Consider the following 144,179-nt stretch of genomic DNA (forward strand, 5'->3'; position numbering starts at 1 on the left):
CCTCAACAAGAAGTAATATGGGATGTATTTTGCAAATTGGCCACAAGGTTGCCATTCAATCTGACCAAAGATAGATATATTCAGTTATTTCCAACAAAGACCAAATTTATAAGAACTCCCTTGCACAAACTTCCAAATTGTTATGGATGTGTATGTTGGGTGACAGAGTGGATGTTCTACAGATCCATGGAATACATTACTGTTTCCCTAGCTCCATGAACATCTAGAGATAAAGAAGAGAGACAACCACAAAAGATTCTTTCATTCTTCTTATTCTGTCTAAATATGAAGAAGGAGGAGGAGGAAGAAAGGGAGAAAGAGAGTAGGAAGAGAAGGCTTCTCTAGGATAGATGTATTTTCTGAAGCTAAGACTCAGATTCAGCTTTGGCTTCATCTTAAAACCAGAGCCTGTGGATTAAAGCAATTCACAAGATTTAAAATTAACTTGCATATCACAAGACACAAAGAAGGTAAGCAGAGGTCATTTTCTTCACTGGAATAATTTTATTATCTACTGTTTGGGGTTTATCCAGAAGGTTCATTATATTCCATACATGTAAGTATCAAACTTTTAACTAGCCATATTGAGGATTTAAAATTCTCAATGTAATACTCATAATTTTGGAGTCTCTTAAAGGACATGGTTTTCTCTGAATAACAAAAAGTTAAGAAAATGTGTTTATGATCTTATTCTTAAAAATAATTTAGGAGTTATTGGTAGAATTTTTATAATTGTAAGAACAATGATATACCTGAAGTACTTTATTAGATAATTTTGCCTAATACGAAAATATTTTCTTGAAAAGAAATCTTGAAAACAAAAATGTAGTCCTTTAGCAATTGCCTCTGAAGTTAAGAATCTTTTTTAAGATTTACCATCTATAAATTGGAATTAAATATTTATGTAGAATATATGTGAATGTTTTACAAACATTGATTTGTTATCTGTTGTGCTTTGAAGATGAAAAGCCTGATAACTGTGAAATTTTTAGTTTCATATTTAAAAGTAAATTCTGATTAAATTTTCACTGAAATAATGTTGTTTAAATATTTTCCTTAAGTCTCAAGTACATTTTTTCTTTTAGTTTTATTTTAAATAAATTAAAAAAAAAATTTTAGAGGTTGATGGACGTTTATTTTATTCACTTATTTATATGCGGTGCTGAGAATCAAACCCAGTGCCTCACACTTGCTAGGCAAGTGCTCTAAAACTGAGCCACAACCCTAGCCCCTTTAAATAAATTTATTTATTTATTTTAATTAGGTATATATGACAGCAGAATGTATTTTCATTGCATTCAAATTTGTGATTGCAGCACAACTTTTCATTTCTCTGATTGTAACGATGTAGCGTCGCACCATATGTGCAGTTTATACATGTACCTAGGGTGATGATGTCCATCTAATTCTGCCATCTTTCCTGCCCCCATGCCCCTTTCATTCCCCCCCTCCCCTTTGCCCAATCACAGTTCCTCCATTTTCCCCATGCTTCCCCATTATGCATCAGCATCGACTTATCAGAGAGAACATTCGGCCTTTGTTTTGGGGGGACTGGCTTACTTTGCTTGGCATGATAGTCTCCAAGTCCATCCATTTACCTGAAAATGCCATGTTTTATTCTCTTTTAATGCTGAGTAATATTCCATTGTGTATATATACCACAGGAAATTTTTTTTTATTTATTATAATAAATAGAGTCCCAATGTTCTTCCCCAAGAAATATGGCCAGGTAAAACACATCTTTAAAGTGCTGTCCTGAAAAATCTTAGGGTGAAAACCCTTTCTTAACATTCCTTCCCCAGGCTGAGCCCTCCAAGTTATTTTCTCATCATCATTATTTTTGTTTTATAATATTAGTATAGATTAAGTAGAAAAAATACACAAGTAAGGCAAATTATGCATAAATATATCAACCTTTAAAATCTTAGTTACTATGCCAAGATTCTTAGATTATATTTCAAAGTTATTAAATTCTTGGCATTATAACTGAGGGGAAATGTCTACTTTTTTTCACTTCAACAAAGCATTTTCTTGGCCTGTGTGCCTTGTCCAGTCCTTGTGATCCACTGAGATTAACATTTATAAACTGCAAATACAAAGAAAGCCAAGGGCCAAGGATTTCTGAATAGGTACAAATACGTTTTTCTTGCAGTGGTAAATGAGGTAATCCCAATCATCCCTAAGGAGAAAGGACAGCTCTCATTTTCAATGTACATGGCAATTAAATTCAGTTTTCCTAAAAACTGGTCTCGATTTAGAATCCAAAAAATTTCTAAGAAAGTACATTGCCAACAATAATAGTAATACTCACTTTTCATATCAAATGGCTATATATGACTTAATGTTAAATATGAAAAATATGTAAAAGTTAACACATTTAGTTCTGTTCTTTGAAAGGCTAAGGGCTTTTAATTTGAAAGCCATTGTTAAACTCTGTTTGAAAATTTAGTTTTAAGGACAATATAGCATAATCAAAGTAAAATATTACCAGAATGTCTTTGACTATGGAATGTAAATTTTATTACAATATACTTATTTTCAATAATGAGGGCTACTCTTATAATTTCATTTATTTATTTTTTTGCAATGCTGGGGGATTAAACCCAGGATTTTGTGCATGTTAAGCAAGCGCTCAACCTCTGAGTTATATCCCCAGCCCTGAGAATAAATTTTAAAACGTAAGGTAATTGGATATTAATTTTTCAACTCTCCCTACAAATTAATGCCAATATTAAAATATCTTATTGTTATTGGCATCTAGAACATTTAGGTAACCCAGTATTTCTTTCCTTTAAACCATGTAGCTTAAAGTGAGTTTTCAGTGTTTGACAAAAGAAAATTAATCCATCTCCAACCTGTATAATCCTTCAGCCCTAATATATTTCAGTCATGGTTTTTCCTCTGTGGCTCTGAAAGTTACACTTTTAGTCATAGAATAAAAAAGATTTGAAGTGACACTGTGAGCATAACAAAGAATACACATCTCCATATTATGGAATGTAATTTCATCGACATTTTGATACATTTCTACAGTTCATAAAAGCCCATAGTTTACTCAATGCATTACAACTGTAGAACAATACAATATTTTAGAGGATATAATGAGGAAAGAAAAGAGATTTACCATGATATACACTATTACCAGGGCTTCACCTGTCACCAAAGCTCCTTTGTCCTCTTTATTCCTAAGTAAAAATCAGATCAAAGCCATCAGTGTGCTGGGCTAGGTGGCACGAGCCTGTAGCCCACCTGCTCAGTGGGAGGATCACTTGAGCCCAGGAGATGGAGACCAGGCTGGGCAAGATCCTGTCTCAGCAAAACAACAAAAAACCATCAATACAATAACACAAGTACTCAGATTACTTTTTAAAAAACTGGCATTTTAGGGAAAAGAGTTACACAAACAAATAACAGTAGGAAATACTTGACTTGAGAATAAAAAGGAAAATACTTGAGTTGGAACTGAGTTGACAGTTTATATTCTAAACATGTCTCATATGGAAGACTATAGAACTTTCTGTTAACTCAGCCCTTATCATGGTTTTCCAGTGATTTAAAAACAGAAGAAATACCATGCCCTTCAGTAAGAAACTTGAGGACGCTTGAAAATACATAGTTGAGTTTCTTTTCTTCACTTAATTATAATTGAATTATTGAAAAATAATTTAATTTTTTAATTTTTATTTTTTAAAATTTATTTACTTATTTATTCTAATTAGGCACATATGACAGCAGAATGCTATTTTGATTTATTGTTCACAATTGCAGCACAACTTTTCATTTCTCTGGTTGTACATGATGCAGCCTTGCACCATCTGTGCAGTCATACATGTATTTAGGGTAATGATGCCCATCTCATTTCACCATCTTTCCTGCCCCCATCTTCCCTCCCTCTCCTTTACCCAAAGTTCATTTTCCCCATGCTTTCCCCCCATTATGGATCAGCATCCACTTATCAGAGAGAACATTTGGCCTTTGGTTTTTAGGATTGACTTACTTCACTTAGCATGATATTCCCCAACTCCATCCAATTACCTGCAAATGCCACAAGAAATATAATTTCATTTTTAAAGGTCTAGTTGGATTATCTTTAAATGCTCAGATCCTAACAGTTTCCTGCATCAAGTACTAATTCACTACAAATATATTAAATACTCATTAGGTAAGAAAATAAAACAGTAATTTTTGAAAAGTTAGCATCATGTATATTATTAAATTTGACATTAATTAAACAGTAATAATTCAAATTTTATTTTATTTTAAAATTTCTATTATTTTACAAGTAATCAAAACAATAAAATTAGGATAGTAAGGATACTATTTATCAATTCCATATTAATTTTTGCTTAGAAAATGTTTTTCTGCCTCAAATCCAGAGTAATGAGGTGCATCAAATAGGACAACAATCTAAATGAATTGTTGAGGTTAAGTCACAAAGAGCTAAAAAGAGGAACATATAGCAAAAGTGTGAATAGGTCTGAACATCTGTCATGCTGCTTTAGTCAATTAAATCTGAGTTTGTCTGCATTTATACCAGACACTTGGAAACTAGCTATTGTCACTGAGATTGTTATTGGATTAGATGCTGTGCCAATTTTAGTGGACAAGTAATTTTTTATCTAACAGTACAAATGTGAAAATTAAAATGGCAATGTTGACAGATATTCAACTGATCACCACCTTGGACTTATTCTTATATTCTCAAGCTCTTTTCTCCTCAGATGTTTTAAGAAAAACTATAAAGGACTTTTGAAATGACAGTACATATTCACTAAGATCTCTCCTATGAACCCTGCATATTTTTATTCTCACATTATGTTAAATGACCAGATCTACTCTAGGATTACTAAATATATAGAGCTAAGTAATACCAATTTACTAAAAAGAATTGCTCCCTCTAGTGAATTCACAACATTACTTCATTTTCTGGCACTGCTACACTGAGTAATTTAATATGTTATATAAATGATGATGATTATTATGTTGATGATAGTGGTCTGGCCTACTTTTGTGATATTAAATTTTAATGTTTTCTGTGCTTGAATATAGAGAAGTTTCGCAATGATTGATTGGTGCTGCTTGCCAGGTCTTTTAGAACATTACATTTTAAAACCCTGTGTTGAAAAAATAATTTATTTCTAAAACTCTTGAGATTACTTTTGAAACATAATTGGTACCATATAATTTTGAGGGCTATATCCAAGTGGACATTAGTGAAGAGGAGAATTGAAGCAATTGTCTTAAAAATTAAAAAAGAGTGCTTTGATGGAAACAGTTTAAATGGAAATCTAATTCTATATGTGATGCCTATCTTTGTTCTGGTTAACATGAACCTCTGAAAAATTAGATATGTCAACTCTACTCCTTTCTACTGGCCAGCAATATTGTGTAACTAATGGTTGATGTAAAAATATTTGAAATTATTTGGAGATGTACTTAAATTTAAAAATAGTAGGGTTCCTGTGAAAGAAAAATAAGTATTTAATTCTCACTTTGTTAATTCACTCTTGGTCTTAAAATAATTCATTTTAAATTTCAGAAAATATAAATAAAAATTGAGAATTTATCCACTTAGACAATAAAATATTATAACAAGAATTGAGCAAAAACAAAATAAAATCAGGAGACTCACTTTTCCCCTCAAAGTAGGATTCCATTTCCTGGGGAATTTAAATTACTCAATAATTATTCCTGTACTTCACCACTTGGCCTGAATAGGCAAAGCTTTTGCACAATGTGATTTCAGTTAACAGCAGATGGCCCGGGTTACCAGTCCCATCAAGTTATTGTTTTTCTGCATCAATAATAATAGAGTGATTCTGCCAAGTTTTATATAATTTTCACTTCCAAGTGCTTAGCAAACATTAATTCATCATTGCAGCACTCCTATGAGGAAGTAGCAATTTTTAATAAATAAAATATAATAAAACGTAATCTAGATTAATTTATTTGAAAGCACGTGTAAGACTAGTAGAGAAACACCAAAAAAAAAAAAAAAATTAAATGATAATATTAATTATTCCCAAGAAGGTAATGTTGTTTTATGGTTCACTCTCCCTTGAAGTAATTTTAGGAGGAACTCATGGGAGTAGAGGGCTAGTCAAGGTTTATTTATTTATTTTTCCAGCTCCCTTTTGCAAGTGAAGGAACCATAGGTCATATTCCAGGGAGTCAGAACTAAGTCCCAGGCAGGGTACAACCCTTGTGCCACACGTGGGCCTGGGACTGTCCTGCTGGGGGCTCACGGGACCGGTAGAGCAGACGTTCCCTTCCCGCCGGCGGGGAGCGCTTCCCGCCTCCTGGGGCGAGAAACCAGCTGGAGCCAGTCGGGTTTGGATGTCAGTCCGCCCAGCCCGAGGCCTCCTCCGTCCCCTCCAACACCAAGCGCGCCATTTATTTTGAAAAGTCTAAGGCTTCGTCCTCGTGCTCCGGGTCTCCCACGCGCATCTCTTGCTCCTTGCTCGGAGGTGGGGGAGCGACGCTCGGAACTGGAGGAGGAACCGGCCCCAAGGAGGGGGCTGCAACCCTGCGGAAGAGGCGGACCCCGAGGCCGCGGCGCGGCGGTGGCGACTGCCCGCTCCGGTCCCGGCAAAGGCGGAGGCGCGCGTGTGCGCCGGGTCGCCCAGGGCGCGGGACTTCGCCTGCGCTGCGCTGCCCTGCGCTGCACTGGTGGCGCGTCGCGACCCCAGCGGGCCACCCGAGCAAGGCTCGGAGAGGGCGATCCCCGAGAACCGTGAGGGGTGCGCCAGGTCTGCGGCCTTCCCCATTTCTACTCCTTCCCCATTTCTACTCCTTCCCAGACGGTGGAACCTGATTCAGAGAGGTGATAATGGGTGAAGCTCCCCGGTGTCTTGTTCCCGGACGGCTTGTGTTTTCATCCCAGCTCTCAACGATTTCCCGCCACCTCCCTGTCCTTGGTGGAAACAGCGTTGGCCCTGGATGTTCATAAGGCTTCATGGTGGGTTTGTGAGTGTGCTGGGGGAGGGAGTTTGCAACATAGTACACCTGCCATTAAGGTCGGTTCTCACATCTAGCCCCCTTGTTGCGTTCATCCAAGGTAACAACAGTTTCTATAGCAATAAGTGATGAGGAACATTTTATTTATTATTCATTTTTAATATCGCAATTGGCAAGAATCCAAGGGTTTGGATGATAGAGTTTAGAGGAAGGAGAAATGCAGCTATGGGGGCGGGGATCATTCATTATTTGATGAGTCACACAGTTGGAGAAAGGCACTGCTTTGGAGGATATGGACCCAGGGCCTCTGCCTGCCTGGGAGGCAAGTGGTGAAACGCTACTACCCATCTCTGTCTTCCAAAGGCGCTCCCTTTGAAAAAATGGTGAAGTTCAAAGAAGGCTGCTTCTCAGAAATTTCTATTTTCCTCAGAGTTATTTGATTGCTCCTTAAATAAGGAGACAGAGAAGGCTTAGCGAGAGCCCGACTTAAGTTCATCAAACCTGTCTTTATGAAGGTTTCAGTCAATGGCTTGTTCCTTAAAACATTTCCTCATCCTACCCTATGATGACTCAGATAGCCCATTTGGCTAATAGCCCATCTTTGTATACGAGGTATTCAAAGTAGCTTTTACAACACATATAAAAAAAAAAAAGAGTACAAATAAAATAAATGTATTAAAGACATTCAGGTGAAATTATACATAATCGCTAAAGTTGATTAGCTGTTCTGGCTCTGAGCTTGCTCAGAGCAAGTAGTAAAAGAAAGAAAAGGAAGGGATTTCTGCAGGGCCACTTATAAAATCTTTAATCTGCCACCAGAGGCTGCTCTTCTTAATGTGAGGACTAATCTAGTGAAAAAAGAGCTTTTATCCCACAGCCAGGAAGGAACTGGAAATTATTTTGGAAGCTGCATTACTTTGTTATTCACATTTCCATATTTTTTCCTCACAAATAGTCTGTTTTCTTCTTTGTCTTTCTTTTCATTTGTTTCTCTTCTTTTTTCTCCTTCCTTCCTTTCTCCCTTTCTTTTTTGGCTCTTACTGGTTGTGTTTGATTTTTGTTGGGATCCAAATAGAAAATAAAGACACTCTTACTTTTAGCTTATATTTTTGTATTTCAAAATTAAGACAGTATATACACCTGGGGTGTATATAACTAAATTTCCTTTTTGCTGCTAGAAAGAAAACCCACTTTTTATTAAGGGACAAGTCATGACCAAATGCATTGAGTCTATCACTTTTCTTATTAACCATTATAGTGAATTAAATGGTTGTTCACTTTTCCCCATTCCCTTTTTAATAAAATAAGGGATATTCAGAAAGGATTTTTCAAATAGGCAAGACATAATTAGATCTCAAATAAGCAAATACAGGATGAGTACAAGGTGAAGATTTATGAAAAGTTCTAATAGCTGATGGAGGCTTTATCTCCTATCAAAGGCATATTGCATTAAAAATATTTTAATTTCTGACAAGCAATACCCACCCCTCAAGTGTCAGATGGCAAAGTATTAATCTACAACATGAGACTTAAAATAAACATTCAGTGTTTTTACATGATATAGAAGACCTGCCTTTTTTGACTTCCATATCTCATTGTAACTTGCAAATGGGATGGATTCTAACATTTATCAATCTCCTGCTATGAGCCTATTACTGTGATAGGTGTTTTATGTATTCAATAAAGATTTAATCCTTACAAGTCTTATGAAGCAAATATTGTCAACTTTTTAAAATGAGGAAATGATCTTACTGAAGTTAAAAGTAACTTGCTCAAGATCCAGATGAAACTGAGATCAGATCTGGATCAGATCTTAATACCGAAGTCCAACCCATTTCTAAAGCATCCTATTAGATGAAATTTAGGAAAGGAAGTACTGTTAAGGAATCAATACTACATTTGGTAAGTTGTTATTGAATTTTATTTTTATTGGCTTAGGTTAATACTTTATTCAAAATTCCTTGGTTTTTGTTTTTGCAGTACTGGGAGTTGAACAAATTTTCTTTGTTTATATTTAATGTCCTTTTTATGTTCTAGGATCTCAACCAGACTATGACATTATGCTTAATCATTATGTGTCCTTAGTCTCTTTGTTGGAAAGAGATCATCTCTTTGTTTTGAGATGATCTTGACAATTTTGAAGAATGGTCAGGCATTTTATTTATTTATTTTTCAGGTTGCTTTTTTAAAAATATTTTTTATTGGTGCATCATAATGGTGGGATTTATTGTTACATATTTGTACATACACATAACAATCTAATTTGGCCAATATCATCCCAAGTATTTTGGTCAGATATTTTGTAGAGTGTCTCTTAATTGTGATTTATTTGATGTTTTTCTCATGATTGGTTTGGGGTTTAAGGTTTTGGGGGGCTAGGTGGCCACAGAATTAAAGTGCCATCCTCACATGCCATATCAAGAGCATACATTATTGATATGATTTATCACTGTTGATGTTGACTGGGAACACCTGGCTGAGGTAGTGTTGGTCAGGTTGGCCACATTACAGTTGTCCCTTTTTTCCTTTTCAATACTGTATTCTTTGCAAGGAAATCACTATGCATAGTCTACACTTATAGATGGGGAATCTGTGTTCTACCTCCTTGAAAAAAGGAGTATCTACATTAATTCTATGGCCTTCTCAACAAGAGATTTGTGTCCTCCATTTGTTGATTTACTTAATCGTTTATTTATATCAGTGTGGTTGTTATTTAAATATGTCTCCCTAATTTCATGTGTTGGAAACTTAATCCCTAAATGCCAATATTAATGTTTTTAGAGGTGGGATGTTTGGGAAATGAATCATGAAGGCTTTGCCCTTATTAATGGATGAATCCACTCAAGGAGTAATGGACTAATAAATTATTGAGGGAGTGGCTTTGTTTTAAAAGTGAGCTCTGGCTGGCAGGCTTGCTCTGTCTTGCTATGTGATGCCCTCCGCCATGTCATGACGCAGCAGGAGGGCTGTCTCCGGATGCCAGCACCATGCTGTCTGATTTCCCAGCCTCTGGACCATGAGCTAATAAATGGTTCCTCCTTATAAATTCATCAGCCAATGGTATTCAGTTATGGCAACAGAACACAGACAAAACCAAGTGTGGGATCTTAAGTAATTATTTTGTACTTTGGGTTATAACTCAATACCACTTTATTTTCTTGCTCAACTTGGTCTGGTTTTGGCAACTTAGAGCTCTTTCAATGGGCTCCTCTGTCCCTCTAACTTATAAATATGATTGTGAGGTGGTTTGTTTTGTTTTTGAGCATTTCCTTACTTTCTGGCATTCTCGGATGCTACAGGTTCATCTTGTATATTTCTTGCCCCATAGAATTAGCCATTTTCCCAAGGGGTCATAATTACTTTTATTGGAGAGTGATATTAGAAACTGAGATATGGGTGCTACATGTACTCAGTACTACTACAATATTATTACTTCTAGTCTTTATCAACTGACAGACCAGGGACATACATGATTGTGTACTGACCCCTACATATACACATTTCTGTAAATAACTCTTTGTCACAATCAGAATTTATATTAAGTTAAACATGACTTCATGCTGCTGCCTCAAACTCTAATCCATTACAGTGTAGATCATTCTAGCCTCCTTCCTGCTTATCTGTAACCTTCGACTCCAATAGTGCAAAACCTGGCTCCCAGCCATCTACCTTCTATTTGCTTAATTGTTCAATTCCACCATATGTGCATAGCAGTATCAAAATTCTTAATCAGTATTTCTCTAAGGAATAATTGTGTCAACAAAAGTACAGAGCTTGTGTATAGTTTCTTTTTGTGCTTAATCTTTTTTTTTTTAGTTGTAGTTAGACATAATGCCTTTATTTTATTTATTTTTATGTGATGCTGAGGATCAAACCCAGGGTCTCGCACGAGCGTTCTGTCGCTGAGCCCCAGCCCCAGCCCCAGCCCTTGTGTCCTTAATCTTACAGAGTATACTTTTTTTTCACAGATGCAGAGGATAGCACCTTCCCTTGGCCCCATTTAGTAAGGTTGTAAATATACCTGTAATTATAGTTAGAATTCTGGTCATTTTTTTCTAATTGGTTTAAGTTCCCCTGACCTCTTAACTGGATATTATTTTCTACTTTATGCTTCTTAAGGTTATTCTCTGTGGTATAAAATCCTATACTTTTTGGAAAACACAATGTCATATACTTATCATTAACAATGTCATTCAGTGGAGTTTGAATGCTCTAAAAAGTTCTGTCTTCTTCACCTTTTTACCCCTCTCCCAGTCTTGAGCCCTCGGCAGTCACTGATATTTTTACTGTTTCTGTCTACAATTGCTTTCCAAAATGTTGTATGATTAGAATAATGCACCATGTAGCCTTTCAAACTGACTTCTTTCATTTATTAATATACATTCAAGATTAATTCGTGCCTTCTTGTGACATGAATGAATCTTGAATGTATATTAATAAGTGATAGCTAATAAATTTTGAATGTATATTAATAATTGATAGCTAAATTCTATTTATTACTGAATAATATTCCATTGTGTGGAGTATCATAGTTTGTTATTCCACTCACCTATTGAAGGACATTTGGTTGCTTTCAATTTTTTGTCCATTAAACACAAATATGCTATAGATATGCATGTGCAGGTATGTATGGACATAACATTTTAAATCATCTGGGTAAATGCCTAAAAGTACTATTGCTGGATCATATGGTAAGATTGTGTTTAGCTTTGTTAGAAAATGCCAAATTGATTTCAGAGTGGCTATACCATTGATATTCCTAACAACAATGAAATGAAGAGTTTCTGTTTTCTACATCCTCACCAGCAATTGATAGTGCCAGTTTCTGAGTTCCAAACATTTTAATAGATTTGTAGTGGTATCTCATTTTAATTTTCAATTCCTAATGACTAATAAAGTTGAATATCTTTTCATATGCCATCTATCTTCACAGGTAGACTATCTTTCAGATCTCCTTTGGTGATCTGTTTTTTTTAATTTTTTAACTTTAGTACATCAATTTTTATTTTGTATTCATGTTAAACATCCATTGAGGTTTGGCTGAAGACTTTATTTCACATCATCATTGTTCTTCCTCCTCAAACTGGTAGATGAAGCAGTCACTATCTATAACTTTGGAAGTGGCTATGCCAGAAGAAAAAGAGAGCATGTTGAAGTTCTACTGACTCTTCAAGCTTTTGCTTAAGAATGGCATATGACACAGTTCCATGATCAAACAAAGTCTAACAGCAATGTCTTTATTCATTGACATGGGGTGATACAGTTTTACCATGGGTCCAGAAGAAGAGAAGGAACCGAAAACTTGTGAACAATCCTAGTAAATACTTGACATAGAATATGGTCATAGATATAAGGGTATATATAAATATTCTTATTTTTTCATTGTGGTAATACATGTGTGTGAACTTATACACACATACTTGTAGATGTCACAAACATCTTTTGCCATTTTTAATATAGGCTAGTTGGGGGTTGTTATTGTTCTCTTTATATAATCTTAAGAATTTGTGTTTTTCCTCCATTTGGTGCTGGAAACCTTACTCATGCAGGCAAAATACTCTACCATGTCATTAACCCTCTTTGTATATTTTGAATTCTAGACTTTCATCAGATATGTTTTTTTTTTTAAAGTTTGTTTTTCTCAATCTGTGGCTTGTATTTTCATTGCTTTAACAGTATCTTTTCATATCTAAAGAGGAGAAGTTTTAATTTTCAGTTAAGTACAACTTAAATTTTTTTTTCATGCATTTTGCTTTGGTGTTGTACATAAAGACTCATCATCAAATTCAGTCTTCTTTATTTTCTTCTAGAAATTTTATAGCTTTGTCTTTTTCATTTTGGCCTATATTCTATTTTGAATTAACTTTTGTGAAAGATTAAAGTGTGGTTCATTTTTTTCCCCTGTACATTTGGAAGTCCAATTTTCCCAGCACCGTTTCCTACAAAGGGACTATACTCTCTCCACTGAATCACCTTTGCTCTTTTGTCAAAGATTGGTTGATTATATTTGTGTAGTTTATTTCTGGACTAGTTGTACTTTTGACATAGGTATCTCTTCTTTCACAAACAGCATGGTCTCTTGAATATGTCTTTATTTTAAGTTTTCAAATCAGGTAACGTTGAATCCTCCAACTTTCTTATTCTACTTCACTATTGTGTTGGTTATTTTCTAGGCATTTTGCTTTTTGTATAATCTTTAGAATCAGTTTATTGGTACTTACAAAAGCTTGCTGGGATTTAATTGGGATTACTTTAAATCAATAGATCAAGTGTTGGAAAGAATTGACATATTAGCAATATTGAGTCTTCTAATCTATGAACATGGAATTGCTTTCCATTATTTTTTAATTTCACCAGAGTTTTGTGGTTTGTTATTGAATTTTTATTGTGTTCTAGGTACTGTGTAAATAAAGTGATACAAAGATGCAGCTGACAAGGGCTCTGACCTTAAGAAGCTGGCAGTTTAACACATTGGAGCAAGTAGTGGTAATGGCTATGATGAATCATGTTAGTCTTGTGGGAACAAAAGTATGGAGTTCCGTAGGGACAGAAAGCAAACATCATCACAGAAATGATACAAGTATTTGCCAAGTGATTAAATTTGGAGAAGGCATTCTGGGCAGTAAAAATCAGCTCACTTTTTTATTTTTTCTAGAGTTATCAGTTTTATTTAGAATATGCAAGTATAAAAATGAAAATTTTATATCTATAACCATTATGAAAAAGTTGAAGCTAGAATACAATGGCTTGGTTGTGAGAGGATAAATTTGGAGCGATGCAGATTCTGGAAGGTTTTGAGTGATAGGCTGAGTGCTTTGAATTATATTGATATGGAGAAGAGGGACTATTAGAACCAAAGAGCAGCATGCTCAGATTTTCATCAAGAAAACCTCATCTGCTAATAGCGTAGCTGGGTGGAAAGAGGCTATTGTGATGGGCGTAGTGACTAATTAATTAGATACGGGATAAGTGAAGTTCAGAAGTTCCTAGAAGAGTGCTTATATCATTGTTAAGATCAGAAATACTGTAAGAGCAGATTTGTGTGTGTGGGTGGGGGTGGACAATAAGTTTCATTTTGGGCTGAAATCTGAAAAAGTTTGTGATGCTTGTGGGTTGTATGGAGATATTCATTTGGCTTTTGGAGATCCAGATCTCTTTATTGTCTCTTTTCAAAAAGGACTTCCCTGGCAGGGTGTGGTGGTGCACACCTGTAATCCCAGCAACTCAGAAGGCTGAAAAAGTTCAAAGCCAGCCTCAGCAACTTCTTGAGAACCCTAAGCAATTTAGGGAGATGCTGTCTCAAAATAAAATATATAAAAATGCTGGGGATGTGGCTTGATTTCCTGGAATTAAACCCTCGCACACACACACACACAAAAAAAACCTTCCCTGACCACCATGTCTAAAATAGCATTTATTTACTCTTTCCCCTTTATTTTGCTACATTGTTTGCCATTGTTATTGTTTATTATAGTTCATCACTCTCTGACTTTATATATTTATTAGATGTTGCCTCTCCTCCATGGGAAGGTTAGCCAACATGAGCAGGGATATTGTGTATGTTTCCCACTGTGTAGAATAATTTATAACTCACATAAACACTCAATAAGTATGCACTGAATAAAAGAATGAATGAACAGATATATCAGTCTAGTCTATATAGGGCATAGGCTAAACATGAGGCCTCAAATACATATTTTGGAGGTTTACCTACACAGACAAGAGTTAGCACCACGCAGACATGGAGCGTAAGAGATAGCATGTGGAATAAAAATGCAAGAGTAAGAAGGAACATGGAATATGATGAAATATCAACATTTAAGGAGTAGGTGGAGGAAGACAATGCAGAAAAAGAGAATGAGACATGGTCAGAGATATATGAGAAAAAGCCACAAGGAAACCCCAAGGAACTGTAAGGAATGGAAAATTTCAGGAAGGAGGATGCTAAGGGCTGAATTGTGTCCCCAAAAATTCATATATTATAGCTGTAACTCTCAGTACCTCAGAATGTGATAATTTTGGAGATGGGGTCTTTATAGATGTAATCAAGTCAAAATGAGTTCATTAGGGTGGGATCTAGTTCAGTGAGTGATATTCTTATAAAAGGGGGACTCTGGACACAGCTACACATGCAGAGAGAATTCCATGTGGACATGAAGCCAGCCGTCTACAAGCCAAGGAGAGAGACCTGGAATAAATCCTTCCCACACAGCCCTCAAAAGGAACCACCCCTGCTAACACTTTCAACTCTCTAGCCTGCAGAACTGTAGGGCAATAAATTTCTCTTGTTTAAGCCACTGAGTTTGTGATACTCTGTTACAGCAGCCCTAGATAACTAATGGGAGAGAGTGGTCAGTCATCCTGGTGGTTAATGATTGTCAAGGTTAGATAACAAATGAATAAAATGGTCATTGGGTTAGTGATTAATAGGTCAGTAGTACATTTGTAAGAATCATTTAAGATGCAGAAATCATGCTGTGGTAATTGAGGAGTGAACAATAGGAGATTCAGGTTTTGCTGTAACCTAGGTGTGGCGAGGCATGGAAGGAAAGGCAGTTTGTTTCCTCCTTTGACTTTATGCTTACTAGTATTTGATTCTCTTACCTCTTCAATGCAGCCTGCATTAAAAAAAAAAAAATCAAATTAGTCCATCTAATTCTGTATTTTCTACATTATTTCTCTGTTTCAAAAACTTTAGTGGGTTCCTTAATTGCTACAAGATAGAGGCCTCAGTTTAGTTCTCAACACCTATTCTGGATATCACCATACCAATTCAGATGTACCATTATGCACTGTGGTCCTTGATTGTCACTCTCCATATCCGTGTCAAATTTATGTAAAACTACAGCCTGTTTACCCCTTTGGAGTTTCCCTCTAACTATGTACTACTATCCTTCACCATAAACTTAAGCCCTATGTACATTAGGACCTTGCCAACTCTTCTAATTACTCATTAAGGCCAACTTCTGTTATTAATATGTGAGCTTAAAGCTCACTATTTAGTTTTATTTACAAATATGCACTGACAGATATCTACAGGGGCAAATCGTGGAAAATTGGGACTGAGTAATGTTTGTCAAACTGTTACTGAGCTGGTTTCCTCCTTTTTTTTTTCTCTCTTCCTGAAACAAAGATTTCAGCAGAAAGATAGAAAAAGCAGGGAGTGTTTATTTAGTGAAATGGAAGTAGGCCCTGAGGTGCAAGAATTGGCCACCTCCAACACGGGAAACATCCTGGGATTTCCCACCTGGCGAGTTTTTATATTTGGCCTGGGAACCTCCCTCCTGGCATATTCTGTACTTGGGGCCGGTTGGTCTGGCTTCCCGTCACGGCTTAGTGCGCCTGTGCACATCTCGCCAATTTGGAAATTTCCTGCATAGCCAGTATCCATTTTCTCCTGATTAACAGGGAGTTGTCTGACCGCAAGAGGGCAGTCCCTGGGCAGTGTAATGGCTGCAGCCCAAGGGCAGAGTCTGAATTTCCTTTCTCCATCTCCCTTGTTCACGTCAAGCTACCTACTCTAACAAAACAATCCTACCTTTATCCAAAAATCCCACGTAGTACATTAGTTAGCAGAAGGGGATAAGCAAATATGGCTTTTTGCAGTCTTACATGGACCTCCATATTGGTGTGGTTTTCAGTGCATCAATAGTTTATATGCATCCTTTTCTACCCCTGTCCCCAAATGAATTTCTAGCCAATGGAGAGTTAAATAAAGAGTTATTACAGATAAAGACCAGGTTGGAAGACATAGTCCAGGTGTGTGGCAATAATGATGAACACAAAAGTTGGGTGGATTCATCATCCTGCACAGCCTCCTCAACCCATTCGCTCCCACTTCTCCTACCACAGGGGGAGCCTTTGTTGCGAAGCTGGCTTCCTTGTTAAAAGCATATCAGGACACATACTATCTAGACAGGTGAGTCCCTGGACGGAAAAGGAAGGGAAAGGTTGAGTTATGTGTGCCTGGTTCCTTCTGAGGAGGAGAGGAGAAGTGAGTGAACAGGAGACAAGAGACAGAACATTTGCCCAGTTGAAAGATGCCTCCACTTTAAAGGGCATATTTGGAGTTGGCAGTAAGTTCACCCCTAGCATCAGAGAAGTTTCCTGTGGACTCAGAGTACAGACTATCACTTTCTATTTAAAAGAGAAAAAGAAAAATTAAAAAGCATACCCTTATACTTTTATGGATCTGTTAACTTACCAGACATTTCATCTACATTTTTATGGCTTTCTTCTTGATAAACTTGAAGTTTTGACTTTTCTGAAAGCTTGGAACATAGATTCTTCTTCTTATGTCACAGATAAATCTTTTACAAAGTGTATACATTTATTTGAGCTTTCATTGATCCCTAAATCTAGACCTTTAACTCCTTGGATCAGAATCAGTTATACCACTCAGGCATTGTTATAATTTTGAAATAGATCCTTCCAATTAGATTACATGTTCAATTTATCTTGAAGTGTTAATTGCAAAGATACATTGATTAAACATATAGATTTTATATTATTTAATCAGAGTTGTTTTATTTATTTATTTTCCTCCAAGGGGAAATGGCTGAGAAGCAGTTCAATAGTATTTTATTAAAACTTTTTACAGATTGAAAAAAAAAAATGAAGTCACCTTCTATGTCCTATAATTCTGGGAATTTTAAAAAATGGTGTATGTGTTAGAACAGATGGATGTGGGAAAATCTTACCCTTGCACAACTTTTGGAGTGGATTCTATTGACACAGCTGTCTCAACTTCCATGAGAATTTACCAATGATTCCCTCAGTTCATCTGATTATTAAAGTAACAAGAGAGAACATCTATATTCAAAAATCCTTACTTCTGTTTTAATAAAAATTATCAAAACTCCATTGAAAATAGACTTTCTGAAGGATGTAATTCATTTGTCTAGTTATTCTAAAATTTAACATTACATTAAACCAATATCAGTAAGGTACCTATTTATTATTATTATTTATTTTCTGTGCATTTGCTTTGAGAATTGACTAGTGAATTTAGAAAACTGACTACAGCAAGGGAAGTTTTAGTGAAATAGTAGGGGTGAAAGCCTTATTAGAATGAACTCAAGAATGAAATTTTAGATAAGCATAATAACTCTTCAGAGAGACTTTGCAGTAAAGATGAGACCAGATAAGGGGAACTAGAGAGTTCTGCTTTTTTGCCTTTGGGGGAAATAATATCATTTATTCTGTATTGATGCAAAGAGAAAGAGAGAAGGAAAGGTTGCTGATATAATAGGGAGAAGATAGATTTACAAGTGCAATGCTCTGTGAAGTGAAGTAAAGATGGTGCCTAGCACACAAGAGAACATCGCCTGGGCACTAAAGAGAACGTGTACTGAACCGTGGCTGGGTGCCGGGCTCTGTACTTGCCTGTTAATGGCATTTTCTTTTAATAATTATCTTTTTTGATATAGGAAAAGAAGTACTAGACTAAGAAAAACAAAGAGAGCAACTCTGGTTGAGAGGAATACTCATTAGATATGTTAAATGTATAGAAAACAAAAGTTGTTAGTGTCCCTTAAAAGCTACGCTGCCCTCATCCTCACCTCTGAACCTTATCCAATCTTATGAGAATATTGTAAGGTCCTGTTCTAATTGGACGAGTCTGTACATTCCAGAAAAGGGTGAGGATTCAAGGATAGACAAGGAGGCTTTGCAGTTGACAACCTTTTTCCTTCTCATGGAAAAGCAACATATTATAAAACAATTTTTTATTGGTAACTGTCATAATTAAAATGCTCCCTAGGCATTTTAAAACGCATAATTTAATATGAGACATGACTAAATTAACTATCCAGTATCCTTTAGGCCATGTGCTTTATCTTGCTTCCTTTGTTTTTATTTTTTTCCTTCCTGTATTTACATCTTCTCTCCCCAGTACTGTTCTGTTTATTGGGGGAGGGGGAGGGAAGTTCTTTTATTTGTTTTACATATAACATTGTAAATGTTTGGAATTTGAGGGACTGATTGCCTTTGTTTTAATGATAATGAATATAACCTTGGTCTCCCTTGCTGGGGCTATTACTTTTCTATTTTCAATGGAGAGAAAAAAATCTGCCTGTGGTTTTCCCTTTAGAAAATGAATTATTGCAAGACAAATGTAAAGATTCCTTCCTATTCATGTGCTGATATGTGGTGAAAATTATGATTTATTATCTTCCTTTCATTTTCAATAAAATACTCCCTTATTCTCTTCTCCTCTCTCATTTTTCTTGTCTATTCCCTCTTTCCTTCCCTCCATTCTTCCTTCTTGCCAAAAACCCTATTAGCCTTAACAATTTCTTTTTCATAACATACTCCCCCAAGCAATATAAAATTTTCTTGAGAGAATATAATGGGACCTTGCACTGGGGGACTCTTTTCACTGAAAATAAGAGAAACCCAATTTAAAATACCTTAAAGGTAGAGATTTATGGGCTCATTAGATTCCAAGAACAAGGCGATGTCTATGCAGTATGGAAGCAGCTAGATCTAGGTGCTCAAATAATGTGGCCAGGACTCTCCTTCCCTTCTTAGCCTGCTTCTTTCCACTTAGCCTCTCTCCCCATGGTAGTAAGAAGGCCAACAACAACTCAAATCCTGATAATGGAGAATGCAATGTAAGAACTAGTTTCACCTTTGAATCAGAATATAAGAATCTTTTTGCAAAGTCTCAAATCTGGAGGTAGAAACAGTCTTAAAAAGAGACAAACTTTGTAAACACCTTGGCAAAAGGAAAATTGTCACTGTCCATTGCAGGGAAGATAGGGCTTCCTCAGGAGCCACTGCTCCTCTGTAATTTAGTTTAGCGAAGCTCCAGGGGAGGAAAGGCAACTTTTTAAATAATAGCTTTATTGAGAGAGAATTCTTATACCATAAAATTCACCCTTTTAAAGTATATAATTAAGTGTTTTTGGTACATTCAGAGTTGTACGTTCATTACCATTGTCTGATTTTAGAACATTTTTATCACCTCACAAAAAAAGCTTCAGCAGGTCACTCACCGTATTCCCTTCCCAGACCTTCAAATGCCTATCTCCTTTCTGTCTCTGTGGATGTGCCTAGTCAGGACGTTTCACAGAAACAGAATCTTATGAAATGTGGCCCATTGTAATTAGCTTCTTTCACTTAGTATAATGCTGTCAAGGCTCATTCATATTAAAATGTGTCATTGTATCATTCCTTTTTAGGGCCAAATAATATTGTGCTTTATGGCTTATTTTCAAGTTTAATAGTTGATGGACATTTGGGCTATTTCTACTTTTTGACTCTTATGAGTAATGTCTCTCTGAACACTCAGGTATAAGTTCTTGTGTGGTCATCATTTTTCAATTCCCTTGGGTATAGTCCAAGTGAAACACCTTCCTTTACCATGGGGAGGAACCCGTATTTGAAGTGCTGGCCATCACAATTTTTCCTATTTTCTGACAATTAGTAGAGCCAGAGTGGACTTTCTGAGTCAGTCCATTTCATTAATTCACACCAAGCAAAGGACCCAGATTGAAGCTTTTTTTTTTTTTTTTTTTTTTTTTTGGTACTGGGGATTGAAGTGAGGGGAGCTTAACCACTAAGCCACTTTACCAGCCCTTTTCTAGATTTTATTTGGAGACAGGGTCTCACTAAGTTGCTTAGGGCCTCACTGAATTGCTGAGTCTGCCTTTGAACTCATGATCCTACTGCATCAGCTTCCTGAGCTGCTGGGATTACAGGAATGCACCACCATGCCTAGCTAGCTTAAAAAAATACACACACACACACACACACACACACACACACATACACACACATACATACAAGGGACAATAGGCAGGAAAGGATCATTGAGTTAAATGAAAATACAAAACAAAATAAAATCTGCATTTTCATTCTATATCACTCAGAGGTCAGTTCAAGAAATATTCTAAGTATATTCTCCAAATATAGAAGGATTTTCTTGAGAGAGAAACTTATATGCTATTAAAAGGGCTTAAGGGGGTCTGGGGCAGTGGCTCAAAGGTAGAGCGCTTGCAAAGCATGCATGGGGCACTAGGTTAGACCCTCAGCACCACATAAAAATAAAATGAAAGTATTATGTATACTTATAACTAAAAAAATAAATATTTTTTTTTTAAAAAGGACTAGAGAAATAGAAATGAGAGAGTCAGTGCCAATCTGCTGGTTCCAAGGTGACATATCCTTGTCTTTCTGATCCAGAAACTGAAAACTTACTAATTTGTCACCCAGAAATGAGAAAGCTATGAGAGTCATATCACAACTTCTTTGCTACACAGAGATGGTACATAGGGACATGGAGTGCAAAGGCTGCCAACTCATGTCTTCCCACACAACTGTCTTTCCCTGCACTGTCATGGAAAGAAGGTTGGGTTCTGCCTCTTCTCTCATTTCCTTCCAAATCTCATGAAAGTTCACATCATTGGTGGGACCTCAAACAGGTGAAGTGTGGGGAGTGCTGTGTTTGGCATTTTAGCCGTGCAATACAGAAGGATGGGACATAAACAATGTAGAAATGTTGTCTCCTGCCAGCGGGCAATATCTAGCACACCTTTAAATCACATAATCTAAATTGCTGTTAGTTCACAACATTTGGTCTATATATGTAGCCATGTTAACATTTAAAGGCTCTCCAGGTGGAATATCAGGACAAAACACGAATTGCTGGTTAGTTGACATTCTCTGCCCTATTTCTCTCGTCCTCCTCCATTATCCTCTCAACTCATTTTCTTCCCACTTGTCTTTTAAATCCATTTCTAATTTAAGATGACCAGAACATAAAATGTGATTTCTTATATGATTGATACTTTATAAATATTAGTTATGTGAATGAATGATTAAATGAATGAATGAAGACCATAAGATCAACTGTGATTGTTAATTTTATGTGACAATTTGACTGGACTTCAGGGTGTTCAAATTAAGTATCATTTCTAGTTTGTCTGTGAGGGAGTTTTTAGAAGAAGTTGGCACTTGAATCACTTCCTTGGTAGAGTAGATTGCCCTCTCCAACGTGGTAGCTCTATCTAATGCCTTAGGATCCTGAATAGAAGAAAAGATGGAAGAAAAGGAATATTCTACTTCCCCTTTTCTACCTGACTGCTTGACCTGAGACATCTCATCTCATCATTTCCTGTCTTTGAACTTGGATTAGCTCTTCTGGTTCTCAGACCTTCAGAGTCAAGCTGAATTATACCACTGACTTTCCCAGATCTCCTTGCTGATGGCTGATGGTAACTGGTCTGTCTCCATGATCACATGAGCCAATTCCTCACAATAAATATCGAGTGTGTGTGTGTGTGTGTGTGTGTGTGTGTACTAAAAGAATTTCCATTTATATATGTATATGTATTTATTTGATAAGTTGGAATCTGTTTTATTTACCATCTTCTTCAAACATATTTTCATTTAAAAATTTTGTTTCACAAAACAGAAGGATAAACCATCTTACTTCTTTATTTGTCCCTTAAATAATACATGGACTTTAAGTGCTAGTTCTGATTGGGGCAAGAATTTGAAGTTAGGATGTTAATCCCCATGAGTTTATTGGGGTTTTCTTGATGATTTATAAGGTTAATGTGTTTTTCCTTCTGAACTAATTTACAATAATATTTATAAAAAATTTGTCTGGAAGTGTTTTATTTTGTATCATTTTTGTCTTCAGTCTGCATTTGAATTTGCTAGTTGAGCTGTGTGAATTGAGAAGTGATAAGAAACAGTGGTAGCAAAATTCACAGTTTGGAGTACATGATTAGAGCGTATTGTTGTGTAAATAAAATAATTACTAAGATTTTGATTGTATCCCTGTGCTTCAATTTTTATCAAGCAATTCCTAAATTGCCCTGTACTTCCAAAGGTTACAAATAAATTTAGATTTGCTAGATATAGCACTTTGGGACATAGACATTTATCAAAAGATAAATGCCTATTGGACTTACATTGTGGATCTACTAGGCATCGAGTGCCACATTAAACATATTCTGGCCACCAGCTTCTATGAAATTGATGTCTTTAATCAAGTCATGCATATAAATTTGATCAGTGCTATTCTGTATGGATTAGGATCTAAGGATTTATATATAAAACTTAACTATAAGAAGATATATCCTCAGATATGCAGAGTCATGTTGGAGATGTCCATGAGTTTCCCCATTTTCACACTTAGATTGCTAGGTGAGGTCAAAGCTAAATTCTAATTCCATTTAGTTTTATGGAATAATCCACCTTTTCTCTTTCCTGAACAGTTTCCAATTATTTAGCTTTTTTCCTCTAAAATCCATGGAGCACAGTTAAGCACTATGTTCCCTCTAATTTCATAGCATATTTGAAGGAGCTTTGTAAAGAGTGGAGAAAGAAGAGAGAGTACCAAGCATGAAAAAAGGCAGGTTCCTGAATCATATTTGCAACTTGAAAAATTATTTGGGGAATGATGCTGACATGTTTACTCAAGAGTAAAATGACATCAAAAAACAATATTCTTTTCAAGGTAATAATTTAGATTTATTTTTAAAAAAGAAAGAAGAGTTCTCTTGTTGATTTTATAAGAGCAATGGCAACATTCAGCCATTTCTTTGGCTAATTCATGCAATCCTCGAGCAAAACTTAAGCCCAGGTTACTTTGGTAGGATTTAAAGTAGTAAGACATATGTGAATAAAATGATATTAGGTCTGTGTAACTCTGAATAATAAAATAAAGATTAAGATGGTAATATGTCCCTCAAGTACTGGTATTTAAACTTTAAAAATCAATCAGGAGAGAAGATTAAGTGGTGTTTCTTTGGTACTAAAAATGTAAAGCTAAGACCAAATTGTTCTATTTTCACAGATTTAAGATACAAAGAATGATATTTAAAGACATTAAAATGACTATTAAATTCTCTTCAGTTTGTAAAGAATCTCCTATGAAGTACACTTAGAAGAAATCCCTGAGTATATTAAATACTCTATTAGTATCTTCCTTCATAAACAAAGAGGAACAATTTAAAAGCTTTGCAAGACGTCAACACAGTACTTAGCAAAAGCAGTATCCATTCATAAGGCTCTCTCCTTAGTGCTTCTAAATTTAGACCATCAAATGCTTAATAGGAAAAACAACAACTTCACAAATTAAAAAAATATGACATTTGAACATATTAAATGTTATTTGATAAGTTAAAAAACCATTCTTTTATGGTCTCTGTATTTTGTTTTAGCCACTCAATATTGTTTTTCACTGTTTCCACCACTTGTTCCCTAGGTTTTTCTCCTGCTCCAGCTTCTGGATATTTTTCAAAAAAGCTCTGCATCTAGAAAAGACAGGGAAATAATTAGGAATGCCATTTTAATCTCAATTATTCTTCAAGAATTTCATTCACAAACTGGGTGTGCTTCCTTCCTACCTGGCTACTCAGTATCATTGCAAGGCACTGAGGTCTGCCTCTCCATTAGGAAGCATGACCTGCGGCTTTTGGACCCCTGCCAGCTTGCCAAGCCAAGAGGCTCTGACAGGGTGAGGAAGGAGGGCAGCATGCCAGTGGCTGGCATGCCCATTTCTGCTCCTGCTCACTTTTCTATTTTCTGTGCATTCCTCAGGTGTTACCTGGAAAATCTGGCCAGTGGAATGGTGGTTTTTATCTAGTTTCTCACTCCAAGGGTTTGGAGTATTTTAATGTGCTTTCAGTTCATTTATTTCAGTTCATTCATAAAAAAAGATCTCTGTTCAACTTGGTTCTATTCTCCTTTCTACCCTCCAAAACTCTCGCCAAAACCCAGTCATAGTAGTATTTTCCATTCAAAAAATAATCATTTTGTTTCTTAACATAAGCAAGAATTTTCAAATCTCAATAACTGAAATGTCAAATGATCTTTCTTTGTCCAATATTAATGGACACTTTTCCTCCCTGGAAACTCAGAAATTGGGGATTAGTTTTAAAATTCCAAAACAATGAATTCTGAATTGAATCAAACCTTGATCAGAGTTATAATTACCAGGAAAGGGGAAGCACACTGTTCAGGCTTTGGTGAACCTAAGGCTTCATATTTCTCAACTTTTAAAGTTTGTTTTTCAGTTTATAAAAAAAACATAGGTGTACATTTTATTAGATACAAGCATTCTCTTTCTGTCTTGTTTTATTTGAATGGAGATAATACCACTCCTATTTGAGAAAAAAGGTATAATTATATTCCTTTCTAGACAAGTAGAGAGGAATGTATCTTCATACCTGCCAGAGTTGTACTTCAGTGTTGAATGGCTCTGCTATAGTGACAATCCGGCCAAGGTTTCTGTTATTGAGTGTAAATCTGAAGAGAAAAGCAGAGGAATAAAAGGGAGTATAAGTGCCTGAGCTTTCAATCTTTTTCTAGAGATAAAGATTTCCTTTTTATTTTTTGTGTTTTTTTAAAGTAATTTTCAAAGAAAAAAAAAGTAATTTTCAAAGTAAGTTAAACACAGTAAGCAAACACATTTAACTGAAAATAGTTCTATTCAGGAGAAATACTTAGTAACTTCTGTGGGCTTTTGTTGTTGTTATTGTTTTGTTTTGTTTCTTTGTAGTCAGATTCACACCACTTCCTTAGATATGGTGGACTATTTGCTCTATTCTCAAATTAGGTACTTTTTTTCCTGCATACAGAAGCACTCAGCTAATGACCACATTTCTCAGCCTTCCTTGCAGCTAGGTGTAGACACTGGGCCCAGATCTTATCAATAGAGCAGAAACTCAGCTACTCCATGCATCTTCCTTCAGGAGCAGAACTTTGAACATAGGCTATTAACTCTGCTTTTGGAAGGCAGAGCTTTAGTAGCTATCTGCATTTTGGGGGTTATGATCTGTATGTTTTCAAAGTAATTTTCAAAGTAAGTTAAACACAGTAAGAAAACAAATTATGCTAAAAATAATTCTATTCAGGAGAAATTCTTAGTAATGTACTATAGATCTACATGATTTATAACAAGCTGGTTAAGCTAAGTACCAAAACAGAATTGTAAAGATGATATTCTATTCCTGTCATTCTTGCATAGTCTCTGGTTAAGAGCAAGATGCAGAAATTTTCTTACAGATCATAATATAAACAGGTATGACACAGGTACAGATATCACCATTAGTTACAGTGCAAGGAAGACAACCACAAAATTCTGTATAAAGCTAGAGCACTGGAATGTTGGGAAGGATACCGGAAAATTTATCAACATACAAAATAGTGGGAGAAATTTTAATCTTTAAAAATTATCACCTAGCAAAAGCAAAATCTATGAAGACAAAAACTGGTAAAGTTTGTTTTACACAAATTTAAAAAAGAATCTGCCATGAACAAATTTAAAAGTAAAAAATGAACTAGGGAAATAGAACAAATATTTTAATCATATAAAGAAACTTAGAAAGTGTAAGATGGTGAAATACGCTAATGTGACATTCGCAAAGGAATGAAAAGTTGGGCTGGGGATGTGGCTCAAGCGGTAACGCGCTTGCCTGGCATGCATGCAGCCAGGGTTCAATCCTCAGCATCACATACAAACAAACATGTTGTGTCCGCTGAAAAACTAAAAATAAATATTAAAAATTCTCTCTCCCTCTCTCTTTAAAAAAAAAAAGGAATGAAAAGTTGCCCCTGGGAAAAAGTTGAAAGAGTCTAGTATTCAATCATGATCTTTTGTATGGTAGGGCCAATGTGCACTCTTATTTACCATAGACACCACTGAATTTGATTCCATCACACATTTCATTCCTAATGTCATCAGTCATGATCCAAAATGTGCCTGTGTCTCTTGAACCTTCTGCCTAGCGTCTGGAACCATGTGGAACTGTCCCTTTGCTGGAAACACTATTTGTCAGTGAGATCCTGCTTATTTTCCCCCTTTCTTTGTTGTAGCAGCTTGGGAGAATGGAGTGCTCATGCTCCCCATTGCTGCTCCCAGACCATTATTCCTTCACTCCCTTTAAAGACTTCCCTCTGGTTACTTCCCCTCAAATACAATACCCTTTGGCACCTGGCTCCTCCAGGCTACCCCATCATGAGGTGATTTTACAGTGTTAGCTCCTTAGTTTCTTGACCTTATTTCCAATGATATATTCTCCACTCTTTTTCAGTCAACAAATTCCCATGATACCTTGTGATCATCCATAAGTAATTTGCACCTGAAGTTATTAATTTATGCACCTTCCATGACATAATCTACCTTTCAGTTTCTACTATGACCATTCTTGGATTTCTGCCCCCTTGGCTATCTGCACCCCTACTTTCTCCTGGACCATTAGATCTTCTTTATTTTCATTATAAATTCATGAATTCAAACTTTACTTAAATGGGCCCTCACACTGATGATGCTCCTACATCACCCTAGCCAACTCATTTACTTTCTCTCTGCATTACCTTTTTCAAAGATTTTTCACTCTCCCAACCTCTAAACTCTGCTTCTTCCCTCCTAAAGATATCCTTGCCTCTGCTCCACAGAGAAACATACAAATACACCTTTCTTTTCATATCTAGGCATTACCCTTGTCTCCTCACTTTCATCTTCCATTTCCAATCTACTACCAGGTTCTAAATGTTATTGTTGTCTCTTCATCATTACCATTACATCCATAGTCCAATCTGTCACTGGCTTTTGCTGGGACTATCAAAGCAGCTAACGGCTTTTCCCAGATCCCACTCTGGCCCCCATCTAGGTCTACCCTTCATCTTACCACCAGAGCTTCTTTTCAAAGTAAAATTCATCATTTCACTTTCTTACTTAAAAACCTTCAGTGACTCATCATTGCTTAGAACACAAGTCCAGTTTTTCACATGACTCTGCAAGTCTTGGTCTTTACTCTTCTCTCTCCTGAAAGGTCTTTATCCAGAAATGCTTCTCTTCCCATCTGCCTAATTCACTCCTGCACTTCCTCTGGCTCAACCATCATGTCCTTAGGGAAGCCCTTTCTTCCAACTTCTTTCCACTTGGTCTATTTGGTCTATAGCTATTTGCATTTTGCGGGTTATGATCTGTATGTTTTCAAAGTAATTTCCAAAGTAAGTTAAACACAGTAAAAAAAAAAAAAAAAAAACAAATTAAACTGAAAGTAATTCTATTCAGGAGAAATTCTTAGTAGTGTAGTATAGATCTACATGATCTATAACAAGCTGGTTAAGCTAAGTACCAAAACAGAATTGTAGAGATGATATTCTGTTTTTCCCTTTATATTATATTGGTACACCCTGAACTACTTCTATTGGTAGTTGTTACAATTTTAAGTACACATGCATTTGTATGATTCTTCACATATTACTGGTGTCTGATACTAAACTCTAAGCTCTATGAGGACAGAGAACGAGGTTTGCTTCTCCTAAATGTTCCATCCCCAATGCCAAACGTAATGCTTAGCACATGGTAGGTGCTCCATGTGACTTGTTGGATGGAAGATTTATAGTTTAAAATGAGATATTAGTTCTTATTTATTCAGTTACCAAGAATACTTAAAAATATCAATCTTGAATATTGGAAGGGTTGGAAAAATGGGCAATTGTTAGTGAAATTTTTCTGTATCATGATTCTACGATATTTATCAAAAACTCTAGAAATGGACACATGCTTTAACCCAGTAGTAATACTTCTAGTATTAACTGTATCCCAAAGTTATTGTCAGGGACATTTGAAAAGAACAAAGAAACTCAGTTTCAAAGGTATTGTTCACAATACATTATTTATAGTAGTCAGGGAACAATGACATTGTTTAAAAGATGGCTAAGTAAACTAAAATATATTAAAATACTGTTGGGTCCTTAAAAACAACATTCAAAAACCAACCTAAAGACATGAAGAGACATCCATAAGATACAGTGATATGTATAAAAAAATCAAATTATAAAGTCACATGTATAATTCCATTTCTATAAAATAAATAAATAACCATAGAAAATGACTAGAGGAAAAATGGTAATGTGACAACAAAATTATTTCTAGGTTATATTGCACTATAAAAGGCATTATGAACAAGATAAGAATGCTTATCTGCCTTTTGTAAAAAAAAGAAAAAAAATCAGTTCTCTAATAAGAGGGGATTTTAAGAAGAAAGACATACTGAGTTCCTGAAATGAGATTCAAAGTCTGCTACAATGCAGGTAATAAGAATTTGTCAATGACCTACAATTTCCATAGTACCTTTCTGTTTTGTTCTTAGTGACTAAACAATCAAAGAAAATATTTGAGAGCTAGCAATAAATAGATTAATAAAAATTACAAGTACCTGTGTAAATCTAGAAATGAGAGAATCAAATATGTTTATCCCAAGAAACCAATATCATATCAAGAATAGAAAGTCAGGGGAAATATGCTGGGTATTTATCATATTGGTTATTTTTTAAACTAAAATAAGGATTTAAAAATATTGTAAATAATTAGAAAATTATATAAAATTATCTTCTTGGGCTTAATATTTATGTAAGTATTACTGTGTTACCCCTAAGAAATTATTTTGATGCACACAGAACTTTTAATTAAGTTCTTATTAAATTCTGTTGTCTATGAGATAGTGTTTAGTTTCAGTCATGTTTGATCATGTTCTTTAAGCCAAAATTATTGACTTGATTTTTCATCTGTTGCCACAGACTAAAAACAGACTTTATTATACCATACTACTGACTTAGTAGTCAATCTTTAGAGACAGATGAACAATTACTCATTAGTCACAAGAATAGAAAAGGTAAAAATCTTATCATGAATAGGCAAAAGCAATGTGAAACACCTTAGTTGAGAGCTGGAGATATAATGTGGATGTCAGAAGGAAAAGAAATAAAATATCCACAATGCCACTAGTGAGTAGAATAGAAAAGAGTAAAGAAACAGCAGGATTGCTGTAGTTGGTATTTCTCACATGGCAGTCATTACCAAGTAGGTGGTGCCTCTGGATGACTTGAGAAAATGGGAAGGGAAAACAGAAGCTGTCTCCTAAGGTGAGGACTACAGGTGGTAAATTTGCACCAATCTTTACACATTTATTTGTTTTGCTTTGTTTTGTTTTGTTTTGTTTTGTTGGTATTGGGGATTGAACTCAGGGGTACTCAACCACTGAGCCACATCCCCAGCCCTATTTCGTATTTTATTTAGAGACTGGGTCTTACTGAGTTGCTTAGTGCCTTGCTTTTGCTGAGGCTGGCTTTGAATTTGTGATCCTCCTGCCTCAGCCTCCCAAGCTGTTAGGATTATAGGTATGCGCCACCGCACCCAGCTACACATTTATTTGAGGCATGTATTTATTTTACATTTTTTAAAAAATGCTTTTTTTTCATGAAAATTGCATTTAGAGGATCAGAACCAAGAATAGCAATATTTCTTCTACATGGGGCTTAAGAAATTCTTAAGAAGTTTGGAAAAGCGTCTCTTTCACTGACTTTGCTCTTCTCTTGTCCCATTTTAGAACTGCTGTTGTCAGGCTGGGGGTGTAGCTTAGTGATAGAATGTGTGATTTCCAAGCCTGAGGCCCTGGATTCAATTCCCACAACAAAAAAATCCTCAAACTTTCCTTCACCACTCCCACCACCTCCCCAAAACCCTGCTAATGTCAGTGAAGAACTATTCAGAACTATTTAAGGAACTATTTAGAATACAAGTGTAATTATCTGGTCAGAGGAGATATACATTATCACCCATATAACCTCAATAAGATATAGGGTTCTAAATTGAGCCCAGGTTCAGGAATTCTCGTTTAAGTTTCGAATATTGAGACCTAAATATGTGCCTGGCATTATCCTAGCAACTAGCACAATGAGAAGAATTATATTACCCAAACTAAAAATAATGCAATTTAGCCATCTCTTCAGATCTCAGAATCTTATAGATCGTTTGGAAACAATAATTTCCAGTAAAAAAAAAAAAAAAATTGTGGTTAAAATTCATTAGTATGTTGCTTACTTGGAAGGTAAATACCATTTTCTTTTACCTCTGAGGATGTGTTATTTCAGATATTGTATAGATGTCAGTAGAAGTACACCAAAGAGAAAAAGGAAGGAACTTGTAAATAATATCAAACAAAGACAACATAGACCATCATACCTGTTGACTAGGTACTCCCAGTTGAGCTGTATCCAATTCCACGCCATGCTCTTCCCATAGCTATTATAGGAGATATATCGAATGACTGTAAACACATCCTGAGTTTTAATAAGGTTTGGGTCCTTGAGCAAATCCAAATACCTAAGAGAAGTCAAACAAAAAATGTGCACTGTTAGCTAAATGCCAATACAGTATAACTGTTGTTCCTGCAATTCAGTAGTGAGTTAAATATGATAAATGATGAAACACAATTTAAAAAGGTTCAATATTTTTAACTGTTTTTAAAGATTAGCCCATGATTTTGAGAATTTGAGAAATATAAACTATAGGAACATTAAAAAATTAAATAATTGCCAGGTGTAGTGGTGCACACCTGTAATTCTAGCAATTAGGGAGATTGAGAGAGGAGGATTGTAAGTTCAAGGCCAGCTTCAACAACTGAGACATCTGAGTGAGAGGAGGAGGGAGGGGGAGAAGAAAGAACTGAGGATATGGCTTAGTGGTAAAGCACCCCAGGTTCAATTCCTAGTGCCTCCCCCCACAAAAATTTAAATTGTTTTAGAAATACTAAAAATAGAAAAAAAATAGTATTTTAATGATCAACCTTTAAAAATAAACGTATGGAGTTGAACATAAACACTTAACTCACTTATGTGTTATCCCACTAAATTTAAAAAAAGAAGTTAGTAAATTAAGATAAAATATTTATGCTCTTTTAAAAAAATGGTTAATAGTTTTATGCTCTTATTTGCTGTAGGAAAACGCAAAACTTGTTTGCTTTTCCCTAGATTATAAGAAACAATCTCCAAATGTAATCTATATGATTAGATTATTTGGCTCTAGTTATAGCATGATGCAAATACATGAACATAAATGACCAAATGGATACTTTTATTAAATTTATGCAGTGGTTGTACCTACAATTGTATTTCTCCCTGAGGCTCTACATAAGGGCATATTGGTATTAGAAGAGTGTTTCCAAAGAAGATCAGCACATATTTTATTCACTATGATGACATCTGAAAAATAGATATCTATTGCTGATAGAATTTTCATATTCTTCTAGTGTTGGGTTTCCATGGCCTCTTACCAATTGGCATGATTCATTCACATCTTTAGGGAAATAAAAGATAATAGCTAAACCAAGGGCTGAGTGTTCAATTTGAGTTGTGAGAAAGTTTCAGTAATCAGCCTATGTCAAAGAAAAAAGATAATTCTACATTTCTTTCATTTTTATTAATATGTCAAGAAACAACATACTTGACCTTAGATGTGTACCCTAATTGAGACTGGAGAAAACTCAAGCTTTAAAGGAAGTCCATGTCACATGGGAAACTGAACAACATCACTCTCTCCAGTCCTCTGAAGGTGGGCCTGCAGTTGAGGACCTACCTTTGGGCTAAGTCCATTATGGTATAGGTGACTGTCAGTGCATGTAGGCAGAGTGAGGTGAACATGTTAATGGGTGTAAGGTGATGTTCCTGGTTCCCTTAACTTGTGAACTTTATAGGGGAACCTAGGAGATTCTTCAGTCTAATAATAAGATATAGGATTGCCCAAAGGGCTGCTGGGAAAACAAAAAGGCCACACAGCACGGGTACTTTATGAACAGAAGAAAATGACCAGGAACACAGCTTTAGTGTCTGGAAAATGTACAGTGTTCCAGCAGGTAAAACATGATCTATAAAAACCCAGTGGACTCTGGTCCATGACCAAAATAGGTCAACACCTTAAGGCAAAACCAGGAAGGACCAGAATTCTCTTTCTCCATCACAACAAGATGACTTATGCCTCCCTGTATAGGAGGAACACGTGGAAGAAAAGGAACTTGAGAAGACTGGACATTTGTTCCAAGAGACCATTTAAATTAGAATTGTAGCTTAACAACTGATTTAAAAACTAGACTGGCAGACAAAATTAGTATCAGCTGTTCCCCATCTTACTGGCTCATCACTCAACAGCGTTCAAACTTTTGGAAATAATCAGAGAGCAAATAAAGATACTACCCTTTTTTGTACTTGCAGGAGGTAAACCTGTACTCATGAAATACAACATATTTATCATATGTGTCAGATAAGAAAGGAATTCTAGGAAAGCTTTTACTATAGCCTGAATTTTTCAGAGAGCCTTCTTTTGTTCTGTCATTATTAAAAACTGAAAGACTTTGTAGGTGGTTGAAGTGACACACTCAAATGTAGGACAACTGCCTTGATTTTTTTCTTTTTGATATTTAGTTTTTAGTTGTAGGTGGACACACAATATCTTTATTTCATTTTTATGTGGTGCTGTGATTGACACCAGTGCCTCATGCATGCTGGGCAGCGCTCTACCACTGACCACAACCCCAGCCTCCCCCCTACCCCGCTCCACGCCCCTCTCACCCCGCCATTGTCTCAATTAAAAAAAAAAAATGTTTACTGGGCTGGCATTGTAGCTCAGTGACATAGAAAACTTGCCTAGCATGCACAAGGCCCAGGATTTGATCCCCAGTACCACTTAAAAAAAAAATAAAATAAAAGCGGCTTACTAAGTCCACTAAAATGATCTTTTTTTTTTTAAGGTAGTACAGGTGTGGCAACTTGTCTTTTACCTTAGAAGGAATATCTCAACATGCAGGAAACCATTGAACTTCCTGGAACTGCACTGAAGTGCTGGGCTCCTAAAGTTTTGCACAATTTATCCTCTACCACTTGGCCCACAAGAGTCTTACTACAGCATCTAAAGTACTTTCTAATATATCCTTAGTAGATATAATAGCACAATGCTATGAAAGTCATGACAAGTATAATGTTTTGAGGGATGTTAGGATGATCAATTTCTTTTTAAATCTAAATTAAATTTATTTTAACTGATACATTAAGAACACAAAATTGTACATATTAATGGAGTACCTGTGATGTTAAAATGACTAGGTTCCTAATGGGCTACCTTATAGCAGAGAGTTGGAGAATTGGCACATATTTAAGGTAATGGAGGCATATTGCTGGCCCTGCTAGGCAAAAGCAAACCTCTCTTGTGGTCTTTTCAAACTGTATTGTTCTGTAGTTTACTGTTTATATTCTGCCTCTCCCAAGAAGCTGTAAGTTGCTCAAGGATAGATATTATGTTTTATTTATTTTTATTTCCATAATCTACATGTCTAGACCTACATAGAAGGGGCACTACAAGTGGTGGTAAAATGAATGACAGGTAACTCATACCACAAATGAGAAAAAAAAGTGAATTAAGGCACAAGCCAGTCAATTTGGAGCACAGGTGAACAGTGAGAAAATATTCATAGATGGGCTTCAAGCAGTCTTTGTACCTTCTGGGTATAATATAATAATGTAAATGTGTGTGTGTGTGTGTGTTCATGCATGTGTATATACACACGTGGGTACACACTGTGGCAGAACTCCTCTTTCTCTGATGATAGAGCCTAGTTTGGAAATCTTTAGATATCTTTGGTACCTAGGGAAGGCAGATCGTTACCATAACCCCAAAGATTTATGATTGGCCCAAATCAATTCAAGTCCATCCTATTCAGCAAATGAGCAAATGGTAGACAGGGAGTGTGACCCACATTGATTGCATCTCAATCTGTTCTGGATTATAAGGGGAGGTGAACACAACTGTTCTCTAATTATAAAGACAGAACCTTGTACAGATAAGTTCTTTTACTCCTTTCTTCCTCTACTGGACATCTTTGGTTATGACAACATGTTTGGAGCTTTGGAAGTCACAAGACATCCCACACCTTGAGCATGGCAGAACAGGAGCCTGGGTTCTGGATAAAAATATCACTGTACCCCACAGGAAACCTACCTCCAGAACATTTTCATATGAGACTACATTTCTTTATTTTGCTCAATCACAAGATGGATATTTTGTTTCTTACATGAAAAATGTTTTTTAATGGATTTTTTTGTGGAAAAAGACGTAATGCTTTCTTAATCAGAGTCTTAAAAGACTGTGACATATAAACTACTAAATACCATTAATATAAATGAAATGAAATCCCAACTTGGTCTAGGGGTTTTTCTCAGTGGTTGAGCACTTTCCCAGAATGTGTGAGGTCCTGGGTTTGATCCTTAGAACCACAAACACCAAAAACCCTAAAAAAATAAAAAAAAAATAAAAAAGACACTTACCTTGCCAAAAGAGTAACATTTTTCACTGATGCTAATCCATAGAGCAGTTTTTCTTTTTCTTGCGCTAATGAAGTTTTCTGGTATTGCTCTAGAGTATAGTTCCATGAAGCTTCATTTCCAGAGTTCTGCATTCCATACCGATAACCCAAAAGCCGGAGATTTACAGGAATGCTAGACAAGGAAGCAAGGTTTCAGAGATGTCAGTGGCTCATTTCTCAGTTTAAAGTCTTCTAGAAATAAAAACAAGGTGAATAGTCACCTCTTGCCTGTCCTTATCCAGTCCTCAAATGACTGGGAAGCATTCTTCAAGGCTTCTGGGTATCCCATCTTGCAGGCAAACCCTAACACAGAGGCACGGAGTAACCTTAGAAAATAGGCAAAACACAAAGCCAGGGTTTAAGCACTTCTCAACATGCCTTAAAACACACAAATACTAAATGAAGATTAATTTTCTTTTTTAAAGAGAGAGTGAGAGAGGGGAAGGAGAGAAAGAGAGAGAATTTTTTTTTTAATATTTATTTTTTAGTTTTCGGCGGACACAACATCTTTGTATGTGGTGCTGAGGATCGAACCCGGGCCGCACGCATGCCAGGCGAGCGCGCTACCGCTTGAGCCACATCCCCAGCCCCTAAATGAAGATTAATTTTTAAAAGGTGAAAAATTACTTTGTGAGGTGGTCGCCAGTATCATCCCATCCCAGAGAATCTGCAATGGGCTTCACTTGATCTTGGAAGTATTTCTGAAATAAAAACATCAGGTTATTACCATGATTTGCTACCTATCAACAGTCTCTCATTTATTGTAATCTGCAGTCCCCTGTTGTAAGCATTTTCCTATTAGTTTTGAAAACTCTGGGCCTGACTTTAGGAAAAGAATGTGTTCAGTTTTTTGTTTTTTTTTTTAAATCACATTACAATTTTGCTTCAATCATGGGGACATAAACCACCTTGGATATCTTTCTCTAATGTTTTATAAAACTTTGGGTAAGCCTTTTTTTTGGACGAGGAACTGAACCCAGAGGTGCTTAACCACTGAGCAACATCTCCAGTGCTTTCTATTTTTTGTTTTAAGACAGGTTCTTGCTAAGTTGCTTAAGGCCTCACTAAATTGCTTAGGTCAGCCTTGAACTTGTGACCCTTTTGCCTTAGCCTCCCAAGTTACTATGATTACAGGTGTGTGCCACCATGCCCAGGTGTTTTCTTTTGTTTGGTACTGGAATTTTAACCCAGGGGTCATTTACAATTGAGCTACTTCTCCAGCTCTTTTTTATTTTTTTATTTTGAGACAGTCTTGCTAAGTTGCCCAGATGACCTCAAACTTGTGATCCTCCTGCCTCAGACTCCCAAGTTGCTGGTATCACAGGTATGCACTACTATACCTGGCTGGGTAATTCTTTTTTAACCTCCATTTCTTAGTTAATATGTGAAATAAGTAGAAAACACCTGACACAGTTCTAGCATTAAGAAAGTTGTTCAAGTATTGATGAAATAATAAAAATAACTGATATTTAGGATTTACAGAGAACTTTCATATAATTTGATCCTCACAAAGGCAGATGAGTGTTGATGTTCCTATTGTTCAAAAGGAAGTTAAGATTTACAAATATTAAATTAATTGCCCAACGTCTTTCATTTAGTAAGTGAAAGAGCTAGAAATTCAAATTCAGATTTGGTTTAAAATTACAAGTGAACTACCAAAATGCCACAGACATAACAAAGCAATTTGGTATGACTATTTTACAACAAAATCCTTATGTGGAAATAACAGCCTCAAGAATAAGGAAATATTATATTTGGGGAAGAATATTCATTTTAACAGAGATAAATTCATTTAAGGTAAGATCCAGTTAGTATTTACAGTTTGAAATATTATAAATTTTAAATAAAATATTTATTATTGTATTTATTCTAATACTCAAATATATACCTTATGCAATATACAAAACTACACATACTGATATGCTTCAAATTGAAAAAGAATAGATAGCATCTCCTTAAGTTGATTAGTCAAGATTGCACTTTGTTTTGTTTTCACTTGTGAGGTAGCGATGATATGTCCCCTAGGAGCTTCTTCCCTCAGAAACCATCCTATTTTACTAATGACTAAAGGTTTATATTTTTATTATAGCAGCAACATCACCTCAATCATGGGGTATAGCTCTTTATCATCTTCAAACATGCTAATGATGTAAGTTACAGCTGAAATGGCTCTCTGCCATGGTAAAAAGTTCTCTTCCAGTTTGAGATACCGGGTCAAGTTCAGAGCCACATCATAACCCAGCAGTTGAGCTCTTAAAAACAAAACAAAACAAAACATGCACACATACATAACTAATTAGAAAACAGATTTTAGTTTACATTTGGCTAAAAGTACCAACATATGGGGGATCCCCAGTAACTCCATGTTAATGAGAATTCTTTTATTAATCAATTAAGAAATTGCACTTACTATTGAGGACCAATCCAAAGGTTTTTGTTCAAAATGATATAAGAGTGCGATAATAGAATGAAGAAAACATAACATTAAGATTGTACAGTTTAAAAAAAGTTACTATGGCAAAAATCCAGATGAAACCAAAGCCATTTTGATATGTGGTTAATAATGATGAATAAAAGCTTTTAAATTTTAAGTTCACAAACTGATTAGAATACATAAAGACTTCATTATAAGTGTATTTTATTGAAATTATTTACATTTAATATGAAGAAGAAACATGAAGGGCAGTACTAATCATGGATGCTTTAAACAAAGCATTAAAACTGAGCTTATATTTCCAGTTGTAACATCTCTTTTCTTATACATTTCCCAGTAATCTTCATAAATAAAAATGGACTTTTCTCTTCCAAAAAATTTGAAGGTTCTATTGACATTTCAAAGTTTAAAGAATCTAACTTCTCCTCTCCTCTAAGACATCTTATAACCTTTTGAAATCAATATTCTCAGGACTTGTTACACCTTTTAATTGTAGCCTAGATTTCCAAAAGAACATTAGATGGAAATTCTGTCTTTCCAAATCACATTTTGAAAGTTTAAATTAAAGATTGATTTTTTTTAATTATTGAATTTAGGATATTGACGCATTGAGTGCTATTATGTTTGAGATAATTTTAAAAATAAACAATAATGTAATTATGTATTGATTCCTCCCTTAAGAGTTTGCTTAGAAAATGTATGAGTATTGGAAAGATAGGAATATAGTTTGTTTTCATTTCAAAGATGTGATTCTTCTTCATATGTTCTCAGTTCCTGGTCTGATCTAGAAGGATTTCTACTCAAGAGCATTCAGTCTCCCTTAACAAAAGCATAAAGAATTTTGAGAAATGGAGTAGCTTATTATAAAGAATGTTTATTAACTAAGAAATTATAGAATTTTGTGTTGACATTTATGACTTAATTGAAAGTTTTCTAATGTTAGTGATTATATACTTTCTCAACTGGATACAGCAACATCTAGGTCTATCAATATTTTCTTGGGAAACTTCTAAAGAATAGTTGTCACTCTGAGGATCAAATTAGTGAAGTGGTTAAGAAAAAATTAGGAAGAATAATAGACTCTAGTCAGAAACCAAGTGGGCCACACATTTCTAGAAAGTGAAAAGATTCAGAGGAATGGGCTTGGTTACAAAAGCCAAGAGAATTGTCTAACTGTAGAAGGAGGAAAACCAAGGACCTAAAGGTCCTGACTAAATACGATATATTCAAGTTCTTTGAAAAATTAATATCCTAGTCTATTATTTTTATCCCAGTACACTTGATATGCAGTGGTTCTACTTTGGTATTGCTGATTTTCTTGATGTCTGAGTCACAGAACCAGAACACTGGATAGGGAGTGAATTGTTGCTGGTTGATAATAATTATATGGATAATACTTAAAGAATTAAAGTATTCATGGAAGGCTATGATTGTGGCTCAGTGGTACAGCGCTTGCCTAGCACACGTAAGGTACTGGGTTTGATCCTCAGCACCACATAAAAATAAGTAAATAAAATAAAGGTATTGTGTTCATCTGCAACTAAGTATACATACATACATATATTTAAAAGTATTAATTGAAGTTAAGCTTTGCCAGATTCCACCAGGAAACTTTGAATTGTAGGGGAGTGAGTCCAGCTTAAGGGAAGTCCAGCTGGTTGGTCTTTTGTATTTCTGAATTGACAACCAACTTTTCATTTTCCTCAAAGCACCTTACTTTGAAGTTTCCATTTACTGAATCAGAAGAGCAGTATCATTTAGAGCCAGAATTCTCAAATTTAAGCACACATTAGCAACACCTGGAAGGCTTATTAAATATATAACTGTTTGGCCCCACTCCCAGAGTTTCCGATTCAGTAGTTTTGGGGTAGGGCCCAAGAATTTGCATATCTCCTAAGTTTCCAGACAATACTGATATGGCTGATTGGGAACAAGTGTTAAGAATTTTTTTAAAATTTTAATTGGTGCATTATAATTATACATAATTGTGGGATTCATTATGCCATATTTGTACATATACATAATTTGACCAATCTCATTCCATAGTGCTTTCCCTTTCCCTCCTCTCCTCCCTCCCCCAATCTGCTTGCTCTACTCTAAAAATGTTTTTTAAGACAAAGACAGGCATGGTGGAGCATGCCTGTAATCCCAGCTGCCCGGGAGGCTGAGGCAGGAGGATCTCGAGTTCAAAGCCAGTCTGAGCAATTTAGGGAGGTCCTAAGCAACTTAGCAAGACCCTGTCTCAAAATAAAAAATAAAAAGGGCTGGAGATGTGGCTCAGTGGTTAAGCACTCCTGGGTTCGATCCTTGATACCAAAAAAGAAAGAAAGAAAGAAAGACAAACACACTCGGAGGGCCTGCGCCAGATTCCTTCATGGTGCTCTGTGGGTTCCTGGCTCTGCCTTCTCCAGAAAATAGCCCTTGGCCAAACACATCCATCTTGCCAAAGAAATTGTGCAACAGCCACCCGTTCCCAAGGGTTGTCAATTCAGAAATACAAAAGGTCAACCAGCTTCCCTCAAGTTGAACTTGCTCCCCTACAGTTCATAGCTTCCTGATAGAATCTGGCAAAGCCAGACTTCAGATGAGAGGACATCGTGGGCCCCGTTTTCCTCCTACCCTTTTCCTGCCCTCCTACCCCAAATCTCATGATTTGTAAAAGAACCTCCACTTCAGTCTCTCCTTCTATGGAACTCAACACCAGAAAACATTCTTACTCAATGTTGGGTTTCAAACCACTTTTGTTAAGTCAATTAAAAAAAAAAACAAAACAAAACTAGATTTGAAGGCCAGACTTGGTTGAGAATTTTCTTTCTTTCCCCACTTCCCCCTTACTTCCTTCCCTCCTATATTCTTTCCTTCCCTCCTCCCCTCCTTTCTCCTTCCTTTCTTTCAGGATTGAACTTAGGGGCATTCTACCTCTGAGCTACATCCCCAGCCCTTTTGTTTTTTTTTTTTTTATTTTGAGATAGGATCTCACTAATTTGCTGAGGCTAGCCTGGAATTTTTGATCCCCCTACATTAGCTTCCAAAATTGCTGGGATTACCGGTGGGTACCACTGTGCCCAGCCTGATTATTAAACATCAAGTTAATTTTTTTAACACCTCAATAGACCTGTGTAAGCTCTAATCCTTCCACAGGTACTTATCTGCTTAATTGTACATTTCTTCCCTCCTAAAGTTTCCGAGTGGGAAGGACACAGCTGTCACCAGCCTTGGTGGAGTCTGTTCCTCTCTTAATCCAGTTCTCTTCATATGTTGTAGAAGGAAACTGGGCCAGGTGTTAACTCAGGTATTTCCAGCTCTGCGGTGTGATTCTACATATAGTTTGCTTTTTAAATTAGTTTCACTTTCTTCCTTCCCATATTTCTTAAAAATTTTATGAGGTCATGGCTAAGGAGCTGAGGAATGCAAAAAAGGTCTTTTCTATAGTTTGAGCTATTTGCTTTATATCCATTTCCTGAGAGAAGTATTCAAGAGCTGTTCCCTTCATCTCAGAACAAAAAGAGCAATCTGCATTGTGTTGTGATGGGAATTAAATGATAAAGATACTGCAATTCATTGTAATTCTAACAGAGGCTAAGTTTGGGAAGAGGTCATGGTACACAGTGCATCTGGAGAGTTTCCCAGAAAAAAAAAATTCTAAATAATTCTGTTATGTTTAAAAATCCTTATCAGTCATCTTCTTTTACTACTTAGTCTCCCAGGGTGTACACAGTGCTTTTATACCTAGTAGGTGCTCAATGCATATTCATTAAATGAGCAAATCGCATATTGTAATGAAATGAAAAAATTAATCTATTACATATCTGGCAGATTAAACTTGAGAATTCACTAAAGAGCATCATATTCTACACCACCTATAAAGACTACAAATTCAGAATCACTTTTCTAAATGCATCTTATCTTTGCTGCTAATAATCAATAGTTGATGCATTTTGGTCAAGTAATACAATTTACTGAGCACTTTCTGACAGAAAAGTCAGATGGTGGGTGCTTTATGTCCATCTCATTTATTCCTCACAATAGCCTTATAAGTTCATCTCCATTTTACTAATAAGGAAATTGAACCAGAGAGAGGTTAGAAGACTTAAGTTTACATGAAATCAGGATTTTAATCAAGTTCAAAAGCCTGCTTTTTAACCTATTATTTCTTCATTGAAAAAATGCCAAGGTTTTCTGACTTCTAACATGCTGTCCAGGAAGTCCATGTAAAAAATACTTCTCCTCTGCCTTTTGCTGCTGTTATAGATCCTGCCAGCCATCCCTGTAGGCAATATTTATTGAGCATCAACTTTAACAGCCACATGCAGCCATGAGCTGGGTTTGGGTGCCTACCCTCATGAAACTTTTATTTCATGGGTGAAATGGACAACTAATAAATAATGTTGATTTAATTCTGTGGGAGAAGATGGGACCCAAAAGAGGAATACCCAACCCAGACAAAGAGCCATGGGAGGCTACGTAAGGAAGTCACATCTCATTCTCAATATCTTCCCCATATTTAGAGTGAAGTCACTACAAAGTTAGAGAAATAAAATGGGCTGTGTCTCCAACTTCTGCAAAGTATTGGAAACTTAATAAATACTTGTTGAACAAACAACCAGTGTTCAACTACCTGAAAAAAATTGAGAGTTACCATGGTTAAGAATCCTCTCTTCCCTTAATTTGTGTTGATTGTATTTTTCTACATGCAGATTACCTTCAGATCATGAGAAATAAAAAAGAGAGACAAATTTCTTAAATGGCTTCTTAATTCTGATAAATCGTGGCACACCATGGCTCCTTCCCCAATGACCTGAACAAGATTTGACAATTCTAGACAAGTTTTACAATGAGCTTGGGGTCATGAAACCAAATTAATAAAACACATTGGTTACCTTTTTATTAAATCAAATTGTGTAGGTACACTTTTGAGCCTTTGCAAATATCACTCCTAATTAGCCCAAGGACTCTGATCCAGAACAACCCATACTCAAAGTTAATAGGGTGTGTGGGTTTCTGTGTCTAAGTGATGGGCTAATATCAGCAGTTTGGTTATGAGGAACACATAAACTTTTTTAAAAAGAGGGCCAATAAAAACAATGATGTTGAAAATATTGGCTTGACTATTTTAAACTAAAATTATTAATACTTAAATGTTGTAATTCATTTAAGCAAATATTTATGGGAAAACGCACAACATCTTAAATGATCCGATCTTATTATAACCTACCTTGCCAAGGCAAAAGCATCATCAATGAAACTTGCACGGTCAGCAGAAGAAAATTGCTGGGAAAAATGGAAAAAAAAAAGAAGTAAAAAAAATGAAACATAAATAAAATGTGTTGAGAAAATTAATATCACTCATTAAAATGCTATTAGAATAAAAATAAAACAATTCATAACCATTGCTGTCTCTTACCGAGTGGTTTGAGAGAAGATTCTCAGCGATCTGGTCCCAAGTTAGTTTTTCATAATTTACACGATAAAACCCAATATGATCTGGATTTATTTTGAGAAAAGTATTTCCACTAGGATCATAAGGGTTCAAAGTGATTCCTGTGGTAGTAAATAAACACTAATGAGAAACATGTTTGCATATACTGTAAACACAGAGAAATTAGACCCAGAGGGCAGAAAGAAAAGAAATATTAGCTCAAGGAGTCAAGTTTTGATTTGGATCCAAAACCCCAAAGCCTAATTCTTATTTAGTTGCCTAACTTTAGAATGTCACTGGGGTGAATAAGCTGAAAAAGAAATAAGTAATGTCAATAAGTGTCCTGTTGTTTGTGACTTACATTTCTTACTGGCAGAAGCTTTCCAAATGAATGAAATAATTCTATGCTGGCCAATCCTTTAATAAAATAAAACAATGCCTAAAGACAGAGAAGCCTATGCCCTCTGGGATAGTCCATATATTCCAAATCACAATGGATTCATTACATGAAAAGTGTTTATTGTGGCTGCCTGGGGAGAGGATAAAAATGTAAACATTTGAAACCAACCATTGAAACTGGTGAAAATGGCTATTGCTAAGAATAATGATTTGAGAATCAGTGGTCCTCCTTTTTATTTTTTTCTCCTTTCTTTGCAGTGCTGGGCATTGAAACCAAGGCCTATATTTTCTGGGCAAGTGCTCTACCACTGAACTACATCCCCAGCCCTGGTAAAGCTTTTAAAGTGTCAAGAAGACCTGCAAATGAATTAGAATCCAAATGGGACATTCTTAATTTTTTAATACTTTTCATAATTTTTCTTTCAGTTTTGTTTATCTTGGTAAGATCTTTTTCCTCCTTATTTTGATTATAACAACATTTTTTTTCATCAGTGGATTCATCAAATTAACTTTCTAAAGTTACATCCAATATTTACAGAGGGTAAAGGAAGTCACATCTCATTCTCAATATCTTCCCCATATTTAGAGTGAAGTCACTACAAAGTTAGAGAAATAAAATGAGCTGTGAAGTCCAATACTAAAGGAATAGAGACTTATGTTTTAAATTAAGCATATACACTTAAAATCAAAGCTATGTTCTGACATGACCAATATTTGTTAGCATAACTTTCCAATTCCTATGCTTTTTGTTTGCATGGACAATATCCAATTTAAATAATGACGTGAGGATGCTTAGTATATTTGAGGAATTTCAACTAGTTGAGTGTAATGACAATGGAGAAAATACTGGAAAACAGAAGATGAAGCTGGCAATGAAGATCATGCATGGAGAATTCACCTTCTGAGAGATGGAAAGATAAGGAAGGTTTTTAAGTAGGAAAATAACATGCTCAAGTCTGTTTTCTAGAAAGGTCATTTTATGGGAGATATTTTGGAGGACTTCTAGAGAAAAGAAGACTCATTTAGAATCCATTGTTATAATGAAGGGCAAGAAAGGATGAGGCAGAGACGATGAAAACAGGAGGTGATTACAGGTAAGACCAACACAATCCTTCTTCTGACCTGTTGTGGACAGTTGGAGGAAGGGAAAAGGGCTTGCATGATTGGATGAATAATGATGTTGCCATTAGAGAACAGAGGAAGGTAAGTCCGTTGGGGAGGAAAGATGATTTAACTCTTGGAAGTGTTTGCAAGGTCTGGAAGACATCCAGGACACAGTAGTTTTTCATAATATATGAGCAAGCTCTTCAACAAGACAATACGTTTCTTTAGGAACTTTCAGAGTAGGTACTTGACAAATTATAAACCCTTACCTCACTCATGTAGTATTAATCTTTCTTTGTCATTCTCCCATGGACAAGTTGTTGAAAGGAAGCTAATCTTTTGGCAACCTTATACTTTGAATGTTTGTATCAGGAGGAGAGTCTCTTGCTAAGCAGAAAGCCATATGTTACAGAAGAAACAATATGAACTTTGGAGTCTGAAAGACTTAGGATGAAGTCTTTTCTCTGTGGCTTAGTAGCCCTGTCACCTTGGCCAGATCACTGGACTCCTGTGTTCCCATTCAATAGGAGTAAAACAGGGATAAAAATCCCCCAGGCCTGTTGCAAAGATTAACATAGGTAAAGTGTTGGTCACATAGTTATGTGTCCAACAGATGGTAGCTATCTCCATTATTATGAAAGGGGATAGGCTGCCAGTTCTATAAATAGCAAAGCAAATATAAATAACATTGAGAAGTTCCTGGCAATCCATCTAAATACTGCAGTATTTTAGTGTGCTTTATATGTCTCCAGTTAAGCCTGTCTAGAGTCACTGTGATTTTTCTCACTTTATAGATGAGGAAGCTGAGATCCAGGAAGTTAGTAGTTAAGGACTTTCCAAGTTCATGCTACTTTCAGAACAGTTGTCAGCAGCAAAATACTGTCTGGCGGTTTAGTTACATAATGAAGTAAGTAGGACTAAAATATTGAGCCTATTCCTGGTGACACAGAGAAGTACAGGTGTGTTTCTTTTTTTGTTTCTCCATTTACTTTTTATTAGTTTTTTTTCTGACTATTAAGAGCAGTGTTGTTGTTTTTTATGGAGACTGATAATTACCTTTTCCAAAAGAGCATATACAATCATTCTTTAATGTTACTATTTTTTATAAATAATTATAACAAATTTTAGACAAGAAGACAGCTTGCAATAACCTGAGATTCCTAAAGAATGAAATGTTTTTCTTTATAAAGGTTGAATTGCATTAGTTCTTTGAGCGGATTAAATTTTAGCATGTAATGACAGAATTTACATCTTTTTAAATTTTGTGCATCACTTACTAGTAAAACAAAAGACTCAAGAGCAGTACTTTTTGACTCATGATACACAAACTTAAAGAGCTAAAAATTTCAATCAGGAATGCATTGTCCGTTTGTGGGGTCAAGGAAGAACATTTCAATCTCTGAAACTAAAGGTAACATGATCCATTGTCAAATTGGATAATGTTTACAACAAAATGCCCAATCAAGAAAGTATTAATGATTATATTAGCGATAATTATAGGATCGCTCCCAAATCTCACAAATAGTTTATTACAATCTTCCTAGAAAGAAAGGTGTAGTTTTAATATAAAACAAGCAGGAGTCTGAGAAAATGCCAACCTTCCTGTCATGGGGAAGGATTGTCAGTGGTGATGATTCTGGCAACTGCGAAGAAAAATTGCAAAAGAGTCTTAGATAGTGAAGATCTGCCAGTGTCTGCCCAGGGAAGGGGCCCAACTGAGATGGCACAGGTGTTCCAGGCTTGTTGACAGTTCTGGTCCTATAGAGAACAGTGTATGTGGCAGGGACTTGTTAGTGGCTCACCACACTGTTCCCTTTTCCACCTGGGTACAGAGCTAAATTGTACGTCTTAGCCTCCTTGCAGTTAGGTAGAAGCACACATTGAGAACTGGCCATAATATGTGGGCAGAAGCAATAGATGCACTTCTAGGCCTAGTCTCTAAATTAACTTCCTCTGTTTCTGCCCAGATACAAAAGATCTAGCAAGGAATTCTAACATCCAAGAGGGGATGGATCAGAAGAAAGAAGAAAACAGGATTGTTATTTGATGGAGAGCCACCCAAGAGAGATGGCAAGTCAGAAATACCTTCTTTGGACTCTTGCACAAACAAGAAACTTTATTGCATCAGGCTACTATTGATAGTTTCTAAGTAAAATAATTACGGTCACCTGGAGGATGCAATATATCAGGCTATCACAGTTTGATGACATCTTAAAATAACTGATTTACCTTAACTCTGCCCTAATCCTTACTAAGTAAACTTTTCCCCTGGGAAGAGACACCATTAGCTGACATGAGTATGCTGGTTTACTAGGCCAGGATATTTTATCTGTGGGTAAATTAACAAATTAGCATTCTTGGTTAATCTCTTGTATGTTTGGTTTGGGTGAATAAATCTTCCAAGACTTGGTTGACCAGGGCTGAAAAAACAAACTGAGTTTCCAAACCACCAAAATGGTGTCCATAATCATCCAAAGTTTGCACATTCCATGAGGCTCAGGCTGAAAAAATGAAGACCTTTGCTTTTTGGCATTGTATATAAAATTACATGCTCACCATTATTTTGGTAATAAATATTTAAATATAGCCATTATTTATTTTTAGTAAACCCTGTTTTTATGATAGTCAGAATGGTTATTAAAGTATCCAGTCATGGTTGAATCTGGAAGTTAGAGCTATAAAGCCTGTCTATATCTCTCCTAGGCCTCAGATCCTATGTATTTATGGATGACTATTTAAAAATATTATGTTTTAGCAAGGTGATTACCCAAGATCACACTAAATATTAGAAAGAGGCAAATTAGAAGTAAGAAGGTCCATGTAACACTAAAGGTAGAAGCATCGACAATAGCCAAAATAGTATCTGATACTAAAGAAAGAGAGGTTACAAAAACATACACAGGCGACAGTCCATTAAGCGAGGACTCACAAACTCTCAGGATTTGCCTAGCACTAGTAATAAGAGTGAACAGGGGACAAGAAATGAGGTACAGTTTGTGTCTTCGGAAAGCTTAAAGGGTAATTGAAAAAGAAGAAAGAGAGCATAGGAAGCTTAAATGACAATGATTTTGTTGGAAACATAAAGGAACAATGACAAATGAAACGGCAGCATAAAATATACTACAGAGAAAGTCCTGAGAAGGACTATGTTTATAATAAAATCCCAACGAGGAAATAACAGCATTGAGGATAAAGAAACATATTATTTTGGTAAGAATAAATTCATTTTAACAGAGATAAATTCATTTAAAAGAGGATCTAGTTAGTATCTATAGTTTAAAAGGAAAGGTTTTGAGGACACCTTGGAATAGCCTGAACAGGCTTGTGATAGAGGTCCTCGTTCATTCATCTTTGTTTAGAGAGTACATGTTCAATTTTTTTCTAATGCTTAAAATATGAATGTAAATAAAAAAGATCTGGGGTGGGAAGGGGGGAAGTCCCACTATTGCCCGGGGAGTTTCTAACTGATGAGTCACCGAAGAAACCAAGAGGAGGGCAGCAGGATCGGTAACATGAGCTGGTTACCCATTCAGTACACTCAGACATGTTCGTCATCTGTGCTCTGAGCCGAGAGCTGAAGATGTTCTCAAACAGGAAACAGGAACTTATTGCATAGCCTAAAAATGGAGCAGGCACTTTGAAGTAGGAAGAGATGTCTAGTTTGTTTCTGGCTAAGTGGCCAGGAACAGCAACAACAACAACAAGGGATAAGGTTCTTTTCCTCAAGGAATACTCCGTGGGAGGATAGACAAAGATAAGTCAATAGTTACAGAAAAAAAAAATGTGTTAAACATAATACTTCAAGGGTAGAAAGGAGTGTGAGAGTTCCCTCTCTCTTTTCTATGCTAACACTCCCTGTTCAGAGTACAGGGACCCCCAAGACTCCATCAATCCTGTCAGCCATTTAAACTCTATCAGTAGCCCCTGAACTCTTGGCCTAGAAATCCTTTTCTTTAGTAATCTTCCCTGATCCCCCACATCTGGACTGGTGCTTGTCCTGTGTGTTCCCTTCACTATTTTCAGTTACCACACCAGCCACTTAGGACAGTATTGTATCTACCTGCTGACCTAGCCCTCGACAACTGTCCACACAAGGGTAAGGGGTCACGCTTCTCCCCTACTCTCACATTATCTCCAGGCCTACCCCTGTATCTGGCATGTAAGTTAGCTTTAATAAATACTGGCTTGAAAGAAATAACTGATTAATTAAGGGATCAAATTCAACATTCCAAATCTATCTAATGAGTACACAATAAATATTAGAAGGTTGTTTATTCTGAACTCTTAAAATTTACTTATGAAGTATTAGAATGAGCTTTAGTTATCTTGAAAATTCACTGCTATGGGATCCTAAGTCCATGAAAATGCTGGGTAAACTGTGAGGATAGATGAATTATTCATGCTTTTAAATTTGTAAACAGCAAATGAAGCTGCTTCCAAGACATTCTTCCAACCTTCATTAAACATGGTGACCACTGGGGGGAAAATGTGGTAAAAAGTTAAACCTCCCAATGAAATCCTAACCTTCTCTTATGTCTTTTACCAGGGCTGTTACATATTCTTTAGTGTGTTCTTTCTGTCTTTTCCATTTTCCTTTGACAAATATGCTTACGAATCTGAAAATGGTCGGAAGACAGACCACAAGAGATACAGCTTAGTATTCAATCACAACCTAAATGAATACAAATACTGAGACAGAATGGTATTGATCTGGAAATTCAGAATGTTGACCACAATGCTATAATAATTGTTACCATAAATGATAAAGGGAAAGTTTCATTGTGATAGCAATTCCTGTCAAGAAGAGCCTAAAGAAGAGTCTTTCTTCCATAATAGCAAAGCTGGTAGAGTTTATAGTAAATCTAAAAATCACAAAAGATTTTATAATACAAGTTTTTTTTTTTTTTTTAAAAGTGGGAGAAAACCTAGGGAAGTTACAGAGAAACTTATACATAAATGATTATAGCAGCACTACTGACAAGAGATGAAGGTACAAATGATTCAAATATCTTGTCAGTTGATAAATGTATAAAGAAAGGTCACATATCCATATAATGGAATATAATTTGGCAATAAAAATGAATGAAATGCTGATACATGCTACAACTAGGAAGAACCATGGAAACATTAAGCTAAATGAAAAAAAGATAAAAAATGCTATTTATATATAAATTGCATATAATTATATATATGTAATTTCATTTACATTAAATGTACAGAAGAGGTAAATCTATAGATGTAGAAAGTTGATTAGTGTTCAATTTGGGCTGAGGCATGGGAGGATGGAGAGATGATAGATAAAGGTAAGGGTTTCTTTCTGAGGTAATAAAAATGCTCTAAATTGCCTGTGCTGACGTGACTGTGAATATACAAAAAAAAAAAAAAAATTGGATTTTACTCTTTAAATGGATGAACTGTGGAGTGGGATGGAGCTTAGTGATAGAGTGTGTGCTGTGCATGTGTAAGGTCATGAGTTCAATCTCCAGCACTGTAAAATAAGAAAATAATGGGTAAATTTAAAGGTATGCAACTTATATCTCAATAAAGCTGATTTTTAAAAAATCAACTGGAAACAGAATAAAATTTACTTGCCAGATGAACTCAGACATAATTAACATTTTGGGATGTTATAGGCATATGCAGCTTTTTCACTGCTGTGACTAAAAGATCTGACCAGAGCAATTTTAAAGGAGGAAAAGTTTATTTGTGGGCTCATGGTTTCAGAGGTCTTAGTCCACAGAAGGCCAATTCTATTTCTGGGGGGGGGTCTAAATGAGGCCCAACATCATGTCGGAAGAGTATAGTAGAGGGAAGCAGCTAACATGACAAACAGAAAATAGAGAGACTTCCACTCTCCAGATACAAATATATACCCCAAAGCCACGCCCTAATTCCCACCTCCTCCAGCCACACCCTACCACTTCAGTTACCACTCAGTTAATCCCACTCAGGGGGATTAAGTCACTGCTTGGGTTGAGACTTCAACTCAATCATTTCTCCTCTGAACCTTCCTGCGTTGTTTCACACATGAGAATTTGGGGAACAACTTATATCCAAACCATAACCACAGACAAGTGATCTGCTTGGCCTTAAGAAGCCACGGGTGAAAGTGTATGCCCAGTGCTCTCCTGAGACCAAGTCCTGATGGAATGGAGCAAAGGACACAGTCTAGTTTGTCTTACACAAGAAATGTTTTGAGTTGAGTGCAGTGACACATGCCTGTAAATCCAGAGACTCTGGAGGCTAAGACAGGAGAATCAGACGTTCAAGGCCAGCCTCAGGAATTTAGTGACAGCCCTGTCTCAAAATAATAAATAAAAAGGGCCGGGGATATAGTTTAGTGAAGGGCACTTGCCTAGCATGCAAGAGGCCCAGAGTTCAAACCCCAGGACTGCAAAATAAAAATAAAAGACAAGTTTTTAGACATAAAACAAGTACATCGGTAAAAGTATTAAAAGCACGATTTTTCTGGGATTAGTGCTAAAACCTGTCTTATTTATTATTATTTTTTTTGGTGACGTGGAGGTCTGTGATAATGTCTCCTTGTTTCTATATAACTTTAGAATTTTTCAAGTAAGAAAAAGACAAATCAATGGAGAGAACAAGAGATAAATTTTCAGAAAATGATTGGTCTAATTTAATGAGAACATTAAAAAAAAATCAAGCCTGCCACATAACATTTTAAAAAATTCAATGACTTACTTGTTTGATAAAAAGATAAAAATGGAAGAAAGGAAGAGAGAGAGAGGGAAAGATGAAGGGAAGGAAGCAAACTTATACTTTGATCTCCCAAGGCTGGGTATGTCAATCATGGTAAATGATTAAAAAAAAATCTCAAAGTAGAAAAGTCATTATTGCAGATAAAGATTTATAATCATCAATAAATTATTTAAGAGGTTTCTTTCAGCTAAATATTATTTAATTTTAGCTTATGGGTAACACTTCACACTTAGTTTAATGTAGAACACCAATTCAAAGAATCAATCAATCAATTGATAATATTTACCTTCTTTTTCTGACCTATTGTAGAAGGCATTGAGTGGTAGATCATTTTCAGTCAATTTAATTGGAATATTCCATGTGTAACTAAAAATTTTAAAAGAGAAAAATTTATTACTAAAAGATAAAAAATAAAAAATAAAAATCAAGACAAACATGTTTTCCTTATATAATCACCCAATGTATAGTTTGCAACCAATACAGTTAATAAATCATACTTTAGTAATAAAAATAGGTCAGGTAACTGCTCTCAATTTCTATAAATTTATGAACTGTGAAAATTTGCATCAAAAAATTATCCAAGAATGAAGATTATTATTCAATGAAGTGCTTTGAGGCTTTGAAATAAAGAAATTGCAGAAATTGCAGAAGTATAACATAATATTGAGCATCTGAATACATGATTATGTACACTTTATATTTGATGGCTTCTGTTAAGGAGCACAAAACATTGTTAAAATTCAAAAGGCAGTCTGTAAAATTCTGTTAAAGAAATACATTTTAGAAGTTAGATTGAAGTTGTACCACCACCATAACCCGCCCCCCCCTTCAAAGTTTCATGCTCTTTTCTAAGTATCTCTAAGCTAGAATCATGAGAATACATGTGCTCTAAAGGGAAAAATTATCAGATGTTTCAGGGGTTTCTAATTGTTTTCCTTAGCTACTTGGTATGCAGAGGTAGCTTGTATTTGGATATAATATATTCCCAATATTTTAGTCTTGAAATATCAAAAAACAGATCATCAATGACATTTGATTGTTCTCCTCTCAATCACAAATGCATCATCTCATGTATCTAGAGAGAATATGGATCTAGGTACCAATAGCTGGTTTGAATTGCTACTCAAAGTTGGTTTCTCTGTCAACATTCAATTCCTTAACAGAGAATTAGGATTGACATTTCTCCCATTTAGGATATAATAAAATTTGTCATTCAAGAATAGATTTTTGCTATCTATGTGAAAAAAGTAATCCTCTGCTTTATATTATTGAAGTGTTTTAAAGGACTTTTTACTGGGTCCTTTGGAGTATTTTATTGCAGTGGAATTTTTGGCTATAAATTTCATAAAACCAGTACATAAATTATTTCTTGGGTCCTATTGTGGACACAGCTTGATGCTTATCCCCTAGAAACCCAGATTCCAATGTGCTTTCCCTGGAGGCAACCAAAACCTAAGTCTCTCTGTCAGAGGACTGTCCTCAAACTGCCTGAGCAGGAAAAACAGAAATTCCTGGGAATTTGCATTCTTCTGGATGCCACCCTTAGTTAACAATGACTGATTGGTATGGGTTGAAAGTTAAGAACCTTTCTTACCCCATCCATCAGGAACACTCTGAAGTGTTCTGCACAGGTTCCAGAAATTCTCTGCAGGACTGAGCCAGTTACTCTCCACAGAACTACTTCATACAGCACCTCTGCTGGACTGCCTTCCCTTCCTCTTCCTTCCCTGTCCCATGCCCACCGTGACCATCCTTCCTAGAGACACTTCCTAAGGAGTCACTTTCACTCACATGATCATCTCAGGGTTTGCTTTTAGGGAAGCCATCCTAAGAGCCCTTGCAGCTTCTCAGAAGACAGGCATTGTTAAATAACCACAACCTACATATTTTGCTCTGTCACTGCTCTGTTAATTTGATGCTGCCACGCAAACTAATATTTCTTCATCTTTCTCCAGTGCCAAACATAACGGAAATAACAGAGGATGCTGTGTTGGGATGTGCACAATGTGACCTCACATCTTGGCTATCACCCTAAAACATGGTCAGTAGGACTACACCATGCCTAAAAGTGGACAGAAGCTATACTACCAAGGTCATGTATAAAAATATTTCCCTGGGCTGGGGTTGTGACTCAGTGGTAATGCGCTCACCTAGTACATGCAAGGCGCTGGGTTTGATCTTCAGCACCACATACAAATAAACAAATAAAATAAAGGTATTGTGTCCAACTACAACTAAAAAATAAAAAATAAAAAAATGTTGCCCTGAGGATTTTAAGATTATCCTAAGACAAAAATGAATACAATTTGGTAATTTTTAGTATCACACAATCTAACCTAATCTAAACTGAGTAGAATAAGAGATTTGGGAATACAAAATGTCAAGAAATGAAAATTACATCATCTAAAATTTATGAGTATCAAGATTTGTTTTTTAAGTGTGTGATTAAGGTACCATGAAATGGGCTCCATCAATACTAAAAGTGGCCAATCTAGTTTTCTCCAAGGAAACTGACTTTAATTGCCCCCCAAAGACACACCTACTCCCCTCTTCTGCCTGTTTACAATGGATGGACTTTCAAGGCAAGAAAACTGGCCAGGGCTGGGGTTGTAGCTCAGGGATAGAGCGCTTGCCTGGCATGTGTGAGGCCCTGGGTTCCATCCCTAGCACCATATAAAACTAAATAAACAAAATAAAGGTATATAAAAAAGAAAGAAAGAAAGAAAACTTTCCCGCTGGAGACGTGGTAAGTGGTCCATTTGTAAGAGAAGGTTGCCACCATAATGTTAAAGCAAAAGCCTACACATGGGTGGAGCCTTTGAATTATAAAAGGTTCTATTCAGCAAATACTTTCCTCATTCTGGATTACTTAAACAGTGAGAAGCATACTTAGAAGAGGCCATTCATCTCACAGTACAACTTGACAGATCACCCAACAGGAACACATCTGACCAGAGAGAAGATGAACCTTGGGGTTGGAGAAAGGACCCATTTCTTTCTGGGTACATGATTTGATTTAAAAATAATAATAATAAAGTGAAGAAAACAGTATTCTCTCTTATTTCTCAGGAGCTACTGATGATTTTTAACAAATATTCTCAACAGGGAAAAACCTATTTTCTAAGTTTCTTTTCCTATTCATGCACAACATCCCCTTGCTTTTGTTTTACAAAACTGGGACAAGTATATTGATTTTTGATAAATGGTCACCAAAAATCATGCTTCTATGAATCCAAATGAAATAAAAATAGTATCTGAAAGTAGAATTTCAAGACAAATATTAGAGAAAAATGGGTTAAGATAGTTTCATACTCTTAAGTTTCATGAATAAAATTCAAAGATGTATTGTAATTTATTGTAGAAAGTGATTTTATTCTTGATATATTTAGCTCACTTGGTAATAATTTTTTTGTTTTGTTTTTGTGAAGAGGAATTTATAGCCAAAGAGTAGTTAAAATCCAATCAACACTGGTTGACTGTCTTTGGTTTAACAAGTCAGTGGACATGAGACAGGAGGAAACAATTATTGAGGAACTTTCACAATGGAACTTATTTTGCAAGAGAGAATGTTTTTGTTTTTGTTTTTTTCCAGTGCAAGGGATCGAACCCAGGGCCTCACCCATGTTAGGCAAATGCTCTACCACTGAGTTTCATCTCCAGCCCAACAAGTTTTTCTTTCTTTCTTTTTTTCCCCCAAATATCCAAAGACTGTAGAAGTATTTCATATGACTAATCTAATTTACTAGAACATGAAACAATAACTACAAAAGAAATAGTTCATAGTTTACAGAACCATCACAGAAACTGTTTTGTTGACTTTTGTCATTGAATTATCACCTGAAAGTAAGTCAAATCTACATTTCAATCATGTATCATGAAGAGGAAAGAGTGAAAAATTAAGAGGTTTTCTCAATTTTAATCTTTCCCTTTTGAAATAAAAAGTAAAGAAGTGTACACATACACTCCCTGAGCGTCTTCATATTGGTGTAGGGTCTGGTATTTTCCTTGTGCTGGTGTGAACTATTCATTTTCAGAATTTGTGTTACAGTAAGACACCCAGCTTCTTGGAACCTCATTGTGACAGAGCTGAGCTCCTGCGGTTCCCGCTCAGGCTGATAATGGCCTACCAGGTGAGTGCCTCAGGCTTTTCCAGCCAGCACCTTAGAAATAGTTAATTTCATAATTCTGAGTGCTCTCCATTCTCTCATACCTTGGACAGTAAAGTGTTTTGGCAATTTTAATTTTTTTTAAATACCCGAGTGTGCTGTTAGTGTGACTGAATTCTCAAAGTCCTGAATTAAAAATAGAAAACAGGTTGTGGTTTATGGATCATAAAATGTGTCTATAAAAATCTTTCAGTTCTGTAGAAATGTGGCTATGACCATTGTCTTACAAGATGAGCACAATAGTCTAAAAAGAAGTTGTTCTCTGCAGATTCATCTGATTAAGTCACTTGCATATTATTTGTTTATTTACTGTAGTACTGGGGGTTAAACCCAGGGGCACTCACCACTGAAGGATACCCTCAGTCCTTTTAATTTTTTTTTTTTTTTTTAATTTTGGGATGGGGTCTCTCTTGCACAAGCTGGCCTCAAACTTGTGATCCTCCTGCCTCAGTTGGAAATTATAGGTGTGCACCACTGTACCCGGCTGTTATTTATTTTTTAATTGAAAATGTTGAACTAAAATCTTTGGAATATCTGCCACAACCACAGCCACCCTCCTACTCTGGGCCCATCAATCCCAGTTGTCACATGAGTCATTCACTGCAATGTCATCTTACTTGGCCTCCCTGATTCCACACATGTCCCCATAGTGTAGCGAGAGAGGAACTTGGAAAAATGCAAATCTTGCCAATTCTCTCCTTAAAATCCTTGAATCTGCACACGGTTGTCCAAAATCTTTCATGTGACCTGCATACCTGTCCCTGCCTTTCTCCTCACCTTCATCTCCCACCACTTTTCCAGTTGCTCTGCTTCCAGTCTCTTGGAGCCAGACTGCCTCTGTTCAGATCAAGGCTCTATCATTTACTGTGTGTGTATATAACCTTGAATAAGTTAATCTCTCTCTCTGCCTCATTGTCCTCAACTGTTCTCATAAAACACATCTAAAGTGCTTAAAATAATGCTGGCTACTTAGTCAAGGCTTAGTAAATGTTACACATTATATGCACAAAGCTCCTTTTAAAACCTTTGAGGACTTCCTCCATATTATAGTTTGTTTTACTCCCTTTGCACCAATTTGCTCACCTTCAATATCTCATCCTGGTAAAAAGATGTTTTCTGTGACCCCATCCCCGCCGTCTCCATCTCCATCCCTCTCTCCCAATTAATTCAGGCTCAGCCAATCAGTGGGCATGTATGACAAGAGAAAATAATTACCAAGAAACTTTCCCAAAGAAATCTTGTTTCACAAGAGAGAAATATTTTTAAATTTTAATATCAAACAGCTCCAACACTATTATAAAGTTAGTGAATGTAATTTGCTAGAACATAAAATAGTAACTATGAAAGAACTGGTTCATAGTTATTTAACGCTTTCCAAAATACTTTCTTCATAGCTTAAGATTCTCATTCTTCATGTTATTCTAATTGCTACTAACTAATTGAGCTCACCAAATGACTTATACAGGAATTATAAAATAATGCCAATAAAATCATTAAGAAAGAGAGCAGGAGGACGATTCTCTTCAGTGAGAATCAGTCAATGGAGATTGCAGGCCACCTGGGTGAGCATGAATTCAAATCCTCTTTACCCCACGCAAATATTTCAAAGTTGCAAGAAGGGACAATAAAAATTGGAACTGGATGAAACTGGAGCAATATCCAGGGACCAGTGATAGGCTATGCTCACCTAGTATAGGCTCCTGTTCACCTAGTATCCAACCTAGGAGGGACTCAGCATGGTGAGCTGGCCAGGATGATATCCCCAAAATTTTGTATACAGTTTGGTTGTCCTGAGAGTCTGATTTTTACCTTTCAGTTGGAGGGGTACTTGGCACCCCAGAAATGTATACAAAATAAGTTATGCAGAAATGCTCATATCATCAAGACTTTGTACAAGTTGAACTTGTGCAAATGGAATGAGTTTTGAGATCACTGGCTGTGAGGTACATGCTGTATCAATTTTTACACTCTTTGGAACATTTTTAAAAACCTAGCAAATCAGAGAAGACAACACATTGGATTTGTAATATTAATTAAAATATTTAGAAAACCTGAACTCAGTATCTATGTTTCAATTGTCTAGAAAAATCTTGCTTGGTAAAGTTGAGGATTTGATTTTTAACATGATGAAAAAAATGTCACTCTAATTTGATAAACTGTATTTGTATTTTAAATTGTTAATTTCTAAAAATATATCAAATAATTTCAAAAAAGATTTATAAACCTTTAGGTGTTTGTATTTGGAAATTAGAAAATAATTTAATGAAATTGTAACTGGTAGTGTTTAGAAGAATTTGATTCTAAGTTTTTATAAATACTATACGCAAGAGAATTTGATTAAGTTTCTAAGTGCTGCATAAATGCTCAAGAGAATTAAATTTGTGAAATTTGTACATAAACTCATCATTAATCACAAACTAGGAAACTGTAGAATAATCACAGTTTTCTTCCCATCTTACCCCCACCCACCAAGACCCCACCCCAAGGCCAGCACTTTATTCAGCGTCTCCTTTTTTATTTTTATTTTAAAAATATTTATTCTTTAGTTGTAGGTGGACACAATACCTTTATTTAATTTTTATATGGTGCTGAGGATCAAACTCAGTGCCCCACGCATGCTAGGCGAGTGCTTTTCCTCTGAGCCACCACCTCAGTCCCTAGCATCTCTACTTTTAAGTGCTTCTGGTTTTAGTTCTGGATCCTAACTTTATTTATTTATTTTGTTTAGACAATATGTATTAACTCATCCACTGGAGGGTGACTTGGTGCACTTATGTTGCTTACTTTTCCACTTTCCTTTTAAAACTTAACCAAAAAAAAAAAAAAAGTAAAATAAAATGATTTTTAGTTTCCTATAGGTTACAATGTACCCCTAAATAATATATTCACTCCACCACTCTTGCTTCATGAAGTTTTTTTTTTTTTTTTTTTTTTTTTTACTACTTTTCTAACTGTTAAGTGAGGTTAGCCCCTGGAGGGCTGGTGCTTAACAATCAGCTCTCAGAGGACAAAACAGCATTTGCCCATTTTCACATGATGCTCCCACTGTTTCCAGGGTTGAGCTACCAGAACAGCAGCACGGACAACATGATGTCACCAATCTGGGAAGAGACCTGTCACCACTGAGTAAGTACCCCACACGCTCTTCCACTTTTTCTCCCTTTTCCACCTCCTCTTTTCTGTCAGGTATTTTTTTCTGATTATAATGGTAAGATAGGTTCTATTTCCAGTGTATTCTGCCACCATAACAACACCGTTACATGTTATCCATTGGTTGATTATAAAAGTTGAAAGCCAATAAATAACACTTATGAAAAAGGTCAATGCTATAGTCTGGGAGTCCCAATGAAATGGAAATGCTTAGCTCTCCTCCACTGTTTTGGTTTACTTCTTTAGTAAACAGCCCTCTGTACTCTTGCCTCAGAGTCACAACCAGATTTCTTAGAGTTCTGTGTAGAGAAAGGACTGGTAGTGGATGGAGAAAGTGGAAGGGCACAAGTCCTACTTCTAGACGTCATAAAAATTGTCCTACTTTCAGCTTGGCTTCTCACTCCTGCTGTGCATTCTTCATGCTGACACTGAGCCCAGACCCTGACTAGGGACAGGGCGGTCCCTTTATTATCATCTAGCTGCATTTTCCTCAGTTGGTTTTCTGTCAGTATTTCTCCTTCTGCTTTTGTTTCACAAAATTCTAGGATGAATGTAGTCCCACCCATTTATTTTCCTTACTCTTAAGGGTTTATTGATTTTAGTACATTCATTCCTCCACTCATTCCTATCTTGGGAAGAGCAGCGTGTGCTCAGTCCACCATTTTGAACCTGGAGACCACCTGGCTATTTGAACACATTGATCATGTACTGGAGAGCAGTATCTAAGCAAATGACGGGTATTTCTGCCAAATTTCTATTTTTTTTTTTTCTGAAATGAATTACCCAAAATCTGAAGGTGGCTGGGAAGGATCAGCCCTTGAGTCCAACAGAAAACGCTTCTGTGTGACGCTTGTTTTATTCACATTTAGCACAGGATAACCCATCTGTCTAGTCCAGGTGTCCATTACTTCTCTCACCGGCTTCTCACTTGCCTAAGATTAAAAAAAAATAGAGATAGATTAATTCATTTACAAACAAGGGAAGATAAAGAATAGAACAGTCAGGTAAAGAAATGATTAGTAAATCTTCTGTAAGTCAGAACAAGAAATACTTAGGGGTGTACTCCTCCTTACCTCTTCCAGTGCTTCCCAAAAATCTGAAGTCTTTGCATTCCTGAATTGGAATCTTTCCAAGTAAATCTGCATGTAAAAGATAACAAGTACTTTGGAAGTCAGTGCTGCCTTTTCAAAGTTCTACAACATCATTTGAAGCCCTACTCACAACTGCTCAATTCTGCCTCTATAATACAAAAGCAACCACCGGCCATGTATAAATGAATGAGCATACCTATTCTCCAAAAAACACATATATACACACTTATATTTGAATTCTATGTAATTTTCATGTTATGAAATAGTCTATTCTGATTTTTTAAACCATTCATAAATATAGAAAGCCTTTTTACTTCACAAAACTTAAAAAGTTGGGTGGTAGGCTGGATTTGGTCTACAGGCAGTAGTTTGCTGACCTCTGCTCCAAGGAAATAAATGTATAGTCTTTTTAACAATAACAATAATAATGATGATGGATGGAGTGGGGAAATTATTAAATTTAAAGAATAAATCTTTATTCTTCAAATAGTAACAAAATATGAATCTTTAAATAGAAGGCTCCCTCTTTTGGGCTGTTCTGTTCACAAAACCCTTTTCTGTATATGAATTTTCAGATCTAATGTGATGGAGCCCCAAAGAAAATTCCCAGTCTTCTCATCCCATATCTGGACACTGCTTGAAGTTCTGCAGGAAACTTTCTGAAGTTTCTTCTGTCCTGCTGCATCACTCCTGTTACTTTCTAGAATTATTTCCCATTTAAAATGCAGACATCTAAGCCTGACATGGTAGTTGCATGCTTGTACTCTCAGAGACTTGGGAGGCTGAGGCAGGAGGATTGCAAGTTTGAGACCAGCCTTACAAGTTAGCAAAGTCCTGAGCAACTTAGTGAGACCCTTTTTCAAATAAAGAAAAAGAAAGAAAGGAAGAAAGGAAGGGTTGGGAATGTGATTCACTGGTTAAGCACACTGGGTTTAATCCCCAATACCACTCCCACCCCGCCCCCCCAAAAAAAAACCCCTAAAATGAAGAAATCTTAGATATAAATAGAAACTTCTTTAATTTTTTTTTTTTTTCCCCAAAGCTGGGATTGAACCCAGGGTGCTCTATCACGGAACCACATCCTCAGCCCTTTTTATTTTTTATTTTGAAACAGTGTCTCTCTAAGTTGCCTAGACTGGCCTCAAATTCAGGATCTTCTTGCCTCCACTTCCTGAGTCTCTGGGATTACAGGTGGGTGCCACAGAATCTCTGGCTCCTTAGGTGTTCGTCATGGTTAACTGGGTGCATATCATTTTCCCTCTTAAGTTGCTGTGAATTTTCAGTAGGTGCTGTACCTAAGTCACATTGTCTTCTAAACTCCTCTTCAATCCAAGCACAGAGAGACTAAACAAGGTCAGTGGGACCCCAGGAAGCCTGGGGGAGCACGAAGGCCCATTTGGAACACTGACTCCATTTAAATTCTTTTGATTAATTCACTTCTCAGCACCACCACCAGAGGGCAGGCAAAGGAAGAGAGAAGAAACTATCATTTTTAGGTATTGATTCCAGAATATTGCACTAATCATTCATTATATATTAAAAAAAATCAAATACTTGGTATAATACTACTTGGTATGTCTATGTGTTAATGACAATTTATATTGTCGAGTATCTTTTTAAAATTAATTTAGGTTTTATTTGTATACTCACAAGGTCTTGAGCTCAGAAACAGGAAATCTTGGATCTAGAAGGGACTTTAAATATTACTTAGTACACTGCCCACGATTTTTAGATGAAGAAAACCGCTCTGTTTAACTACCTGAGTGCCTACAAAGGTGAAGAGATTTGCCTAAGATTACTATGAAGAGAATTCTGAATCATGGATCAGCATGTGTGGATTTCATCATGGTGGTGGTTATTTTTTTTAATTGCAATTTATTGCTTCTCTGGAACTAAAGACTGAATGGAAATTTATATAACACTATATGAAACGGTGTTAATTTTTATTTTGTTTAGATGATCACTTTTGAATATTCTGGTTGAAGAACTTTCCTTCTTCACCACAAATAATCACAATGTAGTCATTCCAGCTAAAGTTATGCAACAACCTAGGCCACAGTCCCTCATAAGCTGACATTCGTGAGTACAGAAGAAAAGGAACGGTGTTTCTATTGCTAGTATTCCCAGAAGGAAAAGCACATGAGCACAATTTCCAGCTCAGCATTCCTGTCTTACGAGGGATACTATTAATACTACAAGAAAAATAAAGGACGAAGTACCTCTCATTTATTTTCTATAACCACATATTGTTACTAATGACCTATGATCTATTTTTAGGAGACAAATTTTAATGATTTATCAAAAATAATGAATGACTTTGCTTTTATTCCCCCACACCATCTAAATATTTTGTTGCCTGAGGTTGGATTTGGGGAGGTGTGATAAGCATGAACAGATATCTGCTATTCCCACATTCATCACCACCAGGTTAACTAATGCAGCCACTTCTGACAGAGAAGCAGTATCTATAAGGAAAAGAGCAGTAACTCCAGTCTGACAGACTGTGGGACTTCCGGGCAACCATCATAGTGTGGTGATTGCAATTCAAGGAGTCTATTTTTCAGGAGCCTGAACTATGTGAAAGAATGTCCCAGCTGGTCTGAGAGCTTACTGAATGTGGAATATATTGATCATATGCTATTTTTAGATATTCGCTTTTATTTGAGAGGAAAAGATAAATATTTTAGTGATTCTTTTTATAAATTCATTTCATAGCACTATAATGGTATGAAAAATTAATATCTATCCATGCCAGTTAGGTTTTAGCACTACATGTGATCATAGTTAAGGTAAAGGAAGATTTTAAGTTGAGAAATATTAGTTTGGGGCAACTTTTTAAATTAATGATAACAGATATTAGGTTAAAGGAAATGTGTATTATTGAATTATTAGTTCAGCTCTTTGTTTTTACGGACTTTTTTTGGCCCTTCTCTAAATAAGTGAATAAGAAAGATCAGCTCTAAAGTTAGTCTTTGAAGTCTGCTCTGAAGATACCAAGGATGTGTGATTTATTAGTGAAAATTTGATTTAGAATGAAAACTTTGCAAATGCAATTTTAACTCAATTTTTGAAAATGAAATTTCTTTTTCATTTCTATGTTCTACAATGTTATTTATTATAGACTATTCACTCATTCATTCAACAAACATCTTCTGGATCACCTAGTATGTGTAACATTTTCTACTAGGCATTGGAGTATATGCTAAGAAAGATGTAGAAGAGAGTTCCTCCATAGGGTGCTCACAATGAGGGAAGATGAGATAAAATTTGAGTCTGAGCCAGGCATGGTGGTGCAGGCCTGTAATCCCAGCAGTTCAGGAGACTGAGGCAGGAGAATCGCAAGTTCAAAGCCAGCCTCAGCAATTTAGTGAGGCCCTAAGCAACTCAGCAAGACCCTGTCATATAATAAAAAAATAAAAAAGGCCCAGGGATATGGCTCAGTGATTAAATGCCCCCCACCCCCAGGTTCAATCCCTGGTACCAAAAAAAAAAAAAAAAAAAAATTGAGTTTGATGGAAAAGTTACAAGATGTTCTCATGTGCATGTAAGCTCAAGCGCACAGCTTCTCCTTTTGCATCTCACATCTACACAGAATATTTTATTAATGAACAAAGAAGTAAAATATAGTAGTGCACTCCCTAAATATTTCCTAAATCTTAGTCTTATTTGTTACTTTAATAGTCACTTGGGAATCTTAATATTGGTCTAGAGGGGCCTGCTTCCTTTTGAGTATCACAGGATTAAGTGCCATGTGATAAGAGATGGCCATAGTGAGAGCTTTAGGAATGGAGGCATTGTCCTGGGGAATCACATCCCCCAAAGGAACTGGTCCTCCATGTGAGAGTTAGTGGGGGCTCTGCTCCAACCTGTCTTCTGCTTCTGCTTTATGGGTTGGATGTCATCCACACTGATCCCTGTAACTCCCTGGGTTATCACAGTAGGGAGTTTGGAGAAGGAAGAGGTAGGAACAGTTTTCCTTTTCTAGGCTGGGAGGGGATCAATCTGCAGATAGGGCAGTTATGGCGACACATTATAATGGCTTTAATAATACATATTATAAAACACCAACCCTGAGACAACTGGATAAAAGTCTGCAAGAAAAACAAAACTGAAACCAGATCATCCACTGGAAAATATGCTTAAGTGGAATGTGTGAAAAATTTTAATTTAGAAAAATTTTTAAAATTTCCCTTTCTGAAAGGAAGCTGGTCTTCTTTATTTATTGATTCCATCATAAAAAATGATATTTTGAGCTGGGGATGTGGCTCAATCAGTAACGTGCTTGCCTGGCATGCACGGGGCGCTGGGTTAGATCCTCAGCACCACATAAAAATAAAGATGTTGTGTCCACCGAAAACTAAAACAATAAATAAATAAATAAATAAATATTTTTAAAAATTCTCTCTTTCTCTTTCTTTAAAAAAAAAGATATTTTAATTAATTACTTTCCAATCCAATCATAAGGAAAAAGTCTTATACTCACTGTAAAGGGAAGACCCTTACAGATAGATTTAAATTTTTATATCATATTACTATTGAATGACTGTGTTCCCCTGAAATTCATATGTGATGGTATTTAGAAATGGGGCCTTTGTAAGGTATTCATATTTAGATGAGGTACTGAGGGTGAGACCCTATTGATGATATTATTGTTCTTACAAAAGACACCACAGTGCTTCTTCTTTGTCATGTAAGGCCACTGCAAGAAGGTGGCCATCTGCAAGACAGGAAGAGGACCCTCACCAGAATTAAATTGGCCAGCATCTTGATTCTTGGGCTTTCATCCTCCAAAACTGAGAGAAAATAAATTTCTGTTGTTTGAGCCATCAAGGCTAATTTGCTATGGAAGCCAGAGCTGGCTAGAGTACATGTAAAGTGTATCAAAGATAACTAAGCTGTTTAAACTTCTCCATGAAACTTCTGGAACTTGATAATTTAGATATAATATAGGCATTTAACTGGATGTAAAATGACCTTTTATCTTTTGCCGTACTGTCTATCCCTGAGTAAGGAAAATGAAAAAGGAATTATCCTTAATGAGCAACATTTCTTAACATTCATCAGTCACTGGTCAGTGTAGCTTACTTTCAATACCACTTAAAGTAATAAATCATACCTGACATCCTTTTTGAAATTTATCTGGTGTTATCCAGTCTTCAAGCATTCTGAGAATAGAAGCTCCCTATGATGGGAAAAGAAGTGACAAATAAAACTAATAAAGATTATATAGAGAAATATCAGTTATCACTACAGTGGCTGGTATTTCAACATCATATTTGTGAGATTATTTCTTGAAGATGATTCTATTAAATTATATGGTTATAGATTTTAGGATAAAATTCCATTTTGTACACCCTAGTATCTATGTTTCTAAAATAACCAAAAGGTAAAGAAATTGCTAAAATGGCCCTCACTTCAGTGACTTACCGTGCCAATGATTATTGCACTTCTCCAAATGAACCAGCAGATGGAGCTTTGTAAATGAAAGAAACTGTCAAAAGATCAGGGTCTTTGATGAATGAAGAAAAGAGTTCAGTGTAAAATTCTCACAAATTATAAAATGTATCTCCATGCAGGAAAAAAATATTGTATTTATCAGAGGGACATAGAGAGTTGAAGATTTATCTGATCAATTTAATATGAATAGTATATAATTTAGATTTAAAAAATCTTCCTCTGTAAAAGTAGTTTATCTATGTGGTTTTCTTTTGTCTGAACAATCTGATGAATACCTGTTTTCTACTTTCCTTTCACATGTTATAAGATTTATATTAAGATACACTATTTATAAGATTTTTAAATAAATTTTTGAGTAATTGACCAGACAAACATTGCCTCCCCTACTTAGTAATTTTTACCATACTTTAGCAAGCATTTTAAATTGTTTTCAGACATAGTAAGAAAGCTATTATATGTCATAGAAACATATTTATTTATTTTTGACCTAATATCTTAAGTCCTGGGTATACTTATGACTCTGGGTGTTTGAAACTTGTTCTAACGTCTCCCATGGGAGTTAATGAAATAGACTGTTAAGTAAATAAGAAATTTTCATTTTAACAGAAAGATAAAAAGGATCATTGATAATATGAAGGAAAAAGAATTAAAGAAGACTAAAAAAGACACCATGGGAATAATATGAGAAGGAAAGCCAAAACATATGATGCTATAAATTTCAAATACTAAAACATAGTTTTTTTTTCACTTAAGTCAAGTTTAATAGGTATTTATTTCAATAATTATGATATAAATAAATAAAACTATATTTTAGGCATCACTTAAAATAACAAATGCTGGTCATGATGATGCATGCTTATAATCCCAGTGGCTCAGGAGGCTGAGGCAGGAAGATCGTGAGTTCAAAGCCAGACTCTGCAATTTATCAAGGTCCTACGCAACTTAGTGAGACCCAATCTCAAAATAAAACATAAAAAGGTCTTGGGGGGCTGGGGGTTTGGCTCAGTGGTAGAGCTCTCTCCTAGCATGTGCAAGGCGCTGGGTTTGATCCTTAGCACCACATAAAAATAAATAAAATAAAGGTATTGTGCTCAACTACAACTAAAAATACATTAAAATACATATATATATATATGTATTTTTTTAAAGGTCTTGGACGTGACTCAGTGGTTCAGCACCCCTAGGTTCAGTCCTTGGTACAAAAAATCAATGCCCCCCCCAAAAAAAACCCCAAACCAAACTGTATTACTTTGCAGTAGTTTTTGAGTAACTTAATGTAGTGGGTAAACCACAAGAAACCAGAGTGGAAAATTACAAAAATAAAGTTTTAAATGATGTGACATATAGGAATGGGATATATCTGAAGGAGAAACTTCAGGAGCTGTTGTGGGAGAGAACAGGTAGCACAAAACTTTGGCTTATAGATTTTCAGCAGTGTTTCATAAAAGTTTTATTGAATAAGAATTCCTCATTTATAAAATGCTAACAAGTCATCTTTAAATTTTATCTAAAAATGGATAAGAATATTTCCTTCTAACTGATTTAGATTTAAGTTTACTGGGAGCATTAAAGGATTCTACTAGAAAAAGTGCCCACATATATGGGATTCCTCACTGACAGACCACATAGCAGAAAAGTAAGATATACTGTCTTTAAAACAATTTTAAATTTGATGTTTAAAGACTAAATATTTGGGGCTGGGATTGTGGCTCAGTGCTAGAGCGCTCCCCTACTATGCATGGGGCACTGGGTTTGATCCTCAGCACCATGTAAATGTAAAATAGAGATATTGTGTCCACCTAAAACTAAAAATAAATATTAAAAAAAAAGACTAAATGTTTGCTGGGCATGGTGCCACATGCCTGTAATCCCAGAGGCTCAGGAGGCTGAGGCAGAAGAATCGTGAGTTCAAAGCCAGCCTCAGCAACTTAGCAAAACCCTATCTCAAAATCAAATATAAAAAAGGGCTGAGGTGGGCTGGGGTTGTGGCTCAGAGGTAGAGAGCTTGCCTAGTATATGTGAGGCACTGGGTTTGATCCTCAGCACCACATAAGGTAAAATAGACATTGTGTTCACCTATTACTAAAAAATAATTTTTTTTTTAAAAAAAAGGCTGAGGATGTCTCTCAGTGGTTAAGTGTCCCTGGATTCAATTCCTGATACAAAAAAAAAAAAAAAAAAGACTAAATGTTCAATTATCAGAATGAAAGCAGGAAGCAGGTACAAGCACAAATGAAAAGAGAAAAATTCAAACACTGAATTCAAAAATCCTGTGGCAATGCCCAGTTATCATTATCTTGATCTTTAAGCAACCAGATTATAAAATGTAACTGTTAAATTACTACTAATTATAAAAATCAGAGCCCACTTGGTATACTACCATTCTTACCATTTTTAGCCTCTACTTGAAAGAAAAGTCAGTAAACAGGAAGATTTCAAAGCAATGCCACAGTTCCCCACCTTGCTATAGGATATTCCATCAAAAACAGATGTTATTTCATCAGGGGTTGTCACGGTGACGACTATTGGGTGTGAAGACATTAAAGAATCTTCCTCTTGTACAGGTAATACATCTTCAAGTAATATCTGGTCACGCTGAAATGACAGAACGAGCCAAAAAAATAGAGCACTTCCTTTAGACTGGTGCACATTTTGTAATACCATATATAATAAAAGTTGAGAGAAAATTAATATAAATGATTCAAATTATTTGAAACAAACAATTTTCAAACAAACAATCAAATTAGTCATATTTTGCACTGATTGATCTGTACTGATTTAATTTCCTTCTTCTATTTATAACTGCTTTGACTTCATTCTCCTACAAACAGGCCAAAAAGACAAAAATGGGTATGAATTCTGTTTTACCACTTCTGTGTGACTTTTGGACTATTCCAAACTTTTTAAGCCCCATAGCCACATCTGTGCAATGGGAGCAGTGACATCATTTCATGAGTTTGTTCTGAGAATTAAGTAAAGTAGCATGTCAATCTGCTGAAGCTGAGGTTCAGTTTTTATTTCCTGTGAATTTGTCCTTGGAATTTGGATAAGTCATAATTAGTAAAAAAGAACCAGCTTATTCTTCAGTTCTTATAATCACTTCTCATTTTGTGTTTCTCAGCAAAACAGAGTGGTCGAGAGGCCTAAAAGTATAGCCCAACTTCACTGGTTCTAAGCTGTCTTTAAGCAAGTTCCCTCCCTCACTAGACAGGGGTAATAATGGCATCTCCTTTGTGGACTTGTGCACAGGATTGAAGATATAATTCATGGTAAGGACTTGACATAGATCCTGGCATGAAAGGAAAACCAACACCTTAGCTGCTATTATGATTTTATTTCTTAAAGAATAAGAATCTGAAATTTAACTTTGTTAAGTCATTAGTAATTTAAAAATCAGAAACTTTATTGAGCCTACTTAATTTAAAATATTTCCCAAAGGGGAACATGGCATATTTGTTGACATTTTCCAATTTTATGGTGTCTATTTATAATAGGCAAGGTACTGCTGTCAAATGATGACTGCTAGTTAAGTTTAATTTTGACTTGGATTTTGACTTTTGTACATATAGGCAGTTTGCATAGAAAGAATCCTATTCTCAGTATCTAGAAATTGGACTGCAGTCTTGGCTTCAATATCTATTGTCTATGTGAAAGCTCATGTGAACTTCCTGGCCCTCAGAGTTTTCACTGATGAAAGGAGGTTCTACAATGCAACTCAAGACTACACTGAGCTTTCATCTCACTCCAGTCAGAATGGCAGTCAAGAATACAAACAAAAACGAAAATACAAACAACAGTAAATTCTGGAGAGGATATGGAGAAAACGGAACACTTTTATGCTGTTGGTGGGATTGTAAAAAGTATAACCACTGTGGTTATACTGTGGAAATCAGTATGGAGGTTTCTCAAAAGACTAGGCATGGAACCACCATACACCCAGATACAGCACTCCACAGTATTCATTCCAAAGAACTGAAGTCATCGTCCTATAGTGATACATGCATACTCATGTTTACAGCAGCACAATTTACAACAGCCAAGTATCATGAAATCAGCCTAAGTATCCATCAACAGATGACTGGTTAAAGAAAATGTGGTATATATACACAAGGAAGTTTATTCAGCTATACAGAATGAAAGTATGTCATCCACACAAATATGAAGAAAACCTGAGAACATTATGTTAAATGAAAAAAGCCAAACTCAGAAGGTCAAGGGTCACATGTCTTCTCTCATATGTGTAAATTAGAGGGGAAAAAGGAAAGGAAATGTGGAAGGGTTGTGGTTCAAGAAATTTGAAGGGAAATCAGTAGAGTAGAGGAAAGGGATTGGTAGAGGAAGGAGGGAGAGAAAGGGGAAATATTGGGGAACAATATTGGCCAAATTACACTGTTACATTGTGTACATGTACGAATATCTAACAATGAATCCCATGATTATGTATAACTATAATGCACCAATAAAAATATGGAAAACAAAGAAAAAGAAAGCTTTGGTTAAAAAAAAAAACAAAGAAATAAGGTTTCACTATTGTGATACCATAAAGTTCTCTCACAAAACATTTCCCTTTATCTGACCTCTTCACCAACACGACTTTGAATTAGGAACTCATTAAGGGCTTAGAATACATTTTACTTATTTTTGGGTCCTCTCTAGTTTTCCTAAATGAAGAATGAATGAATGGAAGAAGGAACAGATAAACTGTGACTATATTATACAGTATGATTAAATTTTTTTTTGCAATTTCAAGATCTGCATACCAAATCTTTCTGGAATTTTATCAGTGTTCTTGAAACAAACACTGAAACTAAAATATCAGACACTATTCAAACATAATTTTTTACAACAGTTTGATATAAGAAGGGCATTGGATTCCTTTGAAAGAAGGCTGAAATGATTTTCTTATTTATGTAGTTTATTTTCAATAAATTATAAAATCATACATTTTCAGTGTAGATGAGTGGTTCTCATCTACTCCAGGAAATTTTTTGTCCTCAGGTGCCATTTGGAAGTATACGAGGACATTTTTGGTTGTCACAACTGGGGCAAGATGGGTACAAGAATTATCTTGCCTCCGATGTCGATAGTTCTATGGATAAAAAATCATGATATAGATTAAATTTTTAAAGAAGCAATAATTGCAAATTAGATTTTTTACTTTTTTAAAGCAGGTTAGGGAAATGGCAAGGGTTTCAGGCATTTATATTTTTAGTTCTTCCCAGTAGAGGGCAGTATTCTACATCAAACACAATCTCCTAATTCTACTCCCACATTTATATCTCTGTGGACACACACATTCATAGGTACAATCAGATTAAGAATACTAAGACCATCTAAATATAAATACAAAGTACAGCTAAGTTTTCTAAAACAAATAAAAAATCTATAGAGTTTACATGGGTATTTTTTTTTCCAGGTCCCTCAGGGGTACACTTTATGTTAATAGTCAATATATGTATATTTTGGAAGCTTTTAAGCTTCTAAGATAGAGAACAATGTCCTTATTGAACACTGAAGAGAGAACTAAGGAGAGCTTATGTAACTTGCTCAAGGTCACATTTCTGTCATGAATCTAAGAAAAAATGTGTCTGAGATTTGAACTTGTAGCTAACTACTAAGTTTATTCTTTTATCTCTTCACCACACTATTAGAGCACCCTGTCTAAGGTAAATAGTTTACAAAATAAGACAGACATTTTTCAAAGGGTTAGCACGTAGATACTTCTTGAACATAGGGTTGGCATTTTCTATGCTGGCTGTCTTTTTTTTTTTTTTTTTTCCTGCTTCAACATGTATTTTTAAGTGATTCAAAGTTTTACTCAAGGATATCTCTCAGGGATATCTGATGTGGTGGTCAGTTGCCTTGTAGGGACTAGGCATTGGCTTTAAGCATAGTTCTCTGGAAGCCACCTGGCTCCACCCTATTCTCACAATGAACTTCCCAAAGCACATTACCCTTGGATCCTGACACTGGCCTGTTATTGTGCTTTGTAAAATGAAAAGAAGAGATCTGGAATGCATGTGCTCTGGGCTCACCATTTGCCACTCTTTTTCTGCATGGTCTACTCCCAGGAATTCAAAGAAAGAAGCAAATCCTTCATTCAGCCACAAGTCTTCCCACCAGTCCATGGTTACAATATTTCCAAACCACTGAAATGATAAGCAATAAAGATAGAGTTCAATTCTTCTTATGGTAGAAGAGACTAGAAAATTTCAAAACAGTTATTTATCCATCTAAATTTTGACACTGTGACAGAGAAGTGGCAAGCACTGTATTTATTTCCTGCTTTACTTATCCTGATCTTTAAATGATATTAAATTCTCCTTGCCTTATTACCTTTATTTAGATATTACTGAGAATCTATAAAGTTATAGGAAGGCCTATGTATTTACCAATGGCAAAATATTTTTTTAAATTTCTTTATCATTAAATACGTATTAGTACTAAGAATGGTCTTCATGCAGGATTTTCTGAATCAGCTATTTTTTATTTGCTAAGTCATAGATAATTTGAATTATTCCTATGGTTTTAAGTCTGTTTCAAAAGCAAGTTGAGCCACATGTGGTGGCACATGCCTATAATCCCAGAGGCTTGGGAAGCTGAGACAGGAGGATTGTGGGTTCAAAGCCAGCCTCAGCAATGGCGAAGCGCTAAGCAACTCAGTAAGACCCTGTCTCTAAATAAAATACAAAACAGGGCTGGGCTGGGAATGTGGCTCAGTGGTTAAGTGCCCCTGAGTTCAATCCCTAGTAACCGAAAAAAAAAAAAAAAAAAGAAAGAAAGAAAGTTGACTTGATGCCAATCTCCCATGCACACCTGATGCACAAGTTCGTGGGAAATCACAGTGGCCACCCTCTGTTGGTTGGATGAGGCTGATTCCTGAGGGTCATAAAGCAGGTTTGTTTCTCTGTAAGTGACAAGTCCCCAGTTCTCCATGGCACCAGTGCCGAAGTCTGGAATAGCGATTTTATCTATGGAAAAAGAAAGACTCCAGTGAGAAATGCATTCTTCCCATTTGTTCATAGCATTTCTTACCAAATTCAGTTCTTTGGATGAATGTTTTGTAAAAATCTAAAAATAATTTCTTAGAGTGAGAAACAGTAATGGTTTATTCAAACATTTTGGTCTTAAAACTTCCAGGGAGTTTTTCCTTTTGGCTCTAAGATAGCAACGTGTCTCTTTTTTTTTCTAAAAAGAAGAATACTCATGCCTTCTTTTTTCAAGGCTTTATAATTTTATGTCTTTTGTTACTCTCTATATGTATTTTCTTTATATTAGGTTTCTCCCCCATCCATGATTTTCACTTATTTTATGAAAAGCATCTGTTTTGAGGATAAGCTGTGAAGAGAAAGAGAATAGAGAGTCTTCAAATCAGGACTGAGAAATAAAGAGTGGCTAAGGGCACAGAAATAAATCTCTAACCAAGAATAGAGAATAATAGAGAATATGAAACTTCCTTTCCCCTTTAATTCTATACAGTTTGAGGTCCACCTGATTCTCCACCAATCTAATAGCTTACTATCTACTTAGGTATATTAAATAAGTTGGATAATCATGGAATTGGTTATATTCTCTCTTCCTTCTCATCCAGGTCTAAAGTGTCAGATTTTGTGAGGAGTTCCTATTCTTTATGTTTGCTGAGGCTGATAATAGACCTAATACCTCTAAAAAGGAGGAAGCCTCAAGCAGCTAAATCCCCAAATAGAAAATGCTCAGTTGATTAGTGGAAAATACAGATTCCCTGGTCAATGAACCGTAATAAGCATGTAATTTTTTCATTACATAGAATTTAAATGAGGGACAAAAGTGGAAATAAACTGAAGTTTTCATCTAATATGTAAGAAAAGCCCTTTCTTGTTATATTGTATACAGGTGCAGATATGACGACAAATCTCACTGTTATGTATAATTATGGTGCACCAATAAAAAGATCCTGAAAAACAAACAAGACAAAGAAAAGCCCTTTATTTCTGGTTAAAATAAAGATTTCTGAAGCATAAAGCTTTTCACAAAGGGATATATCTTAAGTGGAGGTCAAGATACAGTAATAGTTTTCTTTACTTTTTAGGTTTTATTGTTTTGTCATAAGAATATCCCTGAAAGGATGGAGCAGTATCTCCACCAAGTGCCGATATTTTTCAAAATATCGTGAAGTGTAATTTGCATGTTATCACTGAATAAAATTTTTTGGTAATATGTCTGGTTGAGTATTGGAATTATAATTAAATAGCACTATAATTATAATTAAATAGCACTAGTATGTTTAACTTTTGGAGTGTAATGAGAGTAGAAGTTACTTCTATGATGCAGTTAATTCTTAAAGGGTTAAAAATGTTCATAAAAGAGTATAAAGAAGGAGAAAGAGAGAGGAAGAAAGGAGAAGAGCCAGAGAAATTCACCAGAGTTCCACTTCCCAGGTTACTCTGGGCAGTACAAGTAAGATAAAGGGGGTGTGTGGGGGGGAATCCTTTGAATTCACTTGCTTCATATTTTATTAATTATTCTTCTGATTTGGATGAAAATCTGCTTCTCTTTTTGTCTCCTTCTGTAATCACTGTTAAGCAATAAAATTTAAAAAAAAGGGAACTGTTTCCACAGGGAAAAAAAATACAAATTTCTCCCAGCCATAGCTATTCTCATGTAGGAAATTTGTCATTCGAGTTGTTTTGCATTGATAATTTATTAAGGAAGGGCAGACAGAAGAGCAAGGAAGCCGATTGTTGGCTGGTTTTTTTTTGTTTGTTTGTTTTGTTTTTTTTAACTGCCTTTCATTTCATCACTACAAGCAACTCTATGGATCTTAAATTTAAAGTTCTGCCAACACCACTCAAGTTTATTAATAAGGTATTTCTGCTATTTATAGAAATGTCATACCCATACTATTCTGGTTACAGTCTGACTCTTGTTTTAAAAGGAAAACATGCCTCCCTCCATATCAGAAAAAAAAAAAAAAAAGATGTTTCTGGAAGGAGCACCAGCATTTCATTTTAACTGCTGGAGAATCTAGAATTAGTCTTGCACAACAATGGGAAGATTGGAAGCACATGGAACTCTTGCGACATCAATTACCCCTCTTCTTTTCCAGCCCACAGATGTTGGGAAGGCATGTACACTATTGGGATGGATGCTGGTTGTTTAAGCGAATCTGGTTTGCTGTTTCTGTTCCATCATTAATAAGCTCTGCAGTTCGGTGCACATACTTTTATTTTTGATCATTTTTGTTTGTAAATAAACACTGTACATAGATCCAAACAGAGTATACACATTATTTTTTGGAAGAATACAGAATGGACATCTCAACATCATCTAGTCAGTATAGTACGCATATAAGAAAAGGACTTAGGGATGACAGTTAATCAGATGCAAAGAATCAACTCAGGTAAAAACAAAGGCAATATTAAAAATAGAAAAAAAATAATTCTTACCTAATTTAGGAAGAGAATAATTGATAGCAAAGTAGTCTTCAAAATAATCAAATATAATTTTAGTTATGTTTGCAGCATACTCAGCTGTGTGCTTTTGCTCTGGCTGGACATAAATAGTAAGCTAACAAAATACAAAAAAAAATCAGTGAAAATTATGCATTTGATAAAACACAAATAAACTATAATATGTATTATAATCAAAAAGGCTTTGGAGTCAGATAAATCTAATTTGAATCCCAGTTCTGTTTCATACTAGCTGTGTGATTGTGGACAAATCACTTCACCAGTGTGTGAAAGGTCCACATAAATTGTATCACTTATTGAGCAACTTTAGTGACTGGAAATAGTGTAAGACACCACATGCATGGTGGCACATGCCTATAATCCCGGTGGCTCTGGAGGCTGAGGCAGGAAGATCGAGAGTTCAAAGCTGGTCTCAGCAACTTATGGAGGCCCTAAGCAAATAAGTGAGACCCTGTCTCTAAATAAAATACAAAAAAGGGCTAGGAATGTGGCTCAGTGGTTAAGTGCCCCTAAGTTCAATCCCTGGTACTCAAAACAAAAAAGTGTAAGATGCAATGGTTCAAAACATTAAAAGATGTTATTACTTTTTCTAACTATAAATATATTTTCTTCTTAAATTCTATGCATCTATTCAAACTCAAACCACCCACTAATCTGTCTTCTGTCTCTGCTTTTGTCTACATATGTGTAGATTGTCTTTCACAAAATGAATTCCTATGATTTTTATTCTCATCTAAAAAGCCCCTAAACACGTTTCTCCTTGTGCTATTCTATCCAGCTTTTCCACATCATCTTTTCTTTATTTCAACTATTCTGTTCCCAGAGCCTAAAATATAATGATCCAAAATTTTCCTGAAAGGGAGTCATCTTCAAAAGCCACATCAACTCTCTAATTTGCTAGGGTATTATTTCTTGCCGCTATGACAAGATTTATCAATCAAACCAAGCATAATTTCCCCCAATTCTAAGTTTGTATGATTTTTTTAAAAAAATCAAGAATCATCTTAATCATAATGTTATGCAAGTAGATGTGGTTCCTAAACATCAGGTTTATGTGCAAGAATATCACAGGTGTTCAGAGTTTCTCTGTATGCAAAAAAGAAAAAGGTGCTTCAGACAGAGTCTGAAGTCTCTAGCTAGAGTCAGCTAGAATCGGCTGAAGGTTTATGAGAAGTTCAAGTGAAATATGCATACTCACCCCAAGGCCTGATCAAAAACCCTCAGGGAAAGCAAAAGGTATACCTAGTAAATTCAAGGCCACTGACCTAACCAGAACAGATGACTCAAGGTTTAACAAAAGAATAAAAGAAAAAAAAAGATGCCTATTCTTTTCTTTTACTATTTATAGAAAATTGCTGGTTTTGATGTTCATGACAGCACACATCTTTAATCATCTTTTCTCAGCAGTGAAGAACAGTAGAAAGATCCAATAAGATAAAGGACAAATTCTTAAATTATCAGCACTGGCTCATGACTCTCATATGCACCAGGTGACATTCTTGCCTGATTTGGAAAAATAAATATATGCTCAAGAACAACACAACTTATCTCAACATTCTTTGATTTTTTTTTTTAACTTGTCAAAAATGATGAGTGACCCATTTTCTCCCTGCCCTTCTGTCCTTTCAGTGAATAGTGACATGAATTTTCCAAGCAGTTATGTGAAACTGAGGATCCAGTGGGTGCTCACTGAATGAAACAAAGGTAATAGGGTAACCAACCATATGGAACTAAAGCCAGCAGGATCACACAGGATTGCCACGTTGTCCATCTAGAGTCTCACAGTCTTCCCTCTGTGAACCAACTAGTGTGATCAAACTTTCTCAGATTTTCTGCCGTGTCTATTCTCTACCATTAAATACAGAAGTAGGTAGCAGGTCCTCTTGATTCACTCCACGATTGCTCACACACTATGTGCTTCTGTGGTGTGCACAGAAGTTAAAGAGGGTTGACAAAGAGGAGGAATGGACAACCATGAGACCTCCCGCCCTAGGCGAAGCAACGGGAAGAGAGACTCCGTGTGTTCTTAGAGCTCATTTCCCACGCTGGTTCATGGGCTCCTTTGAAGTAGCATGCTTCTGAAACAATAAAATTCACTTTTTCTTCCTCTATATTTTTTCCAATATTGATGGTGACAGCAGCAGGAATGAGGTTTCTTTAGATAAGATTGGAATCCATGTAGAGTCAATCCAAATCAAAGCAGTTCCTTTCTCTTCTGTTTCTGAGAAACCCTGTCCCACAGAAGAATGCTCCGTCTTTGCAGCCAAGCCAGTCTGCAGATTATCTGTGATCTCTGACCTTTCAAAGCGAGGCTGTAGATCATACTTTATGACCACTGTTAGAGCAACTGAACTGCGCAATCACGGGTTATATAGATATGGCCCATTAATTTTGTAATGAGCCAACATTGTCTGTCACTTGAAGCTCCCTAATAGCGTGTGGTTGGGGAGGAGCGTTGAACTGCAGAATCTCTGTGATGTCTGAATTTGGGGCATTAGAAAGCATCTACCCTCCTCTGCCAACACCTTTGCTCCCCCTCTGTGTGCTTTTCCTGCTCTCTGACCTTGTCTTCAACATAAGCTCCATTCACATCCCTCTCTCCTTTCTCTGGCCCTTGGTAAAGGTGTTAACTCTCTAGCATCTGCTAAGTCTCAGCATTCTGTGCAGGACAAAGTGCAGTAAATAACCTCTGAATCGTCATCACTTTTCAATAATAATTTCCCTCTTTCTAATCCACATATTTGCTTTACCGAGATGACATTTTAAAAGTGAATGACTAGGGCTGGGGTTGTAGCTCAGTGGTAGAGTGCTTGTCTAGTAAGTGTGAGGCCCTGGGCTCCATCCTCAGCACCACAAAAATATAAATAAATAAAATAAAGGTAGAGTGTCCATCTACAACTTAAATAAATAAATAAATAAATAAATATATATATATATATATATATTGAAAAAAGTGTATGACTAGCCATGCCTTTATTATTCAAGGTCTTTATTAAAGGTTAAATATAAAGTTTGCAACCTTTATATATAAATATGAACATAAGGTTTGTAAACTTCATAAATAAATGTAAGATTTATAAGGCTTTAAGGACCTAACTTTTATGCGCGTATTTAATTTTTAAAAAAGAGTAAGCTCCCTAAGCAAATTATACTACCTGGATATACCTCCAGCAGAAACTATTAGTCATACCTCAAAACACTGAATCCATTGCACAAATGTCAGTGGTGAAAGTCTGGGCTTTCTAAAGTCTAGATTCAGTTGATTCTTTTTTGGGGGAGGCACCATGCACTGGCTTTACCATTATTGTTGTGCTTTTCCTTTAACCTATTGGAACTTATTATAAAGTAGGCTTTTAGAATTTTTAATATTATCTGTTTCATTCAAATGTGTCCAGCAGTTTCAGAGATGGGACATGAGTCCTGAATGATTCCTGGTTGATCATTGTCACTCCCTTTATGTGTCCCTTGAGGTCAACTTTTCTTAAAACAATGTAATAAGACCACGTGCCATCTTTACAGTCAGTGATGATTATTTATGTCTCTGCCACCAAAATCAAGTACAAAGCTTAGCAATGGAACTATTATGATTTCTTGCTAGTCTTATTTAGCACCTAAATTGTTTTAGGTACTGTGAAAAGCATTTCCCATGCAATGTCTCTTCCATCAGTTCTATGAATCTGGTCCTGTTAATGATAATGGAATATAATGTTTTATATCATCCATGCTCACTTCCCTCAGTCCTTTCTCAGGTTCACAATTCCTTAGCCATGACCTTAAAACCCAGAGCTCTGAAAATCAGAAGCTTTTGTTGTCTTTAAACAAATTAATATGGCAGTATCAACTTATCTGAACTTATAGGAGTTTTTTTAAAAAATTTTTATTTGTTCCTTTTAGTTCTACATGACAGTAGAATGTATTTTGACATCATACATACATGGAGTATAATTTCTCATTTTCATGGCTAAACAGAATGTGGAGGTATCATGGTTGTGTGTTTACACATGAACATAGAAAAGTGATTGTCCAATTCATTCTGTCTTTTTTTAATGGTCTTTATTTTTTTCCCTGCTATCAAAATACAGGCAGAAACAACATCACTGTGTGCTTATAAGTTACTACCCCCGATGCCACTACAGTGACAGTATTTGAACACATCATTTTACACAAATCCAAACACTTAGGAATTCCAACACACAACTGGTTGTAAGGGTTTAGATAAGGATTGTAAACCTCTATTTAAATTTTCAGGGTTTGAAGGAGATTTAAAAATACACTTCCTGACAGGTTTGGTGGTGCAGGCCTGTAATCCCTCTGGCTTGGGAGGCTGAGGCAGGAGGATTGCAAGTTTAAAGCTAGCCTCAACAACTTAGCAAGGCCCTAAGCAACTTAGTGAAATCGTGTTTCAAAATAAAAAAAATAAAGGCCTGGAGATGTGGCTCAGTGTTTAAGCACCCGTGGGTTCAATCCCTGGTACCAAATAAATGAACAGATAATAAATAAAAGTAAGCTTCCTCATTGTATGCATGGAGAAAATGCACACTAACATCAGAATTCAGAACAAGGTTCATTTTTCTACATCATACTTTCTCTCTACTCATCAGATTGAAATCTAACTCTCCTGGCTACAAAATAGACGTAATAATGATAATAGTATCATAGAAATATTGCAAGGAGGGGCTGGGGATGTGGCTCAAGCAGTAGCGCGCTCGCCTGGCATGCGAGCGGCCAGGGTTCGATCCTCAGCACCACAAAAAACAAAGATGTTGTGTCTGCCAAATACTAAAAAATAAATATTAAAATTTTTTTAAAAAAGAAATATTGCAAGGATTAAATAAGATAACGCAAACACAGCAATTGACACATAATGATTCTAAAAATATGTCCATAAACAGCATTAATATCACTAAAGATAACACACTGAATTATTGGCCTTTGTGATTTTCTTGTCTGCACTTCCTTATATGTGAGTGATCTCACAGGGTACCCACATTGCCAATGGCACCACCACAGAATGGAGGGCGGAAAGGCAAAACTTACTTTTTGGATATCCAAAGTAGGTTCTTGGTGCCCATACTATAAATTTTGAAGCAAAACCTTTTGATTTGCAAGAACCTTGTTTGGAAAAGTTTTTAGCAATAAAAATTGAAAGCCAGGAAAAAAAAAAAACAGAGTTTTTGCTGTAATCATAGATTGGAGAGAGAATGGAGAGACATTGAGATTCTACTGTCTTAAAAGACTAGATGAAATCTACCTGGGTCAGGGAGAGGAAGAAAGGCTGGTGGAGCAAGACTCTGGAAGGTTGTGTTGAGATCGGAGATGAGGTCCTTAAACTTGGAAAGACCACATGAAAGAATCCATTTTGCAAGCCTCTGCTGCTGCCATCATCGGGGACAGAAGCCAGGCCTGCAGGGTTCTAGCTGGGAGCACTGCAGGTCAGTTGTGCCCTGTCTTTATTGTTCTTGTCTATTGATCATCTTCTGATAAGAGTGGGGATGTGGCTCAATGGTTAAGCACCCCTGGGTTCAATCCCTGGTACCAAATAAAATAAAAATGGTGTGTGCAACAACTGTCTAGCTACAACTTAACTTTTTTAAACTTATTTTTTTTTAACAGAAAAAGTAATGACCTCAGGTCAAGATGATGCAGTAAAAATTAATGCTTTGATGGATCCCCTCTGCTCCTAACACTCAGAAATGATTGGTAAGTTATAAAAATCGGAACCCCACCAGACCTATCAGGACTTGCAACAATATGAATACCTATATGGAGTCAATAGAAATACAAAAAAAGTGGACAGAATGAAATTATGGGCTTATTAGGCTCTGATTTTGGAATGAATTGATCACCTGGTAGGGGTGGGGGTGGGACCAAGGTCATGTTTTGGAAATCATGTTTTTAAACTCTGATTACTATTTCTGATTGTTTCCTCATCACTTTTTATATTTATTTTAAAATGAGCACATCTTCTTGAATCTTTGAACTTACTAATTAAAGGTTACAGGTGTATGAATACTTAATTGTTATGGCTTTAAAAAAATTCTCTCTTGTTTCTCCAATTATTGCAATTCACTCCCACTGTGTTTCTATTTGTCTCAGACTTTCTCTTTCCCTGTTGCTTGTTTTCATATACTGTGTGTCTTAGGCTGTCTGTTCAGCTCTAAAAATGTAGGACCGTGCACCTGGTGTGGGTTTCCTCTGATGTTACATTTCAGTAGATTTAAGTAGGTTGATTTTCCTGTAATTCTCTCTGAAGTGGGAAATCATACTGGGAGCATTTTGTTCTGTGATGTCAACTATTAGATTTTAGTTTAGAGTGAGTGGGTAGGGAGCCAGGGGAGAACCTCCCAGATGCCAAGGAAGAGGAATTTACTCTGAAGCACTAACATTCACACTGGAGGCTTCAAACTTCTCCCTTGAACTTTTGTTCAACTTTTGAAGGGCACAGTCCCACAGATTTTTGCAGGAGAGAACATTCTGGTTGCTTGTCTTTGATTGGAAGGGGTAGAGGGCTGGAAATGTGCTTTCAGTGAGAGCATCTGCCTAGCATGCATGAGGCCCTGGGTTTGACCCCCAGCCCTGAGAAAAGAGGTGGGTAGGTGTGGTGGAAGAAAGGGAAAGGGGCACCTAGCGGCTTCAGTTTTACATTTTAACTTTCTTGGAATTCTGACTCAGAGCATCTGGGAAGTTTCAAAAGGAAGTTTGGCTTCTATTACTCTCTTGTTAAATTAATGATGAGAAAGTAATATATCATGACAATATTAGCATTGTTCCTCTTCCAAATGATGAAAAGCTTCACTGATTTAAGACAGAATGCTATGCTCTCACTTATCATAGAACCATTTAAGAAAGATTTACTACTTACAGGACTTTCAGGGATCTTTCACCAAATTCTCTTTTTCATTAAATCACTCTATATCTTTTGTGTAAAATCCATCCTTAGAACCCAGCTAGCTGAATGGTACAGGTTCAATGACTCACTCAACTAGTAGAGCTACCTTACAAGGAAACATCCTTGGTCAGAGTGATATTGGAAATTCAAGCTCAACGACATTATTAGAAAATAACTTCAAGACACCGTGACCCAGAGATTGGGAGGAGAGTCCTGTCCCTCACCCGGAGACACAGAGATACATGGTGAGCCACCCTGCACTGGAGTTCATTATTCAGCAAAGCGTGGCTCCACAGCCCAACATCAGGGTACATATAGGCTTGTGGCTGCCACCACCACTGGGACATCTCCGCTTGTATCAAGGGACAACAATAAGGACCTGGTAAGATATCACCAAGATCCCTATGGGCCTGGCTGCACCAAAGGTTTCTCTACTAGGGGTGCTAATAATTATCCTGTTGCTGAGGTAACAGGGAGTCTTGCATGGGGTTGCCTGTCTCTTGTTCCTCCTACTAACAGCCAACTTCTTATGATTACCCTCTCACTAGTCATATAATTTAATACCTCCATATTCTAACATTCTACCTCATAAACATCTCAGCCAACTACCCAGGCCCCCTTCTACCATTAGAAACTGTAAACCATTATGCAAGCCTATGGACTATATTGTAGAAGATAACCGAACTCATCATTTCTAATTATAGTGACAAAACTGTAATGTAAAAATAGAAGCTAACTGATCTATCGCTGCACATTGGGTACATTGAGTGCTGTAATATTGATCTCTTCCTTAAAAATGCGGTATTGGTAACCTATAGGGACACTATAAGACAATAGGGCAGAAGTTGTAATACCTGGGATCTGCACTGCAAGAGAGGAAGACCCGTAGACATCATGAAAAAACAAGGGAAGAAAGTGCCCCAAACAAACCACGATACTACAACAATAGAATCCATAGATAGTGCAGTAGGTGAAATGTCAGAGAAGGAGTTCAGAACATACATAACTAACATGATTTGGGAATTGAAGAACAACTTAAGTGAGCAGATGCAGGCAAAAAATTGATCACTCCAACAAAGAGATAAGAGAACAAATTCAAGTTGCAAGAGATTACTTAAAGAACGAGATAGAGATACTGAAAAAAAACAAACAAACAGAAATCCTCAAAATGAAAGAAACAATAAGCCAATTAAAAAACTCTATAATTTATAGCATCACCAACAGACTAGATCACTTGGAAGTCAGGAACTTAGACAATGAAGACAAAATATACAATCTTGAAAATAAAGGGACAACAATAAGGACCTGGTAAGATATCACCAAGATATTAGACTGTGATTAAAAGACCAAATTTAAGATTTATTGGGATAGAGGAAGGTTCCGAGATTCAAACCAAAGGAATGCACAATCTCTTCAATGAAATAATAGCAGAAAATTTCCCAAGCATGAAGAATGAACTGGAAAATCAAATACAAGAGGCCTACAGGACACCAAATGTACAAAATTACAACAGTTCTACACCAAGACACATTATAATGAAAATGCCTAGTCTACAGAATAAGGATAGAATTTTAAAGCTTGCAAGAGAGAAAAATCAGATTACCTATAAGGGAAGACCAATTTGTATCTCAGCAGATTTTTCAACCCAGACTCTCAAAGCCAGGAGAGCCTGGAACAACATCACCAAGCTATGAAAGAAAATGGATGCCAACCAACAATCTTATATCCAGCAAAATTAAGCTTCAAATTTGATGATGAAATAAAAATCTTCCATGATAAATAAAAGCTAAAAGAATTTACAGCAAGAAAGTCTGCACTACAGAACATTCTTGGCAAAATATTCCATGAGGAGGAAATAAAAAACAATAATGAAAGGGAAGAACTACAATAAGGGAAAAGCCAACCAAAGGAGAAACCAAGTCAAGCTAAATATCAAAAATTTTAAAAATGAGCTGTAATATAATTCATGTCTCTTTCAACTCATTTTAATAAATTTTTACACATAAAAATTTTAACTACAATATCATCTAATTTTTCAGGCTTTTGTTTATTTCATATTATTTTGTTTTCCATTTCTCTTCACAAAGTTACACAAATATGTTCTTTAAAAGTTTTAGAATTTTATACATTATATTTTAACATATAATTAATTTGGTATGTGTATATACATTCCCTGTGATATGAGATGAGGTATATTTTACTCTCTTATAATTAAAAATCATTATTCAAGATTCAAGGATGAAAAAGCTTAATCAGAGTAAAAATTGTTTAATAAGGTATTTATAATGGTAAGGGAGAGGTTGAGAGAAACTAACAAATTTTGTGAAGCACCTTTCCTTTTGTAAAATTGGAGAGGTGAGAGGTGAAATAAGAGAGAGCCATTATGAAAAACTTGTAGGAGAAGGTGACCTAACTGAAGTTATTCCCACCAAAAGCATGTAGAAAACAACTCACAGTCTAATAGAGTCTTATAAGGAGGAATAAAACACCTTGCTCTACTCTTGTATATTTTAAGTACATCTCTTTGGTGTTCCTTTCTGATGGAACTCAACAAGAAACCACATAACAAGAGGACTTGTCATGCAGCCTACAGCATATGTCTCACCAAAAGGTGAAAGATGGAGAAAGGAGCCAATATGGCAGCCATTGGTTACATGAGGCCACTGAGATTTGAAATGTCTCTAGTCTGAATTGAGGTGTGCTATGTGTTAAATAGACATTAGATTCCAAAGACTTACTGGAACAAAGAAAATGAACATGAAATACTTATCTTACTAACAATTACTTTCTTTGCAAATTATGTTGGTAATCCATTGGTTTAAATGAAAATGTATTAAAATTAATTTCTCTATTTGTTTAAAAAAAGAAGTAAAGGAGCACAAGCTAACATATTCTGTATCTTGACAGTAGTACTATATATCCATATATATGTTGTCATTTTTTATATTTGTGTTATCAAAATTCATATAACTATAAAACTAAACAGGATAAATTTACCATATATAAATTATATCTCAACAAACATGACTTTAAAAAGAAATCTAGTTCATGAAGTATTTTAACAGTATTGAGCACATACTAACCACCTGATAATAATGGCTGTTATTATGATTCATTAAAACAACCAGCATCAAGATGTTTCATAGTGGGGTAGAGAGTGGGAGAAGGGAGGAATAGAAAAACTCTAGATAGGGCAAAGGGGTGGCATGGGAAGGTAGTGGGTAGGGGGTTAGAAATGATGGTGGAATGTGATGGTCATCATTATCCAAAGTACATATATGAAGACATGAATGGTGTGAATATACTTGTACATAATCAGAGATATGAAAAGTTGTGCTCTATATATGTAATATGAATTGTAATACATTTTCCATTGTCATATATAATAAGAATAAAAAATAAAATAAATAAATAAAAAAGAAAAGAAAGGAACTTCAAGAATAATATCATCTGCTGATTGGCTGTTGCATTATTATTATTATTATTATTATTATTTAGTACTGGAGATTGAAATCAGGGGTGCTTAACCACCAAGCCATTCCCTAGCCCTTTTTTTGTTTTTATTTAGAGATAGGGTCTCACTGAGTTGCTTAGTACCTCACTCTTACCCAGGTGAGCTTTGAACTGGTGATCCTCCTGAGTCGCTGGGATTACAGGTGTGTGCCATGGTGCCCAGCTGCATTGTTCTCATTGATGAAATTGTAAGGAATATTTTCTACTTTGTACTGGAATATTTTCTACTTTGGCTTGGTGTTTCTACCCAAAATAGAAAAACTTGCCTAGAAGTAATTGTAATTTTCTAAAAATTGGTATGAGAAACACCTGTGCCGCATAAAAAAAACAATGATGCAGTTGAATTATGGGTTATGAGGAAAGCACCTTCAGACAAAATTCCATGTTTGCTATGAGATTGAAAGCGGGGGGAAAGCTTAATGGATGTATTCAACTCTGCCTTTAACAAGAGGAATGCATTGACTGCACTCATTTCAACCTAGAAAAAACAACTTCCTCTTTCTGATGCCATTTTTTTTCCATATCTAATATTATCTGTTTGCCACTGGTAGTCCCCTTCACCATGACTGAAGATCACATTGAAGCAACATATGTGGCAAGGAAAACACAAAGATGGATGAGTCATGATGTGTAGCCCCTCTGAAAGGTCTTTGGACATTCCCTACTCACTGAAATATGGATAGAGTACAGGTAGTCACCTGGAAACCCAGGTTTAGCATATGTGAATGTCCATCCTCCTAAACCAAGGTAAAGTTAAATTTCCCCAGGAGCTAGTTTCACAGGAAATAAAGGACCCATCTCTTCTCTTCCAATGACTGGTGAAAAGGTAAGATACTTTTAGAATATTACATCTCAGAAGGCTCATCAGGATACAGTATTTGGGGAAAAAATGGAATTTGAGTCTCTGACACTTATCAGTTGAATCGTGAACAAATTACTTGCACTCATTAAGCTTTAGTTTCCCATCCGTATAATGGGGTGGTGGTCCTCCCTTTTTAAATAATACTGCAAATATTTCATAAGTTCATACACCCATTTATAAAACCGATGGCACAAAGTTGGGTTAACGTGCTTTATAGAGGAAGTTAGTGTTCAGAGCATAAGCCAAATGGGGGCCTCCAAAATGAGAAAAAAATGGGTAAAATTATTTGATTTTTCAAAAGGAAATTATTAAAGTAGATATCCTCATTAAAAAAAAAAGATTGCTTATGTTTTCTCACGCTTTTAAAAAGTACGTTTGACACTTTGGTGCTGTCCTATTTTAAGTCACACATGTAGAAATGGCCCCAACTTCTCAGTGCTTGGTTACTTAAAGGACATTTGGCTCTCTCTTGTCTCTTCCTCTCTCCCTGGAGTCTCTCTTCCTGGGACCTCACCCAGTAGCACTGAACCATTTTATTAAATTGAATATGCACAGATATTTAAATACATTTATGCTGGTGTACTTGGGATCCAGCTTTTGATTCATTGTGAATTTTCCCCTTAAAATAATTCAAGGCCATGCATATCTGTGTCTCTCCTATTTGTTTACTTTCTGTCTGTGGCTTTTCAGCTTATATTTTTCTATATTGCTTGATATATTTTCAAGTTCACAGACCCTGATGTCTGATGGAGTTTTCTGGCCTATTATGCAGAAAACAAACCAATATCTATTCAAAAATGTAGAAAACTAACTACAAATTCACAGGTGGTAAATATTTAAAATATAATGAAACTCACAGGTTTTCCACTTTCTGACATTTTCGTTATGGAGGTAAATTGATGTACAGCAAAGCACACCAGGTAAGTGCTCATGGGAACAGACTTCTGAAAAGTTGTTCGCATCCATTGGTCATCCACTGACTCTGTTTTCTATAGAATACAAAAGATAATTTTTCATTTATCAAGAGGTCAATCATGTCCAAGACAAACAAATGGTGACCCCCCAGCTCTTCTCTCTACTCAGGAGCTTTGCCAAAGCTCAGAAGTAAAAAGTTTTGTGGTGATGTTGAAAAGACTAAAGGAAAATTCACATTATTTTAAGTATTGTGAAAGAGTAACTGAATTATATGCAGCATTGGGTTTCTCTAGGAAAAACAGAATTTGGACTATGATGTCAATTGGATGAGACACTAAACAACAATACTCACCATAATATTTTAGGGGGTATTATGATCTGTTAATAAAGGATAGGCTAGTGTTTAATATTGTCAGGGAGAAAGAACTTAGTAAATGTTTGCTGACTTGAGTACATGCAGGAGGGGAATCACTCTATCAAGAATAAATGAATGGTGGCTTCTCTTCTCCACTTCTAGTTGTCTACATAGAAGACCCACGGTATGGCCTCTAAAGTCAGTGCCTTGGTTACCATGGACAGAGAGAAGGATTCCAGTGCTTGACATACTCCTTCTCTGTCTGGGTTTTTTTTTTTTCCACACCAGCTCTGCAGTCCTCCCTGTCAATCATGAATCCTAATACTTCAACAATGAATGTTTTCTCAATTCTTGGTACCATCGTTTAAATGCTTCCACTTCCTCTTATAGCTTCTATCTAAGTGGGAAGCTTTACAAAGAGATTAAATGAGGGAGGCTGAACTAGAATTGATATATGATTGACATTATGTGTATGTGCTTATATAAAAATGCTGGGGTTCCAGTAAGGTAGTTACTCCGCGATGAAAGACTAATAGTATTAGTGTTGATCTCCTAATGACCTGAAAATTTTCCCTTTTCCAGCTCTATTGTCTGGATCTAGAAGAAGGTCAAGAAATATAACTCTATGAAATGAAAGGTAATGTGGGGAGACTGTGAGCCTGTGAGCAGAGACTGGTAAGTTTGCTTCCCCCTCCCATTCTCTTCCCTCACTCATGCCAAGACATTCTGATGATGCTGTACCCTGAACCCATCTTCTGGGTCAGTGTGTCACACTTTAACTTTATTCTTTCCTCTCTCTTCTCCAACCAAAACTTAATTTCTCATGTGCCTGATACCAAAAAAAAATCAAGTTTAGAAGCTAGTTCACATGGAGGCATGGATGGCTGACGACAGCTTACATTTTAACCCTCTGATGTTTTTGTTTTGTTTGTCTTTTCAAGGGATATTTTATTATCAAAAGAGAAGAATTTCAGTGATGACATGTCAGGCAGTGAATCAGAAAGATCAGAGGTATAATTTCAGCCTCAGTGTCCTTCTGGTACTAAATAAATGATAATTATACCTAAAGATGAGACCTACTCTTTGACATGCCAAAGGTATAAAGTATGTTGAACTTCAACTTTGAGGTAATGATATTCTAGTTAACTACATTACCAATTATAGAGGAAAGAGTTTTATGTTAATTAATGATTACACAGGCAGAAATTAGTGTAGCCTGTTATTTATCCAGCAGTTGACAAACATTTCCTGTTCTCAAAAAAAAAAAAAAAGAAAAAGAAAAAAAGAACTACAGGCATGGTCTTTGCTGGAGTTGGCTTCTACAACCCAGTATTTAAGTAAAGATTTTTCACAGTAGTTTTTCGGTGTTTAAAAACTGGTTTTATATTCAGCTGAAAATAAAACTACTGAGTTTTATTTTAGGCCCAGAAATATTTCTAAGCCTGTAATTCCATTAGTTTGTCATGAATTCATCATTATTAGGGGATTTTGTGAGTTGAGCAAAGTCCCAGCCAATGGATGTCTACTGTTTTCTCTCCTGCACAGAAACATGGAGGTGACTTCTTTACTGGACTGTGATTACCAGAACTCAAAGCAAAAGAGAGTGTTAAATTGTATTCTGAATCTTCTAAACCTACAATGAGTGCACATTTAGTTCTAGAATTTAATGGTTTTTCTTCCTTGGCAAATCAGGTATTTTAGCTGATATTATACACACAGACTATCTGCATAAACAGAACATTAAGAAATACTCACCTCCACGGGCATATTTGAAAGTGCTTGATATTCTTTGGGGTGGATGATGGATATGTTGTAAGTCGCCTTTTTGTTGGGCTCATCAAAACATGGGAAGGATTTCCTGGCATCTGTTGGTTCATGGTCCGTGGCCGCTATGCTCCTTAGAAATAAACACATAGACAGAATACATGCTGCCTCTTTTGACAGACCCTATGTTCTTATTCCTATACACACACACACAAAAAAAAAGTGATTATAACTATTAAATTTCTTAACACAAGGTTCCATCTAGGAAAATCATCAAATAACTGTCAAAGTCTGCCCTGGAATTTTTAGATTGGCAAATCCATGAAAATCCAGAGACAAACAATTTCCTGTATTTTATTTGAATATTTACACATTTTACAAATCTGTTCAGTGGGCCAAAATAAAATATAATTATGAATCATGACTCTTTCTATCCCAAACTCATTGAGCAACAAAGAGATAAATACAAGGCTAAACTCAAAGGCCTGTTTCTAACTGTCTTAGAGGTAGTGAGCAGCTGTATTCTGTCACAGAGCAGAGGAGTATCTTGCAGCATCTCCAGGTCCTATCCGAATGGCACATTCTGTCTTATTTATGTTATACAACAGACAGAAATCCAGTTTCATTTTCATGCAGAGGCAGTGCTGAGCAATTCCCCAGGTAAAGTAAACTTTGGCCTGATTTAAAACAAATCCACCTTTGGGGGCCAGGGATGTAGCTCAGTGGTAGACAGGTGCTTAGCATGAGCAAGGCCATGAGTTCAATCCCCAGCAATTTTTTTTTAATTTTTAAAAACCCACTTTTGAAAAGATACAGCAACATTCTCTTGTGACTCTAGGCATTTGCCTGTGTTCACTAAAATGTTAATGTTTAATATTTCTAGAATTTCAAAATGAAAAGTTTTTTTGCTGAAAAATCTGCTCAAAATCAATTAAATATACATTTTATACCTGTAAACATATTAAAATAAGGCAACAGTGTTGTATATTTGCTCATTGGAAAACTATACAAAGTAAAAAGTATAAAAGAAAGGAAAAGTAAAGCAATGTTGATTTATATTCATTAATAATTTGTAAAAGGAAACTATTTTGTTCTTCAGGATTCTCAGAAGCTAAGGAAGGCCTATCATAAAGAGTACCAATTTAAGTTATCAATCATTCATTTGTCCCACAAATAGGTGTTGTCCCTACACACACACACACACACACACACACACACAAACACATCATTCTAGGTGCTGAGGAAACAACAAAGACTTTATAGATAAGGTCCCTGATATCTTATGAAAAGATAGATACCCAAACAACTCAGTAATTTAGAAGAGCAATGAGAGTTAAACACAAACAAACCAGGGGAGATGGCCGACAGTGACCCAGGAAAAGTGATGAGCAATTTCTGGTAGAATAATCAAAGGGGAGCTCTTGGAATGAATGATGGTGTGCTGAGGTCTGGATAATCACAAAAAAACCAGACAGGTGAAGAATAAGTGAACAGTGAGTGCCAAGTCCTTCTAGTAAAAAAAGAACCTGGTGCAGTTGAGGAACTGAGAGGTGGTCAGCTGAAACCCAGTGAACCAGGTAACTGGGGCAAAAGAAGAGTTCAGCACAGTCAGATGAGGAGAACAGGCCATGGGAACACTCTGCATTTTTATTTTGGTTCAAGGATTTATTATATACACTAATTTACCTAAAAAGTAATATGCCATAGGTCAACATCCATCCTAGGTAAAATTATAATAGTTTTGAATTTTTTCCAAAAGCTATCTGGATCTAAAAAAAATTTCTTGTTAAAAACTTGGCCAAGAAAACTAATATATACTAAAAATAAATAAAACCAGAAGACTGGCTATCTTTCAGGAGAGTGTTGACTGAAAAAAGGGACTTTTTCAGATGATTGGACAACTTTGTTTTCATCATAGAGATATAGATAGCAAAGATGGGCATATTTGTCAAAGTTCCTTGAATCGTGATCATTAGATTTTTACATTTCAATGTATTTTATCTAAAATAAGTGTAAATAAATGTTGAACACGATGAAGTACATTTGTATTTTTGCAATGGTATGTGTTAGCAATTTGGAAAACATCCTTCTCCATTTCCTAAGCATGGCAAATGAAAAAAAAATTGAAGATAATCTTTATGATAGGGCTTCCTTAGCTTCCTTAGCTTAGTAGATTCCTCACTGTTGGGTAAGGGAGTTACATATTTGTAAAGTGAACACTAAACTGCACTCTGTGGGGCTGAATTGTAATTACATGTTTCATTGTGATTTCAATGATTTTAAATACAAGTATAAAAAGCAGATAATACAGAAATACAGAGACATATATGTCCTTGCTTTATCTACTGAGCAAGACTGGAAACAATGACAGGCTTGAAGTAATGAGCAGAACTAGTTCCCAGATGACTTTAAAATATCATTCTCTACTGAAAGAAACCAGGACTCCTTGGAGAAATGGCTTATTCTGGTGCTGGGTCAGGAAAATTCCAAGATGATCTTGGAATATCTAACTGTGCCAAAAAGTCAGGAAATATTCAAAGAATCATGGGAACAAGTTGAAAGGACACAAGAGCCTGCGTGACGTGAGCACCACTGGACTAACTTGGGAGAACTGGAACATCAAAATAAATAAGGGAATTCATGAATCCATGAATCCTTATTCTGACTTTCAAAACAAATAAATAAATAGGGAGGAAGGAAAGCTCTTTCTTAGTGTGCAAACTCATAATTTTAGTAGGAATAATGGTCTTCTAAAATCGTCAGTGGTAAATTTCATCTCACTCCAGTCAGAATGGCATCATAAAGAACACAAACAATAATAAAATGCTGGTAAGGAGGCAGAGAAAAAGGAACACTTTTATACTATTTTGGGGTCGTAAAAATAGTACAACATATGGAAATCAGCATGGGAGTTCTTCAAAAGACTAGGCATGGAACCACGGTATGACACAGATATAGCACTCCTTGGTATTTACCCTGAAGAAGTAAAGTCATCATACTGTAGTGACATGTGCATGTCCATGTTTACAACAGCACAATTCATAAGACCCAAACTACAGAACCACTCTAGGTGTCCATCAATGGATGAATGAATAAAGAAAATGTACACAATGGAGTTTTATTCAACCATAAAGAAAAATGAAATTGTGTGATTATGTAATTTGTAGGAAAATGGATGGAACTTGAGACCATTATGTTAAGTAAAATAAGCTAAACTCATAAGATCAAAGATTATATGTTTTCTCTCATATATGGAAACTGGAGAGGAAAAAGGAAAAAAAGAAATGATCTTGTGGAAGGTGTTTTGAAAACCAAAGGGAGATCAGTAAAGGAATGTGACCCTAGGGAGGGAGGGATGCAGGAAATACTGGGGAATGATATTGGCCAAATTATATTGTTATATATGTAACAACAAATTCCACCATTATGTACAACTATAATGCACCATTATATAAAAAAGAAAACATGGAAAGAGAAGAAAAAGAAGAAAATAAAATCATCAGTGGATGCTAAAAAAAGTGAGTAAAAGTTTGATGAGGGATATTTGCATAGTTTCAAAGAAACTTCAGAAAATCACTTATCAAGGAGGAACTGTCACTTTACAACAGACTCCAGTCAGAATGGCAGTCATCACTGTTGGATTCCATCTTGAGCAAGTGATTAAAGGTAGCATCACAAATAATAATACAACCAACAGTCTCCTGATGCGATTTCCTGAAGCAATACGGTGATATTCCTGATGTGTTTAACTTGAATTTTTAAATCCTAAGAGTCAGACGATCTAAAATTAAGTGATATTCTCAAAACAATGCCTGTGCTCTTCAAAAATATTGACACTGAGAAAGATAAAGAAGGGCTAAAGGACTGTCCTGGTTTCAAGGAGTACAAACAGGCACGATGCTACATGCAATGCATGAGTCAAGACTGCATTCTGGACCAGAAAAAAAAAATCAATTAGAACATAACTGGGTGGAAATTTGATTATGGACCATGGATTAGATAACTGTATTGTATCAATGTTAAATTTCCTGATTTTGGTAACTGTACTGTGATAACATTAGAGGATGCCACTGTACTTAAGAAATATGCAGATATTAAAAGAGAAAGGGAGAGAGTCTCACTGTATTCTCCAAAGGGCGAGCAGGTGGACAGACAGAGAGAGAAAGGGAGGGAGGGAACAGAGGAGGGAAAGTGGGGAAGGAAAAAGAGGGAGATGAAAGGAGAGAGAGAGAAAAGAAAAGGGACACGATGGAAATGACTTCTGAATCTGGGTTAAATTATTTATTCTGCAGTAGAATAATTATTGCCTGAGTTGTGTGGTGTTAACAGTTTGGTAAACTGAAGTTCCTAACATCTTATAGATTGTATTGAGTGCAAATGCATCAGAATAAAAACTTTGCACACTTTCCCAGAGTGTTAAGTTGTATACAATGATCCACCAAGCTCCAACCCTATGATTAGTCAGTTGCTTTTTTCTTCTGAATTCTGGAATCTGATTTTTTTTTTCCAGAAGCAGAGGAAAAGGAAAAGTCACTCCCTGTAAAAATGCTTCAACTTAATCAATAAGTCAGCTAACTAATTTGGGAAAGGGTGGGGGACTTCATGTGGGAGGGAGAGTAAGGAGGGAGTGGATCATTTTCCAAATAATAGCCATTGGGCAGGTTTCTAAATACTCTATTTTGTCCTTGGGTAGATGCTAGATAAACTCCTAAGGACCCAAGAGAGAGGAGGCTTCTCAGTCCTTTAGTGTTCTCTCTTTAAAGGAGGTTCTGCTTAGAATCAACAAATGGGACTTACTTAAACTAAAAAGTTTTTTCACAGCAAGAGAAACAATAAGAGAAGTAAATAGGGAGCCTACATCATGGGAACAAATATTTACTCCTCACACGTCAGATAGAGCCCTAATATCCAGAATATACAAAGAACTCAAAAAATTAGACAATAAGATAACAAATAACCCAATCAACAAATGGGCCAAGGACCTGAACAGAAACTTCTCAGAGGAGGACATACAATCAATCAACAAGTACATGAAAAAATGCTCATCATCTCTAGCAGTCAGAGAAATGCAAATCAAAACCACCCTAAGATACCATCTCACTCCAGTAAGATTGGCAGCCATTATGAAATCAAACAACAACAAGTGCTGGTGAGGATGTGGGGAAAAGGGTTCTCTTGTACATTGCTGGTGGGGCTGCAAATTGGTGCAGCCAATTTGGAAAGCAGTATGGAGATTCCTGGGAAAGCTGGGAATGGAACCACCATTTGACCCAGCTATTGCCCTTCTCGGACTATTCCCTGAAGACCTTAAAAGAGCGTATTACAGGGATACTGCCACATCGATGTTCATAGCAGCACAATTTACAATAGCTAGATTGTGGAACCAACCCAGATGCCCTTCAATGGATGAATGGATTAAAAAAATGTGGCATCTATACACCATGGAGTATTACGCAGCACTAAAAAATGACAAAATCTTGGAATTTGCAGGGAAATGGATGGCACTAGAGCAGATTATGCTTAGTGAAGCTAGCCAATCCCTAAAAAACAAATACCAAATGTCTTATGTGATATAATGAGAGCAACTAAGAATAAAGCAGGGAGGAAGAGCAGGAAGAAAAGATTAACATTAAACAGAGACATGAGGTGGGAGGGAAAGGGAGAGAAAAGGGGAATTGCATGGAAACGGAGGGAGACCCTCATTGTTACACTAAATTACATATAAGAGGTTGTAAGTGGAATGGGAAAATAAACAAGGTGAGAAATGAATTACAGTAGAAGGGGTAGAGAGAGAAGATGGGAAGGGAGGGGAGGGGGGATAGTAGAGGATAGGAAAGGTAGCAGAATACAACAGTTACTAGTATGGTATTATGTAAAAATGTGGATGTGTAACCCATGTGATTCTGCAATCTGTACTTGGGGTAAAAAAGGGAGTTCATAACTCACTTGAAGCTAATGTATGCTAATGTATGAAATATGATATGTCAAGAGCTTTGTAGGGTTTTGAACATCCAATAAAAAAAAAATTAAAAAAAAAAAAGGAGGTTCTGCTTGATAATAGGCAAAACGTGCCTTCTGAAATCAGAGTATTCCTGAGCTTACACATGGACCTGGGGCAGATCTGGCTTGGTTCGTCTTGGTGGTCTTCCCAGCAAATCACAGCAAGTCCAACTCCTTCACAGTGACCTGGATTTACATCAGTGCAGGCAAAGTGACATTCATCAACCAGCAGGGCCACAAAATGGGTATTTTTTTTTCTTTGTTAAAGTGCAGGATCATATGATTTTAGGGTAAAGCCCTCTTCTAAAACTAAAAATTCTTACATTCTAATCTTACTTTGATCCCTTAAGTGTGATTCTTAAGCAAGTCACAAAACCTTCCAACTTTCAGTGTCCTCAAACTGTAAAACCTAGTCACCAGAGCATGTCTAGCCTCTTCACAAGGTTAGGGGAACATAGGAGGGGGAAGGTCATAGGTAGTAATATATTTGAAACTCCCTTGAAATTTACACGATAGGTTTAGGACACGCCTCATTGTATTTCCTATAAATCTAGAAAGCTAACTATGCTTTCTGATATAGCACTTTACATAATCTAAAGTATTTATAATTTATTCATTTGACTAGAATATATATTAGAACAAAATAACTTTGTAAATACTATAGGTAATAAACCATTTTTAAAAATGATAATCCCTTCTTTTTCTCTTGGATGACTAAATAACCTAAAAGCCTCTATTAATATAGTCAAATTCAATAAACATGACTAAATTTTTTAAAATATTATGCAAACTTGAAGGCAAGGTTTATGAGATAGCAATGTAAAGCAATTGTAGATCACAACTTCTCTGGGGAGGTTTGATTCAGTGATTCAGATTTCTTCTTTTAAAAATCTAATGAACTATTTTACAAATTAATGGAAAAGTCTGACTAATAGCATAATACATTTGGAAGTGACTCTTGGGTATGTCCTGAAAAGCTATCACGCCAGTCCAATGTGCTGCTGTGAAACCCTTCTCCATAGGGGCCTCTCTGTGTCACATTAAGTCAATTGCTAGACCTAGCATGTTAAAAAGAAATTCCTTGTAACTTATTAATTCATTCACAGGAAGAACATCCTTCTGACTTTTCAAAGCACATTAGATCAAGGTGACTCTGGAGAAAGCTGAGGAAGAGATCCAAGTCACAGCCTAATTCACTCTGAATCAACTTTAAAAAACAAACAAACAAAAAAAAACCTACCTGATCATCTCATAAACCACTTTTTATGAGGAAAAAAACACCTTTTTCCAGTGAACATTCTCAGGCTATGTTCAGCAATTTAATAACCTGAACCAGCAAAATAACTACCAAGTCCAGATGAAATCCTTAAGCAAAGGGCTTCTGATGCCAAATGTCTATGCAGACTAAGTAAAGGGTTCCAGAATTGTGTAGGGAACCTCATCAGTCAGTGCAGGATGGCTCACATAGATTTCAGACTTCAGTGTAGTTTTATGGTGATCTGAATAAACCAGTTAATAATTTAATTTCCAATTGCTTGTTTTTTTATTGCTTGACCTTGGATATTCAAGGTCAAGTAAAAATCTTTTTCTGTTATTTCCTCACTTCCAAAAGGAAATTATGAAACCTCTTTAAACAAGTAAACAAAACCCCTTCCCAAGTCTAATTCTTTACTGATAATGGGCAGACTGATAGCATGACATCAGTCTAAGAATATAAGCATAAGCTGAGTACAGTGAAAATTTTAAGATCAAAACTGCACATGCTTGAGTATACACCTCTGTGCAGGAGAATATACCACCTGCCCCACACACTTGACTGTGAGCATCTCACTGATGCTTCCACCCAGAGCCTAAATCTCATTACAAACTTCAGATATATTTATTCAAGTGCTCACTAGTCGTATCTTCTCAGATGTCTGACAGGCCTCCAGCAGGCCTAACACTGAAGTTGGCCTTCCTTCCTAAACCAGTTCTTTTTTCTTCCATTTGCAACATCAACTAAAGGCAAGAGCCATCACTCAGATCACATACCTCGGGCATCTGAGACCCATAACATTAGCCCTTCTCCAGTCAGTTGATCTGGGAATCTTGACTACCTTCCCTCTACTTTCTCCATTGTGTCTTCGTCTCTCTATCCTGAAACCACTATCTGATGGATGCTCATTTCTTTTCAGTACTTCCATATACTTAGATGTTGATTTATCTCTTTCCTTCTCCATCTCCATCCAAAGAGTTAACCAGTTAATTCCTCCTTCACAGTTTCTGTCACAGCTAGCCCTCTTTTTCTTCCCTGCGTGTTTCCCAGAGTTATCTCTAGCTAGCTTCTTCCGATCAGAGACCACAGACTAATGTTCTTCCCGCTGTTATGAGTTTCTGACTTGGCATCCACCTGCTTTTATCTTCTCATCTCCTTCTTCCTATTAAAATCCCATTTATCAAAACTCAATTGAAATCCTCCCAATGTTATGAAGGACACCTTCAAAAACCCAAATTAGAAATGACCTGCTCCTCTTTTAAAGTCTTCTTGTACTTTCTGTCAATTCTAATGATTCTCAGTCACAAAAATATAAAGATTGCATTCCAAAGTCAAACAAAGATTTGACAAACTGCTCTTCCATTCCATAGCATGGGGAGAAAAGGAACCAAGGCTAATTTCCCACCCTAAGTGAGAAAATTTCACCAGTGAAAGTTGAATTCATTAATGGGAAATGGGAGGCAACTTTGTCAATTTGAATTTCAATGTCTCGGCATGTGTAGGGGAACACCAGTCAGATGGGGCCTGAATGAAAAGGTTCCCATGTAGTCATTCAATGACATTTGAGCGTTTGCTGTGTACTAGGTGGGAAACAGGAGACCCACCGTCTCTTCTCAGGAACTCCACTGGAGATTCCACAGTCACAGTGTGGGAACTGTGTACTATGGCAGTCTGTCAAAGATTCATAATGGACATTATCAAATAAAAGTTTCCAAAAAGTCCCACGATTAAAAAACAAACCAAATTATGTATGTAATATTATTTCTTTGGTTGATTTGGCCACAGAATCCCTCCCTTGATTCTCTTCTGGCAATATCTACTAAGGTTCCTTACAACCAGAATGCTATAGAATATACCTCGGGAAATTCTGTGCAAGAGTAATTCAAACACTGAGAAGGAAATGCTGAGTGTTTGGGAGAAGAAAATACATACTTTGGAGATTTAAGTAGAGGGAAACTTTTTGGGAAGAAGAAAACAGGAAACCCTATATAACACAGTGAGTACAAGTAGAGGGGAAGAATGTAGGGAGGGAAACATTCCAAAGGTTACAGTTAAGTGGTATTTCTTAGACTCTTAAGTAACAGTCTAGAGAGTAGGAAGAGGTGGGAAAGAAAGGAAAAGTGATGCAACGTTTCTCAGCCTCTCTGTTACTATTAAGATAATGTGGATATTATTATTATTAATAAGGGCTCCACTTATTTTTTTCCACCTCTCAATCTTGAGAAAAAGAATCATGGATTGTTGTCTCATCTCCTCTTTGTGAAATTCAGGTCCTGGTTGTGTTTGCAGAAATCAAGTAATTTTGGTTACTATTGAGTGCAATCATGCTTAGAATGCATTGAGACTGTCACAGATTGATATCCCAAACTGATACTCAACCCCAGAATAAAATTTTATGTTAAGGTAGAAAGGTCAGGAAATAGAACTTGAAAATGAAATTGATATGTCAAAGGGATATCTGTTCTTCTACATTAATTGAAGCATTAGTCACAATAGCCAAAACATGGAATCAACCTGAGTAACCATCAACTGATGAATGGCAAAGAAAACATGATATACATACATAACAGAATACTATTCACCCACAAAAGGATGAAATCCTGTCATTTGTGACAACATGATTGAAACCGAGGACATTATGTGAACTGACAGGCACAGAAAGTCAAATTCAGGAGGATCTCACTCATATGTGGAATCTAAAAAACTTCTCCTAGACGTTGAGGGTAGAATGGTGGTTACCAGAGGCTGTGATGGTAGTTGAGAGAGCTGGGTTGCAGAAAAGCTGGTCATGGTACTAAGCTGCAGTTATACAGGAGCAAGACGTTCCAGGACACTATTGCCCAATATGGTAACTATAGATTATGTATAATACAGTTCATAAAAGCTGGATGAAAGGGTTTTGAATGTTTTCACCACCATAAAATGATAAATGGTTGTGGAGACAGATTGCTCACCCTTATGGGAACATTACACAATGAATATATGTATCAAAAACACACCATAAACATGTCCAATTTTTATGTATTGAATAAATAAATAAAATATACTTTGACTGCATACTTAAAATGAAACAGTATGGTAATATTTAAAATTGTATGAACATCACATAAGACAAAGCTCACTGAAGAGTATGACAGAATGGTGCTGCCCTGTGACCTTACCTTGGCAGCCCTTATATGGACTCAGGGGATGAGAATCACTAGGGACTTAACTACATTGTCAAGATGTTACTCACAGGCTTGAAAAAAACAAAACAAACAAAACAAAACATAAAAGCACTTTTCTCAAGTGCCTGAAATATTTCATCATAAGAAAAACAAAAAAGTATTCCATTTAGCCTAAATGAGATTATTGAGTAGATGCCAGAATGCCTCCAGAGCTGTGTGTGCAATACGGAACTGGCAGCATCTGTGTAATGTGAGAGTTTCAACTGCAACTGCTACTAATGAAAACAGGCAAACTCAGGAGACCAAGCCTCCTCGAGAATCTAGCCAAGCCCTGGCCTTCCTCATCTAGGATTTGCCAACCAAAAACTAAGTCAGCTGAGTTTCAGAGTGAGCAGCTCTCAAGTATATCTACTTTGGTAAAATTAACTGGTACAGAAAAATAACACAAAGAGCCAGAGTGAAAATCACATTTGAATATAAAATGCTTTTTTAAACTTATAAATTATGTGACAGAAATTTATTAATGGAAACTTGTTCCATATTTTTGAAACTTTCTTATATGAAATTGTATCTTATTTATTCTATAAATATTTTGATGGCTTCCCTCAGATAAAATTTCTAGTATCTTCACAACTTTTTAAACTAAAAAGCAGTTTAAAAAGTTTAGTGATAAAGATTTAAAAGTTTTGGCTTCTTTTCACTTTACACTAATGAAGTTTTACAATCTCTTTAAAGTGGATATTCTTCAGAATATTAAACCTTTTCCTCTATGAAATTGGCAAACAATTAAAAAACCATCATATTGTTGGTGAGGTTCAGAGAAAAAGACCTGTTCACATATCACTGATGAGAATGTAATTTGGAACATAATTTTGGTCGATTTCCTAGGAATTTTTATTAGAAATATTAGAAAATGTTTATATATAATTTACTAACTGTTCATTGTGTTAAATAGGAGCAGCTTACCCACATTTAGTAGAAAAGTTGAAAAATTACATTAGTATTATCCAATGGCCTATCAAATATTCCATTTGTGGATGAATACAAATGACATATTAAAGTATTGATGATATAGTGAAAAATCATGTTACACAATACCACCATGCAATACAATAACACCATGTTTATCTGTGTCCAGAAAAAAGACTCAGAGTATCTGGCTAAAGGCTAATAATGGCTATACTTGGGTGATTTACTTGGGTATACTTGGGTGATTTACAGGGAATGTTTACTTTTTTCTTATAATTTTCTCTATTTTACAAGTTCTCTGTAATGAATTTGTATTATTTACCTAATGAATAAACTAAGTATTAGAAGTTTCTTGACATATTTGTACCCTTTGGCCTACTACTACTATTATTTTTAGGATAATATCCTAACCTAAAGAAATAAACAGATATATACATAAAAATATATGTATACCTATACCCTTTTCTAACTTATTTGAAATAATAAAGTACTAGAAGCAACTCAAATACCCAACATTAGGGAATTAGGGGAAAGTTTCTGTTCCTTCATACAACAGGATATTACACAATCTTTAAAATTTAATTCCTGTAAATATTTAAGAATGAGAAGCCCGGCCAGTAGTGCATGTACAGATGTAGTGTACATCCCAGCCTCTGGGGAGGCTAAGGCAAGAAGATCTCAAGTTCAAAGCCAGCCTCAGCAACTTAGCAAGACCTTGTCTCAAAATAAAATAAAAAAATAAAAAGGGCTGGGGAAATGGCTCAGTGGTTAAGTACCCCCGAGTTCAAACCCTGGTACCAAAAATAAATTAAAAAATAAAGTACAATTCTGGCCATAGGACACAAGAAAGACATGATCCTTCCTTCCTTCCTTCCTTTCTAAATGAAGGTATAAAAACAATTCTGTGGATCTCATGCAGTTTTTCAATGTCTCTCTTTGATGCAATGGACAGAATAATCACTGGCATTTACTGATTGCTCACTTAGATACATGAAGGATGGGGAATAGCAGCAGGATGTAGTGTAACATCACTTTAAAAGCTTAGCATAAAATCACTGCCCAATGGCCCAAGAATATCGCTAGTGAAATTCACTGAACTCCTAAACTTTAAAATCTGAAAGTAGTTTGTGTAAGTATAAAGGATGGGATGCAGTATATCATGATTCCTCCTGGTGGAGTGAAGGACTCACTGTTACTGCTCTTCTCCCCCTCCAGGCATTTCATTCACTACTATTAAATTTTATGATAGGTTTTTAAAATACGGCAGGGCAAGAATTTTTGCTTCTCAGAGTTAACAGAGAGAACTGGAGAATTGAAACCGACGACGGCAGATTAAGATCAGACCAAAAAAATAATTAAAACCTAGAATGCGAAAAAAGAAAAGAACTAGAAAGGAGATCTGTGGGTTTAGGGGAAGTAAAGCGAAACTTGATATTTACTTGACTTGCCCGTTCTCCACGTAGGTGGTTCTGTAAAACCCCACCAGGGAGCCATTCAGCCAGCCAGCGAACTCCAGGGTCAGGAGGTAGGGACCTTTGTCACCGACGGGGGCCAGCTCTTCTTCGGCCTCCACCACCACATACTCTTGCTTTTTATACTCGAAGCACCTCCTGAGCTTCACCTGCTCCCCCGAGGGCTTCCTGAGCTCGGGGAACCGGGTGATCCAGGTGTCCCGCAGGTGCAGCCACAGGTAAGGCGTGGGTGCGCTCACGTTGATGGAGATGGTCACTCTGCCGGTGTACGTGTCCTGCTCCATCATGGGCTTCACCTCCAGGTCGTAGTGTACGGGGTTGACGGTGTCCGGCAGTCTGAAATGTTTCCAGTCTCCACTTTCATCTTCACTGGCAGGACAGGCGCTGGGGTCCTGGGTAGGGCTATCTGTAGGTCTGGCCGTGGGAGGAAGAGCTGAAGGGCTAGTCCCGGGAGGAAGGTGGGATGGCGCCGGAGCTGTGCCGTCGGTGGAGTCACACGATCGGGTCAAGCCCACGGAAAGTCCTACTATTAACCCCACACCCACCACCACCGCACAGATAATAGCCACATGTTTGGTTTGAATGCAGTATCTCTTAGAGCCCTCTTCCTCTGCAAAGTTCATTTTTTTTTTTTGTTTCCGAAGTCAAATGTTACACATAAGAGGGATGTTAAATTTAACTAACGTCAGCTGACTTCCTTCTTAAATTGGAGAGAGTCCCCTGGTTTGGCAGCCTGTTTTCACTTTCACCACACCTCTTCCTCCGGCTTTCTTGCTTTCTTGCGTCTTTTCCACTCCCTTCAAGTTCCCACCAGCCGCTCAAGGGTGAGGGCGGAAACGAGGGGGGTGGGATGGGGACTCCAGAAGAGGAGCTGAATCCCAGACAGGGAATGACAGGAACATTGCCCCAGCTCCCCTTATAAACACCGCATCCCCACCCCTACCCCTCCCACACTGGAGCAAGTTAAACATAAAACAGGACTTTGCTTATCAGCCAAAGGAGAATGATTTCCCCCCCCACCCCCCAAAGCTCTGTCAGCAGCTTTCAAGAGAGAAAGCCTCTGGGTAAGAGGTGTGCTTAGAGAGAAAAACTCAACCTTCGCCACTAGGTCTTCTTCCTGTTGTGTTCACATTCTCTCTCTTAATTGAAGGGCTTCTTGAATTTCATTATTTTATCAGGTCGCTGGCCAAAGAAACTGTTCCCATTCTTTTTCTTCCTATTATATAAACATTCAAATTCTGCCCTCTGGACAATCCTTAGAGTTGGGTGCTTGGAGTAATTCATAAATCCAAGGACCACTTCTCCAAGCTGTAAGGCAAACCTATTGCATCTGGATGACAGGGGGTCTGGGCAAGTCACAATGACTTCCATATTTAGGGGTAGCTGTACATATAGGCTCCCAAGTCATTTGGAATAGTAACAATACAAAAATAATAATACAAATCTTGACAACTTTTTATATGCCAGGCACTATGCAAAGTAATTTATAGAAGTTGTTGAAATTTTTCCAATAACCCTATGAGATTGGTGCTACTTGGATGACCATTTTTAGAGAGGGTAAAACTGACATCTTAAGAGGTGGTCATTGCTGAAAGTAGCACAATTGGTAAACAGCAAATTGGGGTTGGAACCCAGGTGGTGTGTATCTAAAGTCTGTACACTTAATTACCACATTACACTGCTTCTATTCTGTGAAGAGGAGAAATATTCAAAGGTTAAGTACCTGGGAGAAACTCAATTATTTCCCAAAGTACAATCTATGAGTATTAATAGATACGCTGGCAGGACAGGGAATGCTGACTGACAGAGTAAGTTAAAATCTTCTTTGCTGTCCTCCATTCTTTCAGAGTCTCCAGATTGTGACACACATTGTGAGACTCTGAGAGGAAACACTATGGGGGTAATTTCCACATTTAGTTAACACAAAAGCTTTTTTTGTTTGTTTGTATTTTTGTTTTTTGGTGAGGGAACACCAAGGAATACACTCTGAGAAATGTTGCTTTAAACTATTCTGTTACAAACTAAACAAACGAATGAATGGGGGTGGGGGGACCTCTTTAAGGCAAAATAGTCTACTGTATTCTGATATTCGAATTTTCTCATGAAATACTACTAAGAGGAAAAGAATTAATAGAAGGAGGAGATATGGTTTTCTAAATTATAGATCTATCTTGTATTCATCAATTTCACATTCTGAAGCAATTCTAAACTTTTTGAGATCACAGTATGTTTAAACTCAGCAAATCAATTTCATGAATGTTAGCCCTTCAAGTGCCCCCCCTTTTTTATTTTTTAAAATTTATATGACAGCAAAATGCATTATAATTCTTATTACACATATAGAGCACAATTTTTCATTTCTCTGGTTGTATACATAGTATATTCATACCAATTCGTGTCTTCATACATGTAGTTTGGATAATAATGATCATCACATTCCACCATCATTAATTACCCCATGCCCCCTCTCTTCCCCTCCAACCCCTCTGCCCTACCTAGAGTTCGTCTATTCCTCCCATGCTCCCACTCCCTATTCCACTATGAATCAGCCTCCTTATATGAAAGAAAACATTCGGCATTTGTTTTTTTTGGAATTGGCTAACTTTACTCAGCATTATCTTCTCTAACTCCATCAATTTACCTGCAGATGTTATGATTTTATTCTCACTTATTGCTGAGTAATATTCCATTGTGTATATATGCCACATTTTTTAATCCATTCATTTATTGAAGGGCATCTAGGTTGGTTCCACAGTTTAGCTACTGTGAATTGTGCTGCTATAAACATTAATGTTGCTGTGTCCTGTAGTACTGTTTTTAAGTCCTTTGGGTATAGACCAAGGAGAGGGACAGCTCAAACCCCCTTTTTGTTGAGAAGATTGACATTTCACTAAATGTTTAATGGGTCAGATATTTTTGGACCCATCAGCTCCCTGGCAAGTGGCTGGAAATCATATATGTGTCTCAAAAATAAAAGGCAAAATAGGAATCAAATTTACCTCAACATAATGTAAGAAAAAATGAAGAGAAAAACTGTTTGGAAGAAGGTACATATAAAGTTATATTAAACTAGAAGCATTTTTTAGAATGATCAGATAAGCAAACATATACAAACTCCACCTCATCTAGAAAAACAGTAATATGAGACTATGCATAGACTGGGCAGAGAAGAAAATAGACCTTTGGGGTAGAATACGCTTAATGATGACTAAGAATGGCTACTTGCTACAAAACATCCCTCCTACTCTTCCTGGAATTCCATCATAAAAGAGTCAGTATTTAAATGCAGTTTTTGCTAGAAGAAATAAAATACATTAAATACATGTAAGTAATGTGTGTGTGTGTGTGTGTGTGTGTGTGTGTAAATTTAGAGTCCAACACCTAGTTCCAGCCACAATATCTTAGTACCTGTCTGTGAAAGCTGACTGCATTCAGTGAGGGGCACCACATCCTAACTGGATCAGCATACTAAGGTTACTAAATGTGATAGAGATAAGACACACAGCCAGACAGGTGGGGCAGGAGAGCGGCAGAGCCAGGAGTACCCTAAACCTATCTATGGTCAACATGTTAGGATCTACTAAATATAAACTCACCTAGCTTTTATAATTCAACACTGGTTCTCATTGCAGCAGTCCCTACGGTCCTTCGTGCCACTGACACTGGAAGGCAGAGTCTGTGGCAACATCCTCTTGACCTTGAAAACCCTCATTCCATGCTCAATCCACAGAGACCATCAAGGCAGCTACTGAGGAAAGAGAGAGAAACTATTCCTACAAGGAGACCAATGAACCATCACACGAGCCCTTCTGGATGAAATAGTGTATGTTGGATAAAGTTATGTTGAATGAATTTATATCAGATAAAAGTAATTTGAAATATTTCCTTTTTTTTGGTGCTGAGGAATTGAACCCAGGACCTTGCCTGTATTAGGCAAGTGTTCTACGACAGAGCTCCATACTCCAGCCTGATAAAAGTAATTTGGAAAGGCTACTCCTGATCAGTTTTCACTAATTAGGTCCAGGCCAGTGATGGCTGTTCACTGCAGATTCTAGATCACAGCTCTCAAAGCTTTTGACAATGTACATTATCATCTTCTATTTAAAATACAAGTCCGATATTCGTTCTCCATTTGACGCAATAAATTTTTATTGATGGCTTATGAATAAACAAATGAACAAGAAGGGGAAAGGAAGGCTAGAGTTGTAGCTCAGTAGCAGATGGAAAATGCTCACCTAGCACATGCGAGGCACTGGGTTCAATCTTCAACATCATATAAAAAAAATCTAAAAAAGAAAAAGAAGGGGAAAGGAACCAAGAATCCAGAATAGAAAGCTTTCATGGACATAGTATACCAGAAATGTTGAGTTGAAACAGAATCAATTACAACAAATAAAAATAAATAAATAAAACAAAATCAGTTAAAATTCCAGGAACACCTGGAAAGACATACCTTGGAGGCAAGGAGATCATATCGGGTCTTGAGTAGCAGAGGTACTTCTTAACCAATTCCTTCCCACAGCAGGTATGTTGTGATGTTGGAATCGCCATAACACTGAAACACCTAGAGTGTGCCTCTTTCTCTCTCTTTTTATTTTTTTCACCTGAATCTTCAGTTTAAAGCTGTGAAGTCCAGGGAGTACATATTTGCACTGAGGCTACCTGGCCTTCTGTAAACATGATGTGCCTTAGGCTCTCCTGAGCACCAGAACCATCTCCAGAAGTGTTGTCAACAACTGACACTGCAGTATGATTACTTGGCTGGTTCTTTATTTCTCTCAGTTGATCTGAGGTGAACCCCATGGTTAACCAACAAACAAAAGTGGCAAGCTGGATTCACAACATTGGAAGAAGCAGAATCTGACACTATTTAGTTGTATTTTTTAGGGAAGATAATAACCAGTTCCTCTCCATCTTGCTATAGGACCACTTTTATCACGCATGTAAATTCTACATAATTCCATGGTTAATCTGGACATTTTCAAACTTAAAGGCTTGAGAATGGAAGCAGGGAGACATTTTCTATGACTCTGCTAACTGTGAATTCTGAATCCATATTGGTGATGTTCTTTGTTATCCTGTCTAATCATTTGATGTTTTCAATGCCTGTATTTTATTCATCATCTTTTATTTGGCTTCAGCGACTGTTTGAAAAGACTCAGTTCCCGTTCAGACTAAGTGGACTAAATAAACTCTTTCTAAGAGCTGAAAGTGATTGCAGCTGTTAGGAGTAGTTTTCAGATGGAAAATGCTCGGCACACTACAACTTATTTTTGTGGGTTGGTAAATGATGAATTGGTCCAATGATTGACACAATATGGGCAAAAACAGAGTAGGGAAAATGAAAAGGAGGAGAATGTGAAGGAAGGATAGATGATAAAGACAAGAAAAAGGAAGAAGGAAGATTTTCAAAGATGAAGGGGAAAATTATTCAATAAAAAGTAAAAATCAATGAAACAATAAGTTTTCTCTTTTCTTTGTTTCCAAGACTGATTGTCCTGCAGGATTTTCTGGGATCTACAGACTGATGGTCTAAATCTTTCCGACATCCATCTTCCAGGGATGCCAGGGCTTCTCAGTTCATAAGTGTGAATCTTGTTCCTGTCACTCATTTGGATTCCTCTGAAGAGAATCAGTTTGCTACCCTCCTGGTAAGTGTCTCTAGGCCACCATTCATTCATTCATTTGTTCAATCCACAAATATTTATTGACTCAATAAATATTTACTTTTCAAAGAACATATATTAGGCAAGAAATTTTAGAACAAATTTTAAAATGTGAACATTAAAAGAAATATTAGTAAATACTCTTAAAGGCATGTATATAAACCTCTGCTTTGTTCTCAGCACGTAGATGTTTTGAAAATATTCAGAAAAGCAAATAAAACAAAAGGAAAGAGTTTATTACTCCTATAATTTTGAACTGCTTTTATAGTGAGTTCCTTAATGTGCATTATATTGGGAGAAAGCAGGTGGATATAGAAACAGCAGGAGAAAAATAATAGTGATAATATAGTCTAGATTTCTGTTGTTCCAGGAATTTCAAAATTATCTTTATATTTTTTTCACAGTACACTAAATAATAGTTTCATATTTCAAGAGAACTTTTAAACTTCCTGAAGTGCTTAATTTACTCAGCATTTCCTTTCAGCCTTTGTAGTGTCCAAATTCTTGGCAATGTTTTCTCTCTTCTCTTGCATCTGCAGAAGTCAGCAAAATTAATGTTGGTGTAGGGAAACTATATCACTGAATGTTCTTTTATTTCATACAGAGTCCAAGTGAATTACACTAGCAAAGAAGGCTTTGGATCAAGTTCTCCATAAACATTCTAATGGACCTATTCTTCCCCTTAGGTGATATTAATTATTTCTTTCAGAAGAAAGGCCAGTACTTTTCCAATTATTATTTATTAGTGCTAGCTATTTTGTTTGAATTTTCTTCATTACCACACTAACTTTTTTTTTTTTTCTTTCTTTCAAGGCAAGACCTTGCCTAAGTTGCTTGGCCCTCACTAAGTTGTTGAGGCTGATCTTGAACTCATGATCCTCCTTCTTCAGCCTACCAAGTCACTGGGGTTATAGGTGTAGGCCACCATATCCAGCTCTACACGATTTTAACTAATAAAGTTGTGTTCAGTTTCTGCTTTCCTTGGAAGTAAAGGCTTTAACTGCCTTTTTATTGTTCTTTAAGAACATTTTTGTCTTAAACCAGAAAATGTCCTCCAACTCCCCCCAGGGGTCAAGGTCCTAATCTCAGGCACTTGTGAATGTTATCTTATATGGTTTTAAAAAACAATGAAGAGAAGGGGTGGTTCTTTGCAGATGTAATTTAGTTAAGGATCCCGAGATGGGAATTATCCTAGATTATTGGGGCAAATCCTAAACACAATGTACACTCCCTCTGAAAGGAGAGAGAGAGATTTTAAACACAGAGGCAGTGTGAAGACAGAGGGAAGAGAGAACTGATGTAGGTCTTAAAGGTGGGAGCCATGTGACCACAAGCCAAGAAGTGCTGACAGTCACCAGCAGCTGGAAGAAGCAAGGAACAGAATGTCTTCTACAACTCCCACAGTGGGTGTGGCCCTGCTGACACCTTGATTTGGGTCAAGCTGAATTCATTTTGAATTTCTGGTGTCCCAAAATGTGGAAGAATAAATTTTTGTTATTTTAAGTGACTACAATGGATTTTATAAAGTATTTGTAGTATTTAAGTATTTAAGTTGGTAAAAAGACACCGAGTATAAACAAGTGAAAACATCATTTTCAAGACAATGGTACTTCTTAAGTGAAAGAGGGTCAGGATAAGTAAAATATTATCTTTTTGCCCAAAATATACCTTCTTTGATTTGTTTCTGATTTTCTGAAGTTACTCTTCAGAATTTTTGTTTGTTTGTTTGTTCGTTGGGACATAATAGCTTTTGCTCAAGGTTTCAAAGGATTTTTATGACTTTTCTTTCTAATTACCTTCACTATGGAATATTTGTTAACAGGGTCCATCAATTATTTGTTCAGTGACTAGGATGTTTGTAGTTCCACATAAATAATATGACTCCACTGATTTTACTTGAATTCTTCCTTAAGTTGATGTCTGGGAAAATTTTATATTCACTTCTGATTTCTGAGGTTTTTATTCCAGAATTTGTTTTGGTCAATGTTATTAAAAGTTCAAGGCAAATGACACTATTTTTAGTAGTCATTTCCTTCTGTCTTCTGAATGTTTGGCCTCATTTATTTTTATTCTTGTTGTCAACAGCTAACCTGCAAAATTATTTGACTTAAAACATTTGGATTCTTTCCTTTGAAGCCATGCTTTCCTTTAGCATTTAAAGGGGTTTCAGGTGGTGAACTCATTCTTGCTTTATCTGGTTTCTTTGGAATATAGGCCTAAGATATTTATAAGGGTCTTAGCTTGACTGCTTACAATCTCTTTACTCAAGATTCAGATATTTTTCCATGTGTGAAATTATCAGGCACAGTCAATAATGGATTGGAACATATGAGAATTTCAGATTCCTTATGAGAAAAAAAAATTGTTTATTTATTTTGGTATTGGAGATTGAACCCAGTGATGTTTTATTGTGGAACAATATCCCTAGCCCTTTATAGTTTTTATTTTGAGACACAGCCTAAGTTCCTGAGGCTAACCTTGAACTTGTGATCCTCCTGTCTCGGCACCCCCACCCCAAGTTTCTGGGATTACAGGTTTGTGTCCCAGTGCTTGGCTGAGAAAGAACTTATTTTGAAGTTCATAAATCAAGATACTTTTCATTCCATAGCTTGACTATTGTGAATTGAGCTGCTATAAACACTGAAGTGCCTGCGTCACTGTAGTATGCTGATTTTTAGTCCTTTGGGTATAGACCAAGGAGTGGAATAACTGGATTGAATGGTTCATGGAATCAACCTAGGTGTCCTTCAATAGAGGAATGGATAAATAAAATGTGATGTATACGTACAGAATAGAATATTACTCAGCCTTAAACAAAAATGAAATTATATCTTTTGCCAGTAAATGGATGGAACTGGAGAATATTATGCTAAGTGAAACAAGCCAGTCCCAAAAAACCAAAGGCAGAATGTTTTCTCTGATATGTTGATACTAACCTACAACAAGGGAGGGTGGGGTGTGGAAGAATAGAAGTGTATTGTTTTAGACAAAGGGGAATGAAGGGAAGGGAGGGTGAAGGGGAATAGGAAAGACAGTAGAATTAATCTGACAAAACTTTCCTATGCTCGTATATGTATACATTACCAGTGAAGCTTCACATCATGTACAACCACAATAATAGTATCCTAATTGGAATACGTTATAACAAGAAATGTGGGGGCTGGGGTTGTGGCTCAGCAGTGGAGCGCTCACCTCACATGTGAGAGACCCTGGGTTCCATCCTGAGCACCATGTTAAAAATAAATAAATAAGTGAAATAAAGGTATTGTGTCTAACTACAACTAATAAATAAATAAATTTTAAAAAAAGAAATCTAGAGTTACAGAGCTTCAGTGTGATTTTAGCAGCTCAGTCATATCAAGAAATTCATCTCTGCCTGTTTTTCCCCTCTACTGTCTATATAGTGTGGTCTCAAACTGGTTGCCACAGCTCTCACTATCACAATCAAACTAAAAAAAAAAAAAAAAAAAAAACAGAAGTAGAGAGGGGGAAAGATGAAGACACATTTTTTCCTTAAGTGCTTCTTTCCTTTGATCACTGCATAAAAAATTGCCAGGTGCCGCATCCCTTGATACCTCCTTGGCCAGGTCTGGTTTGCTTATTCCTTCGGGAGCTCCTATTGGTAAAGAGGAATATAACAGAAACAACAACTTGAATAGCCCAAGTTAATCTCCAGAACACACTTCACTGACAGAGTCCTTCACACGTACACTCTCTTTACACATATAGAAGAACTTTGGCCACACACTCATAGCCTGCACTTACTTCCTATCATGGATATTTACTGCAGCTTGATCTTTCAGGAGCAGGTTTGTTTTACTTTGAGAGGGAAATGTACAAGGAGATTTACCCTGGGCCCCACACTGCTTCTAGAGATGGCTTAGGAACAGCAGCTCCCAATTTTATTTTCCTAAAGATCATTTTATTTGCATTTCAGAATACCATAGAAACAAATGTGGGCAAAGACATAAGGTCGGTGCTTAGCGTCTGGACGGCCATCTTAAGCGACAGCCACCATTTTAAGGAAAAAGTTCTGCTTTCCCCACCCAAGGCCGTTTCTGAGAAAGCTCACCGCTCCCTCATATGAGTCCAACTCTTAACCACCCTCATTAGGACCCACTCCGTTCTGATTCCTGAGCCTGCCCTATTAAAAAAATCCCAGAACCCAAGCCTGTTTTGCCTCTCTCTCTCTTATAGAGAGATGGCCTTTATTTGTCAGCCCTGACAACCAAACTCTCGTGTGTATCTCTGCATGGTCTGTGTCTTTCATTTCTCACTTACCCGTCTCTCATTCCTCACCTCCCCTTCAAAATGTAATTGCATTCAGGTGGAAGAAGAGAGTGAAACAGAGCCAGCCTTCTTGGTGCATACTTGGGACCAGATGTCTTTTATTTGCTGTCTTTTTAGTACATTTCAACAATGCTATGAGTTAGTTATTATGAGCCCCAGCTGCCACTTATCACACCAGGCTGACTCCAAATCAAATAGAAGAAATTTGGTACTATTTATGACCCACTCCAGACCTCTCCATGAATAATTTTGTGGTTTTGCTATGTTATGGACTACATAGACCTTTGCAGATAGCCTAGCTAACAAATAACATGTATAATAGTTTCTAAAGAAGAATTTACTACCAGATCTAACATATAAGACAGATATCTGGATATCAAGTCTTTCAGGACCCTCTCCCATGACATGTGCTGAGCTGGGCTAGACATTGCATCACTCTTTATTCTCCAATGGTGTCCCATCTCCCTGGGGTATTCAGAAAGTAGTCCTGTAACCTAGGTAGTGTGTCACCTAGCTTATTAGTACATGATGATAAATGTTAGCCTAGTCAACAGGCAAGAGAATAAGACTAGAAACTTATCATGCACAAATTTATAAAGCTAGTTGATTGTTATTCTATTTTTCAAATAAGTCAGTGATTTGAGAAGTCGAGTGAGTTATTTCAGATTATTTTTAAAAAGGCTATTTCATTTTCTTGGAGGTTGATTTTTCATGTGTTTCAACTACAGCATTATAAGTATGACAGAACTTTACTCATATCTATGTCCAAGGGGTAGTAGACCTGGTCATTTTTCTGTGTTGATTCTGCAATGAGTTCAAATTCTGAACCAATCTTGTGACTTTAGTCTTAACACTTAATCATTCTGCCATGAAGGCCAACATGGCTAATTTCTCCCCGTTGCTAATGAAGCAATGCATAATGAGTGTTTTCTTTTTTTCTTTTTCTTTGTTTCTTTTTCTTTCTTTTTTTTTTTTTTTTTTTTTGCTTTTTAGCAACTGAAACTCAATATTTCTAACTCTAAAGCAACATTGTCTACATAACAATAAATACATAAAGATTCATCTATAATTTTATTAACTTTATTTACATATAGACAATTGAATTTGATAATAAAGACAAAATTTCATTTGAGATACAAGGTGACTATTGGCTTATTGGTAGTAACTGGGTAATTGTTCATGAAACACATTTTCTCTCCTCTCAGACTCAGATGGACAATTCTCAGCCTTTCTTTTCTCCTCTGTGGGAATGTGACTCCATTTTGGCTAATGGAATGTGAAGAAAAGTAATAGTTTCTTCCAGATTTGGTCCACAGGAGCCACCTCTGTAATTCTATGCTCTCTCTTACACTGCCTGCCAGCTATATGTTGATACCCAGGAAAATCACAACAGGCAAATAGTGAAGACGAAAGAGTCACAAGATGGAAGGAGTCTGGGTTTCTGTTTCTATGTCCTCCTCCCCCTCCTCCCCCTCCTCCCCCTCCTCCTCCCCCTCTTCCTCTCCCTCCTCCTCCTCTTCCTCCTCCTCCTCCTCCCCTCCTCCTCTTCTTCTTCTTCCTCCTCTTTCTCTTCCTCTCCCCTACTCCCCCTTCATCTCCTCCTCCTCCTCCTCATTCTGGGTTTTTGAACAAATACAGCCCCTTCCAACTCCACACACTAACTGATCCTTACATAAGCAATAAATAAACTCCACAGTAGTAAGTTACTTCGAGTCAAAGGAATTATCTGCTAGCATGACTTTTAATATTCTTTACCATACATATTAGTTTTATTTAATCACTGAAGTTTACTTTAGGTCAGTTCATTAAAGGTAACTGTCATCTTCCCAGTTGACAATATCCAGAGACATTTTGATTATTATGACTGGGGTAGGGGTGGATTTCTGTTGGCATTTAGAGGGCAAAGGCCCTCAATGCTGATAAATACCCTACAATTCACAAGACAGCCTCTCCATGGGTTATCTAATCCAAATGTCAATGGTGCTAAAGTTGAGATACAGCCTAAAGCAGAGTTTCCTGTCTGATTAATTTAGGCTCTTGTTTTGGTAGTGTTATAGCTTTGGTCATTTGTCTTTTTGTGCAAAGCTCAATGATCTGTAGATTTTTCTTTCTACTTTCATCCACAACTATCCTTAACCAGTCATCTACCTCTTATCTATTTTCCAAACCATATATTTATCATTGTATCTCCATAAGTTCTTGTAATACCTGGCATAGAGTAGGTATTTAATAAATGCTTACGGAATGAAGAGTGAAATAATATCATTCTCTTGCCCCCGCTTTGGTTCTTCTTACCCCATTCGGTCTCCATTCTGTCTGCCCCAATGTCCTTACCTCTTGTCCACTAAATGTTCTTCCACAAGTCAGATGCTTTCTCTTCCTTCTTTCTAAACTTTCCATAACTTCATCTTATGACTCAATCATTTGTTCAAAGAATGTGAAATTTCATCACTAATCCAAAATTTCTCCTGAGATTCAAGGTCAAAACTCTGCTTGGCTATATCCACTTGTATAGTTCACCATTACCTGCAAGTTCCATGGTCTAAAGTTAAATAGCATAATTCCCCAGAAAACATTGTGTATTTCTACTCCTTGCCATGTTTCATTTTTCCATTTAACAATCATTATTCCTTGACATTGACCAAGACTTACCTTTTCTTCACAGACTGCTGAGTATATTATACTGAGAGTTTGTAGCTTCTCTTTCTCATCTCTTGCCCCTACCCCACACAGTGCTAGGGACTGAATCCAGGGCCTTGTGCATCCAAGCCAGTTCTCTATCCCTGAGCTACATCCCCCACCTTCTTGGCACTATATATAGGTTATCTTGTATAGCTTTAATCTATTGTTTTCTTGTTTGGATTTTAAAAACCCAGAGCAGTATCAACCAATAGAAACACAGTATGAGCCATATGTTTATCTTTAAAATTTTTTAAAATTTTTTGTTTGTTCTAATTAGTTATACATGACAGAAGATGCATTTGGATTCATTGTAAACCATATATTTGAGTTTTCTAGTAGTCACATTAAAAAACAAAACAAAACAAAAGAAACAGATGGAATTAATTCTAGCAATATAGTTAGACCAGTATGTCCAAAGTATTATCATGTTGCAGACACAAAACAAAATTTTGAATATATTAATATAAAAATTAATGTTTTAGGTATACACACACACACACACACACACACACACAACCTAAACCTAATGTGTGCCAGGCACACCTGTAATCCCAGCAACTCTGGAGGGCGGGGCCAGGAAGATTACAAGTTCAAAGGTAACCTCAGTAATTTAGCGTTGTCCTAAGCAACTTAGAGAGACCCTGTCTCAAAATAAAAAATAAAAATGGCTGGAGATGTGGCTCAGTGGTTGTTACGGTTTGGGTGTGAGGTATCCCCCAAAAGTTCATGTCCGAGACAATGCAAGAATGTTCAGAGGAGAAATGATTGGGTTGTGTGAGTCTTAACTCAGTGAATTAATCCTATGATAGGGATCAACTGAGTGGTAACTGAAATGGTAGGGTGTAGCTGGAGGAGGTGGGAATGGGATGTGACTTTGGGGTATACATTTGTATATGGTGATTGGAGTCTCTCTCTGCTTTCTGATCATCATGTGAGCTGCTACCCTCTGCCACACTCTTCCACCATGATGTTCTGCCTTACCTTGAAAGCCAAGGAATGGATTTCTATGGATTGAGACCTCTGAAACTGTGAGCCCTCAAATACACTTTTCTTCCTCTACAATTGTTCTGGTCAGATCTTTTAGTCACAGCAGTGAAAAAGCTGACCAAAATAGTGGTTAAGTGTCCCTGGGTTCAATCCCTGTGAACAAAAAACAAAAAACAACAACAACAACAACAAAAAAAAAACCCCAACAACCAACAACCAACCAACCAAAAACAAACAAACAAACAAAAACCTAGTGTGTTTTGTGTTAAGATGACAACCTGGCCTGTACTTTCAAGTACTAACATGGCTAGCAGTTGCCCAAGCAGACAGCACAGCTGTAGAGGTCTAGGTTGGCCTCATGCTAGTTTGTGTTCATGATATCTGACACAGCATCTGGCACACACATATGTTCAGCCAAAGAAACTAATCTCTTTTCCTTGGAATCATTTTCTCTTTGTAATGTTCTACAGAATAACATTCTATAGAATTCTTGCGTATAGTATCTCAAACTTATTTGATACTTTAAATTTGTTTCCCATTTTCTTGGCATATTATGTATCTTCTTTCTCCCCATACAATATTTTGAAATCAGAGTCATTCACTTGGTTTTGTAATGTCTTCATTATTCCCCACTCTGCAGTGAATGATGCCAATTTAATAGAAAATATTATACAGGTGGAATGAGTGGATAACATGAGGGCCAGATAAATTCTAACTTGAAAGAAAAACACTTTTTTCCTAGTTTTGCTATAAATTTAGAATTTTAACATCATATGTAAAATTTTAACAATGTTATACATGGTTCATGCAACAGCATTTAAACAGCTTTTTTCTAAAGCATATTAACCAATTTTCAATGTGATGCTGTATTTAACTGTTTTAACTACTAACTAAATGTAGGCTTATTGTTTAGAAAGAAAATATAAATATATAATATATATAATAAAATGATAAAAAACAAACAAAATGATATGTACTATGTGAAATTGCTGTTGTAAAAAATATGTAGTTTTAAAAAACAGAAAAACATTAAAAAATGTTAAAAACTATGGTTTTCTTTGGTGCCTTATACAATTATGGACATTCTTTTGTAGTTTTATGTTATCACCTTTACTTTCCTTTGATTTAGAGACCTTTTTCTCTAAATATACCTGAAGATATATTTCTTTAGTTTTCCATGTAAATAAACACACACATACACATATATCTTTGTGAAATTCTTCTGGGAAAATCTTGCATTTTTCTGGGAAAATTAGCATTTGTCACTTTCCTATAATGTAATAATAACCCTCCTCCAAATCTTGATCAATTAAATAAGTTAAGAAGAGAGATTTCTGCCACTTCTAATTAAAATATAAATCCATTTTCCATTATTATCTTATACTTTTCATTTGTTAAGGGAAATTTAATTCTAATTCTGTGCTGCCTAGCCTTTGCAATTTTCCATAATTTTCCATGTTTTTTAAGGTCTTTTTTTTAAAAATAAAAATCAGCTTTGAGTGATGGACGTCACCTGCAACTTGTTTGCTCTTACGAAGGCTATAAGGCTTCCTGGAATCAGGAGAACCTGGTACTGAGATTCCCATTCCAGAAGTATCTATTCCCCTCTGATTATCTTTCTCACTCCCTCCTCCCTCCTGGGTATCAGGCATTATTTATTGCCTATTACTCCTTCTTGGGGAAATTGCTTTTACTGCATGGATTACAGGTCAGTCAACAAACATGCCTGATCAATCCTTTATTAAAGATGCCTGACATTCAGACACACCTCAGGTCAAGCAACTCTTTTATACTTTAAAATCTGATTTTTTTAAATTAAAGAAATGCTTTATGAAAAAAATATACAGAGCAGTCATAGTAGTTTTTTAAAACGAACACAGCAAAGTTTCACTTAGGCGCTGACAGGAAATTTTCCAACTTGGTGAAATCAGTGCAGGCGCACTAAGCCACTGAGACAATGATAAGCCCCCCCACACCCCCCCAAGCACAAAATACATGAAGAGGGAGGTTTCTAGACCAAATATTAAAACCTGCAGTGTAGAAAACCTGTAGTGGGCCACTTTCTCTCATCTGTAGTGTACTTTTACTTCGCTTAATAAACCCTTTATGCTTATCCTGAAAAACTGATGTGACTCCATTTTTGAAAAACCAGCCTGTGCCTCAGAGCAGGGCCTGTCCAAAGTGGGAGAGGGCTGACCCTTGTCCTTGGAAAACACGTTCCTAGGCACATAGCTACCCTGTTGAGTCATTTGTCCTACCAGACGTCCTTGACTCAGCAAATGCAAATTCCTGAAAAGACCAAAAAATGCTTGAGGCCTAATTCGGACCATAGCAACAACCAATTAGAGTGAGACAGGGAAGATACCTGAAATGCCAGGTGACCCTCCTAGTAGTTTCGGTGATTGATAACACGTTAGGAAACCAAGTAGTTCATCATGTACACACCTCTCGGCTTAAACCAATAAATTCAAACTATCCCCCTCTTGAACTAACCAATCACTCTTACCCGACTTGTTCCCGCCAATGAATATGCTAATCAATGTTAAGAGTTGTTGACTTTCCCACTGTGTGAAATGATTTGCTGTGTGATGTTGTGATACATAGAGTATCCCCCCCAAAAAAATCTATAAATCCTCACTGAACTAAGTGTTGGGACTCACTCCTCTGGACCACTGCGTCAGAAACAGTTGTGAGTCCAGGCTCGAGCTTGTAATAAAGACTCTTGTGTGATTGCATCGGATTCTGCTCCTGGAGGTTTATTGGGGTCCCACGAATTTGGCATTACATCCCATGTCTTGCAAATCTTTCTTTGGATTAGACAAGATCCAAGGAACCCAGTACTAGGCCACAGCTTCCCAATGCAGTTGGAGCAACATTGAAACCCTGCACGTTCCTCCGAGGTCCTTTTTTATTCCTAGGCCAGGCTCTACTCCCTCCAATTTTCCTTCTGTTCCTTGAACACTCCAGAACCCCATCTCCAATTTTGCTTGCTTAAGACACATTTCCCCAACATCATTGCAAAGAGGGATCCTCATATTCACACCTCATCTCAAATGTCACCTCCTCAGGGAGGACCTTGTAGGCTCCATTAGCTTTCTCATTACTGCCCATTCTCCCTCCTCTTTAGCTAGCCTGCTTGCTTGCTTCCTTATTTATTTACTTATTTACTTACTTGCTTACTTACTTACTTGACTCTGTTGCTCAGGCTAGTCTTGAGCTCAAGTGATCCTCCTGCCTCAGCCTCCCAACTAAGTCCTGGGACTACAGGAATGTGCCACGGCTCCTGACTCTCTTTAGCACCTTCTATCATATTAACCTATTTTATATTTTGCAGACAGAGCCCTTTTCCCATCCAAAGTTATTTCATCTATTCTTTCCTTAATGTGTATTATTATTTATTGCCTATTACTAGGCAACTAGAATGTAAATTCCACCAAATGAGGACTCTTCTTGTATCCCCATTGTCTGGAAGTGTGCCAAGTATACAGTAGGCACATAAAAATGGGGTGGGGGTAAATAAAAATTAACTTTGAGGATGCACATCACCTACATCTGAGCCTCCTAAATTGTGTGCACCACCACACCTGGTTTGATCCTCCTCTAAAGGCTACCTGGCTTCAGGAATAAGAAGCCTCCCTCCTCCTTTGAGTAGAGAAAGCCCTTCCTTCCAGTTCTTTCAGTTTCTCTTTGTCATTATTCTCAAGCTCTTAGTGTCTTTTCAGGCCATGGGCAGTTCCAACCCTGCCTTCCAACATTCGCCAGATTTTTGCAAAGATTCCTACCAGCTCCTGTAATCAGAAATCAGCCTACTCAATGAATCTTTATGTTGACCTTCAGTCTACACAGGTGAAATGGCCGTGTTATCAGCAATTTGTGCATTTAGGGGAATTGTCTCTTATCTAGCCAAGTTCCAGTCACACTCCTTCCCACACCCATGCCCTGACCTTGAATCAGTATTTATTGGCAAGTTAATAGGACTGGGGGTACTATCTGGTTTAGAATTTGGGCCAAATGGAAATTCAGAGCATCTTTAGTAATATAATGACTTACCGATTTTTAAATTCATATTAAAAATGTATTCAACCATAACACCTATACTTGCACTGAGTTAAAAATAAAGAGAAGTTGATCTTTCATAAGAACATGGCATATAGAACTGCAATGCAATTTAGATATAATCTAGTAAACAGGTAAGACAACTAAACCCAGGGTGAGTCTAAAGAACCTTCCAAAGGTCACAGAGAGCCCAGTTTAGTTAACCAGACCAGGGTTCTTTCATTACATCTAATGAAATTGAATGTTTATTAGTTATAGGCTAAGCTATTTTTCAATATTAGTATTTTCTTCTGTGTCACAGCACCTGATACATAAAAGGCAGTCAATTGGCAATTGACGAATCAACACTTTATAAAAGATTTTAAAAACTTATTTAAGTTTAGGAGTTTGGCTTTGGTTGCAATGATGGTTATAGAGTCATGGTGCTTTTTGAAAGCAAATGAAAGAGAACATGAAAAGAAAAAGACAGGGAGACAGACCTCGACGGATCAGTGATGCTGTATTAAGCTGTGGAGGGGCACATATTCTAGAGGGAAAATGGTGACAGGCTACAACAAGGGTCTGGGTTTATGACGTTTAGCAGGGCCACATCGTGGGAGAAGATTGTGGCTGGTGGTAAAGCTCATTTAGGACAGGGCAGGAGGGTGGGTAGGGAACAGATAAGGGAAGTTCTCTGGGGACTATTTCAATATTCTTTGCTTTTCGTGAATCTTTGACTTTTGAGGACTTTTGAGGATGTAAAACACAAGCACGACTATCCTACACAGTGACTTAAACAATTTTAATTTGTATGGTTATCTGCCTCTCTATGCTTCATAGTCACCTCTGCCTAATGAATGCACCCTGAAGTGTGTATCCAACTTGGTATTTAAATGCAAAGTAAACAACTCCACTACTGATATGGTAATGCAGTAAAGTGATTTTATTTGTTGATTGAACCCAGGGGCACTCTACCACTGAGCCACATTCCCAGCCCTTTTGATATTTTACTTAGAGAAAGGATCTCCCTAAGTTGCTTGAGGCATTTCTAAGTTGCTGAGGCTGGCTTTAAATTTGTGATCCTCCTGCCTCAGCCTCCCTAGCCGCTGGCATTACAGGCATGCACCACCACACCCAGATGTTGGTTGTTATTTTTAAATGGAAATGTTAAATAAAAACTATAGAATTTTAAATGTTATTTTATTATTTATTTATTTTTACAATGCTGTGGGAGGATGGAACCCAAGGGCACTCCATCACCAAACTACATCCACAGACATTTTTTTTCTATTTTGAAAAGGGGTCTTGCTAGGTTACTCAGGCTGGCTTCGAACTTGGGGATCCTCTTGCCTCAGCCTCAGAGACACTGGGATAATAGGCACATACTCTGCTCACATAAGAAAACATGCTTTTGAACTAAGGTTCTGCACTGGCCCTAATTGAATGGGCTAAATATGAAAAGGGAGCCACTTGTGCTAAAGTTCTATGTCATCAACCTGAAACTAAGCTGTTTATCTGGCTTTCCTAGATATCAGGATTAGAAAGATACCAGCCAAATTTTCTAAACAGGGGCTGGGGATGTGGCTCAAGCGGTAGCGCGCTCGCATGGTGTGCGTGCAGCCCGGGTTCGATCCTCAGCACCACATACAAACGAAGATGTTGTGTCTGCCGAAAACTGAAAAATAAATATTAAAAATTAAATAAAGGAACTTTAAAAAAAAAACAACAAATTTTCTAAACAGGCCAGTTTCAACCAGCATAATAGTGAATTTATCTTTACCTTAACCTTAATCTTTACACAAAACTGGTAACCTTATGTTAACCAGGTGGTTATTTTTCTATTGTTTTGTCTCCCTATCCCCCACCTTACAAGGAAAGTAAGTTTGAAATGACAAAGCCACTTTAAAATATATATATATACCTTTTCTGTGTATGAAACCAACCTCTGTTTGGCTCATTGAAACATTTATTCTATTTTCTGGAAGGAAGTGTTGCCTGATTCTAAAATGGCAAAATAAAGTCAATTAGATCTTTAAAACTAAATTGCAATTCTATCCTTTGACAAAAAAATAAATTAAGTTGAAATTCTTGCATTTAATTATGAATCCTTCAGGGAGGCAGAATTGTGCTCTCTTATAACCACAGTCATTTAAATAACTAAGACAGGAGATCACAGGTTCAAAGCCAGCCTTAGCTGGCCTTTTATTTTGTCTCAAAATAAAAAATATATATATAGGGCTGGGAATACAGCTCAGGAGTCAAGCACTCCAGGGTTCCATCCTATTATAAAAAAATTAATAACCCTTATTCTTCAAGTAGAAATATTTAAACATTTTTGACGAGTAGTGGAGAATAAAAACAAAGATCTTGGCACCATACCCACCCACCTCAAATTTTTTTGAGTTCTTTCCTTATGTGATAATAGTATTTGAAAATTTATATGATAAATTCACCGGGTGATGGGAATAGAGTTAAGATTGACATTAAAAGTCCAATGTATAATAGGAATTAGGAAATGAAATAAAGATTTCCTGATCTTTGAAGGGTAATTATAATGGTACCTATAATTTTGTAAAATAAAACACCAAATTATCTGAGATTTTGAAATTCATGCTTTCTATTTTGAATGACACAAGGAAGTCAGAAAATGGTCATGGGGAATGCTTTTCTTTCACATATTAACTATGAAATGGAGGGTTCAGATACTAGATTTTTAATTTTTTTTTCTTTTTTGTAGATGTAGATGGACAGAATGCCTTTATTTTATTTATTTTAATGTGGTGCTGAGGATCGAACCCAGTGCCTCACGCATGCTAGGCAAGCACTCTGCTGCTGAGCTACAGCCCCAGCCCCAGATACTAGTTCTAACTGTAACGACCACTGGCCCTGACTCCCACTTCACTGGGAGTATATCCCTTTCTCTTAACTTGCCTTGATTTCAGAGCAAAGGTGCTCTGAAAAAGTACACAGCAGTGTCTTTCCCCTCTTTATGGGTTTAATTTTTCTTTGTCCAATCCCATGAGTCTTCAACTTCACCAACTGTTCTCCTGATACAGGCAGGACCATTGCTCTTCGGTGTCCTTGCAGGGGTCAACATCATTCTTCCTCTGCTTCCTTGGCAAGCAATTCCAGATTCAGCAGTTTTCTTAGCATCAGTCTATAAGCTACTCCTACAGAGGCAGCAGGAAAATGATGCTGCAGGAACACACGCAGCAGTACTGAAACAGCTTTATCTCTCACCCATTCCTCATGTTCACTGAAGCAGGTAACGATAAGATGATGGGCAATTCCTCGCACTGTTATGTGCTCGTTGAACCGATGCCTGGCTTAGGAGCAATGACCCTCCCTCCCTCCCTCCCCTTCTTGATGAGGTAAGAATTTAGAAGCAGTTTTGTGCTACTCTCCCAGCTGGAGAGCCCAGGAGCAGCGGGGTGTCAGCTGACTCTAGGATGTAAAGTTTTAGCGTTCCTGCCCTGGGGAATGTTGAACCTTACATTTGTTGCCACCTTACTTTTCCTGAAACTTTAGCTCTGCAAGTATTGCCATGAAGTGAAAGTTATATGGGAATAAGTCCCCATGATTGGCCACCCCAAGACTATTCTCAGTGAAATCCCATCAAGCACAACAGGATCCCCACAAGTTTCATGGGGCATTTTAAGGCCACCCCAGCCTAGTGACTGTTTATTTCTCTGATCTCTCTGAACTTAAATATTATGATTTTCTCCTGTGTGTGTGTGTATGTGTGTGTGTGTGTGTGTGTGTGTGTGTGTGTGTGTGTGTATGTGTCTGTCTGTCTGTGTTGTACTGGGGTTTGAATCCAGGATGCTTTACTGCTGAGCTATACCCCAGCCCTTTTTAATTTTTATTTTGAAACCGGACTCACTAAGTTGCTGAGGCTGGCCTTGAACTTGTGATCCTCCTGCCTCAGACTCCCAAGTTACTGTGACTACCAGCATGCCCCACTATGCTCAGCAAAATTTTGTGATTTTTTTTCCCTTACCATTATTTGCTAATTCTGTGGCCTTTCTTCTGTTGACACTCTATATTGTGATTTACTCCTTCCCTTGTGTTACTTTGAATAAAGGCATGACTTATTTCCCCACTAAATCACAGTGTCACTCCCATTTCAGACACTTCTATGTTCCTTGCAGCATCTAAAGCTGTCACTTTTATAAAGTTACTTTAAAATTAAAAGTTGAATTTATTTCCATGTGGGTGACTATAGGTTTTTGAGAAATCTGATCTCTACTTTGGAGGTTACTAGAAATACTAGCCTCTATTAAAACTTAGAAAGGGAACAGGGATTTCTTGCATCAGTCTATCCTCACATATGCAAGGGACAGATAAGTTCTCTATCTTTCTCTGATGGTTCCCATAACCCTTTCCTGGAGAATCACCCAGGCTTCATAGGTATGTGCCAGGCTGCTTTGTATCCACTTGATATATGGATAGTGCAATAAATCTGGCAAGTGTGACCACATATCAATCATCCATGGGGTGTGACTCTGAGCTTTATCTCACTCCTGCCCTATGTCAGACTGTTCTCTTCTGTATTCCATCCCAGATCCACACATAAGGAGCCAGACTATGTGAGTTCCAGAGCAGAAGGTTCTGCTGTCACTATTATTTTTAAATATTCTACCAAATATTTTCTTTCCCATGAGCTAAAAAGTTGAGGAGGATGGGTAGAAATTGAATTGTGTGGGTAGAAACTTTTCAAATAGGGAAGCTGGGCAAGGTGGTACACATCTGTGATCCCAGCAACCGAGGAAGCTGAGGTAGGAGGATCACAAGTTCCCAGTCAGCCTGGGCAATTTGGACGTGATCTCAAAATGGAAAATAAAAGGGCTGGGGACACAGCTCAGTGGTAAAGTACCCCTGGTTCAATGCCCACACACATGCCCACAAAAGAAACTTCAAACATGGTATTTGAACATGTTAAAAAGATTTAGGAGAATTTTGTACAAGAATTCCAAGAGCTTCTTTGACAGGAAAGAGATTAAGACCCCAATCCAATAGCAGCTTCAAGAGCAGGTTTGGTTTTCTCCCCATAGTCTTTCTCATTGTTTGATATAATGTCTGTTTTTCTCAATATTTTGTGAAGTGTTATGCAAAACAGCTGTATGTTATTTATTTCAGTAAATTACCATCCATAAATCTCTCTCATTTACATATTCTCAAAGTACTACTTCCCCTAATTCTTCTTTCCAAAATAGAACATTATTGATTTGAATGGCTTTGGGTAGACTTATACATCTCATCAAGGAGTAACACAGACTTGATTTATCCTTCCATCTGCAATACCTCCCCCACCCAAAAAAGGAAAAAAATTATGAAATATGTCGTGGATGCCAGACACAAGGCAACAACTGACAGATATTCTCAAAATACAGAAAAACATGTTGGATGAGCCCTATATTTGTCCATTTTGTCCTGTTGAGCATGTTTCCAAGCTATGGTACAAAGAAGTGCAACGTAAGAGTTGCTGACAGACTCCTTGAATTGAATAGATGGAGACCAAGTGATTAGAGTTCATAGCACAGAATACCAAAGAGGAAAAAACTGCACTGAAAAAGGAACCCAGAGATCTATAAGGTGTCTCCCTGACGATGCAGCAGAATACTCCATGCACATGAGGAATTTATAAGAGATCAGAGAACCACCCAATCATCTTAGAAGGGAGACTCTGAGAACTTGAACAGGACTGAGTAGGTTCCTGTTCCCACTAGCCATATTGGAGAACCTCATCATTCACAGGGCATTTGATGGAGTGCTCAGAAGGGTTTAGCTTCAGTAGTGGGGAATAATTATAGCTGGAGAATAAACATGACTCTGATCCCACCTAATAAATCTTTAAAAATAAGACCACAAAGGATCAAACTGTTTCCTATTAGCTTAACTGTATCCCAGAGTAATGTTCCAGAATATTTATAGGAATACAGCAATACCCAGAATCCAACAAAATAAAATCACAATGTCTCATATGCAATCAAAATTTAGCAGGCATTCAAAGAAATTGATGCCTTAAACAGGAGAAAAAATCAATCAGTTGAGCCAGAATTGCCTCATATGCTAGAATTAGCAGACAAAATTACCCAAACAATTTTTACAGCTATATTTTGTGTTCAAAAAGTTAAGTAGATGTCTATAATCTTCAGTTACTTGAGGGCTGTGGCAGGAGAATCACAAGTTCAAGGTCCAATCTGGACAACTTAGTGAGACCTTGTTTTAAAATAAAGTAAAAGCAGAAGGTCTGGGAACATAGATTAGAGGTAGAATGCTCCTGGGTGCAATCCCCAGTACCTAAATAAACAAACAAACAAATAGGGCTGGGGGCGTAGCTAACTCCATCTCCAGTACTGCCCCCCCCCCAATTTAAGTGGACATGGAAGAAATTCTTATTTTTTTTCTTTTTTCTTTTTAAAAGCCAAATTGAACTTCTAGAGATGAAAGCTACAGTGGCTGAGCTGAAAGTTACACTGAATGGGAATAATGGAAGTAAAGAGTAGTAAATGTGAAGGCAGAACAATAGAAACTATCAAAACTGATGGACCCGTGCACCCTGATTAGTCAAGGCAAGTCTCTGAAGCTAAGCTTTTGGGAGAAAAGTTTCATGAGGGTGGAAGAGAGAATTTGTGAGCTGCCCTTTGCTCTCAGTGTGTGGCCAGGGAAACTCTGAGTTCCAGTTTATGAAGTGGTAGAGAGACACTAGAATCCATCTCAAACTAGTCATCCACCTTGGTGGAGTGGGCATGAGGGGGTCTTTGTATCTAGAGAGTGGAGGTTTGAGTGACACTAAGGACTGTCACTTGGGAAGCTTGGCCCAGTTTTGATTCTGACATTCTTTGTGGTGGTAACAACTTTCCTGTACCTTGCAGTACCATTGCTGATTACAGCAACCACCTCCAAGTAGGGCACAGAGACATGACGCCATGCCAGCTGTGGGAATGGAGAACTTCCTCACGCTATCTAGGTTTTATCTGCATCAGCAAGCAGAAGGAGTGTAGCATGCTATGACACCCAGCTCCTCATAAAGTTCTCATAGAATGATGGAGTTAGTCATTCTCAGAGAGGGCATGAGCTTAATTCTGGTTTTAGCAATGAGCCAAAAGCAGACATGGGTGGTCCTGCAGAATGAGTAAGCATTCTGAGGCATTCTGGGGCATAGCAAGGGAGAGAGATTTGCTTTCTGCTAATATGGGCTTGAGGACAGCTGGGATGTAGCTCAGTTGTACTGTGCTTGCCTGACACACACAAAGTCCTGGGTGCAACCCCAGTACCATAAAATATATATACACACATGTACATACATACACATACACACACACACACACACACACACACACATGCATGCTTGAGGGTTATACTTTGTTTTTTTTCATTATTTAGAGATACTTATTAATTTCTGTAATCAAACCCTTGTAGATAAGACCTTACATATTTAATACAGGATATTAATCCCTGTACAAATGAAAAAAAATAAATTTAGCATTTGTAAACTGATATGATTTTGTTTTGTTAATTTTTCTTTTTTTGGTACCAGGAATTGAACTCAGGGGAGCTTTACCACTGATCTACATCTCTAGTCCTTTTTATTTTTTTTTTATTTTGAGACAAGGTCTCCCTAGATTGCTTAGGGCCTTTCTTAATTGCTGAGGCTGGCCCAGAATTTGTAATCCTCCTGTCTCAGCCTCCTGAGCCACTGGGATTTTGGTGTGCACTGTCACACCTATCCAACGTGGTTGTTAATTGATGTACGATGCCAAATAAAGATGATAAACTTGGATACTTTTTCCAAGGCTGACAACACAGATAAATTTTCCAAAAATTCAATACATGTATATGTGTGAGTGTATTTATATTTATATAAAAAGACCCAAAGTAGCAGTATGCTATGTATCAATAGCAGCAACAGTTTTTTCAAGTTCTGCAGTCAGAAGATTATATTTTGGATTGTTCCCAGGGGATAGTTTTGTGCTAAACCAATGCATGGACACACCAGTTACATGGGAAAGTCACAGGTATTTTCTCTTTCTTTTTCTGCTAAAATGTTTCTAAAAGTAAGTAACAAAATAAAACAAGAACAAACAGTACTAAAATAAAGACTTTTAGAGGTTATTCCCAATTTAAACATCCCCTTCAAATCCCACTAACCTCACTTCTTGACATCTTGTTGCACTATGACACAGAAGGGATTATTGGGATGAATATGTAACTATTATCTAACTCGACAACCATTTTATCTATTATGTTATTTTTGTCTACTCTTTCCATATTCTGAATGGCCAAAGGTAATACACACATGGATTTAGTATGTGCCAAATACTATTCTACACAACAATTTAACTCATTAAGTGTATCTTACTCAACAAGTCTCAAGCTGGGCATGGTGACACGTGGCTGTAATCCAAGTTCTTGGGAGGCAGGAGGATTGCAAGTTTGAGGCCAGTCTCGGTTATTTAGCAAGACCTGTCTCAAAATAAAATAGAAACAGAAGGGCTGTGAATGCTGCTCAGAGATAGAATGCTCCTGGGTTCAATCCCTAGTACCAAAATACATAAATAAATAAGTTTAAAAGGCTGGGGATGTCGCTCAGTGGTAGAGAGTTAGGCCTTAGGTTCAATCCTCAGGGCAGCAAAAAAAAAAAAAGACACTGATGGAACTTTATTTGGATTGACTTTTGCAAAACCCTAATCATTCAGACACATAGACAAGCTTACACTTGAATGCTATGACTTAGGACCTGTTACACAAAGGTGTTTTAACTGGATGTGAATCCATGCAAAACATTAGCTCCATGAAAATGCTTTCCCCTAAATGCACATCACAGAAATAAGACTAAGAAGGAGCAGTGTTGGTAGGACAGGATTGCCACTTTGAATAAAACTGCTCATGCATGCAAATCTCAGGAAGAATCCCAACGGTTTTTGATTTTGAAATAAATCTTCTTTCTGACTTATAGTCTCTTCTGCCTCAGTACAACAGAGATTGTTTCTAACAATTTTGCAAATTAAAAAAAAAAGCTCCATACTCCCTAATTATCCTATTGTCACAAAGCAAAAATGCCAACTTCACTTTCCTTTTAGCTATGTTTTAAAAATATATAATTCTTTATGTTCCCACTATACTCAAAGAATATATTTCTATGTGAATAATCTCAAAATCAAGAGAATTAAAAGAACAATAACTTAGCAAATATACTAATTCTTAGGGGGAGGAGGAGAATTTCCAATTCTTTTTTTTTTTTGCGGGGGGGGGGCTTTAAAATTGTTTTAATTTTTCTAGAGAAACATTATGGGAAAGAACAAAGTGTTTCATAATCTACGGTATGTTTAAAAGCCAAAGCCCTTGCTTTCATAGTTGAATGCTTGAAAACAGTTTTACTTTAAGAAACACATCTCTAAGAGCCAAGGCGAGCTCTGGATAGTTGATTGGTAGTTTTTGTTTGGCTCTGGAGAGGATTTCCAATTCTGAAGATAATAGTTTTCTGTCTTTGGCTCAGTTTGCCCACTTCGACTTTTGCCTGGACCAGTAGGGCAGCAGAGGGAGCAGGGAGGCCTGGCTCCAGTCAGCACTCCTGCTGGTAGGCTGTGACATCAGGCAGCACCAATAGAAGATTTTGCCAGGGCTGGCAACACTGTACCAGCTGGTCATTACCGACTGCATCGTCTGGTGGGCAGCCTCAGCATGGCATGGAGGGCCATTGGCAGGCCAGAGCCAGCTGTGGAGCAGCAACACAATAGCGTCATCTTTGTGGGACTTGTCTGACTCAAGGCCATGACCTCAGGGATGCAAAGACAGGAAGGGACATTAGAGGAGGAAGTAGTGGACACTATGCAACAGACAAGTGTGATATGTGTCGGGGGTGGGGGGCCGGGGAGGGCACATACTTGCATATTCCTAGATATGATTGGAGCACTTTGAAAGGACCTAAAAGAATCCAGACTGAGGGTAGTACAGAGGACACTGTTTGGGATGCAGCATAGACTGAAGAAACAGTCTTGAATTCAAATTCTGACTCTACTGCTTATCAGCAATGTCTGCAACTTGTTTCATCTCTTGGTTCCCTCATTGGCAGTATTTATCTCATCAAGTTTTTAAGAGGGAAGATCTCTCTGCACAGGAGACTATCATGATTTTGCCTCATTAGGATTACGCTACAGCTAACTGTGCCAGTGAATCAGAATATGAAATTCTAGTGATCGAGAGCCCTTCCTGCTGGGTGCAGTGAAACATACCTGTGATCCCAGCAACTCAGGAGGCTGAGGCAGGAGGATTACAAATTCAAGACCAGCCTCAGCAACTTAGTGAGACCCTAAGCAACTTATCAAGACCCTGTCCCAAAATAAAAATTACAAGGGGCTGAGGATGTAGTTCATCCATTAAGTGCCGTTTGGTTCAATCCCCGGTACCAAAAAAAAAAAAAAAAAAAAAAAAATTCTTTTCTAAGTACACTCTCCTGCTCCAAACAGTTTTACTTTAAAAAACTATGTAGTACACTATGTTTTACTTAAATTTATTTTAATTTGGGCATTGCAAAAACTTTGTGTGCTAGATCTATAATAGAAGCTTTGTTTTCAATAATTCCTTTTATTTCTGTCTCCTCTTATCTTTTGCTTCTGACTGGTAAGAGCACAAAGATCATTATTATCTGGATGTGGGCCTCTGTCCATATCCAGATCCATAACTGTATCCACATCTCTTCCTGCTGTGTTTCTACCTCTTCTCACACTGTGATAGATTGCTGGCAAGATGGTCGTGCCAATTCTCCTGTAGTCTACACTCGCCACTTAGCCTTTCAACTTCCTGCCACTTTCCCCATGAAGAGCTGAGGTCAGCTTCTCCATTCTCTTATGGCTGCCCTGTGTCTGGTGGAGATGCACACCTGTAATCCCAGCTACTCAGGAGGCTGAGGCAGGAGGATTGCAAATTTGAAGCCAGCCTGGGAATTTAGCAGGATCCTGTTTCGAAATAAAAAGAACTGGTGACACACCTCAGTGGTAGAGTGCCCCTGGGTTTAATCTCTAGTACCATAAACAAAAAAGAGAAGGAAAAAATCTACTGGGCCTCTATACTGTGGGAGTCCATGGATTCTTACAACTTTTAGGTTGGGTTGCTGTCTTTCTGCACCCCATTCCATCAGCTCCACTGCACTGAGTTCTCAGGCAGGGGCAGGCAACAAAGACAGGCAACCTCAGGGTCTGCCTGGGAGGCAACAAGGACAGGCAATCAGGGTCTACCAGGAAAACATGCCCTACTATGACACTGATGAAAATTTTAATGATCTCTGTGGCAAATGAGTAGGGAAGGCCAACATTGCAGTTACCACGAGGCCACGCTTGTTGGGACAAGTAAGAGATCAGAAGATTAGGGAGAAATTTAAAAAAGGAGATTTGGGAAATGAATGAGGCAACCTTAGAGGACCTTGATATACTCCCACGGACCCCTAGGGCTCAAGAAGTTTGCCTGCATACAAAAGCCACACAAACCCACAGGAGAGGCTGCGATTTAACTGTCTTTGGCTGTCAGGTCTTGTGCAGGCAGAAAGTGAAATCTGGGGCAGAATTCTAAACTCCCTGAAGTTTAAAAGCAATCAACAAGCCCTTGAGCCTGTGGCAAAGGGTAGAATCCTTACTGATTTCAAGCTGTTCAAGCAAACCATCTGATTAATCGTGGCATAACTATTGAGATACACTGATTCAGGAAAGATCCTAGGAAGTACGTTTAAAAGAAGAAGAATTAGAAGATGTCAATGGCCACACACTCCAAAGGAGAGAGACTTAAAAAATCATCCAGGGAAATCACTAGACAAATAGCAGATAATGTTTCCTATGTGGAGAAAATACAAACAAAAGACTGTTATAAAACACTCTCCAAGTGTCCAATTTTCAACAAAACTTATGAAACAAAAAAATGAAACAACAACAACAACAATAATAATAATAATAAAAGCATGACCCTTTCAGGAGAAAATTATGGTTAATAGAAACCACCTTGAAGGGACCAGATGCTGGATAAAATCTTAAAAAAAAAACTATTATAAATAATATTTTAAAGCTAGTGAAAAACTGCGATTAAAGAATTAAAGGAAGTTTGATATTGCTGTGGTCAGAATGTTTTCTCCATAAAATTGCTTTATTGAAACCCAATCAGAAATGTGATGGTGTTATAAGACGAGGCCTTTAGGAGGTGATTAGATCATGAAGGAAGGGTCCTTGTAAACAGGATTAGTGCCTGTATGAAATAGGTCCCAGAGAGCTGTGAGGTCCCTTGCACCATGTAAGGACACAGCAAGAAGTCCCAAGTCTGAAACCCTGAAGACAGCCATAACCGGAATCTGACTACACTGGCATCCTGATCTTGAACTTCCAGACCCCAAACCACGAAAAGTACATTTCTGTTGTTTTAAGCTATGGTGTTTTGTTATAGCGGCACAGACAGACTAAGATGTGAAGAACTCATCAAGCAGAGAACATCAATAAAAAGAAAGGACTAGGGATAGTGGTGCAGGCCTATAATCCCAGGTGTTTGGGAGGCTGAGGCAGGATTGGGAGTTCAAAGCCAGTCTCAGCAATTTAGTGAGGCCCTAAGCAACTCAGCAAGACCCTGTGTCAAAATAAAAATTAAAAATGGATGGGGATGTGATTCAGTGGTTAAGTGCCCCTGGGTTCAATCTGTAGAACCAAAAAACAAAAACAAAAATATACAAAATAATGAAATAGAATGAAAAACTAGAGATAGGTAAATCCACATACATATGGATAATTAATGTTCTAAGACCAAAGTACTTCATAAGGATAGTTTCTCTTCTTTTCCTTTCCTTCCCTCTTTCTTCCTTCATCTCTTTCTTTCTGCCAACAAGTAATGCTGAAATAACTGGATAGAAGATACCAGTTTTATGAAAGAAAACAAATCTTGACTCACTTAAACACTATGCCAAAAATTAATTTAAATTGATCAAAAACAAATAAAAATTAAAAAAATAGAATTTCTAGAAGAAAATATTTGGGGCAAAGAGTTCTTAGGACACACAAAAAGTTATTAAATATAAAATAAAAAGTTGATAACTTTATTTAAAAATCTGCTTTTCAAAATATAATAAAGCAAGGTATACATAGGAGAAATAAGAAACAATTTAGCTGCTTTATTTAGTAAATTTGAGGATGAGAATATTCTATAATTCAGCAATTCCATTCTAGAAAAACTCTTGGGAGTTTGTATGGGTTAAAAGTCACCTTACAAGATGTAGCCCAAGGAAAAAAAAATTTAGCCAAATTTCTCACATTTTCTGTGTTTACAACTACATAAGTACAATGAAAGCTGATTTCAGAGTGGGAACTGGAAGACTTTGTTTCATACAAGATTCCATTGAATTAAATAAATAGTATTTATTATTGATTTATTTTCTTAAAAAATAGATCAAAACAGAGGCAAAGTAAATTATCTTTAAAGCTAAGGATCTGGAATCACTACTTCCTTATAAAGGTGACAATCTATAATTTAAATTTATCATTTTAACAAAAATTTTCAGTTTTAAAGCACGCCTGATATTTCTTCAGATTATACTAGTGCTTAAGGGGAACAAAATGATTTAGATAGTCCCATGGAGATTTTTGGGTAGTGGGATTTATTCAATGTACTCAAAGTAGGTTTTTCATTAACAAAATTGATTGGGGGAGGGAGGCGACACTCAGTTATTTTCAATCTGAAAGAATGACAACAGGAAGCTTCTGTAGCATTAGAGGATTCTGTCTCTCAGTCTAGACTAAACTGGTGGGTTTTAAAAGAATATTTTCTTTGAAAGGGTGAAAACCTTTCTCAAGTACACAAATAAATTCTGTGCAGCCTCAATGCCCAAGTAGAGCTATGTGGAGGCCCATGGCTAAGCCTACTTAGACTTGTCCATGAAAAATGGCTCTAGAGGAACTTCAGAAAATTCTTGGGCTGCACAGAGTACATTTTGAAAGCCCATGAACTGAAAAATAGCTCCAGAGCCCCTTCAGCACTGCAGAATCCACACGATTTACTGCAGAATCCACACAATTTAGGAAAGAACTTGTATCCCACCCTCCCAACTCTACCCTGCTTAAAAAACAAACAAACAAAAAACCCCAAAACATTGGCAATGGAATCTTCCTATTTCTTCCCAGTCCTTCTCTCAATTTTCTGACCTTCTGTCACTACTTTTCCATGCCCCAAACTTTGAATTTCCAGGGGTCTTTAAGTATGTCTTAGACAAAATCTTATTGGTCTGTGTGTGAGTGTGTGTTGTGTGGTTTTTCTCAACTGGCACTCAAAGTCTCCTTCTTTGACTTTCCTCACTTCTAACTTCCAATTTATAATGTACATGACTCAACTAGACTTTGAAAGGAAAGGTGAAATAGCTAATGGCTTAAAGATGCCCTACTTTCCTCGTGTGCACGTTAGCCTGACATGGGTGCCTGAACGGGGAGACACTTTCTGCCACGCTCTACTGAGCACAGAGGTCAGCAAGGGCCCTCAGGATTAGTCTGTCCCTGATTACTCCTGCCTCGGGCCCTGGGCCATTATGGATATTTCATGACTACCCTTGCAGTGTACCTTGTACCATCTCTTCTGCTAGAACTTGCTGTCAGAAAAAGAGATCTTGGTTGAAGAGCAGAAATGCCCAATGTGAAAACCATGTCAGTCTTTCCAAGGGCAAAATGACCTGGTTTGTCCTTGTTACATAAACGGCTTTGGTTTAGTTAGGAAGTTCTTGAAACCCGCATCATGGGGATGCACATCAGTGATGCAGTTTGGATTACTGAAAGGGAACAGGCCCTTAGTTTTCTTATGGGATAGAGTCCCTCAAGTCAGCTGTGTTGAAGCAGTGGGGTTCCCTGGGATTAAATGAAGTGAAGATGACCGAGAAGCCCAGTAAAACCACTATTAAGAACATTTCACACTATGATGCATGCAGCATGTTGAAAATACTGCTCGTTTTGGTCACACATTCCTATTTACATATATACATACACATATATGTGCTTTATCAACAGGCTTTATTTCACTTATTTTATTAGTAGGCTATATTTATTTACTTTGGGTACTGAAGATTAAACCGAGAGGGGCTTTACTGCTGAGCCACAACCCTAGCCCCTTTTAAGTTTCTTAGGTCCTAAATTGCTGAAGCTGACCTTAAACTCGGTGATCCTTCTGTCTCACCCTCCTGAGTCACTGGGATTACGGGCCTGTGCCCCCACACCCAGCAGTAGGTTTTATTTTTGAGCAGTGTTAGATTTGTAGGAAAAAATAGTAGAAAGTACAAAGAGAGGGATCTGAGGGAATAAGTACGTCGGCTTCCTGACCCTTTCTCATGTGGCTCTCCCTGGAAGCAATGATGTAGTCCCTAATGATGAGCCTCCAGGGCACAGAGCAGGTGGAGGAGGGTGGAGAATGGATCCGGAGAGGCATGGGGAAGTTCTCTCGTACACTGTGGAGATCTGGATGGGGCAAGAACACTCTCCCTTGTTCCATTGGACTACCTTGTATTTGAGATAATAGCACATTCATCCTCCTCATTACTTCCTGGAAAGAGTTTTTTATTTGTTCTTTTTAGTTATACATAACAGTAGAACATATTTTGACATATCATACATGGAGTATAACTTCCCAGTCTTGTGGTTGTACATGATGTGCAGTTACACTGGTTGTGTATTCATATATGAACACAGGAAAGTTATGTCCAATTCGTTCTACTGTCTTTCCTATTCCCATGCCCCTTTTCTTTCTCCAAATCCCCCATGTTCAATGCACTTCCCTGATGCCCAGGCTATTGTGAGTCAGCATCTGCCTATCAGAGAGAATATTTGGCCTTCGGTTTTTTAGAATTGACTTATTTCACTCTGCATGATATTTTCTGGTTCCATCCATTTGCAGTAGGCAAATGCCATAGTTTCATTGTTCTTTATGGCTGAGTAATATTCCATTGTGTATATGTACCACATTTTCCTTATCCCTTCATCTATTGAAGGGCATCTAGGTTGGTTCCATAGCTTAGCTATTGTGAATTGAGCTGCTATGAACAATGATGTGTCACTAGAGTATGCTGATTTTAAGTCCTTTGGGTATATGCCAAACAGTGGGATAACTGGGTCAAATGGTGGTTCCAGTCCAAGTTTTCTGAGGAATCTCCATGCTGCTTTTGGAAAGACTTTTAACAAGGTTTGTTTGTTTTGTTAAGCAAATATTACTATAAAGTAGAAGACCCAAGATCACTGCACTTGGAAGAAGTAATAGGCCACCAGTGACCAACTGGCCATTCTTCAGCTCTTACTAGCTCAGTCTCTGAGCTGGCTGCAGGAGCCCTGTTCCCTTCCCATGGTGCTAGGGAAACCTTGCAGGGAACACAGTTCAGTAAGGGGCTGCCCGAATCAGGACAGTGCAGTCACGGTCTCCTCAGGAGTGATTATCTCTACAAATATACCTTCATGCTTCCACCCCAGTTCTAGGGTGGGATGGAATTTAAGTTCTGGAAAAAAATCAAAATCAGGACTTCAGCAGGAAAGGCCGGGAGACGGCTGGGCAGACCATCAATACATCTGACAACTGTCAGAGGAAAGGCAAGTTATTCTAAGGACAAACAGCCCGTGGGGAAAAGGCAGAGCTGCAAGCAGGGACGGTCCTGCCACGAATGACTTAGCAAGGAATCATTTCTGAAGGAGCCTCCTGCAAGCCACACAGCGGACTGCAGCCTTTGTGCACCTGCACGGTCAGCTGCAGCTCTTGAGTATGAAAGATAGTGACATCGATTTGTGCAGGGAACAGAATAACTGAGATCCAAAACCCACCAGCACACACGTGCCATTTTGCCTTTTAATCAATCCAATTCTCACATCGTAAGAACTAGTTTCACCAGTGGATATTAGAATGCGTGCTAGAGGCCAGGTGTGGTGATGCATGCCTATAATCTCAGGGACTTGGGAGGCTGAGGCAGGAGGAACGCCAGCTCCAGGCCAACCTAGACAATTTAGAGAGACCCTGTCTCAAAATGAAAAGGGCTGGGGGTGTAGCTCAGTGGTAGAGCACCTCTGGGTGGCAAAACTAGGATAAATTGTTCACTCTGAAATGGGAACATGACACCACATTTCTGGTGGTCCTCCATCCCCCTACGTCAGAATTATTTGTGGAGCAATTATATGTATATATGATGGAAATATCAAAAACACAAAAACAAAGCATGATACAATGGAAATGTATCCATATTTGTTTGATTTTGTATGTTTCTACGTTGTGTGGGTCTTTTGATGGAAATTAAAAAGAAATGTTGGGTGTTGCACACCTGTAATCCCAGCCATTCAGAAGGCTGAGGCAGAAGGATCACGAGTTCAAAGCCAGCCTCAGCAATTTAGCAAGGCCCTGTCTGTAAATAAAATATTAAAAAGGGCTGGGGATGTGACTCAGTGGTGAAGTGCCTCTGGGTTCAATCCCTGGTACCAAAAAAAAAAAAGTTTCCTCTGCAAACATCGTACAGAATGGTAGTGGTTCTCGGTTCTGGTTGTACATCAGAGTCACCTTTGTTAAACCGTGAAAATTCTGGGTGCCTGGATATCATCTCAGGCCTAAAGAATAGGAATCTGCAAAGGCAGACAGGCTTGTGGAGAAGTTTTTGTTTGGTTTGTACTGCTCCACAAATAATTCTGACGAAGGGGGATGGAGACCCACCAGAAATGTGGTGTCATGTTCCCATTTCAGAGTGAACGATTTATCCTAGTTTTGCTTCCTGACATGGTTGGGTCCACACATCCTGGGATCCTGGCTGCTCTGCTTATCTCCTAGGAGACCTCAGATAAATAAGTTAATCTCTTCAAGCCTCAGTTACCTCATCTCTAAAGTCATGGTAATATCGAGACTGACCTCATCCCGGTATCAGGAGAATCAGTGAGATAATACAAATAGAGCATCCAGCACAGAACATGGCTCCTGGTAAACATTCAAGGAGAGGTTAATATTAACCAGCTATGTAGTCATCCACATGCTGCTCTTCACATATTTATAGCAAAATAATAATAGTCATATGAACATATTTCTTATGGTGTTAAGTTCCACAAAAATGTGGAAATAAATTTTACAAATTCAAAGGGTTTTTTTTTCTTACATATTTTTATATTTGTTAACTAAAAAGCAATGCTTGTGATGCAGACATCAGCTTAGTGAAATGATAATATGGTGAGCATGACATAAAAGAGAATAAAACATGTTGTCCACTTTACACTTGGGTTCATTCTAAATACTGGCAAGTTCTTTTTTTTTTTTTTACCTCAAAGTAGTGATGCAATTTATTAACTAGCAGTGAATGAATGAAAAACTTTTATGACAATTTTCATTTCTGATTACAGCAGAAGTCTGAATTGTTTGCTTTTGTGTTTTGAGTTGATGCTGTTTTCTCTCTCTCTCCCTCCTTTTTTTTTTTTTTTTTTTTTTTTGTACTGGGGATTGAAAGTAGGGGCTCTTTACTCCCTTTTTATTGTTTTATTTTGAAACAGGGTCTTGCTAAGTTTTTTAGGGACTCACTAAGTTGCTGATGCTGGTCTTGAACTTGCAATCCTCCTGCTTCAGCCTCCCAAGCCACTGGGATTACAGATGCATGCCACCATGCCCCACAAAGTAGGAGTCATGATGCAAATGTGATTTTCCTAAGAAGTTTGGTGTTAGTTAAGAAAAGCAAAATGTGGTCAATTTCTTTTCTACAGAACTCTGTTTCAAACTCTCCTTAAACACCTTAATACTAAGCTCCGCATTTCTACCTGTACCACAGCTCTGACCCGGCTGTAGAAAAAAACCTCAAGGACAGGATAGCACAGCAAGGCTATTAGAATCTTTGTATTTCTGAACCTGAAAACATGGAAGAGTATGAGCTGGGACCCGAGGCCATGGGGACAGGCTGTTCTAAAAGAGCTGTGCCCTTTGATAAAGGAAGGACTAACTTCTAGTCACTCCAAAAGGAGAAAGCTGGCGGATAAATACCCAAATTCACCCCTGTCTTCCCTCCTCCAGTCAAACCTAATTTGTCAGCTTCCTAGAATAAGCACAGAATGGTGTCGAGTGGATCTGGAAGAACAAAGCAAGGCTACAGAGCAAATTCACAGTTATGGAATGCTTGCTGCTTTGAGACATTCTGCTAAAAGAGGGGAAGACATCATTTCACATTCTAAGATACAGATCCTGCCCCCATGGATCTTGTGGACTAGAGGTAGGAGACACACCATATACATTAATAATTAAAATGCAAAACAGACACCTCTAGGAATGATTCAGATGAAATGGCATGGGATTATCAGAGAAAAGAGGGAGGAGCTAGGTGATGGTGAGCAATGCATGAACAAAGACTTCACTGGGAAAACAGATTGGGAATTTATATTGGGATTTAGAAGCTAGGTAGAATTGGGATATATGCAGATAGAATTTTAGGCAGAGAAACTAGCATGGAAGTGAGAATTCTGAGGTCAGAGAATCAAAGAAGCCAAGGTATGAGAAGGGAAATATTGATAATTAAAGGCATAAATGTAGGCTACGTCTTGGGCCACAGTTCTGTGTTGTTAACTTCTAGAAGACAGGAGGTGAATTCATCTTAAACATGGTGATTGGATTGTAATGCTTCTATAAGGAAAGACAGACTCATTTAATTTTTTTTTAACATAATCTACTAAACAAAATGGACAGCTTTAACCCAGAACCATTTTCTCACCGAATTTACATAGAGGGAGAGTTTTGCATTACCAAAATATTTGCTGACTATGTTTTTTTTTTTTTTTTTTTTAATTAGATTAAATGAAGACTAACACTAAACTCAATCACTGGTACCATGAAGGAAAACCTGGGTTGTAAATTTGATCTTCAGTTGGAGAAAATTTTGTTGTACCCTAATTATCTCTCAAGGTATCAGAGTAAAATCTACATAGTTAGATAAAGGGGGCAAAAACAGCATGAGCGATTTTTCTCTTTTTTACTTTGGTGGGGTTGTGAGGGATGGGTATGGTATAGCAAGTTGTAGTGGAAACAATCTTAGCTTTGGATCAAAAGCCACAAGGCCTTAAATTCCAGTTCCATCAATATGTGGTCTGGGGCAGTGCCAGGAGCTGGCAGAAAACACCATATTTCATAAGCCAACCATTGATGAATGTGGCCTTTTCTTTATGTGGCACAAAAAGTTAACCCCTTCTTAAGCTAGTGTCACAATTCCAGCAGCAAAGCAGATTTTACTAGTTTGTGTATTTGTGTATTTTCATTAGACAAATGCCTGAGTAACATCTCTAAATCTGCTTGGACATGATTTTTCCCAGCATAGATCTCATCATTCTAAATGAGGTTTGTACTCCCCAAGTTTGCTGAAGTTCTCCGGCTTATGCCAAAGTGTGAAACATAGCAAAACAAAACAATTTCCAAGTATGAGATAAAATCCGAGGTTAGCAGTCTTGGATGGCCAGGGAGGTCCTGGTACTCAATTTTTGTGCATGTAAGCCTTTTTGGCCTGGGTGTGCACCACAATTGATATTTTCTTAAGCTGCCAGTCTAATTAGTTTGTTAGCTCCCCTATTCCTAAAAGCTGAATGCCGAAGGTTGGGAAAAGGTCACCCTGTGCCTGCATCAGAGGAAGCTGCTGAGCAAAACAAGCCTCCCTAGGGACTGGCAGACCTGGCTAAATGAAATCTTAAAATTACGGGGGAATAAAGGCCATGCATTCAAATCAATAAAGTAATTGCACACCTTTTAACATCAGTGCATTCATAAATTAGTCTGCAGTTTATTTTTATTTAAAATAATAAGGATAAATTCTAGAAACAGAGAGTTGCTTTTAACAGTTTGCTACTAAGCTAATCTTTCTGCCAAATAAGTAAGTATTTTAGAAATAGAGGGCTGGGGGGTGTAGTTCAGTGGTAGAGTGCTTGCTTAGCATATGTGAGGGCATGAGTTCAATCTTCAGTGTGGCAAAAATAAATAAACAAACAAACAAATAAATAAATAATAAAAGAGTAGTTAGCATTTCTCAATTTGCAAAGAGAAGAATAGATTTCAAAAAATAGCTTCCCAAAATGTTCAATTTGGGCCTGAAAAGCTTTGAGAGAGTAATGATGAGGACTAGGATGCTCGCTAACATTTCTTGATCATGGATTTTGTTTAATCATTCTAGTGTCTCCCTAAGGTATTTATTATCATCCCTGTCTTATTGATAGGAAAGAAGGCTTATGAACATTAAGTAACCTGTAAAAGTCATATGGCTGAAAGAGTGGGAGCCAGAGTTATGACTCAGGTCACCCAGACAGACTGCATACTCTGTTCTCAATTGAGAGGTGATGCCTGGGCTGAATCTATTCCAGATAATCCTGGCTCTCTAAGAAACTCTGCATTTTGCAGCATTGTTTCTTAAACTCTTATTGCCAGCACTTCTTTTCAAGAGATGTTACTACTAAATTACGATGGCGCTATTTTCCAAGAGCTGGAAGAAGCATGAGCTAAGCGAGTGTTCCTCTGTTGCACATTCTGCACAACACAGGCAAGAGCAGACTCTCCAAAGCAAGACTGCTTTGTACCAAGCAGTTACAGAGAGTGCCTTGCTTGTGATTCCCAATAGACAGACCACTTCCCTGCTGAGAGTGATTAGGTCAGGAAATATGTTTGCAAAGGAATCCTGCATGTGAGGAGGGCAGCTGTGGACACTCTGGCATTTTCTATAGTTAGTTCATAGTCAACTGTCAGCTCAAATGACTTCTCCTTCTTGAACAGAGGTGCCAGCTGGCAGGTTCAGCAGCTCATTTTTCTTCCCATTTGCTCCCTCATTTTCAGCATCTCATCTGGTTTCTTCCTTATGGGTTCCTAGAAGGGGGTCATTGTCACTGACCTATAAAGTGGCTCTGCCTAAAGCACGCCTCATCTTCCAGTCCAGCAGAGTATTGTAAGATCTGAAACTTCTCCAAACTCTAAATCACTTATTAGTTCTTCAGACAATGTGTATATATAACCAGAGTCTGAACAGCAAGGCAGCCTGGAAAATGGAGTGCTGCGGGAGTGAAGACTCACGCCTGGGCTCTGTCCATCTGATAGTCATTTCCTACTTGGCTTCTGCTGCCTCATTCAAAAAGACAAGGGATGAGCAGAACACCATAGCTCTCCCGTATTATAGGAAAATCCTAGCATTACCTTATTAGTAATAAAAACAATACCAAATATTTTTTGAGCACTTACCTTTTTCCAGACACTGCTAAGTGCATTTTTTTTCCTTATCTCATTTAATCTTCACAAGAACCTTTTATGGTAGGTATTAACATTAGCATTATCCTACTTTTCAATTAAGGAAAATGAAGTCGAGGGAGGTTGAATAACTTGCTAATGTTACTCAGTAGTAAGGGGTTTCCATTAATGTTCCAGGCATGATTTGGTTTGATTGTGTTTCTCAGAGTTCATGTGTTAGAAATTTAATCCCCAATGCAGCAATATTGAGAGCCCCCATGAATGGATTACTGCTGCTGCCATCTCTGGAGTGAATTCCTGATAAGTTCTTTCTCCTTTGCTTTTTCTCTGATCCGGGTGATGCCTTCTCATCCTGTCAAATACAGCAGGAAGGCCCTCAAGAAATGCAGTCCCTCACCTTGGACCTCCCAGCTGTCAGACCCATGCATTACCCAGGCTCTGATATTATGTTAAGGCAGCACTAAACGAATAAACCACGAGTCAGATTTTTATCTCCCTAGCCCCCTCATTTCCCTTGAAGGTAGGCAAGGCCATCTAAATTTCTGTGGTTGGTGAAAGGTAAACTTATTATTATTTTTTTTACAAGAGCACAAATCCATCTTTATTTATTCTCCATTAGTTTAAATCCTTGAGGGATACAGCACCACGTGGGTTCTGTGTCCAATGGCCTTAGCAGGAAGGTTGCTTTGGAGTTTGGCCCAAATCATGCCATTGTTTCTATGGCACGACTCTGGTTTTGTTTGGTTTGCCACCAGGAGTCATTGTGTTGTTTTGCTTTGAACACACACACACATCTATTGCCCAAGCAGAACTCGGTTTCATCTCTGGCATAAACACCTTCAATTTTTAGAAGAGCTGTGTGCTCCCTTTGGTTTCAGAGACTCCGCTTAATAGCCAGCAAAAATGGCTTTGCACCACAGCCTTCCAGACATATCCGCCTTTTGAAGTCCTGTTCCCAGCAGGCCTCCACAGGCTCCAAGATGGCGGAAAAAGCAGTGATATGTCATTCTGAGGAAAAAGCAGTGATATGTCATTCTGAGTAGGCGTTTGAAAAGTCTATGTGTGACATTTGCCCTAGTTCTTTTTTCAGCCACCATAAGTGTTTCAGATACTGATGTCAGCTTTGTCAGCTTGAGTTCTGGAATGGGGACAATGCAGGGTAGAGACCTCAGCCCATCTACCCTGGACATGCAGTGTGCACAAGAAGTAAATCTTTGCCTGTTTGGTGGTGGTTTATTACTGCAGCCTGACTTTGGACACCAGGTACTACTGACTCTAAAATCCATAAAATTAACCTCTGTTGTGGGCAAAATTGTGTCATTCTCTTCTCCAGGTTTCATCTGTTGAAGCCCTGATCCCCAGTAACTCAGAATATGACTGTATTTGGTGACAGGGAGATTAAATTAAAACAAGACAGTTAGGGTAGGCCCTAATCCAATCTGACTAATGCCCTTATAAAAAGAGGAAATTGGGTCAGACAAAGAGACACCAAGGGTCACCTTCACAGAGGAAAGGCCAAAGGCAGCCATCTGCAAGCCAAGGAGAGAAGCCTCATGAAAAAAATAGACCTGCCAATACCTTGATCTTGGACTTCTCTGCTCCAAAACTATGAGAAGATACATTTTCTGTTCTTTAAGTCACCCTTTCTGTGGTATTCCATTATGGAACCTGTAGCCAACTAATGTAACCACTATCCATTTCCTTCTAGAAAAGATATCACTTACTAGCCAGGCAAAGTTATGTCCACTTGCAGTCCCAACTACAAAGGAGGCTGGGCAGGAAGCTTGTAACTTTGAGGCCAGCTTGGGTAATTTAGCCAGACCCTGTCTCAAAATAAAATAGTCTAGTGATGTAGTTTGGTGGTAGAGCACAGCTGGGTTAAATCTCTGTATCCATCTCCACAAAAAAAAAAAAAAAAGTAAAAATAAAAACCAAAGATATCACTAATTACTGAGTCATTAAGACCCTAAAACATAGATTTCAAATGTAACTCACACTATGATCTATAGACTTTTCTATAAACCTTTTTTTTAAAAAAATAAGAGATTTACCCAGAAACTTTACCAAGTACTGCTAACTTTATCTGGTATCAGATACTATTACCACATCTCTGCATATGAGTCCCTTTTTTTTTCCCCCTTTTCTTTTCTTTTTACAGTACTAGAGTTGAACCTGAGGGTACTGTACTACTGGCTAAATCCCCAGACATTTTTTTTTTTCAATTTTGAGATAGGGTCTCACTCAGTTACCCAGGCTGGCCCAGAAATTGTGAGCATCCTGCTTCAGCCTCCTGAGTCCCTGGGATTGCAGACCTGCACCATTATCCTGAGGCTGGCCATGCCTCCCCAGGGTAATTTTTTCCTGTCCAGGAGGGGATAAACCACCTGAAATAATTAGTAAAGAAATAAAAGACAGAGTCAGAATTATAGTTTAAAGGGAGCACCTGTTAGGTCCAGCCCACACAGAGCTGGAGCAGAACAACTAGAAAATGGCTCTGATAGTTTTCTTTAAGGGAGCACATCAAAAGCAAGGAAAAGATTTCAGGGGTGGAGTCTTGCTTCATGATGTCTTGCAGTCAATAGGTTGATTGGCATCTTGGCAGGCCACACCCATCTCTGAGAGGCTGTGTGGCTATCTGGCTGC

The 144,179-nt window shown here is 37.0% G+C and overlaps 1 protein-coding gene and 1 pseudogene across 1 annotated transcript; both read right to left on the reverse strand.

Annotated features, from left to right (window-relative positions):
• Nucleotides 1-21,824: 21,824 nt before the first annotated feature.
• Nucleotides 21,825-102,517, reverse strand: Enpep (glutamyl aminopeptidase). Its single transcript, XM_076864573.2, has 20 exons — nt 101,635-102,517; nt 88,796-88,937; nt 86,628-86,759; nt 74,483-74,603; nt 71,874-72,028; nt 71,093-71,206; nt 67,518-67,652; nt 64,717-64,782; nt 59,583-59,648; nt 59,293-59,441; nt 51,480-51,559; nt 42,956-43,092; nt 42,767-42,822; nt 37,219-37,369; nt 35,745-35,818; nt 35,339-35,443; nt 35,080-35,250; nt 30,950-31,090; nt 25,143-25,221; nt 21,825-24,227 (listed from the first exon to the last, which is right to left on the reverse strand). The coding sequence occupies exons 1-20, from the start codon at nt 102,288-102,290 to the stop codon at nt 24,075-24,077; spliced, it is 2,883 nt and encodes a 960-aa protein (XP_076720688.2). The 5' UTR covers nt 102,291-102,517; the 3' UTR covers nt 21,825-24,074.
• A 39,639-nt stretch (nt 102,518-142,156) lies between these two features.
• Nucleotides 142,157-142,468, reverse strand: LOC143406354 (large ribosomal subunit protein eL33 pseudogene; annotated as a pseudogene).
• Between the last annotated feature and the right edge of the window lie 1,711 nt (nt 142,469-144,179).

The sequence above is a fragment of the Callospermophilus lateralis genome, chromosome 8, assembly GCF_048772815.1.
Source record: "Callospermophilus lateralis isolate mCalLat2 chromosome 8, mCalLat2.hap1, whole genome shotgun sequence".
In the NCBI taxonomy this organism is placed as follows: domain Eukaryota; kingdom Metazoa; phylum Chordata; class Mammalia; order Rodentia; family Sciuridae; genus Callospermophilus; species Callospermophilus lateralis.

Coding starts and splice junctions, on each gene's coding strand:
- Enpep (XM_076864573.2), bottom strand. CDS start 102,290: ATGAACTTTGCAGAGGAAGAGGGCTCTAAGAGATACTGCATTCAAACC. Junction 88,938..101,634: donor GTGGAGAACGGGCAAGTCAA/GTAAATATCAAG, acceptor TTTATTTCTAAG/GAGCATAGCGGCCACGGACC. Junction 35,251..35,338: donor TGGATAAGGACAGGCAAGAG/GTGACTATTCAC, acceptor TTCCTTGTCTAG/CATTCCTGTAAATCTCCGGC.